At 39.4% G+C, this 142767-nt stretch overlaps 3 protein-coding genes across 4 annotated transcripts; 1 reads left to right on the forward strand and 2 right to left on the reverse strand.

The window, feature by feature from the left end:
- The first annotated feature begins 17593 nt into the window (after nt 1–17593).
- Nucleotides 17594–86721, forward strand: LOC148045417 (uncharacterized). Its single transcript, XM_087715987.1, has 9 exons — nt 17594–17739; nt 27014–27062; nt 68423–68521; nt 75281–75472; nt 77430–77531; nt 78529–78641; nt 81446–81526; nt 86010–86132; nt 86614–86721. The coding sequence occupies exons 1-9, from the start codon at nt 17737–17739 to the stop codon at nt 86719–86721; spliced, it is 870 nt and encodes a 289-aa protein (XP_087572113.1). The 5' UTR covers nt 17594–17736.
- On the reverse strand, nt 25795–44050 carry ANXA1 (annexin A1). Its single transcript, XM_087715986.1, has 13 exons — nt 43996–44050; nt 39201–39280; nt 37181–37274; nt 35829–35923; nt 34450–34563; nt 32373–32463; nt 31766–31845; nt 31610–31666; nt 29981–30074; nt 28719–28814; nt 27714–27772; nt 26790–26912; nt 25795–26099 (listed from the first exon to the last, which is right to left on the reverse strand). The coding sequence occupies exons 2-13, from the start codon at nt 39264–39266 to the stop codon at nt 26043–26045; spliced, it is 1026 nt and encodes a 341-aa protein (XP_087572112.1). The 5' UTR covers nt 39267–39280; nt 43996–44050; the 3' UTR covers nt 25795–26042.
- An 11420-nt stretch (nt 86722–98141) lies between the features above and the next one.
- On the reverse strand, nt 98142–110415 carry LOC106551360 (cytochrome P450 1A1). Of its 2 annotated transcripts, none has more exons than XM_014069460.2 (7): nt 110289–110415; nt 107695–108523; nt 106345–106468; nt 102433–102522; nt 101952–102072; nt 101029–101115; nt 98142–99274 (listed from the first exon to the last, which is right to left on the reverse strand). In XM_014069460.2, the coding sequence occupies exons 2-7, from the start codon at nt 108508–108510 to the stop codon at nt 98992–98994; spliced, it is 1521 nt and encodes a 506-aa protein (XP_013924935.2). In that variant the 5' UTR covers nt 108511–108523; nt 110289–110415; the 3' UTR covers nt 98142–98991. The 2 variants fall into 2 exon arrangements, with proteins under 2 accessions (XP_013924935.2, XP_013924936.2); XM_014069461.2 differs by lacking the exon at nt 110289–110415 and adding an exon at nt 109744–110073.
- Nucleotides 110416–142767: the final 32352 nt, after the last annotated feature.

Consider the following 142767-nt stretch of genomic DNA (forward strand, 5'->3'; position numbering starts at 1 on the left):
TATTTGATTTTTTTCTATCTGTTCTACGAAAACAAAATAGTGCTGTAACAGGTGTTAGTCTGGTATCTGGTTTATTTCAATTATAAGTATAAGAATAATCTTTATTGTCATTGTACTTAAATACAACGAAATTGGTTTTAACCTCACTAGTGCAAAATTATAACAGAAACGAAAAAAGAAAGAAAAAGAAAAAAAAAACTAGCATGTGCATGGAGTGATTGTGGTTGTATTTAAAAGTCTTACAGCCCAAGGATAGAAACCATCTTTAAACCTGTTTGTTCGGCTGGCTATACTTTGATGCCTTCTGCCTGATGGTAGAAGTGCAAAGAGACTGACCAGTGTCTCTGAATCATCTCTGAGTATCTTCCTTACTCTGCTAAAGCAGCGAGATCTGGCGATGTCATCCAGTGGTGTCAGAGGGCAACCAATGGTTTCTTGTGCCAAATTGATCACTCTCTGTAGTGCCTTCCTGTCCGCAGCTGTTAAACCAGCATACCATACTGTAATACAATATGTGAGGACACTTTCTATGGTGGACCGATAGAAAGAGGTCATCAGCCATTGTTCCACCTGATTTTTTCACAGGACTCTAAGGAAATGAAGTCTCTGTTGGGCCTTTCCAATCACCAGAGACGTGTTGTTTTTCCAGGTGAGATCTTGATTAATAAGCACTCCCAAGAATTTAAAAGAGGAAACCCTCTCCACACAGCCTCCCTCGATATACAGTGAGGCAGGTTCCTCTCTGTACTTCCGGAAATCTAGCACCATCTCCTTTGTCTTACTAGTATTTAGAGGTAAGTTGTTTCTTGAGCACCATGCGGATACCTTCTGGATTTCTTCCCTGTATGCTGATTTGTCCCCTCCAGTTATGAGACCCAGCACTGTTGTGTCATCTGCAAACTTTATTATGATGTTGGATGGATCAGAGGATATGCAGTCATATGTATACAGTGAGTACAGGTATGGACTGAGCACACAGCCCTAAGGGGAGCCTGTGCTGAGCTTCAGCGTGGAAGATGTATAGGACCTAACCCTTACTTTTCAGTGAGAATTCCTGGTAATATGGTGTTAAAGGCCAGCTATAGTCTATAAAAAGCATTCTGGCATAATTCCCAGGTGGCTCAGTGCAATATGTAGAGCAGTGGTGATGGCGTCTCCTGTCGACCTGTTGGTTCTATAAGCAAATTGGTGTTGATCAAAATTTCGTGGAAGACAGGACCTGAGGTGTTGTAGGACTAGTCTCTCAAAGCACTTCATCACTATAGATGTCAGTGAAATGGGTCTATAGTCATTCAAGCTTTTTATGGCTGCTTTCTTCAGAACTGGGATAATTGTGGCTGCTTTCAAGCATGATGGGACTCTAGCCTGTTGCAGGGAGAGGTTAAAAATCCTTGTCAGGACCCCTGTTAATTGGTCAGCACAGGTTTTTACCACTTTCCCCAACACCCCGTCTGGACCTGCAGCTTTGTTGGGATTTACAACCTTCAGCTCAGCTCTCACTTGATGTCCATCCAGGGTGAGTGGCTGGAGGTCAGAGGGCATTTGGGCTAGAGCCACAGAGACTGATCTTTTGACCTCAAAGCGGGTGAAGAAGCTATTTAGCTCCTCTACTAGCAGGACATTAGCATTGGCTATTTTTTCATATTGCCCTTATAGTTGGTTAGGTGTTGTAGCCCCTGCCACACCTGTCTTGAGTTATTATCTCTTGAAATGGTCACAGAGAAGATGCTTGCTCGGCCTGATTTCTTTGGGGAATACAATCAGTTAAACATTATGCTGTATACCACAAAACTTATGATTAATTACCCAAGAGAGTAGAGCTCAGAGAAGAACAAGTTTAGGACTAGGAAATCATTGCTTGGAATCCCTAGAATTTCCAGGGATGAAATGGCAAATAAAACATGGTCCTGTTAAAGTGGAAAACAAGAGCAAAATGAAGAGTTGCCAAATAGACAGCACTTGCTAATTCCTCTCTGGACAAGGAAAGGACTTGAGATTGCCCAGAAGTGTTCCGGTGGTTGTTCCTCACAAACAGACCACAAGATAATGGTCTGTAGAGCATTTAAAGCTATGGTTGATAAGAGAATAGCCATCTTGCTGAAACCACAGTTGGCACTTTCAAAAAGGACTGGTTTCACTGGGTTTTCTAATCCCTTTTGGATATTGCTTGTTAACTTTTTTTTCAGCTCTAAAGAACTTTGGATTGACAAGTTTTACATTACTGAATGACTTTCCTTCAATCCATAGCAAAAGATGTTTTAAATAGAAGCTTAAGAACTTTAAGAAAAACTGTTTTGGAATAGCAGTAGCAGTAGACTTAGCAGTAGACTTATATACCGCTTCATAGGCCTTTCAGGCCTCTCTAAGCGGTTTACAGAGAGTCAGCATATTGCCCCCAACAATCTGGGTCCTCATTTTACCCACCTCGGAAGGATGGAAGGCTGAGTCAACCCTGAGCCGGTGAGATTTGAACCGCTGACCTGCTGATCTAGCAGTAGCCTGCAGTGCTGCATTTAACCACTGCGCCACCTTGGCTCCTGAATAAATAACAAATGGGTGGTTAGAACTTTGATTTTGGAGCTAAGGGTCTAAATGCATTTAAAATAAGATTTAGGAATTAATTATAAAGAATCCTTCCCATAGACAAAATGCTTTTGTTTGAATTTTCTTTAAAATGTAATAATGAGACTTTGAAGATTGGATACTAGAGGGAACCAGAAGCAACTAAAGATTACATTAAATGGAACAATATTTAAATTTGACTTACACATGCAGACTGGAACAAATATTTTAACACTGGACATACTGAACAATATTTTTGAAAAATAGACCCAGAAGAATGTCTGCCTCTATAGATGCACTGTATTAAAAATATTCTGGAAGAAGAACAAGTTTTACTAGAAAAGATTCAGACTGATGTGAAAGTGGGTTAAAAATGAGAGGGTAGAAAAATGATATGGCACACAAAATGAAACTGGCTGAAGTCTTAATAATGAAAGGGATATACACAAATAAACCAAGAGAGTGACCTCCTATATTAGATTTATGAAAGAGTCTTATTAAATCTTTGAAGAATTTTGTGAGAAGAGACAAAGAAATGAAATGAAATCAAGTTCTAGGACATTATTTGAATGGACAAAAAATCAAGATTGTTAGACATAAAAGAATATAAAATTGGTTTATTTGATCAAGGTTAAAATACATATGTGATTATCTTGGTAATCCTTAGTGGATTTTTGCTGATCAGAATGAATGATGAGACTTTAAAGATTTGTTTATAGTTAAGAATTTGGATAGAAGAGATCATGTGTTGAATTTTAACAGAAGGCGATCAGATATTAAAATTGTTTATACTTATTGTGATGAAAGGGGGTGTCATTTCTTTATATATTTCTTTTTTTCTTTACTACATTCTTATTTTTTCTTCTGTATTTTTATTTCTATATTTTGTGCACTTTGTACTTTTTCTTTTTATCCTTTAATTGTTTACATTTGCATTGGTTATTATCTTTTTAATTGTAATTTTTAACAAACTATAAAAAAGAGTGAAATCACTGCTTGAAGAAGAAACAAGGTTGGTAGCTGAAAAAAGAAGGAGGGAAATCATGTCATAAAATCATGCTAAGTCTTACATAGGCAAAAGATTCCAACATCTGAGGTTACTTTGGAAAAAGTCTGTGAAAAACACAAAGCAACCAAAAGAGCTGAAGGACAGAAATATATTACATGGCATATATTCTTCATTGGAAAGAGTTATGGTGGAGTTCAGACAAATGATGGCTGAAAGAAATGCAAAAATATCTTGCAAGATTATTCTTTTATAAATGCTTATCTTAATAAACCTTTTAACTATTGCATTTTTCAGAGTATAAGATGCACCGGAGTATAAGATGCACCAACATTTTGAAGAGGCAAATTAAAAAAAAAGTTTTTGCACTCTGAACACCTCCTCAAAATGGCCCATTTTTCGCAAAAATGGGCCCGTTTTTTGTCCCAAAAAGGGGCATTCGTAGCCTTTAGGAGGCTTATAGAGTGCTCCTGGGGCTGGGGGAGGCATAAATGAACAAAAAACGGCCTGTTGTTCACTCATTTTTTCCTTCTCCAGCCCACAGGAGCACTCTGGAAGCCTCCTAAAGGCTAAGCATGCCCATTTTTGCAAAGGGGGGGATTTTGGGAGACCAAAAATGCTGTATTCAGTGTATAAGACGCACCCAGATTTTCAGCCTCTTTTTTGAGGGAAAAAGGTGCATCTTCTACTACAAAAAATAATGTAAGTTCAACTAGGAAGGCTTCTCAAGTAATAATGCCCCTTCCATGCAACTGCAATAAAGGTCGCAGTTTCAAGACCATAGGAATAGAATTCTATTTAATTCAGGATGTCCAAACTTGGCAACTTTAAGACTTGCAATATCAGGTTTCCAATGTTTCCAGGTCATATGTCCGATTGTGTGGGGAATGCTGGGAAAACTCACTGCTGAGAGAAAACAAGTTCCTACTCCTGTTGGAAAATATATTTTGGTGGCAGTGTTTGAACACCATATAACTGAGGTAGCATTTCCTGTGGAGTATTTATTACAAATGGTGACTGGGAATTTGTATTTCCGCATCTCAGAATTTCAAAACTAGGTAACCTATTCAGCAAACCAGTTTATTATATCATACAGAACACAATATAGCACAATAACCAGCATGGTTCTGCTTCATAATAGACTCTAGTTTTAAAATGGGTAGGCAGCATTCTTCCAACAGTAGCATTATCATCAGGAATACCAACAAGAGAGTTGGAAGTGGGATCATCTTTTTGCTTAGATTTGCACAAAAGCCATTTTTTAATGTAATGTTTATGCAAGTTATAGAGATCGCTCTCTAAATATCTGTGTGTGTGTGTGTACACTGACACAAAGAGAGAGATTAATACATCTTTCTTTTTATGTTAATAAAAACACGATTCCTTAAACATGCACTAAAAACAAGTTTCCAATTTCTCTAGCATTTTCATCCTCAGTGAAAAGAGAATTCTGATTCCACTCCCTTCTCCGGGTGATGCCTTTGAGTTCCTTTTGAAAGCATTTTGAACTTCTTTATTGTTGTGAGATGACAGTAGCTACAATCCTTGTTGGCTTTCTCTGTTTCGCATCTCTCCCTCATTCGGGGCCTGCCCGTGGCTCCTGATCTGAAAAGCCCAATGGGAAGTGTTTTGCCATGATGGCTTCCTTTGGGATTTCACTGAAGCCTGTGAAGGAATGAAGGCTGCAGTCATGTGTACAATCAAAGGCAGAATGATGCTCCTACATATCCTTTAGCTGTCTTTAGAACTGCTGCATGCACAAGAAACTCACACTGGGACTTTCTCCGAGACTCTGTGTGCATGTTTGTGGATGTGTAGGTGTTTGGCAGGGAGGGGAATGAAACACAGTACTTTTTCAGGATCAGAATCGATAATATTCTTGATTGGAGCAAATAATCTTGATTGGAGCAAATAATCAGGGATTACATTGGCCAGCAGTTTAGAAGTCAGGATCTGTAAATTAGAGTTGTGCAAAACATTTGAATTTAAAACCGCTCAAACTCAACATGCATACTCCTAAACCTTCTTGAAGCTTTCTACTATCTGAATTAGCCTGGTTTTGTATATGAAATGTTTCTGCGTTTGTTGAAACAACTCTTTTTGAATTTGAACTGTTTTGCTTAGTGATAACACATCCTCTTTCATACGGGGGAACTGAGATGACAAGTCTTGTTCACAGTTCCATCATTAAGCCCGAAGCAGGATGCAAGTCCAGTTTGATTTGATGTACATTATATTGTCATATCAATCAATCCTGGTTGAGTCTACTTTAGTAGGGGCATTTCTACCACTAAGATCATTCTGAAATGGATCAAATTCTATGCCACTCATTGTTTGCTTCTAGACACTTTCCTAACATGCAGCTGTTCCATTCACAAAGCTCTTTATCACCGTCTGATAAAATTGTAAGACTTGTTTCTCCAAAGGTAGCAAAAGAATTTGCTTGCATTTTGCCTAGGTTCTCAAATGTAAGTAGATAGTAGGCAAAAGGTGCATGAGAATCTATCACAGGGAAGAGATGGTCATGAATTTTAAAAAGCATTGACAGCCTGAAGGTGAAACTATCATGTTTGCAACAACAACCAATAAGTTTTCTTAATTCATGAAAAGGCTTGTTAAGAAGTCACAACTGGTCTACTTTTAAAATCATGACAACACTTAAGGGCTTGTTGAAAAAAAGAGTGAAGAAAACTCCCTTAAATGTAGACTCTAGATCTGAAAATATTGCCCCAGGTAATCCTATAATTATATTATCCAACTATTCTGAGAGTATTATAAACAATTCTTGCCTAATTGTACCATATTGATTTTGGAGGAGGTTGCAAAATTATTGTGCTATCTGCAGAAAGAAAGAATGTGAATTCAGTATCATTAAATATCAGAAATTATTATATTAATATAATATCTAACTGATGTGTCTGATCTTGAAAGGCTAATAGGTCAGATCTGGGTGTTACTTCAATGGGAAGTCCTAGCAACTGTAAACTAATTTAAAAAGATAAAAGAAGAAGAAGAAATGGCAAAAATGACATTTATTTTGTTTCCAAGGAAAACACACATGAATCAAGGTCAATTTAGGAAAATCTATCTTTTAAAAACCATATATAAAGGACAGGGAAAGGGGTAATGGGACCAATGCATTAGCTTTGTCCTTTCTGACATGTCCTCATTGACCTCCACATAGAGAGGATGCTGTGTCTCTTGGGAGCCTTCTCTGTCTGTGAATATTTTCTGTGGAAAGTAACACATGTAAGTAAGGTTATTGTTGTAACCACAGGTCATAATATACAGCTATCTTTGTGTTTGAGCAATTTTGAAACTTAGTGGATTTCCTTTTTTAATTAAAGATCTAATTTTAAATTAAAATTCAGCGTGGAAATTACTAAATGCTGAAGGCGCATGGAACGCTGTTCCCTTCCCACCAAGGTGGTCCCTATTTTTCTACTTGCATTTTTACATGCTTTCTAACTGCTAGGTTGGCAGAAGCTGGGATAAGTAATGGGAGCTCACTCCATATACACAGCTAGGATTCAAACCACCAAACTGCTAACCTTTCTGATCGCCAAGCTCAGTGTCTTAGTCACTGAGCCACCGAGTCCCTTCATAATGCATGTTTGTGTGTGTGTGTGTGTGTGTGTGTGTGTGTTTAGTGTCACAACCCCTGGTATGCCCAAATATGGGAGGAGGCATACTAATTCCTTTCTCTGTCTATCAGCTCATCACAAGAGACCAACCAGACAGAAAGCTAATATTTTTACTGTTGCCTTTGTTACATTTGTGTTTTATTTGTCCTTTATTTATCAGCACAAATACAACACATGTCCATCGTACTATTTCGTTTCAGGATATACAATGTTATTTGAGTACAGAAAAGGAGTAAGAAATATAAATTAGGTAAATTTAAAGGCATTAAGAGAAGAAACTAGAGCAAATGAGTTTAAACCAACAGCCTTCATTATACTACAGTGTTCCATACCTTTTCTTGCTTCTAACATTTCTATTCACTACTTTTGCTCTTAACTTCTTTTCCATAGAGAACCTGGTCAAAGCTATCATTCTTGTTCTTTCCCTTCTCTTTTATGCCATTTGTGCTTTCTTTGTAATTTTGTTTGGCAAATTCGTATTTTTTTCTCCTGATGTCAGTCTCCCCAAACCAAGAAATATACAGTTCCTTCTTCCTAAAACCAAGAAATATACACTTTCCTTGGTTGTTCCTCACCTATAAAGAGTAATTGTGCCAAAGCAGCTGCTTGCATCATTAACAATATACCCTGAGAACTTGTAGGGATGAGCTGTTTTGACTCTGTTCCTCCCAACTAAACTATCTAAACTTCTCTATCTCTTGGTCTTCTGAGATGCAGCCCCTCCTTCTGGAAATCCAGACTACGTTCCACCACATTATGTAACCAAACTTCTTCTACCTAGTACTGGTTTCACTTGTGCATTCAGGTATATTCATTCAGCATCCATTTCTTAATACGATTTATTCCTGTGTTAGGTACACTCTTCTCCTGGTTCCCACTGCATTCTACTTACTTTGGATGTTCCTGATATTCTATTGCTTCCTTATAAAAAAATGAACATGAATTACACACGTCTCCAACAAGCCTTCATTATCCTGCTGTCCTTTGGGAACATTGAAACCAACCAAGTACCAAGCATGGCTGGCATGAAAAAAATCTGGACGTTACAAACTTAACAATTTGGCAGAGGACCAGGTTTGTAAAGGCTGTTTTAAGCAAAATGAACATACATATACTATTTAAAAAGTTATTAAATGAACAGTTTTCAGTCATGAATATGATGGGAAGATCTCAGATATCTTTGTGGTCAACCAATCCTCCACTGAAGTAATTCCCATAACTTTCTTCCAAGTGCTGATTTGACATTTCCTATTAATACAAGAAGTATAACTTAATCAAAGCAGAAGAACAGAATCCTGCTGGAGAACAACTTTTAGACTACTGTATAAAAGGTTGGAGGGTTGTAGCGCTCAAAAATTCTTTTCAGTGTTTCCTTTGGCTTGTCCTTTAGATCTGCAGCTAATGGCTTCCAGGCTGGCGGGGGGGGGGGGATGGATTTGGGAGAGGGAGGTAATTTTTACAAAAAGTATTCAATACAGAAGCAAGATGTAGAAAGCTTTCGAGAAGTTTCCATCTTAGTAGTAACTTCTTTTTTCCAGAATGAGCTGCTTACTTTTCATTCATTTGTAAAATATATTTGCTGTTCTGCAGTTTTACCTCCAGAGTTTTAATGTATTACTACGAGCCTTGAAAGTTAAATGTCTTTTTCTATTAATCTACACACACACACGCACACACACATACACACACCAAATAAATATGGACATTGGTTTAATTTGAACTGTTCGTTCTTTGAGGTGGGTTTACCTGAAGAATTGTAATAAAAATCTTATTTTCATTTCTGTTCTGAGAAAACTCAAAGAACAGAAAGTTAATAAGAGCAGGTGAACTCACCTTATCGTTGTGCTCTCTTCCAAACAAAATGTTTATCTAGAGCAGTATTTCTCAGCCTTAGCAACTTTAAGATGGGTGGACTTCAACTCCCAGAATTCTCCCAGCCATGGAGTTGAAGTCCATCCAACTTAAAGTTGCTGAAGTTGGGAAACACTGTCCTAAAGTAACCAGGGAGTACCTAACTGCAAGATAGCTTAATTACAATTGGCCATTGCTAACTAGAAGGATATCTCTAGCCCTAAATACATTTGTCTTACTTGTTGCTGAAAAGCACAGATTTGAATATCTGTCCCAAATTCACTAAAAAGCAAAAATAAACCAGAAGGAAAGAATGCCTTTGTTCTCTAAGCCCTTTTACCAAAAGCTGAGGAACACAATCTTGTCTCAAGGATCTTCCTAATGCTAGTTATTCTTCCTCTTTCTCACCAGTAATTTTGCCAAAATATTGGGATGGGGGCCTCTGTTATGATGCCTATTTGAAGAGGCTACGTTTAATTCATAGTTAAATAGCAATACTTTTTTAAAACCAGGAGAAATCTCTTTGTCCAAATTCGCTCATGCTTTTTCTCAGATGCTATAAACTCATCCAGAGTCCTTTTTCAGACCGATGGGGATTTTCTTCCCCCTTCATTTTAGCTGCACCAACCAGAAGATGAGCAGTAAAATCTCAAGACCCCCAATTGTTCCATATTCTTCAGTCCATAACCGTATCAAGAAAAGCAGAGAAATAACTTTAAAATTAAAATAGAAGGGCTGGAATTTTAAATACCAGTATTTTTTGGAATATAAGACGCACCTTTTTCCCACCAAAAAGAGGGTGAAAATCTGGGTGTGCCTTATACACTGAATAGAGCATTTTTGGCCTCCCAAAACCCCGCCCCCTTCACAAAAATGGATGTGCAGAGGGTTTGGGAGGCCTGCAAAGTGCTCCTGGGGGCTGGGGAGGCAAAAACTAGTGGAAAACAGGCCATTTTCGCCCCCCCACAGCCCCCAGAAGCACTCTACAAGCCTCCTAAAGGCTATGCATGCCCTCTTTTTTTGGTGAAAAATGGGCCGTTTTTTGCTCGTTCCCCCCCCCCCCCCGCTCAGCCTCCAGGAGCACTTTGTAGGCCTCTCAAACTCTGCATGCCCCATTTTTCCAGAGGGTTTGGGAAATCTGCAGAATGCAAAACCTTTTTTTAAAATTTGCCTCTTCAAAATCTTGGTGCGTCGTATACTCCGGTGTGTCTTACAATCCCCCCCCCAAAAAAACCCGGTATTTCCTGCAGGAGGGGGGGGGAAATCTAGGAAACTATTATAGCAAAGATCAGGAGGTGGGTTGGGGAGAGGATTAAATCCTTGAAATCAGAATGCAGATGCCGCTCTAAAAATAAAGGTCGCATTTTGTATCCATTCCTCTTGTGTATTTTCCTGATTTGTCACCAACTACTCATCAAATTCCTAATCCAGACAGATTACCCTTGGATGCTATTCTTAGAGCTCCATCTAGTATTGTAGCAATTGCTGTTGATCGGATTACCACTAGATGCTCGCCATGCAAAATGCATTGATGCTGCAATAGAAACCTGCATTTCTGAAACCGTCCTGTTGTTACAGTAGCAGTTTGATAGCTGAAACCTATAACCTAATTTATTTTCAAACACCCCGGTACTGGGGCTGGTTATTAATTCATGAAAGCTCCTCTTATCTATTCAGACTTGGCACTTTAGTCTTCAGCACAGGGGAGCCAGTACAAGAATTTTCAGTAGTTTATTTTGGAGGCAGCTAATATACTAAGTTTATGTGTCTTACACAAGCTACATTAGACCCTTCGCACGGGAGCTTTTCAGGAGTAAGTAAATACGATCAGGTTTCCAAATGAGTTTGCTCAAAAATCTGGAGCGCCATCTAGTGATACTATGTCACAGTACAATTTCTTCTTTAAATTCGCGTATTCTTCATACAGGTACGAGCAAGAACTGATCTTTTTTAGGTGGTTAGTTAATGGCCATAAAGTTATTGGGGAGGGGGGGCAGCCAGGAGGAAGGTAGTGGAAGGCTATTTATATGTTAATGGTGAGAAATCTAAAGTCACTAGGAATTGAACTGAATTTGTAAGAGGCTTGTCTTAATTTTAAGTTATGCTTTTGTTGAAAAGAAAAAAAACCTTATTAAAAGAAAACCCTGGAGAATATAGAACTTTAATAACTTTAAATAAAAAAGAAAAATTAAACAAAATACAAAAAAATTCTCATAAAAAATAGCTTATGGCCTAAGTCAGGTTCTTCAAATTCTGCAGTATGTAAAAGTACACACCACACCCATCGTTTTCATCCTTTGGTTTCAGAATTTGACTGAAAATGACTTGGACAAATCCCTCCAGCTTTTTTGGCAAGGTTTTTCAGAAGTAATTTGCCATTGCTTCTTTCCTAGGGCTGAGAGAAAGTGACTGGCCCAAGGTCATCCAGTTTGCTTTGTGCCTAAGACGAGACTAGAACTCATGGTCTCCCAGTTTCTAGCCTGAAGCCTACACCACCACACCAATTAGGCTCTAATATAAATGTATAAGACCTCCCATTTCACCGCAACTCAGGGCAGTAGGCAGATTAAAAACAAAGGATGACATATTACATCGATTTTAAACAATTCCATAGCAGAGGAAGAGACATACCACAAATATATTAAACATAATAATAGTCCAAATAGCTAATATGGAATACAGCAAAAGAGGCAAATCTTCAGACCTCTTTAAAAAGATTATAAGACTGGAGGTGTAAGACTTCCAGGAGGGTGGTAGTCCTAGGTACCATCAGATAGCATTGTGTTAGAGATGTGAATAAAATCATGGGTCTTTCAGAATTTTCATAAACAATGAAGGGAAGATGGAACAGCAGTTGGCCAATGCTTAAGCCATAAAGGGAATTGTAGATAATGCACCTTAAATTGCGCCCGGGAGGTCACCAGTATAGCTTGCATAGCAGAATTGTTATACAAATGTACCAAGACATTCATTGTGGATCAGCTGTAGTTTCCAAGTGGTCTTTAGTAGTAGCCCCGGATGCAGCACATTGAAAAAGCCATGAGTGACTATGACAAGAGACACTTGGTCCAAGAGGTATACGATTGGTTCAATATTCCTTACTGGGAGTATTGCATGAAGTTCTGCACACCCCAGTTTAAAAAAACACTGATCAACTGGACCAAGTCCAGGAACTGCTACTAAGATGATGAAAGGACTGGGAATTAAGTTTTACAAGGAAAAGTTAAAAATTCTAGACGTGTTATCTTGCAGAAGAGAAAGTTGAAAGGAGATACGGAAGCTGACTTCAAATATCAGAATGATTGTAACATTTTGACTTATTTTCACTTGCTCCAGATAGCCAAAGTAGAACTAATGGGATGAAACGTCAAGAATGTAAATAGAATTTAGACATTAGGAAGACCTTCCTTACAATATTAGCCTTCAATCAATGGAATGAGTTTCTACAGAGGATGTTTTTTGCTTCATTGGAAATTTTCAAACAGATGCTGGATAGTCTATTAAGAATGATATAATGAATCTTACAGTACGCAGTAGATTGGACTTGATAATCTCTTAGGTTCTTCCAACTTTATGATTCTATGACTCTTTGCACAATGGCAGCTAATCTTTTCCGGGTTCCGGCGCTCCGGCGCTCCAGCGTGCACATGGACTCCAATTTCGGCACTCGGTGCTGAAAAAGTTAACCATCACTGATCTAAGCTATCTACCTCCCAACTGTTGCTCCAACCTAACCATTGTTCAACAGCATATTCCTCAGGATGCTTATACTTACCACACCGGGAAACTACAGGGTATCTCTGGCTATTGTTGGCTTTGCAATTTAACTCACCACCTTTGCAAGGAGAAGGACAATATTCCTCATTCAAAGTTTATTGGGATTCTGGAATGAGGAAAAGGTTTAATTTCTTTTTTTCTCCATTGCAGTTGCTGTTTGTAATAAAAGTGTACAGTGTAAATTAATACTATGAAAGTCTTATTGTGTATAAGTCTTTAAGGAGAAAAAAGCCTGATATTTTTTTTATGGCTGCAAACCACTAGGTGGCAATGAAACCAAGAAAATTGGGGGGGAAAGCTAAAGACATTCCTACATCTAAAGATTATTTTCCTCAAGCAACAGATTTCTAGAAAACTCATAATAGTGTTTCTCAACCTTAGGAACTTTAAAATGTCTGGATTTCAACTACTTGAATTCTGGCAGATAAAGTCCTGATACCTTAAAATTGCCCAAAACTTTAACTAGCAGGGGTGATACTGAAATATAATTTTATTTTATTTATCTTATATATTACATTGTTGTATTTTATTCCAAGTTCAATTTCATTTAAATTGTATTTTATTCCAATCTCATTTTAAATTGTTTTTATCGGATTTTAGTAATAATTTGTGTTTGGAACTCTGGACTTTGATATGGACTTTGGGCTAATCAATAAATTTAACTCTGGCCCAGAATGGAGAATTACCTTAAAGAATAGTCATTTGGGATGAGTGGCATGAGTATTAGTTAAAAACTCCTTCAGTGAAGAAAATGGGATTGCAATAGTTAAGTATGGTGCATATTGTTTTACTTTATCCAATAAAACCACCTAATACTAACAGCATTTTAAAAAGAATGAAATAAGATTGATTACTTCACTATAACATGCATAAGGTCCTTTAAAGCACATTCGTAAGGATATGTGCACAGCACACAGATACCAGTGGTGGGTTCCGTATGCCATTGCAACCGGTACAGTGCAACAGGGCCCAGTGTCCACCACATGAACGTGCACAGCACGTGTGCACATGCAAAGCGCACACATTGGGGTGGATTTCAACCGGTATGGAGCGGTACAGCCTTACCGGATGATGAAATTTAGTGTGCTTTCCCGTACCCATTGGTCAGGAGGCCCTGTACCGGAACTCCCTCCCCTCATTCGCTCTTTCACTCACCCCACCCATCCGCACCATGCTGCCGAAAAGTTCTCAGAAGAAGAACCAGAAGAAGAAAGAACTGGCGTGGGAGAGAAGATGTTGGGGAAGAGGGAAGAGGCAGAGGGGCTGCTGGAAGAGTGTGTACGTGTGCACAGGCTGTGAGTTTTAAAAACATCTGAATGAATCCAGGAAGAGGCAGAGGGGCTGGAAGATACTGGAGGAGCACACTCTTCCAGCCCCTCTGCCTCTTCCTGTATTCACTCAGATGTTTTTAAAAGAGTGAAAGAGTGTGTGCGTGTGCACAGGCTGAGGGTTTTAAAAATGTCTGAGTGAATCCTGGAAGAGGGAAGAGGCAGAGGGGCTGGAAGTGTGCGTGCTGTGCACAGGCTGTAAGTTTTAAAAACATCTGAGTGAATACAGGAAGAGGGAAGAGGCAGAGGGGCTGGAAATGTATGCATGTGCACAGGCTGTGGGTTTTAAAAACATCTTGTGTGTGCACAAGCTGTGAGTTTTAAAAATATCTGAGTGAATCCAGGAAGGGGGAAGAGGCAGAGGGGCTGGAAGTGTGTGTGTAAGGTGGTCAGTAATGTTGAAGACAAGCGAGGACAGCCATATTTCCTCTGCAAGTAGCTGTTTTATTGTTTTGTGTACTTTTTTATTCTTATTTAAGTAATAAGTGCACAAAATAATAAATTTCCTTTTTTATATCTTTTTTTGTAGGTCATTCTTTGGGGCAAAAAATTCAGTGACATTGACTTGGCCACTCCCAACCAGTCACATGACTGCCAAGCTACTCCTCAAAATAGCCCATGCCTACAGAACAGGTTCTAAAAAAATTTGAAGCCCACCATGGCACACATACATACTTACTGCCTGTGATGCTCCGCGACGCCTCCATGACGGTCCAGCTACTCAGTAGAGCATCTCGCAGGTGCTGTATGCTCCGTGCACGGAAACCCGAACAGTTCAAATACTGGTAAGGAGCATGGACAGGCGGGTGAGCCCTCCGGAGCACCGTACTGGAACAGTACCCGGTGTTCCCGGCATGCATCGATATGCCCGTACAAAGGCATGCCAGTAGTAACCCACCACTGACACATACACACAAACCTGATTAAAGATTTGATAGCTGGCTTATTTAACATAAAATATGAAGCGGTTGAAAGCGATTTTTCAGAGAGAGCCCAAGAGAAATCAGTTCTTGAATCTCAGCTTCAGTTACTTTCTTAAAGGAAGAACTAAGATTCTTAGTTTGGAAAAGAGCTATTTTGCAAAATATTTTTCTTTGATCCATTTCCTCAGGGAAATGAAGTTGTTCAGAACTCAGCCAAACAAGATCCTGTTTGCAAAAGGAGCAAATCCCAGGGGAGATGAGCTCCAACCCAGCTGGACTTCCAGAAGGTCCTTACAACTAGATGTGCTTTCAAGCTTGGGGATCCCATTGAAGTGGGAAGTCCGCTAAACACTTGCATTGTGTGAAAATATAGCTTCCTCTTCCTCCTCCTCCTCCTCTTCCTCCTCCTCCTCCTCCTCCTCCTCTTCTTCTTCTTCTTCTTCTTGTTTTAATTAGTTTTAAGGGTAGAATGTTGTGATTGTTAGTTGTGGTTTAACTGTGTACTGCAGAGTCGCATGCAGAGGAAATGGACAGCAAAAATCAATCAATCAATCTGCATTCCATTTATTTGTGGCACATTCAGTTGCAGTGATGTATCCATACTTGCTCAGTCCTCCATTAAAGTCAGGGGAAAGAGAGAGACAGGATTACATTTTTCATTGACCAATCAGCTATTAGCTAGGTTACCTTTGGAAAAGGAGCAAACCTGAGGTAAAACTGGCCCCGATTCAGCTGACCTTCCAGAAGCCCCTCAAAACTAGAATGTGCCATCAAGCTTCAGGATCCCATGGAAGTGTGGCGCCCATTAAATTTATTTATGTAATATTCTGCTTTATTATTATTTTTAATAAACACCACAACAACCCTGTGAGGTGAATTGGGCTGATAAGATAATGACTGGCCCAAGGTTATCCAGCCAGGTTTCATACCTAAAGCGGGACTAGAACTCACAGTCTTCCAGTTTCTAATCTGGCGCCCTAGCCAGAAATAGTTCCACTTCCTTTGATAAGAGGGATGACTCAATAAGGGTTGTTGTAGAATGTTGAAAGTGTAGATAAGTGTTTCTCAAATTTGGCAACTTTAAGAAGTGTGGACTTCAATTCCCAGATTTCTGGCTGAGTAATTCTGGGAGTTGAAGTCCACAAGTTTGAAAAACATTGCTGTAGATGGGAATGTACTATTACAAGCTGCCAGTGGATGGGAGGAGTGGGGTGCCCTGAATGCTGTCCTCTGTTAAAAACAAAACAAAGTTCATACATATTACATTTATATGCTCCCAGCAACTATTTTCTTTTGTGGTGGTCAAAGTTTCCATATACAATGTTTATATTTAGCTAAATGGAACTGAATTGTTTTGCATTGGTAGTGTTGGTAATATTGGACAATCAGACAGAATTAATTTTCAACATGCCTGCCAATTCTGAGCCCCAAAGGTGGGGTTTATTTTTCAAACTTGTAAATTTAAGTGTGGAATTCGCATGTGATTTATTTTAATGACACAATATGGAAACGTCTGGCTTCTACATTGCCCTTGACCATTCCCACTATAAGGTTAGGTTAACACATTACCCTAATCCAAACTGTTTTGTTTAGTTTTGGTTGACAACGTTGTATGAATCTAGCTATTGGATTTCTTATCACCTAACAGTTTCCTCACCTTTTTTCTATGAGGAAAAAAAGTTCGGGTAGATATGTATGCATGCAAACATGTTTTTCCCAACTTTGTTAAGAGGATTTTGCAAAGTGTTGAAGAATTGCTTTAATTCAACAGAGCTATTTCTATCAAATTGCCCTTTGCAGCAGATTCACCAAATGAAGCCAAAATTACTTGAAGAAAATCACATTAGATGGCTGTGAAGTATTTTCAATATTGCACATATCTGATGATTTTTCAGCTGCTTCCGTAGTTGCTGCAGACAACATACATGGCTCACCTTAACTTCCATATATAGTAAATATAGAGCCATAAGAGGGTCAGGAACCTTGGACTGCTACTCATGAATAACCATTTCGATAACCTCTCTAGACATTGGAACATTTTCAGGAGGCAAAGCTAATGCTGCTTTGGGCTTTGTTCATGTTTGCCTCTCTCATTCTAATGGAATGTGCTATGATGATCCTAACACTCCAATTTGAATTTCAACTCAGTGCTCAACGGTCAGAATGTGGATTCAACAAAGGGCAGCCAATCTTGTTCCTTTGATCAAACCCTTCTTTTAAATTCTACGTGACAAGGGCAGCTTAAAATCTCCTGATTATCAGGAAACGGATGCCAGGCTAAACACAAAAATGTATTTAAAAAAAAAAAGCAAAAGAGGAGACTGCAAGATTATGAAAGCCACTTGTATTACCCTATGGCACTGCATCTGACTATGCCTGCTTGTTCCTGCTGAGTTTGCTGAATTAACCAAAAATATTGCTAACAAGCCACACAGCTTTAACACAATGGAATGATGCTTGGAAATATATTGTGCCTTGCCTTCTCTGGCACACTATCACAGCCAATGGTGTGCAGGGTTTGCCCATCACATAAACCAACAGGCACCCAATAAAACCCATTGATCAGAAGCAACAAAGTTACACTACTTCACAAGTGCACTTTGGTGGTCATTTTTCAGCATAAATGCCAAGCCTGCCCTCACAAAATGGTAAGAGCAAAACTGCAAGCTTATTTTTTATCAATTGTTTTGGATAAATTCTGTTGACACTGGAGCATGGCAGTTTCTGAATTTTCAGTACAATTTCTTTGTAGTTTGCTGGGCAATTTGGAAGCTGTGATGCTTTCTTTGCTTTGTTCCTGCTACCTTTATCTTCAAAGAGGAGCAGAGAGGATTTGTTTAAAAAAAAAAGTAAAGTGAAAACTTTGAAGTCTTCAGCTTGAATTTTGCTGGGTTAAATGCCTCTAAAGATCTCCTATCCCTACTATTTTCATGTCCCCCTTCCCACACCCCCAATATAACCTATTCATAATTGTACCTCCAATTAATTTATTTTTGTATATGTATCTGTATATGCGCATGTCCGTATATTTTGTAAGCTGCCCAGAGTGGCTTTTGGTGAGATGGACAACAAATAAATAAATAAATATGTTTTACATTTACATTACATTTTTCAGGGTAAACAATGTTCTGCTTAGTGCATAAAAAAAGGTGGAAAGTCAATAACCCAAAGAAATGAAGCGGCTAAGGATACATAAGTAAAACTAATTTCCATCAACCCCATTCAATTTACCTCTGCATCCCTTTTGACTACTGCAAACTTCCTTGCTTCCAACACATCCATTTAACACTTCATAAGCTGCCTTCTACTTTTGGAACTTCTCCAAGTTTTCCTCCTGAAGTTATTTGACTTTCACGCTTGCTTCTTTTGCTTCTTTCCTTTTCTTTTTCTCCCACTTTAACCCAGGATGCAGCCTTCTCATTAACTCGGCCCTCAAAAAAAAAAAGTCTCTCATTTCCAGCACCCACCTATCCTTCGCTAATTCTATTTCTTTCTTCTTTCAACTTAAATCAGTCATGCTTGTTATTGATTCATCCTTTACTATGCATGAATAAATCACATATTCAAAACAAACACAACCTTTTCTAAGCAAATATTCAATTGCTCATTTTCTCAAACAGCCCAATTATTTGGTTTGGTTTGGTTTGGTTTTATTGGTCTTATATGCCGCCCTTCTCCCAAAGGACTCAGGGTAGCATACAACATAAAAACACATATGGCAAAGGTTAAAAAAGATTAAGTAGGAAATCCAATATCTTTCAATTGACAATTTACATCAAATTTAGGATTAAATTAAAAATTGACAATTTAAAATTCAATAATTTATTTTATTATTTATTTATGTATTTATGTAATTATTTGATAATCTCTTGCCTTGATCAAGTTAATCATTCAAAGGACTTAAAAAAATTATTTTCCCTGGATAGCATTCATTCAGAATTGTACATTTTTTTTCCTGTCGTGGATTTGCAGATGAGGCATGGTGAACTAAACACATCTCCCAAGAAATGAAAAGAGAGCCGAGGTGGTGCAGTAGTTAGGGTGCAGTACTGCAGGCCACTTCAGCTGACTGTTATCTGCACTTCAGCGGTTCTAATCTCACCGGCTCAAGGTTGACTCAGCCTTCCATCCTTCCGAGATGGGTGAAATGAGGACCCAGATTGTGGGGGCGATATGCTGACTCTGTAAACCGCTTAGAGAGGGCTGAAAGCCCTATGAAGCGGTATATAAGTCTAACTGCTATTGCTATTGCTATTGCTAAAATTATGATAGAAGTAAAGACCAATAAACCAATGAGTAGATTGGTTCTCTGAAACTTCTCTGGAGTTTACATCTGCAGTATTACTGTACATCTGTAGAATAACAGTTTCCTGCAGGTCTGAGAGGAAGGAATCAACTATCTGGCTCACAACCACAGTGAAGCTTTTTAAATGAATTTGCTAACCTCACTTTCTAATCACTTTTGGAAATTGCTTGTTTAACTATACTAAGGCTATTAGAGATCTTCAGAGAACAAAAAGTTTGAAAAGCTACCTGGCAATTATACCTTCTTTCCTGAACAAAAGAAAAATCAACCACAAGTTCAAGAACTTAAGGAATTCAGACTAACTAGTGGTTAAGATAAAAGGTTAAGGTTCCCCTTGCACATATATGCTAGTGTTTCCTGACTCTAGGGGGTGATGTTCATCTCCATTTAAAAGCTGAAGAGCCAGGGCTGTCCGAAGACATCTCCGTGGTCATGTGCCCAGCATGACTGAACACTGAAGGCTCATAGAATGCAATTACCTTCCCACCAAAGGTAATTCCTATTTTTTCTACTTGCATTTTTACATGCTTTCAAACTGCTAGGTAGGCAGAAGCTGGGACAAGTAACAGGAGCTCACTCAGTTACATGGCACTAGGGATTCAAACTGCTGAACTGCCGACCTTTCTGATCAACAAGTTCAGCATCTGAGCCACCATGGTTAAGGTACCAGGCCAAAAATTGGACGACTAAGAGTTCTAGTCTCACATTGGGCAGAAAACTAAATGGGTGACTTGGGCCAATTACTGTCTCTAGCCCTAAGGTAGGGAAAATGGCATACAATTTCCAAAAAACTTTGGCAAGAAAACTGCAGAGACTTGTGTGGGCAGTCTCCAGGAGTCAACACTGACTCAAGGTCACACATACACACACAATAATTATAATATAACAACCAGTTGTATCTTATATGACCACTAACACATGCCAATGTCATTAATTTGTGTTGAAACAGAAGTCTGAGGCTTACATATCATAGTTTTCCTAAAAGTCAAATAACGAAATGTGATTAACATTTGAACCAGTTACTACCACATTCTCCTAATTTCCTATCCAAAATTCTGAAAACCAAAGCTGATAAATGTCATACATAATAGTTTCCGGATGTGAAGTCCCTATATTGTAGCAATAGGAATAGCAATAGCAGTTAGACTTATATACCGCTTCATAGGGCTTTCAGCCCTCTCTAAGCGGTTTACAGAGTCAGCATATTGCCCCCACGGTCTGGGTCCTCATTTCACCCACCTCGGAAGGATGGAAGGCTGAGTCAACCTTGAGCCGGTGGGATTTGAACCGCCGAACTGCAGCTAGCAGTCAGCTGAAGTGGCTGCAATACTGCACTCTACCCACTGCGCCACCTCGGCTCTTGCCAATTGTAAGAAATTGTCATCTGAGACATTTATATTTATAGTAGATTATTCATACATTTTATAAATCATAAGAAGCATCTATTGTACTTCATTGCCATCAATTTTACAATAGCAAGAAAGTTTATATTCCCCTTCCTGAATAAACAAAGGACAACTTGACAAGTAATGTTAATAAATCAAAATTCTTTTGGTTCTTTGTTCATGGGCAAGCATAGGCATGAAACAAAAATAAATGTTTTGAGTTTGCTCACTGGAGAATAAATAACTTTAAATTAGGTGTGTGCTGAGAAAAAGGAAGAGACATTCCAGACAGGCAAATACCAATGAACTAGAATTTGGGGCTACTTGCTAGAAGTGACCTTTTCTGAACCCCAAAGTCTTGAAATAAGGCTGCATGCATGTTGCAATCAAGGTCGTAAGAAAGCATGAGGAATATTTCATTAGAAATTGAATTTAGCTTTTTGATAATTATTTTTTCTTAAAGCAGATTTGTAGGCTATGTGGCCAGGGCTAGCTAGCAGAGGCATTTACTGCCATTTATCCGGTTTTTGCAATCCTAGTTGTGCTCAATAGCAACTTTACTACCACACTATTAGTTAACCATAGTTTTATATGGGTAGTTAGTTAACCAAACTAACATAGATTTTTTTTCTAACTGAGGTCTCCCTCCAATGAAAAGGAAAGAATGCTGCTCTTAAGGTTTAATATATTTAGCTTCAGAGGGCATGCTGTAATTAATTCAGGAATGCCATAATTTAGAACTGTTACCATGACCCAAGAGCTTAAAAATAAAAAGGAAGTTTAAAAAAAGGAAGTAAAAGGGAGAAAAATTACTTTGGGGGCTCTGGGAGCAGCTTTTATGGATGGTATAATTGTTTCATTTTAGTCACAAAAGGGGGGGCTCCACTACGAGCCACACAGGCCTTTCCTCCAGGCTTTGATAAAAGAGGACTGTCCACCTCAGTGACGTGCGGTGAGGTTTATGGCTGGTGAGGCACTGACACAGGGGTTTCAAATTTTTTTAGACTTGTGGACTTCAACTCCCAGAATTCCACAGCCAGGCACACTCAGTTCCGATTTAAAGTGACAGCATTTGTTTTTATCCTTTGCAAAAAAGTTTCCTTCATTCTTTTTTTCTCCCTCCCCCTCCTTACTGCCTCTCTCCCTCCCTCCCCCCTCTCTCAAACAGACACACGCACACAGAGGATCCCTTTCTCACTCATTCACTCTCAAACAAACACAAACACAGAAGTTGGATTGGATATATTTTCCAATGGCTTGAAAGCAGTTCCTCTGCCATACCCTCCCCCATTCCCCTGCTGCCTTCCAATCCGAGCCTTTGGTTGCAGGTGGAGCCATATTGCCTTTTCAAACTTGTAATCAGTGAAGCTGGGCTTATATACTTTTATCCAGCTGTGTGGTGTGTGTGGTGTGTGTGTGTGTGTGTTTGAAAAGGCAACGTGGCTCTGCATGCAATCAAACTTTTTGAATTCCTCCCCCCTCCCCACACACGGACCTTTTCCAACTGTTTCAGAGAGGATTTCAACTCTGCTCTTGCCTGCCATCATGAAAAGAAAAAAAAATGTAAAAGGAAAAAGGCAAGAGCTCTGAGGTCAGACTGAGCTAGCTGCTCCCAGAGCCTCTAAAATGCCTCTAAAAACGTCCTCTACAGGCGAGAGAACCACGTGCCTCATCTACATAAGGAATTTTTTGGCTTTTAACCCTTGCTTAGCTCTGCTCGAGTGATCATAAAGTCAGACTAAATTAGGCACCTCGTTCTTCTGCCGCCCCCTGTAGAGGGCACTTTTTTAGAGGCTTTTTTACATAGGCACTAAGCAGAGTCATCCACTGTGACTCTGGCAGCAACTACCTCAGCCTTTTTCCTTTTACATTTTTTTTTCTTTTCATGATGATAGTGGTGAGGCTCTGCCTCCCCTGCTTCCCCTGACTGCACATCCCTGGTCCACCTACATACATCCATAACTACATAAACTGTACATGTATACATTCTTCCTTTCAGTCATGTACAATTCTCTCTGGAGAAATCACTGCAGTTTTCTTGGCAAGGTTTTTCAGAGTGGTTGACCATTACCTTCTTCCTAGGGCTGAGAGAACATAACTGGCCCAAGCTAGTTTCGTGCCCAAAGGGACATGAAAACTCACAGTCTCCCAGTTTCTAGCCTGATGACCTTAACCACTATAGCAAATTGGCTTTTCTATTTATTTATTCATTCCGAAGGAAGGAAGGAAGGAAGGAAGGAAGGAAGGAAGGAAGGAAGGAAGGAAGGAAGGAAGGAAGGAAGGAAGGAAGGAAGGAAGGAATTGTGCATCACAAAAAAGTGACTCTGGGCAGTGTGCATAATTTTTTTAAAGTCCAGATGCATAAAAAAATATTACATACAATTAAATTAAAATGGTAAAAAGCAAAATGGCAAAAAAACACGGAGGAGAGTACATTCCAAAGAATTATTATATAACCACTTAGTAGGCTCTACTGTGTCATGGGATTCCCAACCATGTTTTGAGGCCTTTCCAGAAAGCTAACGGGGTTGGTGTCAGCCTTATTTTGGCAGGAAAGATGTTCCACTGGGTGGGAACCATGTCAAAAAAGGTTGCCCCTCCTAGGTCCTAGTTGACAAGTTATCCTGGCTGGCAGGACTTGCAACATACCTCTGCAGCCAGAGCTTGCGGGATACCGTAAATAGATATAAGTAGGGAGAGGCAGTCCCACAAATAACCTTCTCTCCTGCCATCTGGGGTTTTGAAAATTGGGATTACACTGCATTCGATTACATAAATACATGCAATTGGATGGACAGCATTTATTCCAGGTTCTTTAATCTTTGTTAATCCAAAGTAAAACATTGATAAATCCACTAGATTTGGGAAGCCAATAAATTTAAATAAAAATTAAACAATAAAGCTTTAATTTCAGCCCAGAATATTTCAGAGGAAGAAACTAGGTGTGATGCTGAGACAGCAAGGTAAACTATAGTAAACTATAACCTTAGTTTCATGTGTGAATTGTCATTGTGGTTTGTAAACCGTAGTTTACAGCTTAATGCAATGTGTGATCCCAACCATTCTAATGTATTCAACCAGACATAGCTAAAAGAACACATCATGCTTAAGCATGATGTGTGAACCAGGCTGTAGTTCAACCCTCTTGTTCCAATTCTATTTTGTAGCTAGTGATTAGTATTCCTAATTTACATCAGTGTTTTAATATGGAGACAAGGTAGGAAACAAGGCATGAGAAAAAAGTTACAAGTCTTAACAGCAGCACAACAGCCCAGTGTATTGGCAAGACCATCCAAATCAGGGCTGTCAAACTCATGGTCCATGGGCCACATGCATCACGTGTTGGCCATGCCCACGCCCAGTTTAGCAAAGGGAGGGGAAGTTCCAATATGTCATGTGACAATGCGCGTTTAATACCCGTGCCATAAATGTTTACTTACCCACAATACTAAGAACACATCTCATTATTTAGCAAAAGCTGGATGAAGTGTGGTTCTTCATTCCTGGTCTCATGAAACTTCAAGTGACTTAATCTTTTACGTTATTTTTCAATGTATACCCTGATTTTCCACCCAAGTGAGTTGGGTTGGGCAGGGTGGAACTGTTTGGGAATTTGATACTTGGTAGATCATTCCCATCCTTTTTTTATAAGAAAGCTCTTTAATCAGTGAAACAGGTTGATCAATCCATTAACCAGTGGAACAGCTTGCCTCCAGAAGTTGTGAATGCCCCAACACTGGAAGTCTTTAAGAAGATGCTGAATGGTCATTTGTCTGAAACGGTATAGGGTTTCCTGCCTAGGCAGGGGGTTGGACTAGAAGACCTCCAAGGTCCCTTCCAACTCTGCTATTGTATTGTACTGTATTTAGGAGGCCCAACTGATCTCCTTTTTTATTCCTTGTTCAAGAAAGTATAGAAATTTATTTTATGTCTTGGATCCCAGATCCACAATCATGTAACTTTTAAATGATCTTTTTACAGAAGAGAGAGGTACCCCAATTTCTACTGCAGCAATGGATTTCTTGTTACCATATCAAAAAGCCAGTGATCCCCTTCTCAATGAATCCTACTTCTGGAAATGCTCCTTTGCATTGTGAAATTTCTAAAAAAAATATCTGTCTTTGATGAGCAGACACCCTAAACATTAGTTGGTTTGCCCAAAATCCTAAACCCTAAAATTTTATCTGGGATAAAAATTAATGCAATGTACCACTTCACTTGAAAGATGTAAGAATTATTCTAAACATCGTTTCATAATTACAGACCATAGTGTTCAAGAGAGACTTACACTTGTACAATGCCTATAATTGTACCAAATCAGGTGGCCTCTGCTTCTAGATTTTATCTGAGCCAATTACTAATTTAAGCAAACCTAACATGTTTCTTCTTTGCCCAAAGTTATCTGTAAATATTAGAGGTTTCTTAAGCATAGTCTACAAGAGTTTTGTTTATGGCCAGAAATACATTCATTGCAATTGAATGAAAAAGGAAATATTGGCTTTACTTGTTCTACAATAAGAGATGTCATGCAATACAGCAGAGGGTCTAGAGAAAGGGTGGTGTCTTTGGTGAAAGAGTTTAAATATAAATTGGATGATAATCTGTCAAGAATATTGTAATAGTAGATTCCTGCAATGGGCAAAGAAATCTAGATGATCTTTAAGATCCGGTCCAAACCTTGGATACTGACAAGTAGGTGCTCAAGTAGGTAACCACTAATATTTTTAAATATGTGTCTTGACTATACTGGAAACCATCAGGGCCTCTTTAAGGGTCAGTCATCCCATTTCCAGCATGCCTCTAGTACTCTTCCCTAGAACTTTTGAAAGGTTATATTGTAGGGCAACCAGAATGCATGTCTAAGGGTGTGGCCACTGGTAAGGCTCATTGTGCTTAGACTGTTGTCACTCTACTGAACTTCTTCCTGGAATTAATATTTGAAGGATTTGCAACTTTCTTTCTTAAAGGCATTGAATCAACATCGACAGGAGAAAATAAATCATCACACTGGATAACAGATTTTATTTTATTTGGAATGTTAACTAGGCCTGTGAAGACCAACACCCTGTTCTATATATCTTAATCTTGCAAACACAAACACAATGGTTCTTTCTGTGCTCTTGGCTTTGGATATTTGTATAAAAAAAGGCTTTCTTCTTATTCTTCTTAAGAAAGCGTGGTTCAAAGATTCCTTTAGTTAAGGAAGATCGTATCCTCAACTTTTCTCAAGGAAGTAACTGGAATGTATAAGATGCAAAACTTAGTCACTGCCACACAAAGCCACCAAAACCTTTTCGTAATCGCCCTTTGTTTCATCCTGCATGTGGGGAAAAATGAAAAGAATTCATATCCAACAAAGCCAGAGTAGTGCAAGCATGTCCCTCCTGTTCATCTCACCCCTACTTATATTCTAAAGCTAAGTTCATGCTCGATACATGATCCTGTCTCCACTTGTTTGGCTGCAACCACACAAAATAAAAACTCAGTATTTTATGTGTGCTGAAGAATTACATTAAAAACTGGGTGAACAGTTTTAATAAGAATAATAAAAAAAATCTTAATTATAAGATAAAGAACCGTGGTGATGCAGTAATTATAATGCAGTATTGCATGTTACTTCTGTTGACTATCGGCTGCCTGCAATTTGGTAGTTCAAATCCCACCAGGCTTAACTCAGCCTTCCATCCTTTCAAGGTTGGTAAAATGAGGACCCAGATTGTTGGGGGCAATAAGCTGACTCTGTAAACTGCTTAGAGAGATCTGGAAACCACTGTGAAGTGGTATATAAGTCTACATGCTATTGCTATAATAGCCTCAATTATATTACTGTTACCCCCACCCAAATACAGTCATAATATGTTTAATTCTGTCAATGGAAATAAAAATCCTGGACTCTTAAGTCCCATTGCAAACCACATAGCTACTTAGTTCTGGTTCTAATTCCTTAATCACAAAGTCTAATTCCTTAAACCCATGTTAGCCGCAAATAAAAGCAGAAATAACCTACCAAAATTGCCTGGCAGAGAGACACCCCATATTTTGCCTTGTAAAAACCTTTGATTTCATTCATATCAATTTCAGCCCGTGACACCATAATTCTGTTCAGAGTTTTAGTACGGGTTCCGGAACCCTGTGGGAGAAAAAAAAGAATAGAAATAAATTATTTTCATAATTCTTGAGCTTAAGAATTGGTTTATGAGATAATTTAAACTCTCTTTGCCTTTATGATAGGTCTCCAGACTTTCACGTGACAACTCAGAAGACGACAAAAGAGCCATTTGTAAGTCAGAAAACACCAAGGATACCGCATCAAAGAGCTACCTCAGAGAACAAAAATCCTTTGCATATTCATTCAGAAATAGACATCATAATCTTTCTGTCTGCACCCATATGAATGAAACTCAAGCCACGCCTGTCTGTACTAGAAATCTGAGTTCACACTCCACTGTTTACGCCACCTGAGTTTCTGTTAGAGGGGAATCTGTCTCCATAGAGTCAGAGAGTCCTTTTCTGATTTCAGAAAGGCCTCTACTATTGTAAGCAACATAATGAACCACTCCCAGATACTGTTTGCCAGAGGCAGATTATGAGATCTTGCATATTCCCACCAGCAAATATTTGTGTGCAATTTCAAAGGTGCTTTTTCAAAAGGCCACTGCACTTTTGTTTTTTTCCCTTGAAGATATTTTGCTTCTCATCCAGGAAGCTTCTTCGGTTCTGACTGACTGGTGGGTGGGAAGGGAAGGATTTATGTTCCTTGAAACCATTATTTCTAACTTGTGCCCAAAATTGTCTGCCTTAACTGGAAATGTAGTACGAATGGATTATTCTCTTTTTCAAGAGAAAGGATCAGAAGATTGAAAATGTAATGTTTGTGTTGGCATACTCCTTTAAAACAAAGCCCCTTTCCTGGTGGTAACATTTCTTTTACCTTCATTGCTAGATACAGCTTCTCAGCAAAGAAAGCCGGTTTGCTTACAGCACTTTTCACTGGAAATGAGAAAGAACCAAGATTATTTATGACCATAAATTAACAAAAGCAAGGTGCAAAGAAAGAAACACAATGTATTTTTCCAAAGAGTGTGATCTTATGAATAACTGCACATTACGGTTATATATAGCTAACAAAAGAATTGTGGCAGAACTGGGCAGAGAAGCAGGAAAGAAGAAACCTTTTTATGACTTTAAGAAAATAACTTTGAACTGATTAGTAAAGTTTTATCCAAAAAGTTAAAACACAGCTGGCAAAGAAAAGATAAACAGATACATGCTCCTCTGTTTTGTTGATAAAACGGAATATTTATTTATTTACACTTATTTATTTATTTATTATTTATTCTTTTTTTTAAAAAAAACACCCATCAGATATTTTTATTGCCTTCTTAGATTTACCAGTTTTCTTCTGGAAGTGATTGTATAATAATAAGATAAGACTCTTTATGCCCTTTCATACTTTTGCATGCACCAAAACTCACTTACAGAATGACAAAAATTTAACAAAACATAATACAAAATACTTGGTTGTTATTAACGTCACTGATTGACAGTGCAGGGCAAGATGTAAGGCTGCTATGCCCTCCCCAGCTTCAAGGGCAAGCCTTATTAGGTTACTAAGAGGCAAATTAATTTGTTTCTATTTTTATAGCTGTTCCTCTCAAACAAGTAAGACTGGGTTGGGGGGAAACCAGCAAAAACACACATACAAAAATGCAAAATAAATACACAGTCAGCAGCTGCTATCAAAGCAATAATAACTGGCAATAAAACCATAGAATGGCCCAAGTGACACGCTGACCCTCCATCCCCAAGAACACAACAAGAGCATTCATAAGTCAAAAGGGCCAATCTGATCTCTGGGAGAATAACATTCCAGAAGGCATAATCTTGAGACCAAATTTAGGAAGGAACACCTTTCGTACAGAAGAGGTTTACATACCAAGTGCCGTCAAGCAATTCTCAATGTCTCCTTTCAGCTCAAGGTCCAGAACTTTCTCCATGTCATGTTTGCTGTAGTTCCGGTATCTCTGAAAAACTGAAACCAAAGAGGACAATTTGAAACAGATTGTTTCCCTAACAAGTACACAGGATTGGATTATGCTGCACGTATTTAATACTTTCCCCATCTATCAAATCAAGATTATAATCTGCTATCCACTTTTAGAAAGGACAGAGACCACATGTGTTCTGGCCTAGGATTCCCCAGCAGCATGAAGCCAAGTCCTCATCCTGATAAATCCCTTTTATTTAATTTACAGTGAATTCCTCTCCAGCAAAGTCCCGGCCCACAGTTTTTCAAGATAATTCACAATTACCGATCTTTATCAGGCTTGGAGAGTGGTCAGGCCAATATCTTTCAGATGCCGCAATACTTGGCAAGAATGCAGGAATGAACTAATTGTCTCCTGCAAAGTCCCTTCTCCTTTCGCTCCCCTTTTATTCCCTATGGGAGGAGCCATTCACCGTCTACCTGTGGCCTTACTTCCAAGTCGACCCTTGTTCCTTTGCTGTTCCCTTCATCTGGCAACTCTGCGCATGCGCACATTGGGAACAGGCTCCAGCTGTTCGTCTGCCTCACTGATGTCTGACTCCGAAGGCAGCTGATAAGTGTCAGATGGCCCTGGCCCCATCTCTGCCTCTGAAGCAGAGCAATCATCAGAGCCTTCCCCAGACTCCAGGACTGGCTCATGTTCCTCCCCAACCTCCTCACTGTCCAAATCTGCTGCCAGTTCTGCTGGCCACTGGCAGGCCACAACAACATGCAAGGCTTCTGGAAGCTATACAGACTCCTGGAATCCCAAATTATGTAAGTTTGACTTAAATAAGAAGGGCCGTGCACTCCATTTCTGGATTTAAATACAGGTGGTCCTCAACTTACAACCACTATTGAACCCAAAATTTCAATTGCTAAGCTAGACAGTTGCTAAGTGAGTTGGTGCTTTTTTAAGTGACTCACTCCAGTTTTTAAGTTAGTAACACGGTTGTTAATGCATTTGGCTTCCCCATTGACTTCGTTTGTCAGGAGGTTGCAAAAGGTGATCACATGGACACTGCAATTATAAGAAATATGTGCCAGTTGTCAAGCATCTGAACTTTGATCACATGATCATGGGATGCTGCAATGGTCCTTTGTGTGGAAAATGGTCATGTCACATTTTTCAGTGCTTTTGTAACTTATGCCGTTTCTTGCTTTCTGCTTACCCCTTCGAAGGTGTTGGTTACTTCTGGTAGTGAGAATCTCAATGAAAACGTTAACATCCGTTCCTTTTTTTCTCTCTCCAGCCTCGTATAATTTCTATTACAATGAAAGAAACCATTTCAAGAGAGAGATTCCAAAACATTAGAGATATAATAATCAGATTCAAGCAAAAGACTTCGTAACAGCATTCTTTTCAGAAGGTGTCAACTGGACCTCCAACTGTGAATGAAAGGCTTGAGAACCAAGCCATTGACTGGGGTTATAAGCACAGCAAAATCCGAACTCCAAAATTTTCAGCCCCATATCTCACACTCTTCACCACTACTTTAGCTCTCATATGGGGGTGACTCTGAAAACTCAGTGATGTATGTTAAGTCTACTCCAAAGAAAAATCTTTCTGGTTTCAGGTACAACAGCTATCATTTTGCCAGTATGAAAAAGAAGAGTTTCCTTTGATCAGCTGGTGGCTGATGGCAGTTAATGTGTACCTCCCAAAATGTACCTCCCAAAAATTCAGTAGTTATTGATACTAATTTAATGTCCTGATTATCACTCCAGGGGTGGGTTCCAGCAGTCACTACTGCCAATTCGCTCATGGGTGCGCTGTGCGCATATGCGCAGTGCAATAAAAATTGCTCTGCGGATGCGCAGAAGCAAAAAACAAGATGGTGGCCCCTATGGCACCACTCGGAGAATCGGTTCAGGGGCTATCAGGCCTGGGTCACTGCCGGTTCAAGGCCGCCAAACCACTACTGTTTTGGCCGAACTGGTAGGAACCCACCACTGGTTCGCTTCCTGAGGATTTTCCGCAACTAATGGACACATGAGGAAGTTAATCACATTCAGGGATTAGATTCAGCTCCTCATTTACGAACCCCAGCAAGGCACAGCTGGATAGCAACTAATGTTATAGGATTAAGTCCTACCTTCTGACATTTTGATGTGCATTATTCCCTATTTCTTTTGTCTACATAGGCATGTGTTTCCTGCAGGATCTATCACTTCCTCTCTTGGCATGCAATTCTAATACACTTCTTTAATAGATGAGTTTGTATGAGCCATCCAAGAAACATAAGATTGTTCCTAGAAAGGATCAGCCACTGACTAACTGAGAAAAGCAAAGGCAGGAAGTAAAACCCGCAACAAAGATTCATTACAGGAAGCCCATAGGTGCCACGTCCTTTTGCTCATGCCTTTTGGTGGCTGTAAAATTTAAAGTGAGTCTTATATCCAATACTTCTTCTGGGAAATGTCTGTGGACATTCTCAATCATACAGGCCATGGTTGTCCTAAAAATGCTTTTTCCAAAAGGCAACTGGACTTTCTTGGGTTTTTTTTCTTTGAAAACATTTCACTTCTCATCCAAGAAGCTTATTCAGTTCTGTAATAAAGAAGCTTCTTGGATGAAAAGCAAAATGTTTTCAAAAGGAAATAATAGAGGGAGTCCAGTTGTCTTTTGGAAAAAGCACCTTTAGGACATTCTGCCGGGAAATGCAGCACCAAGTCCCATATCCTTTCTTCCCTGGGAAGATGGGAGGAGTGCTTGGAATGGATTCACTTGCCTGAAGGGAGTCTCGTTTTTGACAGGCAAGGCAAAACAGACATCAAAGGTAGCAATAAGTATTCCTTACCCTTGCATCATTGTCTACCAACTCTTCATTCACATGTGGATTTTCATTCCGGTCACCCTGAAACAAATCAGTCTCACTTAATTCAATATTGCATACCAGAATCACAGATCATTATTGAACCAATATGACTTCTGAACATTATGGAGTAATACAAACCTTTGCTAAGGCAACCAAAGCCTTCTGAAAATCTCCAGAAGTATCTGAGACAATGTCTTTGGCGAGATCTCTCTTAAAAGCTGCAGAAGAGAAAACATATTGAGAAAAGAGCTTCAAATGCAAGCATTAGCCATAAATTATTTTCTTCCTTACATAAGGCTTCTACATTTTTACTCAATTCCTTTTGTAATCTCCTCGGGCTTGCATTTTTAAATCATTGCTTAGATTTCACAAGGCAAGATGTAAATGATACCTTGAAAGCTTTCCATGAGAAATTCCAATTTTATCTTCATTGGAAAACTTGCAGGTTATCATAAATATGCCAAGTTATTTTCAGATGTTCAAAAACAGAATACGACTTTACAGATGTTCTATTCTTTCTTGTACATTAGTTTGACATTAGTTTTTATCTTCAATTGGTAAAAATCTTCTAGAATTTAGGGTTCTAAAAATCCTTACAGCTGGGTTTTTTTGTTCAGGTGTGCCATAAACCAGATATATAACTTCAACTGTATCAACAAATGACTACCAAAATGCTTTACATTGTTGGCTGAAGAGGCATTAACAAAATAGATCTAAGGTGTTGTTTTTTTAAGGAGTAATTTACCTTGTTGATATTGTCTGCCGACGTCTCTAATTTCTTTATTATTCCTTGTTGTCAGAATCTCAATTAAGATATCTTCATCTGTTCCAAGCCCCTGTTTGGCAATAAATCAATATACATAAGCAAAGTTTTTTTTTTTTAATAAAAGAACTTATTCCATCAAGTGCAATGTTCAGGCAGATGCAAGAAACCTTTGGCTATAAAATGTTACTGAGCTACAATTCCAGCTTTTATGCCCTTGCTGGAAATATTAGTTCACCTATAGCTACCTGGATGACAGGAGACAATAATGGAATCTTGAACTACGAAGATTAACATGGGGCTGGCTTACATTTTATATTGGCATGTACTTATTACCATCCATTTAGACTACTGCAATGTGCTCTACATGGAACTGCCTTTAAAGACCACTTGCAGGGGCTCAGCGGTTGGTGATAGGTTCCTCTTACACTTTTCTGGAGGTTTAAGGTTTATTGTATTTATATGCCACCCTATTCCCAGAGGGACTCAGGGCAGCTAACAAACCCAAGGGGGGAGGGGAGGGGGGAGCCTGCATAGGGTCTCTATTAGTTTCTGAGTGCAATTTTAAGTGCAGTTTTAATCCATAAAGCCTATTCTGGCTTGACTCCTCACTTGCAGGACTGTATTTCTCCACTGAAGTTGTGTCAAATGATCCAATGATGTTTGGGGAAGCAGCAGGTTTTTTGTTTTTTTTCAGGAGGTCAGAGATCTAAAGTCTGGAAGTGCATTTTTCCTCATTCCTCTGGAATGGCAGCTCAATTGACTCTGACATTATCTAATTTCCAGAGAAATTGAAGATGGAACTTTCCCAGAAAGCACTAGAAGTGTGACATTACTTGACTTCTGTCAATGGTTTCTTTTAGGTATTTTGATACCTTACTATGTATTAGTTTTTATTTTTGTTGTAAACCACAGATAATTTAGATTGCCGCATGGTATAAATCTGACACATAAATGTTAAACTGTTTTGAAGGCACTATGAAAAAGACTCTAAAGCTTATCTCCTTTTTTGACTGTCATCATTTGTCAAAACTACCCCATCGTTTCAAAGGAAGAATAATTCTCTATTGCTCTCCAATGCAGGTAACTCTTAATTTCTTCTAACTGTGAAACTGACTTGTCTGATAAATTGCCTTGTAATTTCTAAGAAGTTTTTTCGTCTAATATGCCAGGATCACATTAATTATACTGAAATATTTTGAGAGAAAAAGAAAGGAAAAGAGAAACAAAGAACAGAATGAATTGGATGGTTCAACATGTTTTGAAGGTGGTTTGTTTGGGAACGACAAAGAAGAAATTTGTTGAAATGGACTGATTCCACACACCAGAAAACAATTACATTAATTGCCCTTATTCTAGATTATTTCTGTCCTTGATCACTTCACTATGGACTTTGAGAATTTTTAACACCTACCACTTAATAGAACTTGGAGAACCAAGTGGGAATTCAGCCCAAAACAGTTTGCATTGTACTGAACCATGTGATTACCCTCCCTCCACCTATATTGGCTATATATTTACAGTGCAATTTTCATGGAACTCCTTCAGCTTCTTCATTGAGCACATGACAACTTCCAGCAAACATACCATTCATTCCAATGTCTCTGTAAGCCAAGAGTGTCCAATCTTGATAATTTTAAGAATTGTGGACTTCAACTGCTGAAATTTCCCAGCCGTTGGCTGGAGAATTCCAGGAGCAAGTCCACAACTCTTAAAGTTGCCAAGGTTGGACACCCCTGCTTTAACTGAGAAGGTTTCTCTCTCACTAGCAATAGCAATAGCAGTTCAACTTATATACCGCTTCATAGGGCTTTCAGCCCTCTCTAAGCGGTTTACAGAGTCAGCATATTGCCCCCACAGTCCGGGTCCTCATTTTACCCACCTCGGAAGGATGGAAGACTGAGTCAACCCTGAGCCGGTGAGATTTGAACCACCGAACTGCAGCTAACAGTCAGCTAAAGTGGCCTGCAGTACTGCACTCTAACCACTGCGCCATCTCGGCACTCATATCTCTTTAGTATAATGTCCACCCAAACTTTGAAAGACAAGCATACAGTACCTTCATAGAGTATCTAAGCTCGTCAGCATCAAATTGGGCAGGAGTTTTCAGCATAGCCACAACAACATCTTCTAGATCGCTTTTGAGAGCTTTTTTCAAAGCGTCTTCCAGAGACTATGAGAAAAAAACAAATGTTTAACAACTCTTTATAGAACTTATTCATATGATAAAACAGTATTTTCCAAACACACAAGAAAATGTTCAATACCAAACCATGTATAAGAACTTCATTCTTCCTGCCTCAAGGAAAAAGCAGTTGGTTTACATTTTTTTAATATGTATATACTCCCTTGTCTTTTGTACTCTGGACATGAGATAATCTCCTAAATAAAGCTCTTGCACTTACAAAACAAACAGTTCCAGTAGATTTGTTTAAGTCCTTGTTAATTTATCCTTGTAAAGTGGCTTTTCTTTGCTCATTCTGTTCACACCCATTCACAGGTAGGGCTTACCTGCCTGTAACTGAATGATACAGGTTCTATTTTTTTAAAAAAATAGGAGACAAAACCCCTATTTTCAAGAAGAGACTGGACAGACATTCATTTGAAATGGTATAGCACGTTTTGTTGTTGGGTGCCAAAAATGCAAGCACACACACACATGGATGCACGTGCCGGCATCCATAATGCAAGGGGCACCCCCACGTGCGCATGCACACAAAAAAAAATCCTACGCTCACCCGCCATATGTGTTGTCTTCAAGCTGGGCTTGGTATTTTCTCTCGGGGGGGGGGGGGGCAGGAAAGGCTGTTTTTGCCCTCCCCAGGCTCCAGGAAAGTCTCTGGAGCCTGGGGAGGGTGAAAACGGCCTCCCCCAGCCCTCCGGAAAGCCAAAAATCAACTGGCCGGCATGCGCATTCATGTTGGAGCTGACAACTCGCGTGTCGGCAGATATAGCTCCACATACCACCTGTGGCATGCGTGCCGTAGGTTTGCCATCATGGATATAGCATGTCCGGCTTGAGGAGAATGCTGGACTAGAAGATTTCCAAAATCCTTTCCTCTCTATTATTCTATTTTCTACCATGAAGCTCCTCAAACCTGAATCAGAACCATGAAGGTCAACTGGAAGCTATACCTCTCCTCCCACCAATATTAAAAAGCTAGTGTGCTTTATGTAGCCTGTTTTTAGAAGTCAACCATCAACATGGTAATGAATTTAATATTTTATTTATTCATCTCAGCCGTTCTTTCTCAAACTTGGCAATTTTAAGACGGGTGGACTTCAACTCCTAGAATTCCCCAGCCAGCATACTTCTGAATTCTGGGAGTTGAATTCCACACCTCTTAAAATTGCCAAGTTTGAGAAATACTGATTTAATCATACATAATATGCTAAAAGTGAAAAGTATCTATGCAAGGTATGTACTAAGGAAGTTACCTTGCCATGTGCCTGTTGATAAGCCCCTTTGATCTGCTGTCGTTGGCTATTGGTTCTTTTGGTCAAAATATTGATGATGCCATCTTCATCAACTCCTAAATCATGAATGAGGGGAAAAAATCATTAACACAAAGATAATCAATTCAATCCACACTACAACCAATGCATCAAAAGGTAACACTGTTGCTCAACCGAGTTATCAACAAGGTTGTTTTCATCAACATATTTGTTGATTGGCTGAAAATCTTTTTTTTTAAAAAAATTCCTTCCAGCAGTACATTGGAAAGAGAAATATGTCACGGGATATTGGATTCTGTCCAGCTGAAGAACAACTTTCTAAAACTAGAATGGAACTAGATTTTGGTATGAGGTGAAGAAGCCTCCAAAAATAAGTTTAGGTTTATCATGGGCCAGGTTTTACCAGAGGCTCCGAAGGAAAAAGTCCCACCAATTCATATTCTTGAGACTATCACAGATGCTTCCATTCCAAACCATCCTCTCTCTTCCTTGCTGGTCATATGGCTAAGAGTATTTTTAAGAGGTTGGAAAGAATTCCAGAAGTCACATTCTGCCTGCTTTTCCTAACATTTTAAGAGGAAATGCTTCAGTGGTGGGACTCAAAACATTTTAATACCAATTCTGTTTACATGGCTTGGTGGGTGTAGCAGGAGAAGGATACTGTAAAATCTCCATTCCCTCCTCACTCCAGGGGAAGGTTACTGCAAAATCCCCATTCCCTCCCTATCAGCTGGGACTTGAGAGGCAGAGAATAGATGGGGGTGGGGCCAGTCAGAGGTGGTATTTACCAGTTTTCCAAACTACTCAAAATTTCCGCTACCGGTTCTCCAGAACTGGTCAGAACCTATGGAATACCACCTTGCTAACTGCTCTCCTATGCCTCTATTCTCTCTAAATGCTTAAAACTACTCTTGCCTGTCTTCATCTCATCATCATTTAGGTCACAGGTGTCCAACCTTGGCCATTTTAAGACTTGTGAATTTCAACTTCCAGAATTCTCCAGTCAACCCTGATTTCTTGTAAGGCGTTGCAAAATATGGCCTCTTGCTGAATGGGATGGCTCACGTGACAACTCAAGGAAAAAGGAAACAGAAATTGTCAAGAAAAAAAATGACAACATAATTTGAACCTATCCTGCTGCAATTTTGACTTTGCTGAAACTGTCTCAATCTACCGTTCCACAAGATGCTTAGGAAAAAGCACACAAAAATGTAGGTGCATTTTTGGGTGGACCTTTCTTTTAAAAATGGGCTAAATTGGCATTACCACTGGAGAAATAAGAATCTGAGCAAAAATCAGCATTTACATTCACAGATTTTATCCTTCCTTCCTACCTTTAGCAGTTATGGCTTTGTTTAGGGCAGCCGCATCAGCTGAAGGATCAAAACTGGGATAAGCATGGACTGCTGAGCCAGTTTTAGAAGTTTTCTGTTAAGAATAAATTGAAAAATTGAAACATTCAAAAAAATCTTTCCTTGCCCAAATCTTCAAGGTACATTCAAAAATAATTATTAGATGAAAACTAAAGAATAACCTGGATGATGCAATGATGGAAACCCATTTTCACCATTTGTAAAGGAATATGCTAAGAGGCATTCATTATAATAAATAATTATAAAGCAATGATATGTTACTATTATAGCTGACTCATATGAAGAGCAGCATGATTGGCACTGGTCCCTGCTTCTGTATGAGCTTACAAATTCTATGAATGCAAAATCTTCCCTTTTTTAATATTTGTGTTTTTAGCAAGGCCCAGTAGTATAGTTATTCCATAGTATCAGTATTTATTTCAGGCTGTTCTTAAATATGAATAATCAGAAACTATATGCAGATAGTCTTTGACTTACAACCATTTAGTGACCGTTCAAAGTTACAACGGCACTGAAAAAAGTGACTTATGACCATTTTTCACACGTACGACCGTTGTTGCATGCATCCCCATAATCATATGATCAAAATTTGGATGCTTGGCAAAGAGCCATGCCGTGGTGATAATGCAGTATTGCAGGTTAACTCTGCCGCCTGCCAGTAGTTCAATCCTGACTGGCTCAAGGTTGACTCAGCTTTCCATCCTTCGGAGGTGGGCAAAATAAGGACTTAGATTGTTGGGGGCAATACGCTGATTCTGTAAACCACTTAGAAAGAGCTGTAAAGCACTGTGAAGCGGTATATAAGTCTAAGTGCTATTGCTGTTGACAATTGGCATGTATTTATCATGGTTGGAGTGTCTCGGGGTCATATGATCACCTTTTGTGACTTTCTGACAAGCAAAATCAATAGGAAAGCCGAATTCACTTAACAATCGTGACACTAATTTAACCACGGCTGTGATTCATTTAGGAATTATGGCAAGAAAGATTATAAAATGAGACAAAACTCACTTGACAACTGTCTTGCATAGCAATGGAAACTCTGGGCTCAATTGTGACCATAAGTTGAGAACTACTTGTAGAAGTTTTTATTTTAGGAAGTCAGCTAAACACTGCCTCAGTATTTTGAAACTCTTTTCTTGATCTCAGAAAGGAAAAGATCACTCCCGAATCTCTTTGGCTGGCTCATGTTTGCCTCACCATTGCTAAAAACCAGTAGAGTTCATTGCCTACTATTCTGAAGTGAAAAGCATATCAGACCTGTAAGGCAAGTCCTAAAAATAAGGTTAACACTATTTAAAAAGAACATAACCACCTATTCAAATACCAATGGGGAGCAAATAAGACAGTCTACCTTTCCCAGGTGTGTGCCACAAGCTTGTTGCTCCATTTACCAGCTCAAAAAATATGAACTGCATTTATTTACAAATGTTATGCTAATTTCAAATTTAAATTAATGTGTGCTAAATTTAAATGCATGCGTAAAAGGATTGGACAAAGGCTGCCCATACCAGAACTTATAAGTAAAGTATCAGTTGTAGAATAGGAGGAAAAAAACATCTATCATTTATGTGGGGAATTGAACACATTGATTATTCAAAGAAGGAGCAAAAGAAACTGCTGGAAAGAAAAAGGAAGAGCTATGGGCTGCTGGTCTGAGCTCCAAGCTTGGCAATTTGGTTGCAAATGTTTCATCATCATTCGAGGAGACATTGTCAGTGCACTATGAATTGTGCTTGTCTGACGATGCACACTGACGATGTCTTCTCAAATGGTGATGAAACATTTGTAACCAAATTGCCAAGCTTGGAGCTCAGACCAACAGCCCAACCCGAGCTACTTATATTCAAATACATTTCAGAAAGAACTATTTCTGGTTGATACTCTTCCCTATAGCATCTTATGATAGCTCCCATTCATTTAACTATACTTCCAACATTCCTTTGTAAAGTCAAATTGATTCGTTGTTAGAGAAACTTACAACATATTGTGGCTCCTCATCCTCCATAAACCTTGCTTGCTTCAAGAATTCAGATACAAAGGCCATCTTGATTCAACTTTCTGCAAAGGGAACAGATGGAACAGAATGAAGTGACAAACTGTCCCCCCCCCCTTTTTTTTTTTCTTTTGCTTTTTCATTCAGTAGGGAAAAGGCCTTTTACCTGTTTTAGACATTCTAATAATTAGAAAAGTTGAAGAGGATTCCTTGCCCCCTTTCCAAAAGAGAAACCCAAATTCCAGAGGGCACCAGGTTGGGAAATAGCATCATTTACTGATTTACTCTGCCCTGTTACTGGAATTAGAGAGGAATGATCAGTGGTTAAAAAAAACCCACTAAGTGAACTGAGGCTACGACTTGTACTAGATCTTAAGATCTTCTTGGTTTCAGCCATGAATAATTTTATTAAAGTATTATTAAGAACATACCATTTCATATTTTTTTCAGAACAAAATGTTTTGTATTAGCTAATTCTAATTCGAATTAGTTAAAGATTGTATGATAAAATGGGCTCAAAATATTGAAGAACCAATAATGTTGGATACATGGGAAAGAATCTGGGTAAGAAATGTGAAATTTATACAAGCTCAAAATCTGAGAGAAAATTTTTACAAGATGTTCTATAGATGGCATTTAGATCCTAAAAAGTTGGCTTCTATGTATCCGAATGTACAGCTTAAATGTTGGAGGTGTGGTTCTCTCGATGCTACATATTATCATATATGGTGGACCTGCCAAAAGGTTAAGGCATTTTGGATAAAAATATGGTGGGTCATGCAAAATATTTTTAAAAGAAGGATAAAGTTTATTCCTCAGTTATTTTTACTAGGTATATATAAGGGACTTTACAGTGGTAGAGACTAATTTGATTCTGCACCTAATAACTGCAGCAAGACTGTTGGTGGCGCAATACTGGAAGAAGGAAGACTTGCCTACAATCCAAGAATGGACATTGAAAGTCACAAACTTAGCCGAGATGGCTAAAATATCAGCATATCTTAAAGATCATTCAAATGAGAGATATAAACGAGACTGGAAAAAATGGATTGACTATATACAAAATAAATACGGGAGCAAGAAATTCCAGTTAGCCTATGCTTAAGATCAGAAATGATTTAAACTGTTAAAAGTTAGTTCAGTAAGAAGAAGCTAAGGTCAATGTAGAATGTCATTAATTTCTTTATTTCTTTTTTCTCAATAGATTTTAGACTGGGTTAGTTAAAAATCCATACCGTGTACGGGTTCTGGGAAGTCGGGGGGGAAAGGAGTAGGGGGGTTGGGGTTGGAGGGAGGGAGGGGCACACACAAAAAATGTACTTCAATGTCTTAATGATTGACAAATGATGAAATATTTGTGGTTTTTTTTAAAGAAATAAAATAAATATTTGGAAAATAAAAAAAATGTTTTGCATTAGCAAATTTTTTGCTGTTGTTTATAAATTCCCCCAACACTTGACCTATCTAGGGCAACAATCAATGCCTCTTTTTGGAAGTGCAGAATTGTGCTGCATTTTTGAAGGCATTTTGCCATCTATTTACAAGACTTAAATGTCCACCTATCTCAAACAGTGACTCTAGGTAGCTCACAACATAAACCATAATTAAAAACAGACCCTTCCCCCAGGCACTAGACCAAACATCATCACAGGTCAAACCCCAATCCTACCCAGATGCTTGGGAAAAGAGACAGGTCTCCAGAAGGCTAAAAAAGGTTGGCGACCTCTGATTTCTGGTGGGAGGCTATTCCAAAGACCTGGAGTGACGACCAAGAAGGTATGCCTCAAAGATTCCATCAAGGCGACCTTAAGGGAGGAGATCTGGAATTCACCCACCCTATCTGAATGGCAGATACCATCTGGGAGAGGCAGTCCTGCAAGTAATCTAGGCCTGTGCCATATAGGACTTTAAAAGTAATAACTGGGAACTTAAATATCCCCTAGAAAGCAACTGGAAGCCAGTATAGCTCATGCAATAGTGGTATGACTTGGATGATCCCCAAATTGTATCTCTGGACTAGTTGCAAATTTCTGATGTCTTCCAGGGCAGCCTGATTAGAGTGCATTGCGGTAATCTGAAGAAGATGGTAATTAAGACAGAAGCGACTATGAGAAGTCCCTCAGTTCAGGAATGGGCATAATTGGTGCAGAAGACAGATTTGAGCCAATGCCTCTCTAGCATTAATAATGCTACTTATTTTGGGTAATGAAATATCACAATCAAGCTCAGACAATACATTCATTCATTCTCTGGCCATGGCTCCCACCTCTTCTTCCAGCAGGAGTTGTGAGTCCAAGAGGAGTCTCAAATTGTTCCCCAGATCTGTACAAGGGGGTGTTACCATATCCAGAATCAGAAATGTCAATCACCTGATTCCAGGGGCCAAAAACCAAAATCAGTGCACCTTGCCAGCATTCCAACCAGCTTCAGGGCTTTACAGCTCCAAGCTCTAAACTATCACCTGAATAAAATCACTTGCTGGTCATGGTGTAGACACACATAATTGGTTAACATCAACATAGTGATGATACCAAACCTCATGCCAGTGGATTACCTCTCCCAGCAACTCCAAATGGAAGTTAAGTAGGAGGGGAGAGAGAGCCTTGAGCACACCAAATGGCTGGACCTCTCCTCCCCACACTAGCACTGACAGGTACTAGCCACAGAAAAAGGAAATGAATCAGTACAAAAATGTGCCTGGCCTCCAGTCTCTGGAGCAGGTCCAGCAAAATACCAGTGCAACTAATCCCTGCAACTCAACTTCACAAAGAGAGCTTGCATGTGGCTATGTCCAGGGCCACTCCCCTAAAGGCTACTAGAGATTCAAGAATAAGAGCAGCTAGGCCAGCAGCCCCGCCCCAGAATCACAGCTAGTGTCACTCTTGAAACCTATGAGAGTATGTTTCTGGGGAAGAAGACCTACATCTACGACCAACCTGATTTTGATAATGCAGGCCAGATCAGTTCTCTCATCCATAATCATCTGAGATAAGCTTTATTGCAGGCCGGCCTGGCATTAAGCAAAGGCAGCTGGAGTGCAGGGCCTCCAAAGCTGTGAAGACTAGATTTCAATGCTGAGCACAGCGATCTGGAAAGCAAGTGTTAGCTGCCCGGTTGATCTTCCCTGAGAATGGCCTGCCCGCTGCATTCCATATCTCCTTATCCAGTTACTATCTCACTGTCAATCCCTGCCCACAGCCTTCCTACTGCCTCTCTATTTCTGAAACAATCTCAACTGGTAGAATTCCCAGATCTTTTCCTGCACACAGCCAAAAGTCCAAGGTGAATGTGATCCTAAGCCTGCCCTAGGATCCCAACTGTTGGGGAGTTCATTCCGGTCCTAATTCCAGAAGGAAAATAATGGAGACTTCCCAGTATAGCCGCAGCTGATCCATATAGTTCGTCAGGTGACCACCACATGATTTAGTTTCATTCCCGCTGATGCTATGAATGTATGTATGTATTATAACTACACACACTGTAAGATCCAGCCAACTTGTACATTTCTTGGTCTGCTTTCTGGACCACTATAAACCTTTGATACTAGCTATAGAAACACTTTTAGAATTACAGTTTAATTGCATGATTGCATAAAATAGGAGGCTCAATCTTAACCTGACTAAAATGAACATAATTCAACAAACTTAAAAGTATTTAAGAAAATATTTCTAAGATTTCTACCTATTTACTCAGAATTTACCCCTCCAGGCCTTCCACAAAGCCCTTAAAACCTGGCTGTTCCGACAGGCCTGGGACTAATGAGCTTTTGTCCCCCCTCGAATGGTATGGTTGTTGTGTGCTTTTAAATTGTGTATTGTTCTGTTCGTCTTTTTTATTCCTTATTTGTACCCCCCCCCCTTGACTTGAGTTGTGAGCCGTCCTGAGTCCCCTTCAGGGAAAAGGGCGGCATAGAAATATAATAAATTCAATTCAAGTACTGAATTCCATCTCATTAATAAGTGCATTTCAGATGCAGCTGGGTATACAAGTCCATTCCAAATGAAGGGACATTATATTTTCCCTGTCATTACTCAGGACACATTAATTCTCAGGTCACTCTTCTTTGATGGCCAGAGGTAGCAGAAACTGGAAAAACCTGTCTCCCCCACCCTCTACGCCCCCCCACAAATTCCTGAAAAAACTCTTAACAAGGAAGAAAAAGCAGTATCTACTTCTGAATATACTTGTGAAAAATAAAAAGACTCTGAATAACATTCTACAGTTCTTACATTCCTATATTAAAAATAATTACCAACAAAAACTTAATAAAATGTAGTTGCCTTTCTGAAAAAAAAAGTCATATTTTATTTTTGGTGCAAAGGAATAAACATTTAACAATTGAGAAACGGTTAAGCAAGCTTTCCTTAACCACAGCATGTATGTTTTTTTAAAAAAAGAAAACTTTCCACATAGGGCACTGGGCGCATTTTTTCTGTCTTAACTCATACTTTGGCAGATAAAAATAACTCTGCTTTCCATGGTAACGGAAAAGAACAGGAAGAGGGAAAAAATGCACAGTTATTTAGAATTAAGCTACCGACTGTTACAAACAATTATAACTCCATGCAGTTTATGCAGTTTTAAATGCCTTCTACTCCCTTACTGGAAAATACAGACAAGAGAAACAGATATAAACTTACATGAATAGTCTTATAGTTCTACATTGACTTAGAAATAAATTCAAGTAGGTTATACTCTAGAGTAAATAAGAAGCTACATAAATAAGAAGCTACATACTTCTAAAACTATCAGCAAAGGACAAATATCAAAAGAGTCATACCTTTTCCTTTTCCAAAACTCAAAAACAATATTTTCCAAGCTGAGAAATGAGTCTGTGGAAAACTTTTAAGTTGTGGTTCCTACTTTTATAGACCCATCAGGAAGCCACACCTAACAACCAGTGCTTACTACTAAGAGCCCCGTGATTGGTTGCTTGGAAGGCTAAATACAGGACTTAGTCAAAAGACAAGCCTTTCAAACAAACTATTATCCACTCGCTTAAAGAAACTGAGTTCTGAGCTAATGCAGAAACTGCTGAAGGTCGGGGAATAAATGTTGTGTAATGTTCTTGGGGATGCCTTGAAGGCAATGGCATTTAACTGTCGAAATGCCTTGATAAGTTATTGCAATATACTGCATGATTTATAGTTCAACATATAGACAAATGCTTGCATAAGCTTATTGTAAGGTAGGCTAATCTGTTACAACTGATATTCAGGATGATTTCAGGATGATCTCCCAGGCTTTTCGCTACATAATATAAAGTTTCCCTTTTTTATATATTTAACAGATATATACAAATTGCAGTTGATTCAGTGTAGAATTTATATTTTGATTCTCCAAGGAAGCTTTGGCTATTTAGATCATACCAAGAGTATGTATCAGCATCATTTCTATAAGCAGTCCTTGAATTTACCACCAAATTTGGGACCAGAACTTCTGTTGATAAACAACACTTATGTTAAGTGAGTTTTCTCTGATTTTATGATCTTTTTGCCATGATTGCAGAGTAAATCACACAGGCATTATCCGAATCTGGCTTCCTCCACTGATTTTGTTTGTTAGAAGCCAGCTGGGCTAGGTCACAAATGGAGATTGCAAGATTTCAGGGTGCTGCAACTGTCATAAATACGCAATGGTTGCCAAGTGCCGGAATTTTGATCATGTGACTGTGGGGATGCTCCAATGGTTGCATGAGGACACATAATGAAAAAAGTGTTAATTTTCCTTTTTTTTAAATCCGTGATAACTTTGAACAGTTGCTAAATGAATGGTTGTAAGTCGATGACCACATGTATTGAAAAGGTTGGTTTTATTATATTAACACTGGGAAACTCTGAGGCTACAGCATAGGTATACAAATGCTGCAAGTTTTGTCTAGATCAGCTTTAATCAGGATATCCATCAATTACATAGGATTTCAATATCCACAATTCCCATGTGGCATAATCTTTAACCTGAAAAATATGAGGTTGATGGCTAATACATCTGAGATGTAACAAGTTGGGGATGTTTATCCAAGAGGTGGGTTGCTACCAGATTGGCCCAGATCGACCAAACCGGTAGTAGCAGTGGCAGGAAGCTCCACCCACCCGCCCAGATACTTCTTTGCATGCGCAGAAGCTTCACGCGTGAGCGCAAGTATGCACGGGAACACGCCCGAACCAGTAGTAACAAAATTGGCAACCCACCACTGTCACACACCCATATCACCAAGACATCTTGGTATCTCACAAACTATTCAAGTATAGAACTCAACCCACTTTTCTTTTACCACTTTTTAGAAGCAAGATGGGATTTGTTGTTTTGTTTTTGTTTTCTGTAAAATATGAAGTTAAAAATGCTTGAGCTACAAAACTGTAAAATGGAGAATGGTTGCTTACGGGCTCCTAGATTAGTGAAATCTTACCCTATCCAATATAAGTGGAATAGAAAAAACAAATCTATAGCTAAAGCTAATAACAATTGTCTAGGGCAAATCCCCTTAGCCAACTTGCCACTGCCAACTTGCTATGGGACAACCAGCCATGGCCAATTTGCCATGAGACAAGTTACTCTAATGCCTAAGAAATGGTGGAATAAAATTATTAAATGAAGGAGGGACAAAATAAAATGTGAATGACAAAAATTAAAACATTTTTAAAATTTATTTTAAATAATTAAATTGAATTGTTGAATTTGCTGTTACGATTCCTTCATCATTATAGGAAATATGGAGCACTGTAAGATTTTTTTCATGGATAGGTAAAGAAAAGGCACCCAATTAGCTATGTTCTTGTCTGTCTGTATGTCTGTATGTCTGTCTCTCTCTCTCTCTCTCTCTCTCTCTCTCTCTCTCTCTCTCTCTCTCTCTCTCTCTCTTCCCTCCTTCCCTCGCTCCCCCCCTCTCTCTGTCAAATGGGCAACTATCACTTGTCAAAAGGACAAATATTATCTGTCAAAAGGCAGTATGTAAACACATAAGCTCGGGGAGATAATATGAGTTCATCCCCACACCATCATTTCCAAACTTCATCTTTCACCCCAGAGAATTTCTAAAGCAGCAGGATCTAGAACAAGAAAGTATCAGATCTTGGATGAAAAAAAGCAGCCAAGGAAGAAAAAAGATCAATGCAACCTCAGAAGCTTCTCCTTTCTAATTCTAATTTTCTGGAAACAGAGCTAAGGTGGGTGTATAGCTTTAAGGAAGACATGACTGCTTCACCCTAGGCCTCTTCAAGTGGTGTGACTCATGTGATTATAACAGTGCAATCTCTGTTAGAAAATCAGCAGGCTTTGGACTGCAAGACCTCCGTCTTGTTCCTCTTCTTATGTTCCCAACAACCTACCCTAACTCTTCCGCGTGAGCAAATCAGAATGTTTAAAGGATGAAGAATAAAGGATGTTTAATGAAAATGCACAATTGTAGTGCAAAATTATGGCTGAGCAAACCCTTCTCAATTTGTCACTAGTTTTTATTGTGCAAGAAGCTGAAGCTACACTTATATTATTGTTGAATTAATGTATAGTAAAATGTTTCAAAATTGGTTTTGTTGGTTGCAACAGAGGTTAAATCCTTTTCCATCACCATGATTCTCTTCCAAGTTATTTGCTGGATGAGACACAGTTGGACTGATGCACATTTTCCAAGTATGAGCAGGAACTGAGACAGCAGCAAAGATTAAAAGCAATCTCTTTTCTTCTCACTTGAGTTGTCATTCGTATCTCCTCCCCTTTAGCCAACTTTTTCTAAGGATGTGGTTAATGCTAAGTAAACTCTAATGAAAGAAAAATAAAAGGCCAGATTCAATCTACACAATGCTAGTGGACATGATTAATTTATAGCACAGTCCTAGAAGTATCAAAACATGCAAAGCTTGAAGTTGTGTGTAGAATTGCGGGTGTGTAAAAGGTTTTCCCAAACTCCTATCTAAGTTACCTGTAGACCTATTTAAGTTGAATAGATGCATCTTGGGTGCTGAATCATTATGTTTGTTAAGAATCTAACAAACAAAGCTTAAAGCCTCCTGAATCTGAAAGAACAAAAAAAAAACCATTCTAGAAAAAGATACTTGCAGGAATCAAGCTCATCTATTCTATCTATCTTTTATTAATACCTAAATATACTCTAGAGCAGGGATGGGGAACAATAGCCCTTTTATGGCCTCTGGACTTCAACTCCCAGAATTCCTGAGCCAGCATGGGAATTCTGGGAGTTGAAGTCCACAAATCATAAAGGGGGACATAGTCTACCGTACAGGAACCTCTCCACTGTGTTGTCATTCTTTTAATTAGCTTCATTTAATTCTTCTAATTAGCTCAAAATATAAGCGACTGATTTACCAGTTACCGACAAACTGAGTAAGCTTGGTCTTTGGTTTTTATATAAGGTGCAAAGTACCTACACTCCTTTTAGTAATTTTAGCTCTTTCTATTCAATCTCTTTCCCAGGGGTGGCTTCTGCCCGGCTTTACTGCTGGTTCGCTCACGTGCATGCGCAGTTCAATTAAAATTGTTCTGCGCATGCACAGAACTAAAAAAAAAAGATGGTGGCAACAGCAACGAGGGGACTGGTTTAGGGGCATGGCAAGCCTGGGTCGCTGGCGGTTCCAGCAACCCAGGCTGCCATACCACTACCAGTTTGGCTACACCGGTAGGAACCACCACTGCTCTTTCCCTCTGACACTAACAATCCTGATATGTCCGATTATTAGGCTGTGGAAGTTTCTTTTCAACTACAAGGAAATGAATGAATTTCCAGTTACTTCCTGGAGCCCTAAATCTGATGAAGAAGCCTGGGCAAGGCTGCCTTCTTCATTCAGCTCCCTAAATGAATCATTAGGTCTTAGATAGTCCTCCCTACCCAGCTCTCTAAGGAGACAAGAAACAAATTGGATCCCACTGAAGAAAAGACAGGCTGCCTTTAAGCCTTGCTTCAAGGAGGAGCGGTTTCTGTGACTCAGAGGCACTCCTAGCCTCTGTCTCACAAATACCAGCACTCCCTTTCTCAGCTCTTGCCTTTTGTGAAATTCCTCTGCTGGGCTGACATTTAACAAATGCATTTGGTGTGGCTTGCAGGGGCAAAGAACATTAGGAAATTGCAAAAGGAAATGTTAGTCTGGTTTTCCCTCCATGCTTTGAGTATGTTGCACTTCGATTCAACTCTGCTATAGAAATGGCTAGTATATACTGCTGTGTGAAAATAAAATGTTGAGGTTGTAATGTTATCTGCTAATGTGCTAAAAAAAGTTGAAAGTCGGTCCTTTTTGTCTCCCGCCCTCTTTATTCCATATTTTTTCTTTTCAAGTTTTTTATTACTTTTTTTTTAAAAAAATGTATTTTATATGCTGATAAACTAATAAAAATGTATTTAAAAGCCTCAACTCAGTGGGGCCACAGACTAGGGTCTCTTATCCCATCCAATCATGTCTAAGTTTTAGACTTTACCAATGCATTGGGAGGATCACTTGGTTTATTGTGTGACTGTGTAAGAATTTATACAGGTGTTCCCCAATGTTGTCTTCTGGGTAACTTACATTTTAACTCTATAGTGCAGGGGTATCAAACTGGTGGCCCCTGGGCCAGACGCAAAACCCGCAGGCCACGCCCACCCCAGCTCTGTGAATGGGAAAAATGTCATGAAATGTCATGTGATGGCAACGTGACATGGCGAGTTTGACACCTATGCTGTAGTACATGACTCTCCAATTTAAAAAAAAACGCTACTAGGAAAGGCAGATTGGATGTATCAATTGCCCAGTTATCCATTTGTAGTCCTGCTGTGTAAAGCAAAAATTTGCAGCATTAGTATTTTGTAGAAAGGAATAAGGAAAGCACTCAGGAAAATCAGTCCTTGGAATATAATATAGCAATGAAAACTTAATGCTGTTGCTTATGCTCCCCCCATTTTTTTAAATGTGGCAATATATTGCTTATGGTAGCCTACTATTTCCAATTTATAGGACAGTAAATTCTCAATGCATCCATAAATGGGCCAGTTGCTGAGTATCCAAAAGACGGTCACATGATCGCGGGGATGGAGAATCATCAGAACTTCAAATCAGGTTGTAAGTAGTTTTTCCAGGATGTGTTATGACTTCAAATGATCTCTAAGTGACTGGTTGTAAATTGAGAACAACCTGTACATATGTATAAAGCTTCATTCCTTCAAGTTTTACCATTTTCAGTTCAATCTTTACAAATTTCTTTTTAAAAGATTTATTCTACTGTAGACATTCTTGTTTCCAAAAACCATTGTTTTAAAAGAAGTATCTTCAGGCTGCAAATAAACCCTTTAAAGTAATCGCACGATTGCTGGCCAGATAAGAAACCCAATTCCCCATAAGAACCGTGGCTTTGTTTCCTACGGAAACAAAATCCTATTCTTTTTCAGGTCTCTTGAATTTTTAAACATGCTCTGTGTCAAATTCTCCCCCATGATGTCCTTTCCTTTTTTTCTGTTTCTAACCTGAATGGACCCATTATTCCCAACTTGCAGTTCATTCACCATGGCAGAAGGTAAATTTGCTCTAGCTGTTTTCATTGTTGCAGTATCTTAAGGAAACAATTTGCTCAACAGAGATATTATCTTAGTATATTGGGAGTGGCAAGGTTGATATGTGTGTGTAATCTTTGTTTAATTCCAGCTGGTAGTTTGTAAAAACTGGGTGTCCCCGCTGCCTGAAATAGCATAAGAATAACAGGTCTTCTCATAGCTTGAGATTATAATAGGAATCTATCTGGCTAGCTCCTCTGTTTCCCATTATATCTGCCCCACCAATTTGATCTGGCAGGGCGATCACACACCAGGTTCCTTTGATTAAACAATGCCATCTGTCAGGATCTTGCAAGCAAGCCTCCTCTATTGTTAAGATCCACTTGGCTCCCACCTTACTGGTGTCTCGGAGGCCTTGAAGAGCTGGATGTTCACTCTGATCTTCAATTTGGATGTTTTCCAAACTTATGGGATCACACGGGTGTGTTTCTTGATGTTGTCAGGTTTTTGTCTTCTTTTGTTTCTGTGTTGATAAGGATGTTACCCATTGAGTCAGGTCCGATTCTTGCAGATTGTAATGGCCAGGTCTCTCTACATCTTCTGATCTTACACTACTTTCTCGGAGTTGTTTTCTGTGTTAACTGATATTAAACTGAGTTGAGTCTCTGTGTTACTGTTCTATCACCCCCACTCCCTGTGCTTTTACTTTGTGAGCCACCATGAGTCAGTGGGAGTCCAGCTGTGTAGAAATTTAATAAATAATTTTGAGTGAATAAATTCCTGATTTTCATTAAGAATGTACAGCCTGGGCCTCTGATTTGTATATATTTCAAATGGGAGTTAATTCATGAGTAGGTCATTCCTGACCATGTTCTCAGCCACACAAATATGTGAAACAAGAAAAACCAGTAGTTTTGAAACAAATACTTAAACTCCCCTTTATTAAACTGAAACTCCTGCATACTTAAAACAGTAAAAATATTTAAAGTGGTATTAGGGTTCTTTAAACTACACCTAGGATTCAATATAGAAAAGGGAGGAATTAGATGCTAATTTCAAGGAGACTAATTCAGGACCCAAACCTTATTGTCCTACATATGAAATAGTTTTAAAAGATATTTCTAAAGATCAGGGTTTGCAGTGAAATGCAATATGCTTCCCCCACCGATGTTGCAATCCATTCCTCAGTTTGCTGTGGCAGTCAAAACCAGCAATTGCATTAAAACACAACCTTGGCGTTGATGAAATATTATTAAGGGACATTGTGTTTTGCTTGTTTGGCAAGAAAATGAGCAAAATTTGCTTGTTGTTTCTGACAAATGTAGCAAGTTCTTCTACTTTAAAGTGAGGAAATATATTTTAATGAAATTTTTACTTGGTATCAACTGATTTTGAAAACACATCACAGACTGTTTCTTAAAATAACTAGGAATTATTATTTTTACCTAGTTAGCATCAGGCACTTAACACGAAAATTATCCATAATATTTACCATTCAAAATGAACAACGAAGGTTAAATTAGTGTGAAGAGAACTGAAATATCAGTGGTAATTTTGATATTAAAAACTCTAATGGATTCTCTTCCTCATGGGCTATTTTAGCTTTACTATCATAGATAGTAGCAGTTCAAAGTCATTTATGCTCTGATTGAAATTGGGAAATATGTCTGCAATTGCCTCTTACAAATACATTGAGACATTCTGTCGGCTTACAGATGCTAAATAAGGGGAAGTAAGAGGAAAGGAGTAGTGGACTCTGTAGTAATAAGACATAAAAGTGGGAAGCTTGGTAATAATGACTTTCAGTTCACAGTTTATAATGTCAACAACTCTTTTACCCTCTATGCAACTGAGTCCACATAGCATTTGTAAAGCTAAAGCCTTGGAACAGATCAGTTGCTTATACATTCTTCTTTGATCTTTTTTTCTTCTAAACCTGAATCCTAAAATCAACCTGTGAGGGCATGAAGAAAAACAGAACCTTTGTAAAAGAGAATAAGGATTAGGAAACCTAGCCTTGAACAACTGCATTTTTGCAATCTAATGGAATGGAAATAGTGCTTCCACCCAGCACTTAATATCGTGCTGCATTATTAAGCAATTCCAGTTGTTGATGTTTCTCAAATGTTCATTCCAGCGTGGATCAGCAAAACTCCATCACATTATTAATTTCTATTTTCTCTCTTGTAACAACTATTTGTGTAATTACTCAGAATTACGATATACTTTCGAAGATTCTTGAGAGTCCTTTGGGTGGCAAGGAGATCAGCTCAGTCAATCCTAAAGGAAAGAACAGATCCTGAAGCTGAAACTCAAATACTTTAGTCAGTTTAGCAATAGCACTTAGCAATAGCCCTTAGTCTTACTGTATATACTGCTTCATAGTGCTTTTACAGCCCTCTCCAGTGGCAGATTAAAGCTCACTGATGCCCTAAGCACTGTCAAACCTTGTTGCCTCTCCTTTGTACATACTGTACAAATCTTCATTGGGTTTTTTTTTATTTCTCAACTTTGTGGTGCCCCCTTTGGGCCTGGTGCCCTAAGCATGTGCTTAGTCTGCCTAATGGTTAATACACCATTGGCCCTCTCTAAGCAGTTTACATAATCAGCATATTGCCCCCAACAGTTTGGGTCCTCATTTTACCCACCTCAGAAGGATGGAAGGATGAGTCAATCTTGAGCCTGGTGAATTTTGAACTGCAATTTAGATTGAAGGCAAAAGGAAAAGGGAGTGGCAGAGGATGAGATAGTTAGATAGTGTCATAGACATAATAAACATGAATTTGAACAAACTCCAGAAGACAGTGGAGGACAGGAGGGCCTGGCATGCTGTTGCCCACATAGTCGCAAAAAGTCGAACAACAAAGCAACTGAACAGCAACAACAATAGAATTATGGTATAACAATTCATATAGTTGCATTTCAGTTAACCATAATGTGTAACAGTTCTTGATTATATAAATCAGATTTGCAAGAAACTCAAATCCATCAGTTTTGCTCTATAGTACCAGAAAGAGACCGATTCCACATGAAGACATTTAATTAAAATTTCAAAGGAGTTCAGATGCTACAAAAGCAACACCTGAGCCAAACTGCAAGGCCATTGTGTCGAAATAATCCAATGCTAGAATAAATTTATCAAAGGTTACACCTGAATGATATGTAAATAATATACCATCGACATCATTCCTGAAGCAAATGTTATCATCGCTCTTACACATTTCAAGTCAGGGCGTGCTTACGTGAGTGGCATTCACAGTATAAGGGAGATATCTTTTAATGCAAGGTTTGAGATGTGTATTTCTAGGGGGGAAATTAATCATAATTCTGCTTGAAAGCTACATTTGTGATCTGGATGAGTAAATTAATATATCATATCAATGCATCTATTATCACATTGAACCTTATTAAATAATGCTCAATGAGCAGAAATAATCATTAATCTGCATTTTATTGCAAGAGGGAAAAATTCCTTGATTTGTGGTATACAATTCAAATAGCAGCTGCAACTCTGTTTAAATTCATGAAGAAGGTGTTTGTATTCATTTGAATGTGTCTCCACAAGCACTAAATATGCTAACAATTAAAATAAGTCCAAATAGCAATCATTTTAGTCCTATAATTATGCTAAACTATTATTTTATATCATTTTTTTCACAATAGCCAGGTTCACATATCACAATCACAAACCATCGTGGCTTTTACATATTATATTAAGTGGAACCAAATACTTTACAGCTAACAGAAATGTTGAAATCCATGTTTAAACTTTATTCTATACTTACTTATCAGATGTATGCACTGTGATTCTTGTGCAACTTAATTCAGCTGTGTTTAGAGATCAGGCCGAAAAAAATCTTAACCTCAGATAAACAAACTGGCCAATGGCAGCTTCAGCTGATGTTTTTTCATGAAGAGGCAGAGTTTTACTATCACTATAATGCTTTAAGAGATCATCCATGTAAACTATCTTGAGTTATTCAGATCAAATGAAAATTACCTTTAAATACAACTTCTTTTTTGTTATTCTAGAGTTTATTTAGTCGAACAGAAGTAAGTCGAATAGAAGTTGAAAAAGATAGTCCATGTCAGCGGCTTCACATGTATCCAAATCACATTTATATTACTATAGAATCATTTTGTCATATATGAATAGTTTTATAGGTAAAAGATGAAAACTTAGTAAGAGACTGTCAGTTATGCACATTAATAATTAACACACAAAAAGAAGAAAGTGGAAAATAGAGAATATTTTGCCAAGGAATTACTTTATTAATACACTGCTTATTTAAGTGAACATCTATATCTACTTATCTGAAAGTAAGACATTGAATATTTTCATGTATTTGTTTCTTTATTTTGCTTTCCCTGTGATGTTCTAGTTGGCCTACAATATTGACAGCCCTGCTAAATAAACTGGTAATCCTAGATATATTGCAGAATTCCATGAATTTTGATCAACTTGTGTATCAATTGTCTATCAACTCATTCTTCTTGCTTCTCATTACAATACAAGCCTTTGACCAGCATCATCAATAATTCCCACTGCAAATATACAAATGGCATGAAAGATACTGAGGATTTTTAGAAGCATTGAGAGGATTGGTCTCTATTAGACCTCAAAAAAAATTCCATTTTCCCGTTTCCTCTTGCAAGATACTGGACTAGACTGAAGTCTTGCTTTATCCCAACTTCTGTTTTCATAGAGTCAGCCAAATGCTAATGAAATGGGTGCAGCTGGTTATCATTATGTTTCCTCAAAGCACCAGAAATACTTAAATTAAATATGTTGCTCCTGCTATTGAAGTAATGGCAAGATCAGGGCATCCATTATTCCTGAAAAATAGTTTCCTCACTTGTATTAATGATGGGTTTTGGACCTCAGGTGTGTCATGCGTTTTTTAGTTCTAGAAGTGGTATTGTGCTGTGAATGGAGCACCACAATAGGGAACTAATGGAGGGGAACAGTTTCATTTGGGTCCTCGTTAATGAATATTGCAAAATAATGTAATGTATTGGGTCAAATTGGCTAACTTATTATTTATGTTAATGTTTCTCAACCTTGGCAACTTTAATGGCTGAGGAATTCTGGGAGTTGAAGTCCATAAAGTTACCAAGGTAGAGAAACATTGATTTTGATTATTAGCTATTAATAGCTATATATTAACTGAAATGAGCTATTTTACAAGCTTGGTTTTGACATTCATTTGCTAGCATTCTGTTGGGTGATACTAATGATGGCTATTTTATCACGGTGATAGCATATTCCAGATCTCTCTTTTTCAGCAGGAATTTTACAATGCTCATTCTGCTTTCCTAAATATTGGAGTAACAATTTCCACATGGCGTCTCTTTTGCACATGTTCCATTTCACCCATTTCTGAATTAATCTGCTAATCCCATTTCTTCTTATCTTGGAGTAAGATACTGAGTGAAAGCCAGTTTAGTTTAGTGAATAACGGGGACCCAAATGAAACTGTTCCCCTCCATTAGTTCCCTATTGTGGTGCTCCACTTGGCTAATAACTGGGAGACCTTGAGTTCTACTCCCACTTCAGGCTCCGAGCCCGCAGGATGATCTTGGGCCAGACCCTCTCTCTCAGCCCTAGAAAGGAGGCAATGGAAAACCATTCTGAAATCCTGCCAAATAGCCTGTAAGAATTTGTCCAGACAGGGATCAAAAACTGACTCAAAGGAACAAAAAGGGGGGACACTGAATATTAACATTTATTTGTTTCACCCCTTCTTTGCTGTTGTGTTAGGCCAAAGTGTACATCCACCCATACTGGTGCATAAACATTAGAATACTTGATGGTATTTCATTGTCTCTTCTTGTGCTGGAGCAGATCAGCATAGACTGTTGGCTTTGTGATAGCCAAAACCTGGCTGAATGTTTTCTTACAAGAGACGTTTAGCAATTCACGTGTTAGGGGAGATTTCATAGGCTTGGTAGTATGAATTTGGCCGGTGAAGGATTTTACCATCACAGCTTATTGAAGAAATACTTCCTATGGACAAATGGCTCATGTCCCTTTCCATAAGCTTTGGGAGTTATCCATGTTCGATACCCATCTATCTTCTTGCAATTCAGATATTGCTTGATCTTCAATCACTGAACAAGTTAAATCTATACTCAACAGAGGGTTTTTTTTAAAAAAAATAAAAATAAACCATACATGAGAAGAAGCTGAAATAAAATGGTATGAGCTATATAACAGAGCCGAGGTGGCGCAGTGGTTAAAGTGCAGTACTGCAGGCCACTTCAGCTGACTGCTAACTGCAGTTCGGCGGTTCAAATCTCACCAGCTCAAGGTTGACTCAGCCTTCCATCCTTCCGAAGTGGGTAAAATGAGAACCCAGACTGTGGGGGCGATATGCTGACTCTGTAAACCGCTTAGAGAGGGCTGAAAGCCCTATGAAGCGGTATATAAGTCTAACTGCTATTGCTATTGCTACTATAGAACTATTATTTAGAGGTCAAAAGGGTATATTAAAATTGTACACAAAAACACAGGTCCTTGTCATCAAATAGGATGGTTCTCTTAGAGCCATGATGGGGAACATATGGCAGGCATGCCAGAAGTGGCATGCAGAGCCCTCTTTGTGGGCATGTGTACCATTGCTAGCAGCTCTCCTGGTTCCAGTGTGCACATGCATGCCAACAAGCTGGTCTATGTGCACGCTGGAGCACCGGAAACCCAAAGGCCAGATGGCCAGTCCGCATGTGTGTACCGGCTACCTGGTCTTCGGGTTTTCGGCGCTCCATCACATGCTAGCAGCAGGTGGCCAACACGCATGCACACACAGACACCAGCTGACTGGCATGCACGCACCTGCCAGAAACCAGAAGACCAGGTGGCCGGTCCATGCATGCACACTGGCCACCTGGTCTTTGGGTTTGCAAAACTCCGGCATGAGTGCGTGCACACCTGTGTTCTGGTTTAGGCACTCAGCACCGAAAACGTTCGCCATCACTGTCTTAAGAGTATCTTTAATGACATTTCTTTAGAGAACAACTTATTTATGATAGGGATAGATAATTACCAGATATATAATAGTCAGATTTCTAAAAGTTAATAAGCATCAGGATACAGCACAGTGTAAATTCCTATTGAAATACATTGTTTGTAGGAGTAACTGCCAATTCTCTGTCCTCTGTTGTAACTTGTTTCTTTTTTTCCCCCATCAACATTTTCTCTTTCAAACAAAAGAAAATGAAACAAGCCAGTTCTTTTTTTACTCTGTACTTGATGGATTTAGTAATTATCCTTTTCTGTCCCGGAAGACACAGTCACCTTGTTCTGCTCATGAGGTTTTGACATGCATTTGGCCTTCTGCAATGCAGCAGGTAACCAGCAGAAAACAATGAAAAGTGGAAGTCCCCTGCATCACAGAAATATGAGGAGCCAATGTGCAACCCAAGGGAACATTCATTAAGTGGACACACACATCATGTGCCCATTGTGTGTGCTCACACAACCATAGCCAGGCACTTGATTTCTTGCTTGATAGCTCTTTTACGATAATTGTTTTGATATATTTCAGGATGACTGTGTGTGTGTGTGTGTGTGTGTTTGTGTAAATCTTGGTGGGGTGTGTGGGGAGTACTGGCTTTGTTGCGGTGGAGGGAGGGATGGGGGGTTAATGCTCCTCTTCAGCAGGGATGCAGGAACCTTCGCCGGGGCTTCTCATTCGCTCTGGTGCAAGAACTTGGGCGAAGCTGAGCTGCCTCCGATCCAGAGCACATATGCATCCCCACCAAAGAGGAGCGTTAACCCCCTGTCCCTCCCTCCACCGCAACAAAGCCAGCACTCCACACCCCCCCCCACCAAGATTTATAGAAAGACAGCAGCTCCGACCACGCTTTACTCGCACAAGCACGAAGCCGAAAACACCAGCCTGAAGATGGCGAGTGGGACCTCGCCGAAACATTGCCAAGACAATCTCAATCTTATGCGGGAAAAGACCCGAATACAACAAGACCTGTGTATGCGGTGTGTGTGTGTGTGTGTGTGTGTGTGTGTGTGTGTGTGTGTGTGTATATATATATATATATATATATATATATATATATATATATATATATATATATATATATATATATATATATATATATATATATATATATATATGTTATTATTTGTGCTGATAATAATACATACATACATACATACATACATACATACATACATACATATATATATATATACACATACATACATACACACACACACACACACACACACATACATACATACATACATACTGCATATATATATACTGTATATGTATATATTGGTTTTACCACAGCTTATATTTTTATTTTTATGCGCATTTCACCAGGCATTCCCCTATATAGGTAGTCCTTGTTTAGCAACTGCCATGTACAATGACAGTTCACAGTTATGATGGTAATGAGAAAGGAATGTTACAACCAATCCTCACATTTACAACTTCTGCAAAGCAAAGGAAAGCTGAAATGAACCCGATTATGATTTCCCTTAGCAATAGTTCACAATGACCAGTTTATGGTCCCAATTGTAGTCACTAAATGAGAACAACCGGCAAGGTCTGTCATGATACCAACCACCCTTTCTTCTCACTGCCATTTATTTCTAAAGATAGCTTGGACTACCAAATATGGATGAGGGGAAATTAGGACATTATCAGTATAAATGAAATTTTGTAACCAAGCTTTCTACTCCTTCTCCTCTCTATCTGTGGCCATGCAGGAAACTTCACCCCATCATCTACTTACTAAAAAAGAGGTGCAAAAAAATGGCTGGTAAGAAAGAAGTAGTATCTAAGAAACCATCTAGGTCCAATGAGATTGGCTAGCCCACTTGATCCAGCAGAGAGGGCCTACTTAGGGTCCCAACTATCAAAGAATTGTGACTGACAGGATCCAGGAGAAGATACTTTTTTGCTGTGGCCGCCCTGTTTTGTAATATTCCCCCTGACTCCTAACTTTCCAGAAGATTCTTAAAACCTGCCTCTGCTGGGAGCCAATGGGCTCTGTAATTGGGTGGCTGACTGGATAGAGAGAAGATCCTACCCATTTTATAAGCCACCCCCGTTGAGGCACTTCAACATGACTCTGGCATGGAGTCATATATATTTACCCTAGTAAGACCAAACTGGAATACAGCAACCAATTTTGGTCACCATACTACAAAAAAAGATGTTGAGACTTTGGAAAAAGTTCAGAGAAGAGCAACTAAAATGATCAAAGGTCTGGAGTCTAAAACATATGAAGAACGGCTACAGGATTTGGGTTTGGCTACTCTAAAGAAAAGAAGAATTGGGGGCAACATGATAGCAGTATTCCAGTATTTGAGGGGCTGCCACAAAGAAGAGGAGATCAAATTATTTTACAAAGCACCAGTGGGCAGGACAAGAAACAATGATTGGAAACTAATCAAAGAGAGAAGCAACTTGGAATTAAAATAGTATAGGTTATACCAGTGGTGAAATTCATTTTTTTTTACTACCAGTTCTGTGGGTGTGGCTTGGTGGGCATGGTGTGACTTGGTGGGTGTGGCTTGGTGGGCGTGGCAGGAGAAGGATCCTGCAAAATCTTCCCCACTCCAGGGAAAGGACACTGCAAAATCACATAACCCTAACCCTGCTGGATTTCACCCCTGGGTTACGCTAAATAGTATAGATCTTCTAGTCCACCAGGGGGCTGGACTAGAAGATCTCCAAGGTCCCTTCCAGCTTTATGCTCTGCTCTGTTCTGCTATGCTCTACTCTGCTATGCTGTGCTGTGCTGTGCTATGCTAGGCTATGCTAGGCTATGCTAATAGCCTAGCATAGCCTAGCATAGGGTGGGTCTATGCACAGGGTGGGTCTATGCTGTGAATATTCCAAACCCTAGGATGTGATCCGGATTCTTCTGAGTCTATCTAAGAATCTGAACTGAGGTTCCTGACTGGAGTTTTATCTCAACCTACTCTAAGTCCAGAAGCATTGTTCCTTCGACATCTATCAGATTGCATAAGTGGTTCTTTTCTGCTGAAGAAACCATTCTGAAGGCCATTCTCTATAAAATCCACCAAAAGACAGCTGAAAATATTGCAGTGCACGGGGTCTCACTATTTGTAGCATTGTTATTACAAGGTTTCCATTACCTCCACTAAGGTTGTAATTGCTGGTGCCACAATTGAATTCCTTTTTTATACCACAACAGTGGGGCCCACGGTACAAAGATGGCATAGTGAAATTTTACTTTATAGTTGTTATGGATGGACTGTGCAATCTGAACCCCACATTATATTGACTTAATTTTGAAACTGGTTCAATTCATCTCCCAGGAAACTGCATTATGAAAAACAATTCAGAAATAGAATAAATACACTGATCCCTGGTCAGGTGGTGAGGTTGTTTTCAAACTCTATTTGAAGAATATGGAATTTGGATTGGGATGAGTTGTTGTGTATCTACATCTAGTTTATGACTTGTGGCACCCCTATTCCTGCGCAAATATTCATGAAAAAATATGATAGACAAAAACAGCCTTCCTTTGAGAATTGAATAGAGCTTCTGTTCACATGTTAACAAACATTTCCTTGTTTAAAAGCACTGGATCTGCTAAATGAGACATCAGAAGAAAATATTTTTAAGAAATCACAAGGTTTATTTGGATTTTACCCTAAAATCACACTATCTACTTCTTAACTGAAGGATTCCATAATTTCTTAATCGTTTTTATCTTCAAGTCAGGAATTGGGAAGTTACTTCTGTGTGTGTATTGCTAAGAAACATCAAGACAACTGATACTTTTCATTTTTCTAGGCCTGTTTCTGAATGGACTCCAGATTGCTGAACTATTTTGTTGACTAATACCAGGATGAATGAAGAATGTTTGACTGATTGGCCTGATTGTATCTAATGTGCTGCTTTACTAATATTGTATTAGGCCAAGGGTGAAATCCAGCAGGTTCTGACAGGTTCTGGAGCAACGGTAATGGAAATTTTGAGTAGTTCGGAGAACCAGTAGTGGAAATTTTGAGTAGTTCAGAGAACCGGCAAATGCCACCTCTGGCTGGCCCCAGAGTGGGGTGGGAATGGAGGTTTTGCAGTATCCTTCCCCTGCCATGCCCACCAAGCAACTCACACCAAGCAATGCCCACAGAACTGGTAGTAAAAAAATGAATTTCACCACTGTATTATGCCTATAAAGTTGTTTTCATAAACTGTATCAGAGGGAGAGATTTCTTTGTTCTTCCTGTAATATTGCTTTAGGCCCATAGTCATTGTATTTGAATCATATTTGACTTTGAGGATATTGCTATCTTCCTTCCTGTCTGTTTGTGACTGGAAGTGACTTATCTTGATTAGCTGTGTTATCTCTGCTGAACATCCAATTATGATATGCAACACTGATCAACTGCAGTATTATAGTGAGAAACAAACTGTGAATACAGCTAATGTGCCCTCTCTGTATATCTTTCTCCTAGACATAATATGTTGGGAATAAGGAACAACAAGAATTAAGAACTTAATGCAGTGTTTCTCAACCTTGGCGCCTTTAAGTCCTGTGGACTTCAACTCCCAGAATACCCCAGCCATTTATATTTAAATGGTTGTTGTTTGCTCTCTGGATGAAAGAATGGTTGTTACTAAAAATAAGAGATTTTTGTAATTATCTCACAACACAAGATTTGAATGGCATGGATATTTTTGATACGATAAAGTTAAAATTAATAGGGATTTTAAAAATCATCTTATTATACAATACTGAGATGATGGAATAAATATGAACCCAGGTTGTGCCTGAAAAGACTTTATTATATCTTAAGCCAAGAAACATGTCATAATAGAAAACTGGTAGGCGAATAAATGGTTGACATAGCAAGAGTTATCAGAAAACTATCAAGGTTAACTTAAAATAAAATCAAAATATAGGAGGATATTGTTGTCAATGATTTTCTCATTTATGGTTATATGAAACATTTAAAATAAATAAAAAGAGTAAGAGTGTGGAGCAAAGCAAGACAGAATTTGAAATACAATTGTGTACTGATGATAACAGGTAATTGCTAAAGTGTATAAGTTTTTGTTGAAAAGCAGGTTACGGATTAAATTGGACTTAGAATTTTGGTTATAATATACAGGTGACTCAATGGGAAAATGAGTGATTAAAGATGCTGAGATTTACATTGGGGTATGATCTTAATGAGAATTTTTATAAAATGATGTATTGTTGATACTGTGGGAAGAAATATCCACCTGGTTCAGTTCCAAGCCGGGAGAAAGATATTGGAAACATGGAGGCTGATTGCGAAGATGATTTCATGATGAAGCAGAATCACATCGGTTCTGGGCAGCTGGCCACATGTAGTTGAGAGTGGGTTTTTTTGGCTGTTGTCAGACTCCCGTGCGGCCATGTAGGAGTTTTCTAGGGATCATAGGTAAAGGTAAAGGTTCCCCGTGCACATATGTGCTAATCGTTCCCGACTCTAGGGGGCAGTGCTCATCTCTGTTTCAAAGCCGAAGAGCCAGCACTGTCCAAAGACATCTCCCTGGTCATGTAGCCGGCATGACTAAATGCAAAAGGGGCATGAAACACTGTTACTTTCCCTATTTTTCTGCTTGCATTTTTACGTGCTTCCGAACTGCTAGTTTGGCACAAGCTGAGATAAGTAACAGGAGCTCACTCCGTTATGCGGCACTAGAGGTTTGAACCACTGAACTATTGACCTTTTGATTGACAAACTCAGTGTCTTAGCCACTGTGTCCCTTCACCTAGGGGTCATAGCTGGCTCTATAGACAAAATACAAATCCTAGGTATTTGTCTGAGCTAAGTTTGAAGTTTCTGAAGGTGATGCAATTCCTGTTGTGACTTAATGATTTTCATCCTGTTTTGGCTCTTGGGTGAGGGTATTTACTTATGAATAGAGCTACCTAGATACTTGGCTTCTTTCAATGAGCTCTTTATTTCTTAAGTGCTGACATCTGCTGACGGCTATTTAAAAAAGTGGGGGCTGCTTTCTGCCTCCAAGAGCATGTTTCTCCATTTCTCCCTTTAGGAAAATATAATATTTCCTAAAATATTTCATTCTTCTAGGAGGCAGCGGTGGCTTCCCTTAGTACATAACAATAAAGAAATCATTAAGAATGTCTATTGAAAATGTGAGCAACAGGATTTTAAGTTCAATATTTATTTGAAACTGGAACGTTTCCATTTAGGGCTTAAAGTTAGAAAAAAGCCATGGCAGAATATTTCAGTATATGATTACTGCAGCAATATTACTATATGCCCAGAGATGGAAAGTTTCAATACTATACACTATGGAGAAATGGTTGGTTAAACTGTCAGATTTTGCTGAAATGACTAAAGTGACTTATTTGATTAGAGAAAAGATATTATCTACATTTATTGATGGCTGGAAACTTCTTAAGGATGTTTTGTGTAAAAATGAAAAAAAAAAGGAATATTATTTATGGTTTTGATGATTAGACAGATTTGCCTAAATAAATATATTTGTACTTTAACTCTGTGAATATTGGAAATCATGTCTTTTTTTCTTCTATTTTTTTCCACTTTTTTCTTTTCTTGTATGATTGCTTTCTTTTTCTTTTTGTTCTCCTGTATTCTATATTAGACTATATTAATTGTTTAACTTCTTGTTTAAAAGTTTCAATAAAAATCATATATTATAACAAAACAAAACATTGATTGCCTTTACGTGTGCTAAGGATTTTTAACATAATTTGAATGATAATTCCAATTAGTGAAATGAGTAGTTTTTACCTCTGCTCAATATACCATACATAATTGTTAGGGTGATTTGGACAGCTAGAATAGTTTTGCAATTTATTCCCTCAACATGTGTTATTTTAATTTAATCAGCTGGAACAAAGTACAGGGCTGCTAAAGGGCCCAGAAATAACATAAGCATAATAAATTATACAGAGTAATAATGGGAGGTATTAATTGCTATGCTCTTGTTCTCTTGTTTTATCCGCTAATTATATTCATATATCATTCCTTGTATATAAATTTGACTTCAATTATTTTTGTTGTCAAAGAAGTAAGAAGGCAGTGGGCCCTAAAGGCAGATGGTGTTTCGTGTGTGCATCTTTTTTTAAATTTAAGTTTATTTTTAACAGCTAATAAAGAGTTTACAATTTTTCAAAAGGAAGAGAAAAAGGAATGTAGTGTTAAGTAACTCTATTACACAAGGTGAAAGAACCTGCTGGGTGAAGCAAGGCAAGGCCTCAGAAAAGTATGCAAAAGAATAAAAGCCAAAAACGAGCAAAATAATGGGGTAACCGCTCAGGGAGTGGTAAGAAAAAAGAGAAACTTGGGCAATATATTTATAGGATAATGTATAGAAATATAGTTAGGTCAACAGAAAAACAGACAAATGAAGTAATTCAGAAACAGAAAGAGAGGAAAGAATGACATTTTCAAAATAAATAAATAAAAGGATGAGGGTAGGGCTGAAGAATTTGTTCAGTATCTGCAGGATAAAATCACTCAGATCCGGACAGGCTTGGACTCTGACTGGGTAGATTCGGGCGAGTCGACGGGGATGAATCTTGTGGAGACCATCTGGGATGAGTTTGATCCTGTGACCCCCGAGGGTATGGACAGGATTATGGGGAGACTCAGTGCTGCCACTTGTGTGCTGGACCCGTGTCCCTCTTGATTAATCTCAGCTTCCCGGGAGGTGACTCGAGGCTGGCTCCAGGCGATTACCAACGTTTCATTGAGAGAGGGGTTCTTTCCCATCGCCTTGAAGAAGGCGGTGGTGAGGCCCCTCCTTAAGAAGCCTTCCCTGGACCCAGCTTCTTTAGCCAACTATTGTCCGGTCTCCAACCTTTGCTTTGTAGCGAAGGTTGTTGAAAATGCGGTAGCACATCAGCTTCCCCAGTCCCTGGATGAAGCTGTCTACCTGGATCCATTTCAGTCGGGTTTCAGGCCCGGATACAGCACGGAGACGGCATTGGTCGCATTGTTCGATGATCTCTGGCGGGCCCGGGATAGGGGCTGTTCCTCTTTCCTGGACCTATTAGACCTCTCAGCGGCTTTCGATACCATCAACCATGGTATCCTACTGCGATGACTCGAGGGGTTGGGAGTGGGGGGGGCACCGTTTTACAGTGGTTCTCTTCCTACCTGTCGGATCGGTTGCAGTTTGTGTTGACTGGAAGGTAGGGATCGACCCCGAGGCACGGTTCTCTCACCCCTCCTGTTCAACATATATATGAAACCACTGGGTGAGATCATCCGTGGTTTTGGGGTACGGTATCATCAATATGCTGATGATACCCAACTTTTCATCTCTACCCCAAACCACCCAAATGATGCCCTTGGTGTGATGTCCCGACGCCTGGAGGTTGTGCGGATCTGGATGGGGAGGAACAGGCTCAAGCTCAATCCCTCTAAGATTGTGTGGCTGTGGTTTCCATTATCCCAATTTGTGCATCTTGTTCCATCTTTGATGATAGGGGGAGAAATTTTAGCCCCCCTCAGAGAGGGCCCACAATCTGGGCGTCCTCCTGGATATGCGGCTTAGTTTAGAAGAACACCTGACGGCCGTGACCAGGGGGACCTTTTACCAGGTTCGCCTGGTACGTCAGTTGCGCCCCTTCCTGGATTGGGATACTGTGCACAGTCACTCATGCCCTTGTCTTTTCTCACCTGGACTACTGTAACGTTTTCTACATGGGGCTGCCCTTGAAGAGCACCCGGAGGCTTCAACTGGTCCAGAATGCAGCTGTGCGGGTTATCATGGGGACACCCAAGTACTCCCATTTTACAACCCTTTTAGGCGGCCTGCACTGGTTGCCAGTTGCCTTCCGAGTGTGATTCAAGGTACTAATTATGACATTTAAAGGGTTCCATGGCTTAGGCCCAGGATACCTGCGACACCACCTACTGCCACCAGTAGCCTCCCACCGTCCAGTGCAATCCCACAGAGTTGGCCTCCTCTGGGTGCTGTCGGCCAGACAGTGTCAGCTAGCGAGCCCCAGGGGGAAAGCCTTCTCTGTCAGAGTGCCTTCCCTCTGGAATGAGCTGCCCCTGGAGCTTTGTATAATCCCTGACCTCCGGTCTTTCCGACGCACCCTAAAAAGTTGGCTTTTCCAGCAAGCCAGCCTGGCCTAAACAAAACAAAATAAATTATTGATCATTGTTAATTTTAATTTGATTTTTTTTAAAAAAAATGTTATTGTCAATTCATATTGTGTTTGTTTGGGATATTCTATTTAATTTTTTTTAACTTTTGGGTATTAGGTGTTTCTTTTAATGTTGTATGCCGCCCTGAGTCCTTGGGAGAAGGGTGGCATATAAATCTAATAAACCAAACCAAACCAAATCAATTTTGTATAATGGAATAAGATGGAAAGAATAACATGTTATATTTATTTTATTAAATATTAGGCAAAACCTTTGCCTTTGTATGATGGAAAAAATAACAGGTTTTTTCGTGCTAAGACCTGGGGAGACCTTGGTCCAGCTAAATGCCTGCCCTTATGGGGGGATAATAATATGGAAGTTTGATTTTAGGTTATAGGAAGTCCTCTTTTACTGAACACAATTGGGACCGGCAGCCCAATCATTAAGCAAAATAGTCACTAAGTGAAATCAACAACAATATTATATTCTTACTTCAACTTCCCTATGTTTTACACACCTTCAAAGGTCATAAAGACAAGGATTACTCACAAAATTACTTTTTCATCATCATCACAGCTGTGAAAGGTCACTAAGGATCACCCACCTTAAAAATATTTGACTCACTTTATGACCATTGTAACTTATGACCATAAAGGGCAAGCTCCATTACAGTAGTAAGTTGAGAACTACCTATACTTAATGTCTCTTACTGATGATAATGGTTATATCAATTTACTAAAATGCTCCAAAAGGGGATATCTGCAGATGAGGGCAATCATTACAATCTTCCAGGTCAAGGGAAAATCTATTTTAAAATGGTCAGACTTGCCCTATCCTGCACAGAAGCATTTAGTCAACTCTAGTACAAACCCGTCCTTTCCAGCTAAATTTAATTAACCATGAGAGATTAAGGACTAAATATACTAGCAGTAACCTGGGTTCCTCCAAATTTTCAGGGCACAACAATTGAGACTGATCTGACAAAGCCAGAATGAACTATTCAGTATAGTCTTTCACTGGTATTTTAACCCTGGGTGTTGGGGAATTCTGGGAATTGAAGTCCACAGGTCTTAAAGTTGCCAAAACTGGACACCCTTGCAGTATAACCAAAGATTAATATATGAGCAGATTTGACTGTTTGTCTTGTCAACACATTTTACAAATCAGGTGCACCAGGGGTGAGTTCTGGCAGTCACTACTGCCGGTTTGCTTGTGGACACTTTGTGCATATGCGCTTGATGTGCTTGACAAGCACACATATGCAGTGCAAAAAATATTCTGCACATATGCAGAAGCAAAACACAACATGGCGGCACTTATGGCACTGCCTAGAGAACTGGTTTGGGAGCATGGCAGGCCTGGGGCGCTGCCGGTTCCAGCGACCTAGGCTGCCAAATCACTACCAGTTCAGCCAAACCAGTCTGAACCAATAGGTGCACTCAATTGATCAAACTCATACATTCTAGTTATAGCAATCTTTTTACAAACAGAGAGCCAAGTTGTTCACTGTCCTTATGGCATACACCGGGGTTCCCAACTCTCAGGCCATGGACCAGCACTGGGCCACGGCATGTGGAAGGGGCTGTTTAAACAATCAAAGCCCCATCCACGGGATTCAGGCAGTATGTGAAACCACACCTCTCCCGTCCACGGAAAAAGCTGTCTCCATGAAACCAGTCCTTGGTGCCCAAAAGGTGCGGGTCATTGGCATACACCACATCCATTTGGTGTTTTTTTTTTTCTGATTTCCCCTTCCAACAGTAAAACCAACACTGGGCAACAGAGAAATGTACTAAGTGCAATCAGATTCAAAGGTAAGGATCTCTGAGGAATGTGAAGGAGGAATATGAGGAATGTTTCTGATAACACAACATTTGCTTAAAGTCAAAGTACTGTATTGAAATTAGTACAGACTGAACAAAACATTTAGGTTAAAATTTCAGAATTTAAATTGATTGGGCTTTGCTGAACAACTTATGAATATACTGCACATGAAGTTTTTATATATCAACTAGCTGATAATCTGGCATTCCTTGGGTATTTATTTGTCCTAATTCATATATTTGTCCTCAAAAATAATCCCGGACCAAACATAATTTCTAATGTTGGATTTTACTCCTTACCAGAGGGACCCACCCTTGTAGAGTACTGTGAAGCCATTACCATCGCAACTCCACTGCAATGTACAGTAGAAGCCATTTTACAGTAGAAGCCATTTTACAGCAGTACAGTAGAAACAATTTAAGGCACAACATGCTGTATCTTAATAGAACACATACCCCAAGGTGTGGATGGATAAATAGATGATAGATGATGATGATAGTTAGATAGATAGATAGATAGATAGATAGATAGATAGATAGATAGATAGATGATAGATGGATAGATAAATAGATAGATAGATAGATAGATAGATAGATAGATAGATAGATAGATAGATAGATAGATAGATAGATAGATAGATTGATTTAACAATTGAAGTTTGCAGCATTATTTCTTAGTGGCAGATTCCGTGTAATAAAAAGAGGGTTCTTTATAAGTTTATATGATCAGATTTAAAATAATAAAGGTATCTTTGTTTTTTTGTTCCTACCTACCTAACAGATGATGAAAATATTCCTATGTCATCACATTCTTGGTTGTGGAAGAAAAAAAGGAATTCCATCTTTCCTACAGTTGAAAGCAAAAGTGAAAGCAAAACAGGTATAATTAATCCATTTTTTGTATCTCGAATAATTGTAAGAAAGTTGAGCAATATCAAGATAGCGGAATCTGATTGCCAGTTTGCCTCACAATTCTTAATGTGTCTATTTCAAAAACAAATTTTAACTCTAGGTAGAAATGTTTAGGCATAGGGTTGTGCACTTTCAAAACAATTTGGAAGAATTAATTTGGAACATGGAGGAACAGAATAATGCGTCTTTTGTTAGGTTTCTAAATGAATCTGATATAAGAAGCACTATTAATGATTTGTATTCAAGATATAGTTGTATTAATGATATGACTCATTAAAGAACTAGAAAAATGGGGTAAATCTTCATTAAGGCTGATACACTCATGCGTATAAAAAGACAGCACAGAAGAAGGCATGGAGAGCATAAAAGATGTACTTCCATTTGCGGTACAAGACTCAGAGGAAAGACAAAGGCCATGTTCATGTTCCACGGCTAATAAAGTCATGCCCTCCTTGAGCCAAATGACCAGTTTCCATGCACCAGCACTGCACAGCCTGGATGTCTCAAGTTGAATTTTCAAATCCTCCCAAATTTCCCCTGTTTCCTCCATCTCTGTCTTCTCTTCTGTTCTCCTTCTCTTCTCATTCTTCCTAGCATTCCTCTTTACCATACCAATGGTGAAATAGGAATAGATGCCGCCACAGTCAGGGTTATGGTGCAAAGCCATGGATTGATGATGCCACATAACATATTTTTCAGAGTATAAGATGCACCAAGATTTTGAAGAGGTAAATAAAAAAATAAGGTTTTGCACTCTGCAGGCCTCCCAAACCCTTTGCACGCCTCACTTTTTGTGAAACACAGGGCATGCAGAGAGTTTGAGAAGCCTGCAAAGTGTTCCTAGAAGCTGGGGGGGGCAAAAATGAGCAAAAAACTGTTTTTCGCTCATTCCCCCCCCCCAGCTCCCGGGAGCACTTGGCAGGTCTCCAAAAACCCCTGCATGTCCATTTTTGAAAAGGGGCAGGGTTTTGGGAGGCCAAAAATGCTGTATTCAGTGTATTAGACGCACCCAGATTTTCACCCCTATACTCTGAAAAATACGGTATACTTTTTAAATTATTATTATTTTAAAAGGCCCTATCCCTGTTTTGACTTCCCACCAACTTGTAGCTTCGGAAGGACAACACCTAGCATAGTTCTGCAGAACTTCTCAAGAATTTTATCTCTTTCCCAAAAGATAAAGGAGTCATTAAACACCTCTGCCAGTTATCTCAATAACATTGTTAACTGGAGGGAATTACTCTAGCTTCAAACAAACTCTGGCTATTTAGAGTTAAAAGTAACCCTCATAGCTGTTAGCGTTCCAAGAAAACCCACAACGAAATAAAAATAAAATAAAAAGGCCTGAATTTCCTCAAAGTTCCAATTTATTAGGAACTATGCTATGTTGGCACATCTGGGAAACCCAGAATCTGAAAGCTTCCAGGTTTTCTCCACCCAGTTATGAGTTCACAACCCTTGCCCACACCCCCAAGTCCATCACATGGTCCAATCCAATATTCCAAGGTAACTTGAGACAATCTTCAACCACTCCCATGCAGGTGCAGGCAAGTGTCCTTGACTTCCAGAAGAAAGAATGTTGTTCTGGCTAAATTTCCATCGTTCCAACAAAACAAAAAAAACTGCCAATTTCCCAGGCTAAAATATGTGGCAATCAGGAAGCAAAAGGAAAAATGACTTCCAAAACTGACAATAGCATTAATTGACCCATACCAGTTTTATTTTTTCAAGGATACCACAGACACCCCCAATCCTTTTCAGGGTGCAAACGTGGCTGGTGGGTAAAGAGAAAGAAGAATTTCTAAAACAGGTAGTCCTCAACCTATAACCACAATTGAGCCCAAAATTTATGTTGTTAAGTGAGACATTTGTCAAATGAGTTTTCCCTCATTTTATGACTTTTCTTGCCACGATTGTTAAGTGAATCATTGCAGTTGTTAAGTTAGCAACATGGTTGTTAAGTGAATCTGGCTTCCCCATTGACTTTGCTGGTCAGAAGGTCGCAAAAGAGAACTGCATGACCCCGGGATACTACAACTGTCCTAAATATGAACCAGTTGCCAAACATTTGAATTTTGATCACCAAAACTACGACATTATGGTCAGAATATGAAGCTACCTGATGACATTAGTATTATCATAATTCAAATTTAATTCATGATTCATAAATTGGAGGCTAGACATTCTGTGACAAATGTACTTTGTTTTCTGATTTCTGGCATACAGTCAAGCGAAGCTATAAATCTTTTAAATTCACATAGTTACAATGAAAGTTATCATGGCATTGCATATTAGGTGAATGCAAAGTTATAATGCTACTTCTGTGAGTCTAGCAGTATTAGCAGTAAATTATATGTTCTAATAGTTGACATCATGGCTGTAATTTTCCTCTTTGTCTGAGGTTTTCCCAAATGAATCTCACAAGACATGGAGAGCTTCATAAAAAAGTGAATATTGTAAGGATGTTTAACAGTTTGCCCAGAGGCATATGCATAATCTTATGAATACTCCCTCTTGGCCAAAACCCCTTCTTTAGGAATTTAGCTGAAAAACTCTGGAGCTTTGTAACTTTCCAACCAACTTTTCATTTTGTCTAGAATCAGGGAACAACAGGAAAGTATTTTCTCATCACGTTTCTTCCTTCCTGTCAGTTTATGCCTCACATTCTTGCAGCCATTTTGATGACTGGGTTCAAGATTTGTTCAGCACCAGAAGGAGGCTTTTCTCGTGTGTGCTGATAAGTGGTGGGATTCAAATAATTTACCAACCAGTTCTCTGCCCTAATGACCAGCTGGGTAGGTGGGGTTCAGTGGTCATGTGATTGTGTGGGCATGGCCAAGTCAATGTCACTCAGGTGATGGGCACTTCGCCTTAGTTGTTACAATGGTAATAAGGGTTAACTGGAGAGGCAGTTTCTGTGAGCAGGGCAATAAAGATTAGGCTAGAAACAACACCAGAATGTTTCCTTCCTGCCTTCCTTACAGGATTAGCCCTGCAAAATGGGGGGAAAAAAGATTTCTTCCAAGAACCGGTTCTCAGAACTGCTTAGAAAGTTACCAACCAGTTCTCCCGAATAGGTGCGAACTGGCTGAATCCCACCACTGGTGCTGATGTGTTACCCAGACACTGTACAAATCACGTGGAAAGGTTTAGCATACTGTATGGTCCAAGCTAATTCAAAACACACTTGCAGTGTATTTCCATATTTACACATTTCCTTGTTAATGTGTATTCTGTGAAAAATACCTCAGCATAAACTGCATTGCTCCTCTGGGTGAGCTTGAACACCTTTCAGCAAGGAGGCAAGGAGTGGTGAGCCACTGGCATTTATTCCTCAAACCATAGTTACCCTGATCCTAGATACACTATATTGCCAAAAGTATTCGTTCACCTGCCTTTACTCGCATCTGAACTTATATTGGCTCCCAACAGATGTTCAGATGCAATTCAAATTTCCTGGTTATTGCCTTTAAAGCTTTAAATACCATAGAACCGAGCTACTTGCAGGACTATCTGCTCCCCTCAACCTCTGCCTGCCCCATACATTCCCATATGGACATGCCACATGCTCCAGATATCTGCTAACTGATGTCTAATGGATGTTGTTACAAATTCTCTACCCAATGCTCATATTAATACAGAACAGATAAATGAAAACCAGTCTGACAAAATCCAGACTAACTATAATTAGCACAAAGAATAATGAAAAAAGTCATTAACTTGGAGACGTCACGTTATAACTGATATGCATCTGTAGGATAATAAAAATGAATAAAGCATGGAGTAGACTAAGGTAATATCTAGCTACATTATGGGCAGTGTCAGTGACTCAACAATGAATCCAAACAGCAAACAGTTAGTACAATTACTAACAGCAATTCAGTCGGGAAGACATAATCACAGGTTAAATACTGTAAGTTCATATGTGAGTAAAGGCAGGAGAGTGAATACTTTTGGCAATATAGTATATATCAAACCTCTCGTCTTTGTTACAATCAAGCTTAGTCTGAATAAGAGTGGACAGATATTCATTTCAGAATTAACATTTAGTTTATTTACCTACTAAAATAAACAATAAAGAGTTTTCTCATGTCCCATATGTTTACCTTGCATATATACCTAGGTGTGTATAGACAGATGAGAGTGGGGGGGGCACATGGCCTAGAGGTGGAGTTTTAGTTTCACAATCAGGAGGCTGTGAATTTGATCCTAGGTAGTGGCAGATATTTCTCTCTCTGGGCACATTGAGTAATTGTCTGCTGCAAACTCCACGTAGGCATCAGGAAGGGCAGCCAGCCAGTAAGCATTCAAGCTGTGTTCAGTCACCCCGACTCCACCCCAATGCAAGGGATTACAGGGTTGCTAAAAGAAAAAAAGTATGTGTCTGTGTGTGTGTGTGTGTGTGTGTGTGTGTGTGTGTGTACACAAACAAGCAAATGTAACAGGATATCGATATAAATATGTATGTATGTGTTTTATTTTTAAAAAGATGTTCTAAAAATTCTCTTTCTGGCTCCTTAAAAAAAGGAAAAAAACTGATAGTTTTACCCACACTGTACAATTTGCAAAATAGATCCTGTATATATTCCAAAGCCTCTTTCCCCACCTTCCTCTCACACAAATATACAATATTGTCTCCTGTGTTAGTTTCTCTGCCTACTTCCCACTTATCTGGAAAAATCTTTCACAATTGTATATATAAATGTAATGCAATATGCTATTGTTATTTCAAGCCCTCCATGCTTGAGATTTTTTAAATTACTCTTTTTTAATATAAGCATCTTTCCCAAATTATCGAATAAAGATAAGGTAGATATTATACTATAGAACATCAGTATACATTCTTCCATCTCTGTTGTAATAGAGAAGACAGAGGATGAGGTCAGCACTTCTTTACTCTCCTACCATCGGGCAGGAGATGTAGAAGCATAGCCAGCCAAATGAATAGGCTGAAAAATAGCTTTCATCCGTGGTCTGTCAGACTTCTAAATGCATCATAAAATCACAATTAGATTTAATATGATAGATTTGCAGGGCCAGTGCAACCTGCAACATGTTCACACTGGTATAACATAATGCAATGTTATATACTGTACCAGTACATATATGTATATGGGAATCAGAGGTGGTATTCAGCTGGTTCGCACCGCTTCACCTGAACCAGTGGCGGAAATTTTACCCCAGTTTGGTGAAGCCGTAGTGATGGCTGACTGGCCATGCTCCCAAACCAGCCCCCCTGTCACCAGTTGCTCACCCTGTCCACCCAGTCACTGTTCACTCACCCTGACGCATTGCATACTGGCTCTCAAAAAGCCAGCAGCTGGGCCGGTCATTGAAAAGTCCTCCGGTCAGCAAAAAAGCTGCTGCCATGTTCTTCGCACATGTGCATTCCATTGCCTTGCAAGTCCAAGCGGTGAGGTAAGCAACCAAAAAGGCAGTGGTGGGGAAGGAAGAGGGGAAACGGGGGCGGCTGGTGAAGGGAAGGCGGGGATAGATAGGGAAAAATCCTAAAAAATTTCCTACCTTTTCCTGTGGCCGTGGCTAGGTGGGAGGCCATGTGACTGATTGAGCATAGGCGTGAGTGACAATAAGTTGACCACTCCCACTCAGTCACATGTCCCCCTCACCTAGCCACGCCCACCGAACCAATAGTGAACATTTTGGGAACCCACCACTGATGGGAATGTGTGCTAGTTATTACTTATTTAGGTTTAGGGGATTTCTTTTTATATGTATTTTGTGTTTCAGGTGGGCTGCACCAAGGGAGGCTCATTCAATTTCATTGTACACATGTTGGGCATTGACAATAAAGTCTTGATTTGATTTCACTGGAATAAAATAAGGCAAAATTTGAAGTCTGTGACATTGCTAGTTTTCAACAATCATTGAAACATTATAGTTACATTAAAAATCTGATTATAATAGTTTATTGCATGTACAGATGGCATATCCTGTGAGATGTGGTGAATTACATGTTTTTTGAACCAATAGCCCCAAACTGTTTTTCCCAGAGAACAATACAAGGAGATTTGTATTAGGAGCTGCTTATGGCAAGAGTCACACTTTTTCTGGACCAGTTTTATTTACAAAAGCTTGTAAACATTTTCCATGGATACAGTTATCTATTCATCATGTAATTTGCTCCAGCCTCACCCAGCAAGGCATAATGTTACAATTAGGAGACCGAGTACATAAAATCTGGAGAAGCATGAATGTTTTGTCCTCTGCATTATAAAAGTAGTCCTCAAATTGCGATCGCAACTGGGCCCAAAATTTCTGCTGCCGAGGAAGACAGTTGTTAAGTGAATTTTGCCCTCTTTTATGATTTTTCCTGCTGCAGTTGTTAAGTGAATCACTGCAGTTGTTAAGTTAGTAACCCGGTTGTTAAGTGAATCTGGCTTCCCAGTTGACTTCGTTTGTTAGAAGGTCGCAAAAAGGGATCACATGACCCCAAGACACTGCAACAGTCATAAGTACATGCCAGTTGCTGAGCATCCGAATTTTGATCACCTGACCATGGGGATGCTGTAATGGTCGTAAGTATGAAAAATGGTCATAAGTCACTTTTTCAGTGCTGCTGTTACTTCAAATGTTGACTAAATGAATGGCCATAAGTCAAAGTAATGATTACATGTATCCAGTTTCCCTGAATACAGAATAATTTTTTTCTTAGGTATGAATTTTCCAGGTTTAACTATGTGAATAAAAGACATATTTTCTCTTCCAGGGGCCTGGATACAAACGGATTTTCCCTCAAGTTCCCAAGTATCTGAAGAGGGCTTGAGAAATAACATGGAGTCTAAATCACAGTCAAATATCATCTCATGGATCTCCTTGCCCGGAAGTGTTATTGATGTTAAAGAGGAGGTACATGCTCATCGAACAAAAAATATAGTCATGGAGGAAGAAATGGGACCGGGTAAGAAAGACCAATCCTTACACACATTACTAGGAGAACAATTTCTAGAATTATGTTTGCAGGGAATTAATAATTTTCATTCATCTGACAAGGATAACTTTGAAGAAGCCATGGATCTCTGTTCTGACCCCCCTCGTCCCACACCAACACACTCAGAGTCAAAGATAAGTTATGGCATTTAATTAACAGACAGACAGGTCCTTGGCAGCAAACCGGCACAGACAAGCTTGGGCAGCAATAAACACAGATAAGGCTTGGCAGCAATCCAGACTGCCAAGCTTCTAACAATGTTCTCCAACATTCAACTCTGTGTTGACTTCTGCAAAGAGGGGCGTGTGCACAAGTAGTCTTTTTATAGTCTGGAGAGGAGCCTAATGACCACTAGCTGAGTGCAATTAACTCCTGTAACTGCACAACTGTTCCTGACGCTTATTAGCTCTTCGATGCCATGCATCCAGGAACAATTCACTACTGGCATCTGGCTCACTCTCCCTTGTCTCCTCCCCACTGGTCCAAGGCTCAGGTGCCTCCTGGTGGCCAACCAGCCTCTCTGCGCCCTGCTCGGAGTCAGAACCCTGTCCAGGGTCCTCCACATCCTCCAGAGCCGACTCATAGGGCCCCTCGCTGTTGGAGTCTGATGGTAGCTCCAACGGCTCCTGCTGGGCCACAACAGATCTGTATCTGAATTTCAGTGCTGCTGTTCACGCAAGGCACCAATGCTGAATGTTCAAGATAAGAAATATCCATTACACTAAAAGTCTGTAGAGATTCTCCGTCATCCAGGTCATGGTTGTCCCAAAGGTGCTTTTTCACGAGGCAACTGGACTTCCTTGTTTTTTTCTTTGAAGACATTTTGTCTTCAAAGAAAAAACAAGGAAGTCCAGTTGCCACCTAAAAAAGCACCTTTGGGACAACCATTATGCTAATGAGTACATGTATATATACAAGTGGTCCTCAAATTGTGACTGAAATGGAGATGCCCATCACAGTAGTAAGTCATAAGGTTATAATTTACCAAAGGGTTTTTTTCATGTGGCAATCATTAAGTGAACTCCATGTGCATCAAAAGTGAACATGGCAGTCATTAAGCAAACCCATTGTTTGCTGTGTTTTGCCAAAAACCAGAAATAAGTACCAGTTTTCAACAAAACCATCATAAAACATAGTTATGTGTTTATGAGACACTACAAAGGGCGATATCTGTGGCTGGGTTGCTGGGCCCCCAAAATATGGACTGTGACTTCAGGGAGGGAGGTGACTGTCCAGACTTTGGATCTGGACCATAAGTCCTCTTTTTCAAGGACGTCATAACTTTGAGTGGTTGTTACCAGGAGTGGGCTGCTACGGAGCAGCTGTAGCTAACATTATGGCCAGTTTGGAGAACCTCCAAATCCCACCCCTGGCTGGCCCCACCCTGCACCCCCACCCCACTCCTCCCATTCCACCCGCCCTTCCCCAGGATCTCTACGCAGCCCATTTTGGATGCAAGGTAAGTGCAGACGCTCGGGGAGGAGGGAAAACGGGGCCTCCCAGAAGTTCTGCAAGGTCAGAAACAAGCCCGTTTCGGGCCTCCGGAGGGCCTCCAGAGCCCAGGGAAAAGTTTTCACCCTCCCAGAGGCTTGGAGAAAGCATCCAAAGCTTGGAGAAGGCTAAAACATCCCCATTGCCATGGTGCAGGAGGCTAACTAGGCCATGACCACCATAGTCACACTCACCCAGCAACTGGGCAGAAAAACCATTGCTGAAATTTTTGAAGCCCACCCCTGGTTGTTACATGACCAGTCATAAGTGAAGAACTATGCATATATGCATAGAAGGTGAGAGGCCGGGGGTAGTGGTGGTGGTGGTAAACATAGTGGAAGTGCATAAAAGGAGTAATCCGCAACAGACATGGGGAAAGACAAGGGAAGAAGTACATATAAAGCCAGCCTGGTTTTCAGCTTGGTTTGTTTTGCAGGGCAAACTTTCTCAAATGACAACAAGAGTTTTGACAACAGGAAGACCTCCTTTCCAAAGTGTCTCAATGAAAATGGAGCAAACCAAAAGGAAGCAGAAAAAGGTACTTTGCACAACATCAGCAGGGCTACCATTGTAGCCCGCCTGCCATTTCATAATATTATTCTCCCAGCAAAATTTGAATCTTTCATTCTCCACGTCTTATTTTTATAATAAATATAATTTCTCTTTTGTGGCTGCATTGCACTTACAAGCCCTGGGAAACTTGGGGAGACATCGAGAATGTGCCCAAATTGCAAGGCAACTTGGTGTCTTCCAACTTTTCCAGGAGGCTAATGAGTTGGTGGAAAAGACCACAACCGCACAAAGTACTTTGGAAAAGCATCATCTCACCCTCCTCCCTTCAGTGAGGTGAAATATGCTGCCTCAATGGCATGAAACACCTTATTGAAACCATCACATATAGGCCTGCTGCTTTGTATCACTTGAGTGCACCTTATTTTGAACTCTTTTTACTATTTTGTTAATGATAAATGTATCAGCGTCATCACCTGTTCAAATCTGAATTTTAAAAAAACAAGGCTGGGATAAGCAGATGGCAGTCCAGAGATGGCTGGACGACACTTACATGCATTCTTAGCCAGAAATAGGAGATCTTGGGAAGCTGTAGTTCAGCAACACCCATATGTGGCCTGGAATGAGATAACAAATTAGATCAACTATTTGATTATCTGGAAATTCTGAAACTTAGATGCAGAGGAATGGTTTGGAAAAGGCTGTCTTAAAGGCCCAAGTGTTTTTCTTTGGCTGTGCAATATTTTACATTTGATAACAAAATGGTGCTTCAGAATGTGTTATAGTAAAAGCCCAGCATCTGTTAATAATTTATTAAAGCAGCCATGTCTTTGTTCAGGAACTCTATTTGTGAGGAAAGTTATTCAATCTCAGCAAAAATGCAGCAGCTTTAATGAGTTGCAAACAATGTTGCATTCAGACACCAGCATTTTTCAAAGCAATGTTGCAGAATCAAATCTGTAGCATTGTACAGCCCTATTCTTTATATTTTTTTTTCTTTTTCTTGGTATTTTTATATGTTGCAGGTTATCCAAGTTCTCCTGGACGATTGTTTCCTGACGTTCAGCTGGATGGATGCGAATCCAAAGAAGAGCTGTTTTACATTCCATATAGATCAGCTAAATTATACATTACCAAGGTAAACAGTGACGAACATTTCCAACATACGTAGACTTTATGCAGTAAGGAATATGGTAGCAAGATGGAAAACAGAAAAAATGCCACCACTGTACAGCCCCTCCCAAAACATCACCAAAAGTATGGTGATAGAGAGATACGTCTCCTAAGAAAGTGTAACATTATTTGCAGAGGTGGGTTTCACATAATTTTACCACTGGTTCATCGCACACCAAAACTGTGAGCGCCTGCATGTGAACGCTTGCTTGCTTTGTGAGCACACATGCCTTCTATGCATGAGCTTTGCTTGTGCACACGGCTTGCACACATGCACGTAGCTTAGAAAACATGGCTAAATAGGATGACATAGGGCGGGTGGGCAGGTGGGCGGGCACAAGTTCGCCCAAACCGATCCAAACCAGCTTAATACCATCACTGAATATTTGTTGATAATGTTGATAATGTTGTTGATAATGAACATTAATGTATCAGTGGTTCATTTTCACATTCATTATCACTTAAATGTTACTAAACACAAACCAGTTCTTTCCTCCTTTTCCTATTATAATATTTGTCTCTTAAGAAATCATTTTTTCATGGTCATTTATTTAATGAACAATGCAGATCAAATCAGTGGTGGGTTGCCAATTTTTTTTACTACCAGTTCAGGCGTGCTCCCATGTGTGCTCCCGGGCACGCGCAATGCTTCTGTGCATGCACAGAACCATCTGGGTGGGTGGGCGGAGCCTCCTGCCACTGCCTCTACCGGTTCTCCCGATCTGGGCTGAACCGGGAGCAACCCACCTCTGGATAGAACTATGTTTACACCTGGTTCAAGAGACAAATATTTTTACTCAAGTGTTCAACAAGGTAAGATTGGAATGAGACCTTCCTTTGCAGTGCCTGATTTGAAGAGCTACTTTTCCCTTGGCTCACAGAAAGATCCCGCTGAAAGAAGGACATTAAAAACATTTCACAAATCTATATATATTCATCCAATGAACAATAGAATAACATGAATAGAAAACCCTGTGCTTTAAATGTTAGTTGTATGTCCACTGAGCCATGCGCCCTACTGTGTATGTACAATTTGTTCCTTTAAACATTTTTTATCACTTTACTTCTAAACCTGTCACAGATTTAAAAATTACAGTTGCTAAGTCAGAACAGTATTACAAATAATCCTCAACTTAGGACCATAATTGGAACTTTTGAATTTCTGTTGTTAAGAAAGGCGGTTATTAAATAAGTCATGTCTAATTTTACAACCTTTCTGCAACAATTGTTAAGTGAATCACTGCAGTAGTTAAGTGAATGACAAAGTCATCAAGCAAATCCAGTTTTCCTCACTGACTTTGCTTGTTGGAAGCTGTCTGTGAAGGTCACACGTGGTGATCACATGAACCTGGGGCGCGTTGTAAATACATGCCAGTTGCCAAGTGCCTAAATTTTGATCATGTGACCTTGGGAATCCTGCAACAGTTGTAAATGTGATTAAAACTTTTTTTTTTAGGATTTTTTAGGATTTTATTGTCATTTATAGGCCGCCCTTTTCCCTGAGGGGACTCAGGGCGGCTTACAATTCGTGGGAAGGGAGTGCAAGACAGAACATGAAATAATATGTGAATAAAAATAAAACAATAAAACACAACATTCATTCAGTATTTGGGTGGGGAGGATGAAAATCTTATCCCCAGGGCTGCCGGGATAGCCAGATCTTAAGGGCTATGCGGAAGGTCTGGACGGTGGTGAGGGTGCGAATCTCTACAGGGAGATCGTTCCAAAGGGTCGGAGCTGCTACTGAGAAGGCTCTCCTCCGCGTAGTCGCCAGTCGGCACTGACTGGCAAATGGAACTCGGAGGAGGCCCACTCTGTGCGATCTGATGGGGCGAAGGGAGGTAATCGGCAGAAGGCGGTCTCTCAAGTACTCAGATCCACTACCATGGAGGGCTTTATGGATGGTAAGTAGCACCTTGAAGCGGTTAAGCGTCACGTTTTTATAACTTTGAATGATCACTAAAAGGATGGTTGTAAGTCAAGGATTTCCTGTGTAACAGTTGTGAATTGATTGAGCCTCCTAAAATGAAATGCGGTTAAGTTGCATTTTGGTCTTGCTGTCTGCCTCTGCTAGTTCAACCATCTATGTCCGGGATGGCGCACCTATGGCATGCGTGCCACAGGTGGCACAGGGAGCCATTTGTCAGGGCAAGCATGTGCGCACTAGCCAGCTGAGTTCAGCCTTTTTAAAAGGCATTTTTTGATCTCCCCAGGCTCCAGAGGCTTTATAGCCTCTGCCCCCCCTGCCCCCCAGAGGCCCTCCGGAGGCTTCAGGAGCTTCCCTGAAGCCTCCGGAGCACAAAAAACTACCCTATGGGCAAACCGGAAGTTCAGGAAGTTCCAGTTTGCTCGTAGGGTCAGTGTAAGCCCTCCAGAGGCTTCAGGGAAGCTTCCTGAAGGTCCCTGAAGCCTCTGGAGAGCCTCTGGGGGTGGGGAAGCTTTTTTCGCCCTTCTCAGGCTCCTATAAAGCATCTGGAGCTTGAGGAGGGCAAAAAAAGCATGCAAAAAATGGGGGGAGCGCCTCTCATGCGCATTGGGGGGGTCTCTTGTTGCATTATGGGTACGGCTCACCCATGCATGACCCCTCTATGCTTCCCTCTGCCCTTATGGCACACGAGCCAAAAAAAGGTTCGCCATCCCTGATCTATGTTGTTTTTCTTATAGTACAGTACAGCCAAATGTTGACTGAATGTTGACCCATGGCACATTGTTAAGGATTTGTGTTCAATAATGACATGATTTATTTTTTCTGTTTGTATTGCTGTGCAGATTGCAAAAGACATGCACCAGATGAAAATCAGATACCTAAAAGTTATCAAAGAGCTGGAGCATTTTGGAAAAGAAAGCCAGGTGATTTTTTTTTCCTGATATGACAGAAACAATCCAAGTGCTCAATTGCTTTTCATTTCACCGTGAGAACAAACATGAGTCAACCGAACCCTTTCTACTTGAGTTGCATCCGATAAAGGATGTCAGATGGTTTGGCATGGAATATGATTTATTTTGACTGCAATTGTCTACATAGATAGGTAGGATTATAGTAAGCTTTGTGCATTTGTAAGATGGCATTGTTTACCAAATGTTATGCAGAGAAATCAGTCTCTTCCATCTCTTGTTTATCGGATATATTGGAATTCCCCAGATTTTTAACACATTTGGAAAGCACCAGATGAAAAGAGCCTACCGCAAGTTGTTGAAACTAATGAGATTCAAATGCAACAAACCTTGTTTAGGATTAGGCCACATTAAAGAAATTTTCAGGACAGAAAGTTATCCTGAAAATGTAGAGAGACTTCTCTCTTACGGTCTAATTCATTTACATCCGTATTTTTTTTCAAACTTGGCAACTTTAAGATTCTGCTTGGAAGTTGAAGTCCACACATCTTAAAATTGCAGGCTTCAGAAACCTGTGTTGTGTGTTCTGTTCTCTTGTCTTTTGCCACATTCCGAATATGATGGTGACTTCTGGAAAAAAAACTACTCCAGTTTTCATATTAGAAACGAGCTCCCTCTTGTGGTTTTGTGGGTGAAAGCATTTACAGTAAAGATCCAATTATCTGACAATAAAAAGGTATTGTCTCCTTGAACTGAGCCTGCAGTGACTTTAATCTGCAGAGACACCATGTAGTTTTCTTGTCAATACTGAGGAAATAATTTGACACTCTTTGGGATATATTTCAGCATCTTTAGAGCCTATAATCCAAATACTAAACAGATACTTGACTCTAGCAATTTTGTGGGCGTATGTGTGTGTGTGTGTGTGTGTGTGTGTGTGTGTGTGTGTGTGTGTTTGTTTGCTTGTTTGTTTGTGTGTGTGCAGTGGTGGGATGCAACTAGTTTAATAACTGGTGGGCAAGTGTGTGCTTTGCACACGTGCACAGAATTCAAAAAATGACTTTTTTAAGCTTCAAAACTTACCTTCTATGTCAGCGCCTGTGAGTAAAACAGTTGATCCGTGGCAATCCGCTGTGCCACATGAATCAGCTGAGCTAAAAAACAGGGAAATATAGGACAGGAAAGAGCGGGGGGTGGGCGGAGCCAAATGCTCACAGGAACTACTGGTTTGCCCAAACCAGTCCAAACTGGCGGAATCCCACCCCTGAGTGTATGTGTGAATATACACACATATACTGATACCTATACTTATACTTACACTTATACCTATACCTACGCATACGCATATGCATATACAGACTTTGTGTTTCTGTCAATTATGGAGTTAAAAAAATAGAACAAACATTGCAAAAAGATAGAAGGGAAAGATAGACAGAATGTTCCTTCAAATACATAGAAATATTCCCATATATTCTTCTGTGTCTAAGTTCCTAGTACAGGGATGGACGATCTTTTAAAGGACTACAGCTGCAGTCACCAATCTTGCACAGAGACAGAGACACAAACATGGATGGGTATGAATCCAAAGTTCCCTCCTGCAAAATGAACCCCCATTAATTATGTCCTCTTTTTGGAGGAGGAAAGGAAAAGCCATGGGGGACCTCAATAGTCCTTTGTTCTTCTTCCTATCAACCGCCAAAACATTCTCCCTTTTGCTGGGAAGAAAGCAGATGCAATCAGGAATCTTCCTTTCCTTCCAGTAAAATAGTTGAATATTGTATTAGTTTTGTTGTAAACTGGCTTTATTATGTGCCTTCCCTAAGGGGAAAAAAAAAACTTCCTCATCAGTCGAGGTGATGGTGGTTAATTTAGATCTCACTTGAAGGCACAAGCATGAGCAGTTTTACTGCAGGTTTATGCAGATGTCCATTACCATTTGAAGCAGGAAACTGTGATCTTCTAATTCATGTTGAATTAGGCACCCTTGTGTTTGACATAGTTGCCCTGTGGATGTGTTGTCTTAGAACATAATTATTTCACTAGCTTCGCAACCAATACATTTTTAATGCTGTTATTAAAATTGCATAATTAAAAATAACTAACTCTCCAAATGATTTAATTTTATTTGGAATGTCTGAGGTCTGTGAACTGTCTAGTCATTTCTGATGAAAATATAATTCTTTGATAAAGCGTATCAGCAGGACTTTGGAAAATTTAATACTAGAGAACTTGGTCTAATACACTGTGCATGGGGGGCGGGGGAAATCTCATAAAATTTTAAAAGTTCTATTTGTATCTGGATATTTAGGTACAACAGCAGGCTTTGTTTAACCGCAAAGCCAGACAACATTTTCCTTTCCTCTTTGTTCATGTTATTCATGTTATTTACTTCTTGCACATGAGGCATCACTGGAGGCTTTCAAAGAGAGACTGGATAGCTATTTGTCTGAAATGGTATAGGGTCCCCTGCTCAAACAGGGGGTTGGACTAGAAGACCTCCAAGGTACCTTCCAACCAGTGGTGGGTTTCAAAAAATTTTGGAACCTCTTCTGTAGGGGTGGCCTGCTTTCCGGGTCCACTGGTGGAACCTCTTCTAACCAGTTCGGTAGATTTGACGAACCGGTTCTACCGAATAGGTACAAACTGGTAGGAACCCACCTCTGCTTCCAACTCTATTCTATGTTTCCTTTTTTATGTGGTTATAATCTGGAAGGATTGTCTAACAAGAAATGTTAGCCTTGTTGTGTCCAAATATGTGTATGTTAGTCTAATTGTTGCAGCCTATTATAATTCTCTCCTTACTTCCCTGGCCTTTGATTCTTTGTTAGGAAGATGCAAATAATCAGGATTGGAAAACAATTGCCCTGCTCAGCTATGGAATAAATGAAATAAAAAAAATCCCAGTTCTCTGGATCAATTATTTCACTTGGCTGCAAAGAAAACATTTTGCTACCCAAGAAAAAGGATGAGACAACTTACTCTAGAATGTGTAATCCTGAAGAATGTTCGAGATGAGATGGTGACCCTATATTTAAAATATTTGGGACTTATAGACAGTACAGATTGTTTAACAGCACGGCGTAGACCTTAACGGCTCAAACGGAGGGGAAGTGAGAGCCTCCAGGACCCGTGGCAAATCCCAAGTAGGGTATCTATGGATGACAGGAGGTCGAAGATTCGAGGCTCTACGGAGAAATCTCTGGACCAAGGGATGCATGGAGAGATGTTCTGTGGATGAACTGCCTAGGATGGAAGACAATGTTGTCATCTGCTGACGTAATGTGTTGGGGGTGAGACCCTGATCCAGCCCTTTCTGTAAGAAGTCTAACAACTGAGGAATGGAAGCTGTTAATGGATCAATAAAGAGGCTAGAGCACCAAAGAGCAAACGCTCACCACGTGGCATCATAAAAACGGTTCGTGGAACTCCTACGCGATGCCTGGATGGTAGCGATGGCGTTGAGCGAGATGTTATCAGCTGTTAAGGCTTGCCGCTCAATCGCCATGAAGTTATTTTCAGCCACTGGGGATCGGGATGTAGGATCGACCCCTGATGAAGAGGGAAAGCATCTACCCCTTCTGCATTGGAGTCCACAAACCTCGAAAAGTACCTGGGGACCAAAAATATTCTTCAAGTATAGTAACTCAATTTTGATCAGAGTTGAGTTCTGTTTTTTCCCCCAAAAAAGAATTTTCTGATATTTTTCCATTTTCTCACAAATAATAATAATAATTCCCACAACAAAACTGTCTACAAATGCCTCTACTATTCTTTCTGCTGATTATTCTTCCTTCCTTCCAAAATGGAAAGGAATAACACAGGGGTCTCCAACCTCAGTTCACAAACCAGTATCGGTCTGCAGTCTATTGGGAACTGGGCCACGCAAGCATTGGTTGCAAGGCTCCAATTGGTTGCGCAAGATTAAATTGTGTGCACAAAATCATCTCCCTCCCCCCACTCCCACCACCCACCGCTACCAGAGTCTGAAAGTTTGGGGACTGCTGGAATAACAGCAGACAAAAAACAGTGTGGGGGGAAAAGCATTCAGACTTTCTTTGAAAGCTCCATGCATTTTAAGATAGGGTTAATTCTTCAGGGGTACTATCTCTACCAATCCAAGCATTTGTGGGCATCCAAGTAAAATATTTTGTAATTTCAAAATCTTTCCAGGTGGAAGCACCAAACACTCCAAGAGACTAGCAATCTTATGTGACTTGGGCCATTTATTGATTTATTTAAATTGTTTTCCCATTCTTGGTCCTGGGATACTTGTCAAAATCTTTTGATAATATAGGCAACTATGTAAAGGCCAAAGTTTTGAATCCCTGATTTCCTGGTGTACCCCCAATCAAGTAAACTACTATAGAAAGTCAAGTTGTTATCAAATGTATATTACAAAAAAGAAGAAGCATAATCCAGATGTTTAAATTCAGAGGATTATTTTCTCCCCCTATAGCTGTCATTAAAGATTATTTTCCTCACCATAACCTGTTGATAGGAGCAAGCTGTAATGGCAGTGAAAACCCAATACAGTGACAAAATTAAGCACCTGAGATCTTCTCTGGAAGCTTATCAAGAAATGGTAGGAAAAGAAAAGCTATGCTGGCAAGACACAAGAAAGGTAAGAAGCAAAATGCAGTCATCTTGAATGAAAGGTAGGCAACTACATACATATCACATGCATGATTTATGAATTGCTTCTTGTCTTCTTCTGCATTCTTAATGATTGGCTGTGCTATATCCCTGTACTTTTGCTCTTTATTTCTTGAAAAGTCTCCTTGTTAAGGAAATAAAATGTCTAGATTTCCACTGTATATGTTCAGGTTTGATGGGGCAGAGTAGCACACAAGAGCTGACCTCATTCCAAATCCACAGTCATAGATCCAATGCCACCATCAGTGGTCATGGTTTCCTTGATAACTGTAGGCGAGATGACTGATTCCATTTTCCTAATATACAAAATGAAGCAATAGTGAATCATCTTTCATGTTTGAAAACATGCTTCCTTCTTAGCTTTTTATTACAGCAGAAATACCATTATCGACACTCCAAGATCAACCAGCAGACCCTCATTTCCATTGTATCATTTATTACACATCCAGAGATTAGAAGAAGAAAACAGGAAGCTGAGACAAGAAAAGGAGGAGCTCATGGACCAGATCCAAATGCAAGATGTGAATGCAGACAAAGAAAAGGTAGTCCAGAATTAGGATTGTTAAACATTCTTGGAAGCAAACCAGTTTTTTTAAAAAGTAAAATTATATTTTTCTTCTTCCTTGTCTGTTTATGTAGATTATTTTAATAGGTTTCTCATTAGCATCACTTTTGTTTTCTGTGTTGTTTAATATTTATTTTTATAAATTATTTTAGGGTTTATATTGCACTTACTGCATCTAGAGGACGAGAATGCATCTGAGCAGTTAAGCTACTGCATGCATGATCTTTCTCTTCTATTATTGGTTTATGAAATAATGGAAGACAATTTTTTCTGGTTTCACTGTTATTTTTTGCAGTCTTGGCTCCTAAAAAGCATTATGCAGAAGTTACACTGTTTGTATACCCAGCATAATTTAAGTAAGTGTTTTGCCTCAAAAACCTTTTTTTCCATGTATTATAGACACTGTAGCAGTTATACTTTATGTAACATTTGTACTCTAATATTAAAGCATTTTATACCATAGTGTGTTACTCTATTAGCTTTTCAATCCTGATATTATAGAAAAATAGAGCTGAAGATTCCCACTTTGACCTTCCCAAGAATTATAATCCTACCTACCAGACTTTGGATTTTTAGCCACATAATCGAGTCCTTCCCAAGGACCAGAGTTGGGTAGATCTGGATGTTTGATGCCGTTAGATCCGTGGTGATGAACCTATGCCACCTGTGCCACAGGTGGCACACGGAGCCATTTGTTAAGGCACACAAGCCATTGCTCTGTCAGCTCAGCGCGCAAGTGCACACTGGGCAGCTGACTTCTGCTTTCTTTTGAGGCTGTTTTTTGCCCTTTTGTCCTACTAGCCCTACCAGCAAACTGGAAGTTTAGGAACGGACTTCCGGTTTGCCCATAGGGCCATTTTTCGCCCTCCGGAGCCTTCAGGAAGCTACCTTGAAGCCTCCAAAGGGCAAAAACTGGTCCTATGAGCAAACTGGAAGTGACCTACAGGGAACACAGATGTTCAGGAATAGTGACTTCCTGTTTCTCCATAGGACCAATTTTTGACTTCCGGAGCCTTCAGGAGGTTTCCCTGAAGGCTACGGTGGGCGAAAATAGGCCTACAGACAAGCTGGAAGTCACCATTCCCGAACTTCCGGGTTCCCTGTAGGTCTGTTTTTTTGCCCTTCGGAGGCTTCAGGGAAGCTCCTGAAGCCTCCAGGGGGCCAGTGGGCTGTTTTCACCCTCCCCAGGCTCCTAGAAAGCCTCTGAAGCCTGGGCACAGTGAATAAATCATGCCAAAAGCAGAGAGGTATCATCACACATAGCATTATGGATGTGGCACACCCACGTATGACCCCCTCTGCACTCCTCCCGCTTTTGGCACGGGAGCCCAAAAAGGTTAGCCATCACTGCATTAGATGTACCACCACAGGATGGAAGCTGTTCTGAGTAAAGTTGTGTTTTGTAGTTGACTGATGGTGAATGTGTCAATGCCATTGGTGTTCAAATGGTGCTCCAATTGTTTTGGGATTGCACCCAATGCACCTATGACTATTGGGATCACCTTTACTTGTTTTTGTCATTATATTTCTATTTGCAGGTCTTTGTACTTGATTATCTTCTGCATTTCTTTCTCTTCTATTCTGCTGTCTTCAGCTATTGCCACGTCTACTACATAGACTTTTTTGTCTTTTATAAGACATTATTAAGTCTGGCATGTTATGCACTAGATGCCTGTCTGTTTGAATTCAAAAGTCCCAGAGCACTTTAACTTCTTCATTTTCTATTACTTTCTCTATTTTATGGTCCCACCGTTCTTGCTTATTTGCTAATAGTATTTCCTGCAGATGTTCCAGTGCAATCTTCTTGCAGCAACTAAAAGCTGTTTCTGTGTATATATGTATTTGTGTTTTCTGTTTTTTATTTATTTTATTTATATATGTTTTGATATCTCAGCAATTATACAAATAATTCTAATCAAACCTCTGTCTTCTTTCTATAACCTATTCTTCTTAATCATCAAAACCATATGTCACAAAATCATTTTCTTTTTTACACACAAAAATCCATTGATGAATGCCAATAATGATATTTCTCTAATGAACAGTTTTTAATACATTTTCTTGTGCTGTTCAGCTATCAAGGAACTTCGTAGAAGTAGACTGGACCTTGAAAATGTGGAAAAAATGGTAAATATCCAGATAAAATTGCAATGTAATTTTAATTACATTGTGGTCAGCAAAATGCATCAATATTAGATGAATAATATAATAATAATATATAATAATAATAATAATAATATAATAATAATAATAATAATAATAATAATAATATTAGGAGCCAAGGTGGCGCAGTGGTTAAATGCAGCACTGCAGGCTACTGCTAGATCAGCAGGTCAGCGGTTCAAATCTCACCGGCTCAGGGTTGACTCAGCCTTCCATCCTTCCGAGGTGGGTAAAATGAGGACCCAGATTGTTGGGGGCAATATGCTGACTCTCTGTAAACCGCTTAGAGAGGCCTGAAAGGCCTATGAAGCGGTATATAAGTCTACTGCTATTGCTAAAAAAATATTGCACTTCAGATGAAGAATAAACAGGCATGTTAAGTTGCTTATAAGGAATGACAAAGAATAGTTCAACTGGAAGAAAAAAAGTATAATATTTTCTAGTAGTTCTTTCTACTTCAATTGAAATAGTATTAAACTTTTTGAGTTAGACTGTCTGGAACACCATTTTATTTTGGATTGTTATGAGGTTTGTTTTTAACTTTATATTTTTAAGTGATTTAATTTGTCTTTGGAAATTGGATTGAAAATTTTGTGAGATTCCTTTTCTTGCTTTGCTCGACTAATAATTTTCATGACTAAGCTGACTTAGAGTTAAGCACTAGTAATACTTTGTTGAGTGATTTATTGGTTTCAAAATCCCATCATGTCCAACAGCTGTTATTATAGCAATGAAAATACTTTTAGTAGCCAAAAATAAATGAATTAAGATGAATTGGATAAAGTTTAATTTCTTTCAGGTAACTGAAAATATAGAAGCAGAAACGAATGCAAGAGAAATTAAACCTGACACCATAACACAGAATGGACACGGTTGCTTTGTGGTAAGATTCATCTTCATCTTTCAGTAGATGCCAACATCTGGACCTTTTCCCAATCTGTAACAAATCAAGGGTGCTTTGAGCTGGCATCATATGAGATTTTGTTTCAGGAAAACATTTTAAATCCACAATTTCTGTAAAATTTTGTACTAGGTTTGTATAATTTTAGAAAAGCAACCAAATTCAAATTTAAGATAGAAAGACCTTAATTTCATGTAAGAGCACCACTAGGGCATTACTAGCTTAACTTTTAAACCTTGCTTTTTTGTAACATTTTTAATCAAATACTTTAAAGCATGCATTGTTGTTCTTTAAATAGACCTATAGGCTAACGCATTTTACATTTTGCTAATCTGGGCATAGTTGTCTTACCATTTTTGAGGCAATATATCAAAACTTCTTGGCATCACTCAGGTGGATATCGAAGACGCACAAGATGATTTACCAGAAAAGAAATTTCTGTTGGAAGTTAAAACCAATATGGAACAGATCAGATCATCCTTGCAGAAACGAGAGACAGAGCTCAAGGATCTTCTACAAACTGAACATTGGTGCAACCTTCAAATTACAGAAACAGAAATGGTACAATGAGTGGAAAAAGGACAGTATAGATGGGCATCTGTGGGGAGGCTGGTCCCAGAGGTGGAAATGACAAAACAGGCATGAAGATGTCATCATGCATTGCCTTGATTGGCATATTTTCTTCCCTTCTGAGGACGCAAGCGCTTTACTGCACCTTACATGATGATCTCAACACATCAGTGTCCTTTTTATGATGTCATAGTAATTTGCTGCGGATGCCTCCATTAGTATGTACTTCAATATAAAAGATTGAAATATACAAAAGTACCATAACAATCTGATCCTATCTGGTGAATAAAGTAGGGTTCAGTTTTGCTAGATATTTGTAATTAATTGTCACTAGCTAGACTATAACCAGGTAATCTTAGGCCCACACCCCATGTAGGCATACATGCCAGGCAGAGGTGGGTTACTATGAATTTGGCCCAGTTTGGCCAAACTGGTAGTGGAATGGCGGCCTGGGTCGCTGGAACCGGCAGCGACCCAGGCCTGCCCCCCCCCCCGAACCGGTTACCTGGTTGGTGCTGTCGGCATTGCCATCTTGTTTTTAAGTTCTATGCATGCACAGAACAATTTTAATTGAACTTGGACACAGACAGACAGACACATACATACATACATACATACATACATACATACATACATACATACATACACATACAGACAACCATGCAATATTTTGCTATTTGTTTGGAATAGATTCTTTTTAATATATATCCCTTTCTTAGCCCTGCAAAATAAAATTAGAAGTAGTAAAGGAAAAGAGATGATTGCATCAACTTCAAAGAGAAGCTCCTTCTCCAAAATCAAGCTTCCTGTGCATAGTAAAAAGAAACAAGGGAAATGGAAAAAGCATCTACAAGACTTTTTGAGGATGAGCTTACGCTATCATGATAAACACGAGGAAGAAGTGTGTGGATGGATTAACCTTTGCTGTAACTCCTGAAGGATTCATAACAATGAAAGTTAATTTTTTTGGATTCTGAATTGTGTTTTGTACCATTTTGTGATAAACATTTGGTGGCAAACATCCGATTATTTGTTTCTAAGTATATTATTTAATCATTTCTATTCTTTTATTTTTTCATGGTTGAAATCAGCTCTGGATTTCCAGCTGTGAACAAATTAACCAAGATACATGCCTCTACCTCATGAGATGGGCAGCTATATAAATTTGATTAATAAGTAAATAAATAATAAAATCTGTATTCAAGCTATCACATTAACAGTAAATTAAAAAAGAGGGCTTCTATAACAGTTGCTTGTGAAAATTCTCCAAAATACATTTTGAATTATAAAACATTTTATACTGTGTTCAAGTCTGATTTCTTGCCAGCTTCATAATTTATATGAATGTATTTATCTATTTCCTTGCTTGTTTTAAATAAAATTTATGGGCCTTCCAACTCATAGCAACTGTAGATAGCATGTAGTCAGTTGAATGATTGGCTTGCCTTGACATGAACAAATATAATAAACTTTAGAATGCCCAATGATCAATTAAATAACAAGGAAAATTAATGAATGTCCTTATTTTATTTTACATTTAATTTAACATGAATATATATATCTCTACATCAATTACTTAAAACATTCAGTCAATCAAATAATAATAACATACTTTTCACTTTACTTCACTTCAATTCACTTCATTTTTGATAATTTTGAAATTGAGCTAGCAATAGCCCATTAAATCAATAGTCAATTCTCACGCTTGGAAGCTCATAACCCACTGAAAACATCTCCTACTGAACACCCTTCATTTTTTGCCAATGTCCCTTTGCTTTCCTATTCCTTGCCTACAGTGTTCACTCTCTCTCACACACACATCAGTGGTGGGTTTCCAAAATTTTTAGAACCTCTTCTGTAGGTGTGGCCTGCTTTGTGGGAGTGGCTTGTCGGCCATGTAACCGGGTGGGAGTGGCCTTCCAGCCATGTGACTGGGTGGGAGTGGCTTGCCAGCCATGTGGCTGAGTGGGGGTGGCTTGGCAGTCATGTGTCTGGGTAGGCATAGCCAATTTGTAAAATGTGGTGAAACTCCCTTAACAACGCTCTTGCCTAGCAACCAAAATGTTGGCTCAGAAACTCTGGCATTTGAAGCACGCAAGTCTTAAAGCTGTCAAGTTACAAGACCTTTAGAAAAAAAAACCAGGGATGTTCAAACTTGACAGCACTTAAGACTTGTGGACTTCAACTCCCAGAATTCCTCCTCTCGCTCTTCATCTTGATGATGTGCGGACGGGTCGGGGGGAGGAAGCTGGAACCGGTTCTAAACAGCACTGTAGATTTGTGGAACCTCTTCTATATAAGAGGTTAGAACTGGCAGGAACCCACCCCTGATACACATACACACTTTTTAAAGTTTTGAAAAATAAGAGCATTGCTGCTTCATTTCTATGAAGCTAGTTGTTCCTTGCTACAAAGTTCCCATGGGATAAAGAGGAATGTAGGAGTGAAAGAACAAGCCGATGCCTCTGGCTTTACAATAATTATCAGAGCAATGATGGAAACATGAAAGGTTTTTGTAGTGCCAAGGAAAGCATAAGGGAAGGGGAGAGCTGAAGGCCTCCATGTGTGCAAACACATGGGAAAACAACATAAAGTCATGAGAACTACTGAGAATGGAACAAGGCCTAAAAGGAAAAGTCAGGCATGGTACATTGATCCATGAAGAACTCAACCAGTGATGCTGACCTTCTCTGCATGGATTGGAAGGGCAAGAAACATGGGGGGGAAACCCAACCAAATCTTGTGGTGGCCAAGATCTAGACTGAGCATGAGCCCAACCCTTTATCAACCACTAGAATCCAGAGTGGAATTTATGATGGTGGCTTAAGAAACAATAGCAATAGCAATAGCAGTTAGACTTATATACCGCTTCATAGGGCTTTCAGCCCTCTCTAAGCGGTTTACAGAGTCAGCATATCGCCCCCACAGTCTGGGTCCTCATTTCACCCACCTCGGAAGGATGGAAGGCTGAGTCAACCTTGAGCCGGTGAGAATAGAACCGCTGAACTGCAGATAACAGTCAGCTGAAGTGGCCTGCAGTACTGCACCCTAACCACTGCGCCACCTCGGCTCTTGTAACAGCTGGAAACAACAAGGGAGACAAGGAGCTTCAGTTACAGCGCAACTGTCCTAAAAGACACTAAAATCCCTGCAGTGTTTCAAGTCAAAAGCTACCAGTCTATGGTTAAAGTGTCTAGAAAATGCCAAACACCAACCCAAGCAGTCAACTCTGGAATATTGAAGAGTGACTAAAGTTGGCTAGAACTCAAGCTAAGGCAAAGAGGACCTTAGTTTCTCTGCACTTCTCAGCCGGGAGACAGTTAAGCCCTGGTAATTCATGTTGTTATGGATAATTCAAGGCTGCCTGTAAAAAAAAAAGAGGACTTGGGGGGGGGGGGGGGGAACAGTTGAAAATCAGTTTCTGAAAATTTGCAGGGTTTATGACACAACTATCATAAGAAGCCCATTGAATAAGATACATATTGAAAAGGAAGTTGCTGCAGATAAATCTGTAGACGCCTATAAGAATAGAATAACATGCTAAACCCATAGAAAACCCATAAGAGAAGATGCATGCTTAAATTATAAAGGGATATCATCAAATAAAGTGATGTTTTTCTACAATAGTTTTCCCTTTAGTCTTCATTTTTTGTTGGTGATCTGCACCGCTTCCCTCTGCACAACTTGGATGCTGATGGGGGCAGTGAATATTGTTTGTATCCACACATTTTATTCTTTTCTTTTGTAACTGTATTATACCAGTGCAATTTATGCATACAACGGATGGAAGTAGATATTAATAATAATTTGAGGGGTATCTGTAAAATTGTATCTGAAGGTTTTTCTTTAATGTCACTGACTTTACATGCTTCCATTGGAATTTAGTCTTCCCGTGTCTCTACAGTTCTATGTATCTGGCATAAATCTCATATATTCCCAGGAGCAATCATTATCAACCACTTTATGGTTAAATTGGTTTGACTCATTCGTCCCTTCTCCAACAACTGTCATTGGTTGTTTTTTTTATTTGATCTGAATTCAATCTGGGTTGCTAACAACCGTGAATCTTTCCTCATCTTCAAATTGGCTTTTGCTCTGGAAAATGTTTGTATGTGTACCTACTTCAGTTTGTTTGCTTTATATTTTACTTATTTCATACTGCTCAGAGCAATCTGTAAGCTGGAACAGAACTTTACTTTTATATACACAGTGCTTGATTTGGCAGCGCCGCTTCAAAATTCTAAAGGTGTATATTCAAGAAAATGACCACTCCAAAATGCAAAGCTTTGAACAAATAGTATGCTCAATGCATAAATTAAGAAAAAATACTAACCCATCTGTCTAAATATACTTAAAATTTGCATTAGGAAAATATGCCAAGAATGTATTTTCATGCAAAGCTACGATGGGAAAAAAATCTGATTTGAAAATGGCATGAGGAAAAATCAGAAACTTGAAAGCAATTCATCAATCCATGGCTATGTGGACACTTCAGCTGTGTTAGTTTGGGAATCCTTGGACCTGTGATCCCAGTTCTGCAACAGCACTGGAAACTGAGTTAATGACAGTGGTGGGTTCCGGATCCTGTTCCAACTGGTACAGTTGGAATGGACCCAGCGGCGTCCACATGGACGTGTGCAGCTTGTGCATGCGTCTTACCACTTCCACGAGCCTCCGTGATGCTCCAGCTGCTCAGCAGAGCATCGCACAGGCGCTGTACGTGCCATGCACGTGCGTATGCGCGGAAGCCTTAAAAGACAGGTTGGGCCCTTCAGAGCACTGTACCGGAATGGTATCCGGTGCTCTGGGCAGGCTCCAGTATCCCCTTACCAGTGTGTACCGCCTGCAACCCACCACTGGTTAATGAATATCCAGAGCAAAGTTCCAGCTACTTTTAAGCCATTGCAGCTTTATTTTCCCATTGGGGAGATCCTTTGTTTGTCAACTTTCCTATCAGCTCCTGAGCTTCAGATGGGGTGGTTTTTTTCAGCAAATGTTACTTTAAGCTGAAGCAAAGGGAAACCTGATAAAATGGCCAATTTCATTCCTGCTGACACTTTAAGGTAATATTTAAGTAAGGGCTTCTCAATAGCCGGATGGAACTGAGCAGGAGTGAAATTGGCAATTTGGCCAGGTTCTCCTCTGCTTCAGCATAAGACCAGCAAACTAAAGAAACATCTGGCTTTTAAGTTTACATTTTGTTTGTTCTTAAGACTTTGTAGGATTATGTCTTTTAGTGCTCATCTCCTTGACAGATCTCAGCCGCAAACGTATGACACACTGCAAGGATCCTACCAGTTTAACAACCAGTTCACTGAATGTGTGCTTCATCCATGCACACATGCTTTATGCTCACACATGTGTTTTGCTCGCACATGTGCCTGACGTGCCTGATGCATGCTGCCACATGTGCGCAAATTACAGAAAACTCACCTTCCATATTACTGCTGGCAAGGAAAACAGCTGAGGTGTGGCAACCCACTCTGCCACGCCAATCAGCTGGACTTCAGAAAAGGAAATATAGGTGAGTGTTGTGGTCCAGCAGGAGCCGTTGGATCTGCCGTTGGACTCTGATAGCGAGGATCCCTATGATTCTGCTATGGAAGATGTGGAGGACCCTGGGCAGGGTTCAGACTCAGAGCAGAGACCAGAGAGGCTGATTGGCCACCAGGAGTCACCTAAGGCATGGAGCCTCATGGAGGGAGTTTGTCCCTGACACCAGGCAACGGAGGACAGAGAAACAGAGGCAGCAGTTACGGAGACAGACTCATAAGAGATAATCAAGCCCAGGTGGTTGTGGCTTGGCCCCTCCCAAGAGAGTATATAAGAAGATACTTTGGGAGGAGTCCTTTTGCAGGACACAACAGTTCGTAGTAATCTGGAGAAATCCTTGTCTGGTCTGCCTTGTGTTTCCATGTCTGTTGGAGTCTGGGTTTCTGCCAACATCTTGCCAGTGAGTCGTGTCTGGGCTTTCAGCTAACAGGATTATAATTGCCATGAATAAAGAGTGGCAAATAGCTAATCCTGTGTCTGTGTTCATTACCGGAGGGGGGCCAGAACAGGTGAGTATAGCGCAGGAGTGGGCGGATGGGCCCACTTCAAAGTTGGAATGAACTGGTTTGCTCCCAGCTGATAGTCGGAGCTACCAGTTCACCCAAACTGGTCCAAACCAGTAGAATCCCACCCCTGACACACTGACTGGGAAATAAAGTTCATTGGATTTGACAAATTTTCAAGTCAAGGTACATAGGACTATTCTGCAGATCTGCTCCATGGAAATCCTCTTCACTTAATTGTTTTAGTGAGACGTTTTCTTAAATCTATATTATGTCATAGCATGCCTTGCCTTGCAAGAGTTACACTGGAGTTTATTTTGATTTGCAAGGGAGATAGGCCATTACAAAACATGCAAAAGGTTCACTTATTCCAGTTAGCCCACAAATTGCTTGATACAGGTAGTCCTCGACTTACAATAGTCCATTTAATGACCATGCAAAGTTACAATGGCCCTGAAAAAAGTGACTTATGAAAATTTTCCACACGACCATTGCGATATCCCTAGGACCACAGGATCACAATTCAGATGCTTGGCAACCAACTCGTATTTCTGTCATTTGCTTGCTCAGTTATCCACATATTTCATATGCTCTGTAATGAACAGAAGCCTCAGGCTCCTGGTTCCAAAACCAGGCAAGTGTTTCACGTGGCTGCAAGCAGAAACATTGCAGAAAGATTGTGCCAATATTGAAAGCATCAGATCCTGTGACAGCCTCTGACTTCAGCAATCTAACAATACACTCACACCTATGGCTCTAAAAGGGTCCAACAAACAGTACAAATAGTTGTGTGTACACAGGTAGCACAGAGCATCTTGCAGTGCTAAATGGATTGACTCAGAAGAACAGAGAAACATGTTTGAAAATATTTTATTTCAAAGTTAAGTGCATCCAATACAGAATGGACATTTTTTTAAAAAATGGGTTATGATTGTTCATCAATGGAAACAGCTTACCATGGCATGTATCTTTATTTATTTATTAAACTTTTTCAACTACCCCACTAGCTGAAGCTTTCTGGGCAATTTACAATAAACTACGCTACAATATTATTTCCATAAAAAGGCGTACAATCCAATCAAATAAAAATGCAAACTAAAAAGATAGGAAGCTGCAGGCAGTCATTTGAAAATTAAAACCATGTGAACTAAATTATAAGTAAAAACCACTTAACAAGTCTTTGTCAAGTGCTGAATGTTGCTAATGTGGGAGCGAGTCAAGCTCTCTGGGGAAGAGTTGCATTAATGGAGCAACCCTACAGAAAAACCCTCTTCCTCTTTCAAAGATCACTTCGCTTCTCTTGGGAAGGGGGTCTGGAAGACAGATTCATTAGATAAACTCAAGGTCTGGAAAGGTACTTCTTTGCAAATCTAGTCCTAAACTGTGAAGAGCTTTAAAGATCAAGGCCATAACTTTAAGATGAGTCAGAAATGGACCGGCAGTGAGTGTAGATGATAAAGAACTAGTACAGTGATGGCTAACCTTTTCTGGACCGAGTGCCCAAAGCGTGCGTGTGTGCACCCAAACCCGCAAAATGCAATGCACGGCCCCCATGTATGCCTCTCACTCCCATGCATGGGCGCTCTCCCCGCATGCACCCCAACCCTCGCATATGCACGAGTTGCCCACCAGCACACACCCCACCCCTACGCATGTGCCCCCCACATGGCCCACCCCCATACATGCACGGCAGAGACCTGATGATCAGCTGGTGGGTGCACATGTGCAGCAGAGCTGAACTGGGAAGACGGCTTGCATGCCCACAGAGAGGGCGCTGCGTGCCACCTGTTCATCATCATGGAACTAGTATAATATATTTTTATCAATCAGTCACACTGTGCAGTCCAATCACTCTATTTTGAACTATCCGAAGTTCTTAGACCATTTTCCAAGACTGATTCATTTTCAACACATCCAACACATATCCTCAGAAGTTACTGAAGAGTGTAAAGGCTATCTTTGTACATGTGAAGTCACAGTTGGTAAACCAGCCAAAGGTGATCAAGACTACCTGGACTTCTAATGAAACTGATGCATCTAGGAGCAGCCCAAAATTACGAACTTGTTCATTTCAAGCAAGTATAGACTTCTCCAGGACAAATGGGTAATCACTCAAATCCACCGCCCACAATTAATATCTTCATCTTGTCTCAGTATGCTGGTCCTCATCCAGTCCATTACTCAGCCAGAACGTAATCTGGATTTCCAGAGGGCAGAGAGGTAGTGGAGCTTGAAAAGTAGATTAAAAATCTACACCCTAACTATTTCCAGAGAAAATCCATAGTTATACTCTTGCTTTAGCCTGGCAAGATTCTGTCTATAGGTGAAGAATAAAAGAAATTACTCTTAAGTAACCCCATGTGTCATACAAATATTCTATAAAACCATAAGCCTTTTCGAAGTTGATTTCCTTCAGACATGCTGGGCACTTATTTCTATTAGAGAGATGGAAGTTGGCATCCAACATATTTGGAAAAAATAGAACTTGGAAATAGCAGCTTTGCATTACATTATTTCAGACAATTATTTGGTGATGAAAGACAGCTGCTTCTTCCCCATATTCTTCTTCAAGTCAAGCACGCTGTGACACACAAATTTTATAGGGCTTGGGTGTCATTGACAGTCCATATACTGGTGTTATATCTAGCTGACCTTCATGTAGTTTCTCCAGTCTCAGCTGCTGTAAGATAGTAGTGAGGATAACAAAGATCTCATTGCGGGCTACTTCTTCTCCCAAACATTTTCGGAGCCCCATTCCAAAGATCAGAATTTTTTCAATCAAGCTCTTGTTGAGTTCACCATTTTCATTCAAAAATCTCTGTGGTTTAAATGTGTCAGGGTCTATCCACAGATTTCTGGAAGAAATAAATAAGTGTAGAAATAAAAAGAGGAAAACTAAAATATGATAAAAATGGAAAAAGTTCATCTAGCCACCAGCATATTTCAATTCATTTCAAAAATTAAATCCACCAGCCATCTATACAACTTGACCGTTATCAGAGAAAAAGAAAAACAACACCTTCATTGCTGTCTATCAGGAGGGAAATGATAAAATGTGCAAGACTATTTCATAATCAATACTGTGATTTATGAATTTGCATTGCAGCTGCATAATTGTGGTATTTACATAACGTCATCCTGTGTATTCATCTGTAGTGAATATGAAAGGTCTTGCTTGGAGAAGAACTAAACAGCATTACTACCAAGGAAACAATATCAAAATCCATGCTTCCTAACTTAATGCCTAACATATGAAGATTGGGAGAAGGGTGGTCTAAATGATCTCTAAAAATCATCCATCACAGAACTGAATGAGAGTGGTCTAGCCACAACTTCAAGGGTCATCTAAAAGCCTTTAAACAGGGCTTTCCATTTGCAGAGTTGTCAAGAGTTTTCCTCCCTACAATTTCTTCCTCATGTAGAAAAGAGACATTGAATTCTTCAGAAAAATAAATGTTTAGAATTGCCTAAAGTAGCTTCAAAAGATGAATGTATCTGTACTCCAATGGGTTACAGAATAATCTGAGAAAATACGTTTGGTATGCTTTAAGGTCTGGGACGCAGTGGCTCAGTGGCTAAGAGGCTAAGCTTGTCGATCAGAAATGTTGGCAGTTCGGCGGTTCGAATCCCTAGTGCTGAGTAACAGAGTTTGAAACCATGTTAAACATGCAAGTAGAAAAATAGGAACCACCTTTGGTGGGAAGGTAACAGTGTTCCGTGCACCTTAGGTGTTTAGTTATGCTGGTCACATGACCACAGAGACATCTTCAGACAGCGCTGGCTCTTCAGCTTTGGAATGGAGATTAGCACTGCCCCCTAGAGTTGGGAACAACTAGCACATATGTGCAAAAGGAACCTTTACCTTTATTCTTTAAGGTGGGGTGAATTTAATTTATGTGAAGAAGCTGTGAAAAAAATATGCATTGCAATTTACTGACCAAATGGCTAGTGTCAATATCTGGAATTGAATACAAATATCTGGGGGTGCCAGATGTACTACCCTTGGGGCATCTTATAACTACTAATATCAGACTGTCCACACATGAAGCTCAGGCAGTAGCTAAAAGTGGGTCATTAAGTCCCCAGAATTGTTTAAAGTTATAGTTGTTTCCTGCAACTATAGGATCCATTCTTTTTTCCAAATCAACCAAGTGTTTTATCCCTTTGCTTGTTACAGGAATTGGGTGTCTAAGTCTAATATTGTGGGCTGAGAGTGTCTGGGCCAAAGTCACCTAGCCAGTTTTCATGACTAAAGCAAGTTTAGAACTTATAGTCTCCTGATTTCTAGTACCTTAACCACAAGACCAAACCAGCTCTCAATACATTTGTAAGCTACAATAGTAATATAAAGGGGGGAAGAAGCACAGTAAAAAGGCTAATATCATTATTGCTATTATTATTATTATATACTTTATTCATTAAACATGAAACTCAACTGAACATTCAAAAATGCATTACAAATACCAGTGACTAGTGCTAATGGTTGATAGAGTTTGCTTCCAGCTTCCTAGGTATCAACCTATTATTATTATTATTATTATTATTATTATTATTATTATTATTATTATTATCATCATCATCATCATCATCATCATCTTCTAATACTTACGCATCATGATTAACTTGATACATATTAATGAAGATGCAGGTATTTTGTGGAATAAAATACCCATTGAGAACAGTGTCTTTGGTAGTACTAGAAAATATTGAAAACAAAACAGCATTTAGTCCAACAAAGTGATCCTTGATTAGCACAATCATTTAACATTATTCCACAGTGTTTTCAAACATCTGAATAAAATAATCTTGCATAAATGTAGGAAGACATGTATTTTCCTACTGGAGGTAAGGTCCTAACCCTTTCTTGGTTTTTTTATCATCTTGCTAAGCCACCCAGTCTCTGTAACAGTGACATGGATAGCATATAAATGCAATTAATATTTCATTTTGTAAAGCATTCATTGAAATAAAAATGGTAGCATCCTTTCTCTCCTTGCCATGGTTATTGCATTCTGTAAAAATGCAATAATAGAAAATACTTTTATCCAGCATCTCTTTCCCTTTCTTTGACAATATAAAATCTCACATTATAGGGGATTTCTGTGTCAATGCCACATAGTCAGCAGAGATGGTATTCAGCCAGTTCTGACCAGTCTGGTGAACCAGTAGTGGAAATTTTGAGTAGTTCGGCAACCCGGCAAATACCACCTCTGACTGGCTCCCCCATCTATTTGCTGCCTCCCGAGTCCCAGCTGATCGCTGGGTCTTCTTCTGTTGACCTGCATAGGAGCAGGAAAGTAGGTTAGTGGGGTGGGGTGGAAATGGAAATTTTGCAGTATCCTTGCCCTGGAGTGGGGTGGAAATGGGGATTTTGCAGTATCCTTCCCCTGCCACGACCACCAACCCATGCCACGTCCACAGAACCAATAGTTAAAAAAAATTAATCCCAGCATTGGTAGACAGTCAAATTACAATACTAGCAAGAAGCTGCCTACAATATAAACAAACCCATTCCTCAATTCTCCTTCTCACCAGTGAGGTATAGTGAATGGAATAAAAGAGCTGTGCCTGAAGACTTCATTGATGAAAGCTTCTGTATAATGCAAGTTTTTTCGGTCTTCAAACTTTGGAGGCCTTAGCCCAATCTTTTCATCTTCAAAGAATATATAAAACATGACATTTAACACAAACTGTTTCATAACTGCAACCTTCAATCTTTATATTACAAGGGAACTCAGTTTGATATATCAGTTCAGCAAAGGGGGTGGCCATTATTCTCATTATGTCTGAGCATGTAATTGTAGTGATTGATACAAGTTTCATGTTGCAAATTTTGTCATTTGCAAGGTGAGGTCATTACCCAAATGGAACGATTATCTGCATCATTTTGCAAACTGAAGTTGCTCCAAAAACTTGCTCTATTAGGGTTGCAATTCATTTAGTGGAAGCTTAGTAAACTACAGTTTCACAGCATGGTATTTTCTATTTATTTTAAAGAACACAAAAGTGTTACCAATTTCTTCTTGAATTTTCATCTGAATTTCTGGGTTGTTTATCAAGTACAGAAAAATCCATTGCAAACATGATGAGAGTGTACCGAAACCTGAAAAAGAAATGAAGCAACATTAGAATTGCAGCAACATTAGAACTTTGCACCTGAAACCTGGGCACCGAAGCTTATAACTGAAATGTACATTAATTGTATTGGATATATTCACTGTCTTGAGTTGTAAAAATAATAATATGGATACAAATAGCAATAGCACTTAGACTTATATACCGCTTCATAGCGCTTTCCCAACCGTCTCTAAGTGGTTTACAGAGTCAGCATATTGCTCCCAACAATTTGGGTCCTCATTTTACCAACCTCAGAAGGATGGAAGGTGGAGCCAATTTGAGCCTGGTGAGATTCGATCTGCCAAACTGCTGGCAGCTGGTGATCAGCAGAAGTAGCCTGCAGGAGTGCACTCTAACCACTGGGTCACCGCAGCCCAAATAAATAAATAAAGTAATTAAATAAATATCTAAAAACCTGGAGGGCAGATTCCGTATGATTTTTCCAAATCAAAAATCTATTATTCACTTTTGCAATTTAGCTAACAGTCAATATTTCAAAACGGGACAGTGTAGTATGTATTAATTAAGTATGTATTAAGTATGTATTAATTAAGAGCCAAGGTGGTGCAGTGGTTAAATGCAGCACTGCAGGCTACTTCAGCTGACTGCAGTTCTTCAGTTCGGCTGTTCAAATCTCACCGGCTCAGGGTTGACTCAGCCTTCCATCCTTCCAAGATGGGTAAAATGAGGACCCGGATTGTTGTTGAGGGCAATATGCTGACTCTGTAAACCGCTTAGAGAGGGCTGAAAGTCCTATGAAGCGGTATATAAGTCTAACTGCTATTGCTGCTATTGCTATTGCTATTAATAAAAATTGCCTAGAAATCATGCAAATAAATGAATAGTATTATTCATTCATTCATTCATTCATTCTTGAATTCCCAGGTCTTGCCCCTGACCTTGGCTGGGGCTGCAAAATTTAAATAAGATTGTAGAAAACAAGCACAGAAATAAAAATATTTGTCATTCAAGCAGCGAAACCTACATTGCTCACAACTTCAAGCATCCCACCCATAACAAGGCCTGAAACAAAGGCCTTTTTTAAAAGAGCATTTAAAGATGAACAAGGTGGGAGCCATGGGATCTTTGCAGGGAAAATCGTTTCAAAGGGAAGGCCCCCCTGTCTCTCCCGAGAGACAAGGACTATCATCTGCGATCCACTAGGTTACGTGGCTTAATTGAATGGGCCTGTTTCTAGTCCATACAATTGGAATAAACATTGCAGGGAGACATTAGTGGGATCAGAGTGGTCTTCAGACACTTAGTTCATATGCTACGGCTTTACAGGTAATGATCAGCACCAGTACATAACAACTCTTGCATTCCTCTTGTAAGAATACTTACATCTACAGGTCCCTAACTAGACTCTTACAACCTCCAGAGTTGGAGAAGGCCTCGACTGCACTCCTTAATTGCCCCAGATTTGAGATATAACCAAGAGTCATTTGCAGATTAATGATTCCTGACCCCAAACTGATGGTTGATCTGTATTAGGCCTACCACACTTTAAACCTCTAAACAGAAATGATCCTTGGATCCATTTGTTGAGAAAGGTATAGTTTATTAGAGGTTAGGTATATTGCAGTATTGCAAACCAAGAACTGAGACCCGTGTACCAAAATCCCTAAATTCTACTTTTTCCTTCCCTTAACTCTCTCATTGTCCACCCCATTGTAACCAATCGGTTCAGGCAAGTTGTTTTCATAATGCTCAGTCAAAACTTGGGTTTGGTATGTGGCTCCCTCCTTCTTCTAGCTGGGTGACCTTGAGGCCACATCTTGAAGAGATGCAGCACTTACTTTCATTTTCCCCAAGACTCCCCCCACTTCATTCCCCCTCCCCATAGTTCATGGCAGTCTGTCACTGCATAGCAGCAAAGCACAAACAAGCATAAGGTGGCAGCCTACAGGGTGTCAAATTCTTAGACCCCTTGAAAACCAGGAGCCTCTGGCCTTCCTCCAACAAATGTTAATTGGAATCAACCATGGAAAATGGAGAACACCATAAAACTGTGCCCTCCATTCCCTCTCCCTGCAACCTGGCCAGAATGATACCATGGTTGATGGTTTTAAAAGCTAGTGTGACATCAAGAAGAACAAGGATGATAGCACATCAAGTGCTGTCTGTATTCTGGGTCCCAATTGAAACCTAATGGAAAAGAATCCAGATAATCAACTTCCTCCAAGAACATCTATAAACCACAATCCAATGACATTTTCAGCAACCTTCCAAAAAGGTTGTTTGTCCAGGATATTAAGGTTCATCAATGGTCTTTTGAGGAGGGAGCATATCACCATCTCTTTAAAGGCCAATGGAAAAACCACCTGAAATGCTACTGACCCAAACACATATAACTTCCCAGCAGCCTTCACAAATTGGGACCAGGTTCTTCTAAGGTGGCCAGATACACAGTACCAAGGTCATGTCTACTTTCTCAGGAATTACAGGGTCAAGTTCTTCCCAGATATCCAAGCATGGCTATGTGTCAGACACCTTGACTGGACCAACCCAGTATGAGTTTAAGTTTAGGCAAATTTGAATCAGATGCTTAGAATATTCTTCACAGTGGCTCAAAAGATGGTCCACAGAGTCATCACTGCCCAACAAGGAGCAAGTCACTCTGGTCAGCTGTCAACAAATGCAATAGAAGGGCAGAAATAACATGTTTCACCATCCTCAAGCTCTTATCACCATGCTGTAACATACATGCTAAATGATGAAGTAAGTTAGGCTATGTTCAGTTGCAATCACAGAACAAGTAATCCTTGACATATAATAATTGAGCCCAAAATTTATCTTGTTAAGTGAGACATTTTAAGACCTTTCTGGCCACAATTGTTAAGTGACTTACTTCAGTTGTTAAGTTAGTAACATGGCTGTTAAGTGAATCTGGATTGCCCATTGACTTTGCTTGTCAGAAAGTCACAAAAGCTATTCACCACGACCATCATAAATATGAACAAGTTGTCAAATTTTGATCATATGGCCACGGGGATCCTACAAGGGTCGTAGTTGTGAAAAATGGTCATAAGACACTTTTTTAGTGCTGTTGTAACTTTGAACGTTCACTAAATGAACTGTTGTGTCAGCTTCTGCCTTGCTGTTGCTTCAGCTGCCATGAAACGGGAAGGGGGGGGCTGGTATTTGGGAGGGGTTAATTGATGTGCTGGAGGAATGTTCTAGGATGTACCAGACGTTGGGATTGCGCATGCGTGTGTGTTTCCCGCCTGCATCAACGGCCTAGACATTCCATCTTCGGCCTGTCTTTTTGAAGTTATCTCACACCTGACACTTGAAGGACTTATGATTGGACTGGAGCTATGATCCTAAGGGGGGGGGGAATGGGCTATTCTATATATCAATTGCTTTCGCGCCTAATTAAGCAGACTTTGCTTTGCTACTGCTCGCTTACCATTTATAATTAGTAAAAGTACTTTTGATTTCCAATCCATGGAGTCTCTTAGTCTTCTTTCCTAATTATGTAATGGAGCGGTGCTGACATGTTGTAAGTTGAGGACTATCTGTATTACATCCATTTATTATAACTTCATATAAGGTTTAGACATACAAATCAGACTAAAGGTTTTTACAGAGACAGACTGGTGTCAGTCATGCTTCGTTTGAATTTCATCACTCTGAAATTGTTGCTCTGTTGCTTGCTAAAACCAGGACCCAGAATTGGGTGTGGGGTGAGTGGGTATTTGTGTGTGTGTCCTTATAATTCTTTCACATCTTATCTGTCGAAAATATGATCACACTAAGACATCTTAACTTACAGTATTGTGGGGGGTGGGGGAATAATACTTACCAGCTCCAAAGATGTCATTGACAGTAATTATTATTTTTTCATTTGATAAGGTTACAATTTTCTCATCGGCTTTTCTTTCATTGCTAACATTAATTAAGGCATCAGTGATGTCTCTGAGAACATTCTAAAGGAAGCAAACAAAATATAGGATGCTATTTTCATCTAAAGTTCTTACACTATACACTCTGTAAACTGTAATTTGTTTAATTCTACATTGAGAGAATTTACCTTATTTTTCCTTTAAGCCAAGTGTAGGCCTTTAAAATATACTAAGAGAAGTTGGGGGGGGGGCACCAATATAATAGAAAAATAAATTAATCAAGAGTCATGAAGGGTTGCCGGCTAAGCAAAAGCAAGCTAAGAATGTAGAGGTAGTCCTTGTTTACTGATAACTCATTCGGTGATCATTCTAATGGACAATAGGGACATTTATGATTGGCCCCGAGGTGTATTGCTTCCTGTTCGGCCTGGATCAGGTAAACCAGTAGTAGCAGCGGCAGGAGGCTCCGCCCACCTGCCTGGACGCTTCTGCACATGCACAAAAGCATCGCACAGGAGCACGCCCAAACCGGTAGTAAAAAAATTGACCACCCATCACTGGATTGGTCCTTATAGTTGCAGCCATCACTGTGTCCTCGTAGTCACATGATTGCTATTTGGGCATTGGACAATCAGCTGGCAATTACAATGATCAGAGCATCCTGTGATCATCTGATAATCACTTGCAACCTTCACTGATGGCTTCTGGCAAGCAAAGTCAAAAGTGAAGCCAACTGGAGATCACAAATGGCAATCAGATGACATGTTTAATGGAAGCCAGAACTGCCACAATTGCCACCATAAGTTGCTGCAGTCACATGACATTGTACTTTATGACAGCATCGCTTAGCAATACAGTTGCCAGTCCCAATTATTGTTGTTATGTGAGGACTATCTGTAGAACCTCTAAGCATAGGGTGGAAATATAAGTGTCAAGGAATCACACAGCAGGCCTCCAAATGAAGTCAGAGACACTGAAACAAACTTGTAGTTTTATATAAATAAATATATTTAACATCTATGTTCACAGCAAACAAAATAATCAGGAACATCATGAGGTAAATCATCAGGTAAATCTCAGAACAGCATACAGAGCACACAGAAGAAAAAAGGCGGGGGGAAAGGGAAACTCCCCTTCTCACCCAGCAACCAATCATAATGTAGATTGTCTCATGTAGGAGCCCGCACTCTCCAACAACTACAACTATGTCTTCTGGCCTATTATACACTTTACTGTTCAAGTTATTAAATTGAATATTTTAACAACAAGCAGTACAGAAACATTTTCAATTCCCACTGTTAAATGCTTACCTTATCATATGTGGCATAATGGTCTTCCACATGTTGTGCCACAAAGTTGTTGAACTTTCCATAAAATGCGCGGGCAACCTTCGCAGCAGGGAGTGGAAAATAACGAAGGCATGGGATGAAGTCAGCGGGATTGAAGGCACTTGAGGCTTTTATAAGATCATGATTCATTTGGATCACACTCAGAAATTCTTCATCCCTGTGGCTGTACCTCTTACCAAAACAGAGGGCACAGACCACATTAGCCACAGTGCAGGTTGTCACCGCAACGGGATCAAAGCTCCCTTTCTTGGAGAGTTCTAAAAATGTTTTCACCAGTTCGGATGCCTCAGTGCAAACATGCTCTTCTAGAAGACAAGAGCAAGTGGAGGACTTGGCTTCAGATTTGGCCAGGGACCTCAATGCCTTGGCAGCAACCTTTTTCTGAAGCTTCCAACTCTCTCCAAACTTCACCGAAAATGATAAGCTCTCGCCATTGGCAAAAAAAGAAAAAGTGTGCATATCGGGTCGGCCTGCAAAACTTTCTCCATCCCTCAGTAGGACCTGTCTGGCAGCATCCAGGCCATTAACAACCACAACAGGAACCCTTCCAAGCTGTATCTGAAACACATCTCCATATTTCTTCCTCATCTGATCAAAGAAAACGTAAGGATGATCTCCAAGCTGGAGAAGATTCCCCAAAATAGGAAGTGACCAAGGTCCTGGTGGGGATGGTTGTTTGTTCTTTGTTAACATTCGTACATAAATGAATAGTGACACCACAGTACATAAAGCAATCATGATCCTTGAAAAGGAAACTTCCTCAATTGCAAAACTCATTTTCAGAAAGGACCTGCAAAGGAAAAGGCCAGGAATTGAACAAACCATTGCTTAATTCTGCCATGTTTTGCACAAGTTATGATATTTTGATTGATGTATCATGTAGAGCCACAAGCAAGGTTGAAAACCACAGTGGATGGGTTTATAACTTGCATTAAATCTAAAATCAACAAAAGACACTTAGCCCAATGTGGCAACTCAACATTTGACATTAGAGGGCAAGCAAGGTCAACTCCTTGCAAAAGAAAATTTCAACCGGGAATGGGGCAAACAGGGTAGAAGGGCATTAACATCAAAAAGAATTAATCTAAGAAGGTGCCCGGCTAAAGCAAAAACAGAACATAAAGCAACTATTTGGAGGAAAATACCAAGTTTTTTTATTGCAACTAAAACACAACTTGCAATTGGATTTCAATTTAATCTGCATTTTTAAGGTGCCTTGAAGACTATAAAGATATACATATAAGGCATTACAAAAACTAACTGCTTGCACAAATGGCATACTTTGAGCTGATCCAAAGTTCACATTTTTACGTGTTTGTGCCTCTAAACCTAGAACTGTTTATTGGCATCATTCATTTCCTCTGATACAAAATTCTTGAAAGACATTTTTGGCTTTTTTCCTGGGAAACTGGGGGAGGATTAGGAGTGATTTTCAGACAGAAGAATTCTGAACAACATCCTGCTTGCAAAAGACTTCACAACATAAACAATCTTTTAAATTTCCATGTCATTTACAAGCAGCAGGAAATCTCCTTTCTAAAAAGAGCTGAAGGATAGAACTTCGTAGAATTTACATCCACCAAAATGTTTTCCTCTCGTGTTCATGTGAGAGAATGGAAATAAAGATGGTCATTTTCATAAACTGTTCTTGTATTAAATTTTGAAGAGGACAAAAAGTAAAACAAATACACTATTTTCAAATGACTTTGCATTAGCTTTGCACTACCCAACATTGGCAAGATTAAATTCAAAAGAGAAAAGGGTGCATTTTTAAGCATGACTCGGGCTATTGCCATTACAAATATCGCTGGTGCCAACCTAACTGACATTACACATGATAACAGGAGACGAGTTTTGCTTTCTTTTCTTTCATTGGTTTTTTTAATTATTGCAAAACCAAACTTTGGTTCTTTTATTACTATTATATACAGGCACAACATCTCTCTAAGAACTAAAGAAGCTACTTGGATAAGTTTGGTTTCAAACCCAACAGAAAAGAAATCCAGTTACCATGATTCAACTTCCAATTCTAAGTTCAATATATTTTCTAAAATACGATTTTAACATTAAACAGCGCTAGGACCTCGAATGCCTGTAGCTTGTCCTCATACAGAAGACTTTTTCCAGTTCCAGCCCTTCACAGTTCTTAGCTCGCTCTTTCTCAGGAAGTAAAAAAGAAAATTCGACCTAGTCCTTTTTCATCTTCCTGATGAAAGATGAATCAAATGAAGTCCAACTTTCTCATCTGCCAAAAACTGAACGTTTAAAGCTTGGGAGAAGGGAGACTGACGCGCCTGCCATCATCTGGGCAACCTACAAAGCTGGAGGCGTGAAAGAAATCTTCCTTTATTGTTCCAAAGGCTTTTTGATCGGATTTATCGAAAGAAATCCTTCTCCGTCCCCTTTTTTAATTGCCTTTCCTACCGACATGCGGTTCAACCCGGAGTCAAAAGCCTGTCGGGACACCGAGCAGAAGCGCCCAGCCAGGAAAACCCCACGCGGGCACCGAGGAGACCCGAGGCCGCTCTGCCCGAGGACTCCAACCCCAAACTCACGTGTCTCAAGACGCGGCGTGGTTGTGAAAACTGCCTCTCTCGAGGTTGCGCGATCGCCCCGTTTCTTTTGCGCCGGGCTAGGGCTCAGAGTCCTTGCGCAACGCTTCCCGCGGGGGACTTTGCAGGCGGCGGCGCAGCACGACCCACCGGCGTGGCTCTCAGCTCTCTGCCAAATGTCTCCTTGTCCCCTCTCCCCGTTAGTGTGATTGCTGGTTGGACCGAGCCCGACTCGGGGCAATGTCCATCCTTGTGTAACAGTCGAAGAGATGAGGCTGGGATTGGTTGCCAGGGTAGGCGATTGTATTCTTGAGCATGTGAAGAGGGATGTTTCTCTCCGTGGATGATGGTTAGGACTTCTGGTAAGCTTCACGCGGTCTGGAGGTAGGTTAGACTGGAAAGTCAAGAAACAGCCTGAAATGAGGAAAGATTTTTTTTTCCTTCTATTTTCTGTTTCATGTGAATAGATGATAAAAAAAATAATATTATGCTATCCTAGGATGTCCTTCCGCAAGAAAAAAAAATAACTGTATGATAGCCCAGTTGGTGCCCCTAAGTGAATTCCTGAATTAAGTTTAGTTTAAACTTTAAGTTTAAGTTTAAACAGAGTTTAAGTTTAAAACAAAGAAACAAAGAACAGAGTTTAAGTTTAAAACAAAGAAAGTCCAGTTGCATTTGAAGAGCACCTTTGGGACAACCATGACCTGGATAGAACAAGAAGCAATGGGTGGAAACTAATCAAGGAGAGAAGCAACTTAGAGCTGAGGAGAAAGTGCTCCTGACAGTTAGAACAATTAATCAGTGGAACAACTTGCCTCCGGAATTATGAATGCCCCAACATTGGAAGTCTTTAAGAAGATGTTGGATAGCCATCTGTCTGAAATGGTATAGGGTTTCCTGCCTAGGCAGGGGGTTGGACTAGAAGACCTCCAAGGTCCCTTCCAACTCTCCTATTGGATTGGATTGGATTGGATGATTGAGAATCTCTATAGACAGAGTTTAAAAGAGTTTTCCCTTCACTGGGCAAACGCTGTGTCTTGGAACACAGCTCCCATCCTTCCCAGCAACAAATACAGATGGGAAATACAAAACTGAGTCTTTTGCTTCCCCATGCCTTTTTTCAGGTTATTTTCAGGTAATTCCTTGCAGGTTAAAGGTTTTTCTGCTCTCCTGTAATTTCCAGATCTGTTTCAAAGGCTTCTGCTCTTCAGCCATTGAGAACCAGGATCAAAAAAACCTCAGTCTCCCTCCAACTAGCTGTAACCCTTCTGTAACAAAAAATCCCTTTTGCTCATTCCACATTAAAGGAAATTAAAATAAATTACTTGTGCTCAGACACGTTATATTCACATCTTTTACTTCACACTACATTAATTTGTCGGGCTGGCTGTAAAAGAAAAAAAAAATCCTTACGCAGAAGGAACTGAAAAAAATCATCAAAGCATCTTTCCCCTTGAAAGACTTGCTAGCCCAACTGTGAAGTGGGAAGCAGAGTAGCAAGGATTTAGTAAGAAAAATGTTAAAGGGCACTACACCTGGTCATAACTATGCTATAACTAGGAGGAAGAGGAGGAGGAGGAGGAGACGAAGAAGATGAAGGAAGAAGGAAGAAGGGAGAAGAAGAAGAGGAGGAGGAGGAGGAGGAGGAGGAGGAGGAGGAGGAGGAGGAGGAGGAGGAGGAGGAGGAAGAAGAAGAAGAAACCACCAAATCCAGAATGAACAGCTGGCTGATTGTGCAACAAACCATAATAACAATGATGATCAGACTTCATACTCATGTTTGTAAGAGCTAGCTCTGGGAGAAGGCTAATGCTGGGAAAGATGGAAGGAAAAAGATGATGACTAGCAGCAAGATGGACTGAATCACAATGGTGACGGGTGAGTGCACCATTGGAAGACCTCAGAGGCCAGACCTCATCATGGAGAAAATCTATCTCTGTGATTGCTAAGAATTGATACCAACTAAATTGCACATATCCAATGAAATGAATCAATATACAACCAAAAGTATTTTTAATGGAGTGTTGCATAACTTGTGAAGGTTTTCACAGCCAAGATAGCAATAGAAATAACACTTAGACTTACTTATATATCTTTTCATAGTGCTTTACAGCCTTTCCTAAGCAATCTGGGTCCTCACTTTACCGGCCTTGGAAGGATGTAAGGCTGAGTCAACCTCGAGCTAGTGAAAAATTGAATTCTGAGCAGTGAGCAGTGAGTTAGCCTGTAATACTGCATTCAAACCATTGCGCCACCATGGTTCTGTCAGGTTTATAAGTCCATCATGCATAATAAAACAACTCTTTATGTTTTTCGCATTTGCAGCAGTGATTAGAAATAACTTTATACATCTTAGACAGTTCCTTGATGTTATATACTAAAGGTGTATCATTTTTTAAAATAAGACATTTTCTCTAATTCCATTACTTCTATGTTTTATAGCAGTGGTTCTCAACCTTCCCAATGCCACGACCCTTTAATACAGTTCCTCATGTTGTGGTGATCCCCAACCATAAAATTGGTGTCTCGATTCCTAAGACCATCGAAAATATATGTTTTCTGATGGTCTTAGGCAACCCCTATGAAAGGGTCGTTCGATCTCCAAAGAGGTCCCGACCCACAGGTTGAGAACCACTGTTTTATAGCATACTAGCCAATAACCTGACATTGCCCAGGTATTTATTTATAGGGTGAAAATGTCCAGACCAAATGTAATTTCTAATGTTGGATTTTCCCCTTACCAGAAGGGGCCCCCTTGTGGAGTACTGTGAAGCCGTTACCATGGCAATTCCACTGTGCTGCATAGTAGAAGCCATTTTACGGCAGTACAGTAGAAGCCATTTTAAGGCACAACAGGCTGTATTTTAACAGAACACACACCGAGAAGGATTTTAGGGGTGTCTTATCCCCACAATATTTATTTCCAGAGAGTACGTTATCTGTGTACCAAGTTTGGTTGAAATTGCTCAAGGCATTCCAGAGTTATGCTGGAACGTACGCGCATGCTCGTACACACACACACACACACACAAATAAATATATATATATATATATATATATATATATATATATATATATATATATATATATATATATATATATATATATATATATATATATATATATATATACACACACATACACATACACATATATATACACATACACATACACATACACATACATATATATATACACATACACATACACATACACATACACATACACATACACATACACATACACATACACATACACATACACATACACATACACATACACATACACATACACATACACACAATATATATATATATATATATATATATATATATATATATATATATATATATATATATATATATATATATATATATATATATATATATATATAACAAACACTCTTTTTCTGCAACTAGAATATATTTTCAGTAAATGGCTGAATCTCTTGGAACAAGCAGACTGGCAAGGCAGATGGTCAATAGCAATCCTAGCCTTAACAACAGCTAGAAATCAATGGGTACATTTGATTTCCAGATTACATTTAATATTTAACAATATATTATAGACCTCTATACTATAAATAATGTATGCTTGCTATTAAACATTAAACTTCAATATCTCTGATCAATGAGCATTTTTTTAAAAAGATTAAAACTGACCTGCTGATATCCTGAAGGGTTTTTATATTATTTGCCAGACTGATTGCCCAGGGCACTTCCTGATTGGTTCAGGACGAGTCATTGTGGAACAACCAATACAGAAAGATTTTCAAGAACCAAGAAAGACAAATGGTGTTTGGATTCACAGTTTAATTTAAAAAAATATTATATAATATATAATAATGTTATCACAGAAAGCAGCTTTACTTGGAATTGCTTACATCCTGCAACGATACATTTAATCTCATCAAACATCCACATCTGCCTATCCCAGTCCTTGGAAAGACTTGAGCCATCACATCTGGTCAAGTAGGGAGGCCATGCAGTACATCCCATAGGTCCGGAGCTTTGACAGGATATAGAAGGACAGCCTCCTTAGCTGCTGCCCTCACCTTAGAGAATATCTCCCCCCGCCCTGACTTTGCCAATTAGCATGGGGGTCTAAAAGTAGGATGGAGCCCTGGGTGTGGCTGCCAGCCTAAGGATATTCCTACTGCCCTGTTAACCTCCTAGCCTTGAATTTCAACCTGATTTATTTTTACCTGTAAATTCTATCTTGTGTTTAACCTGTTTTAAGCTGTGCTTTGATTCATGCATATTATGTTGTTGTAAACTGCCCAGAATCAATTAGGTTTAGGAAATTAATAAATAAAATAGAACAAAAAATTAAAATAAAATAGTGAAGAAACAGAGCCAATGCAGCCGGATTCTACCACACTTTCAATATGATGACCTACCTCAGTCTTCCCAAACCTGGTGCCTTATCAAGGTATTGGGCCAGAGTTCTTATCTACCATGTTTCCCCGAAAATAAGACAGGGTCTTATTTTCTTTTTACCCACAAAATATGGGATGGGCCTTATTATGAGGGGAGGGTTTCTTGCAAGCGGATTCTCAAAGAGCCAGGCACAGCCTCATGGGCGAATGGCTGTGTTGCGCTTTCACAGTAGCGCAACACAACAGCCATGAAACAACCATGCTCACGAGCAGCCACCCGGCAAACCCCCTTTCCAGCTGGGCACAGCACCATTCACTGACCTAGGGGTATCGCCAAGCTGTGTGAGTGCCTGTTTGCTGCCAGCCAGCTCCCGCGGCTTGGCGCCTTCGAAATGTCAGTGAAAGGCGCTCTGCACGGCTGGAGAGGAGATTTGCACAAGCAGCTGTTCCGCTCCTGCTCGTGTGCCTCCCAGCCTCATGATGCCCTGGTCCAGCTCTCCCCACAGAGGCATAGTACTTCTGCTGCCGCCACCACATGGCTTTTACGGCGGCTTTCAAACCAAGTCTTCTGGCAGTGGCCGCTCTGGACATATGCTCTATGATTGTGGGCCAGCTGCCGGCTGAGCGTACAACCATAGAGTGTTGTTGCTGTTGTGTTGCACCCATGAGGCTGTGCCCGGCTCTTTGGGTGCCCGCTCGCAAGAGAGCAGCTGCCCGGCAACCTCCCCCCCTTCAGCTGGGCACAGCACTGCTCACCAACCTAGCTGTATCCCAAAGGCACCAAGCAACACAATCACCTTTGCCTCCCCCCGGTCCCCACGGCTTGGCACCTTCGGGATACCGCTAGGTTGGTGAGTGGTGCTCTGCCTGTCTGGAGGTGGGGGGTTGTCCAGGGGGCTTATTTGTGGGGGAGAGCTTATATTTTTGCTCACCAGAAAAATGTGGCATGGCCTTATTATTAGGACATGTCGTATTTTCAGGGAAACACAGTAAGCAATTAAGAGTTTGGGAGATTAATGATTGACACACAACGGGATGGCTTACATAGGCACAAATGGATTGCTAGATAAATCAGCAACTTTCTTTTCCAAGCAAAGTGCAAAACAAGTTCTAAGTCCAAAACAAGTAATTTATGCAAAGCTCTCTTTTCCTATGTGCCCAAATCTGGCTCAGGGTCATTATTTCCTCCTTTTCTGCCCAAACTATTACCAAATACAGAATTTTCTAGACTATGACCTAGAAAGAGCAAATCTTGATCCAAAGTAAGCGTAGGTAAGAATTGAGTGTCTGTCCGTCTGTCTGAAAAATAAAAATCAGATTTCAGAAATTCTGCACAAAACAAACACATCCTTCCCAATGAGAAAAAAAAGATTTTAAATCTAATTATTTCATTGCTTATTTTCAGTGAAATTGTGATATTTTATATTTTATAGAGGTTGCACCATTATTTTACGATTAAAAAAATGAGCATTTAATTATCAAAAGTAAACAATCTATTTCTTGTTCAATCCTAATGATACATATTTTACTAGAGAATATTTAGAATAGTAATTTTAATCAGATTTGCTCTGTTGTGTTTTATTTACTTGCTTTACTACACAAAAACTCATACCAAAATAGGGCCATTTTAATATTAGAGAATAAGGACTCATTTTAGGAAATTATGGGACCACAGAGTTTGAAGCCCCTGACAAATTTGCCTTCGGGTTTTGGAGGGCTGGACTAGTATAGTAATTTTATATTTGAAATCACTGATATGTGATTCTGGTTTGTCCATGTTCTCCTGTTGGTGAAATACAGTTCACAGCAGTCCCAGATATTGCTAGGAGCTGTAAGTGAACAACCTCTGAAAAACCCCAAGTCCCCTTGCTTACTGCCCACAAGAAATTCTCACCCTGAAGATTGTAACACTTTTTTGCCACCAGGAGGTGCAATTTACTGTAGTATATTCCTTTTTTTTTTCAGAATAGTAATTTGATCAGGTTTGCTTTGTTGCATTTTTATTGACTTTGCAGTAAAGAAAACAACTACTTGCAAAATAGTTTTCTCTATTCCATTTTGGTGTGGTGAGCAATCGTTTTTCTGCTTCTTTAGTTCATTTTTTTTCTTTTGTCTGTCCATGTGGATTTCACTTATTACACACAACACTTGTCTTAAATAAATAAATAACCACCCTGTAGGATGAAGTACAATGTATGGATAAGGTAAAGCTAAAGGTGCCCCTGCACATGCGTGCTAGTCGTTCCTGACTCTAGGGGGCGGTGCTCATCTCCATTTGTAAGTCGAAGAGCCAGAGCTGTCCGAAGACGTCGCCGTGGTCAGGTGACCAGCATGACTCAACTTCGAAGGTGCATGGAACACCGTTACCAAAGTGATTCCTATTTTCCTACTTTTTTACGGGCTTTCGAACGGCTGGGTTGGCAGAAGCTGGGACAAGTAACGGGAGTTCACCCCGTTACGCGGCACTATGAATTTGAACTGCTGAACTGCCGAACTTCTGATCGACAAGTTCAGTGTCTTAGCCATTGAGCCACCACGTCGCCTTGATGTATGGATAGTCCTCATTAAACAACCACAATTGGGACGGGCAACTAAGCTGCTAAGTCACGTGGTTGTTAAGTGAGAAATCATGTGACTGCGATGTATGATTTTAGTGCTGGCTTCTCCATAGACTGTTTGCTGGGCACCAACCATGAAACAGACAAATGACAATCATGTGACTGTGGGACAGTCATAAATACCCAGTGGCTGCAAAGGATCTGAATCTCAATCACATGAACTCCTGGAATGCTGCAATGGTCATAAGTGTGAGACTGGCCATAAAGTTACTTATTTTCAGAGCTGTGGTAACTTTGAACGGTCTCTAAATGGCAGTTGTTAATCAAGGACAACCTGTATGGCTCCTGCACAGGAGGAAATGTTTAATGTGCTCCTTGCCCTTTCTGAAAGTAGACATATCTGACCCATTTTTAGTGTTTAGCTCAGTTTCCATTCTGAATTTCTAGATCTGTTAAGAGAAACTCCTAAACCAGTTACTTATTAGCTGAATATGGATCTGTCTTTGCATCAAATAATGCTCAAATTAGCCTGCATCAAAAATGCTATAAATAGAATAAAGCATCAGTAAAGTACATATCAAAAATCATATCAATAAGTCAGATAATATATCAATAAAAATATAAACCAACCAACCAGAGGTGGGATTCAGCAAGTTCTCTCCGGTTCGGATGAACCGGTAGCAATGGCTGTGGGAGGCTCTGCCTCCCTTCCCTGATATAATGCGTAAGACTGTGCATGCACAGAAGGCCGTACGCATGCGCAGACAAGCCGTTTGAGCTCAAAGCGAGCGTGCACGCCCACTCACATTCGCGAACCGGTAGGGAAGGTAAGTGAATCCCACCTCTGCAACCAATCATGTGTTAGCAAGCTTGCCCAGTTACTATAGCCAGTGACTACCAATTACTGTACATATTGCAGCAGTTGCAAAAATAATATACTGAAACATACAAGAAGGTTGCAAATGAAGCTGATTGGTTTGTTGTATAGAACAGTGGTTCCCAAACTTGGCAACTTTAAGACTTGTGGACTTCAACTCCCAGAATTCTCCAGCCAGAGCTCTGGCTGGAGAATTCTGGGAGTTGAAGTCCACAAGTCTTAAAGTTGCCAAGTTTGGGAACCACTGGTATAGATTATGTATGCCTGGGACTCTGTTTTTTTTCTATTTTTTGTTATATTACTCAACTGCTTTGTGTCTGTTTCTTCTATTCATATTTGTTCAGAAATTTACCAGTCATATTAGTCTCTGTTAAGATTAACTCACTCACTCATGTTTGATCCTCGATATGTACTGTATATCTCCTCTGAAATGCAGTTGTTTACATGTTTTCTTTCTCCCAATTATTATATATTTTTTGCTGATGTTGATATTCGTTTGATCTATAGTTATGTCTAATTAGTTATAGCTAATAAATAAAAGAAATAGTCCATTAGTATATAGCCATGCAGCTCTAATGGTGAGCTTTTGAAAGTTTTCTTCATCTTTCTTGTGTATGCAAATTTTAAAAAAATGTGTTGCGGAAGTTAAAGCTGATACTCTGAAATTAGAGTAAACCTAGAAGTAGCTAGATAATAGAAAGAAAAAAATCATGTTGAAACTCCTACTTGTACTGGTTTTGGTATTACTATTGGTAGTAATTTATGAAAGGTTACATATTATCTCCAACTACTACAGCAATATAGTTAATGATTAAGATCCCAGGTTTGAAGCAGTGAGAGCCATACTCAAGTCTTAATCACAGGCTTCAAAAGGGCAATCATTTTCTATCAGTCCAACCTATCTCACAATGTTGTTGCAAAGACAAAATAAGTCAATCCCCATCTCTATCCTAAGTTCTCAATTGGATAAAAATATACTAAACTGATATTTTAATTGCACTGCTATGTATACATTGCCATATTCCATTGATTTCAGCTGGTGCTTTATTGTCCATTCTTCTACTGTAATTGTTCCCAATGTAGATAAAGATCACAATAAATCAAAGATTACCTTCATAATTGCATCTAGCACTAAGGTGAAAAGATGAACAGAACTGTAGCTCAAGATACAGCATAATATAATTCTTTGCTGTTCTTTTTTTATCAGAAAAAAACTGGAAGTATTTTTGACCAGTCACATATTACTTGTAAATCTTGCATTCTGTATGCTATCTCTTCAGGAAAAAGTGAATACTCTTATCTTAAAATGAAAGAACCCAGGGTCTGGGTTAATTCATCAGAACATCAGTGTCTTTCCATGAGTTGATAGAAATGAATTGCTGTAGATTCAAACTCCTGTCACATGACATATCGGGACTTCTTTCCTGTTGTCATATAGCTCCTTGTGTAGGTGTGGCGGTCACCCATGGCCCAGTGGATAACAGGGCATGCACAGTCACACTGAACCACACAGGAAAAAACAAACTCCTAAAACTCCATAACATCCTCATAGTTCATAACATAACATCCTGATAGTTCACTCTAGATGTGCCTTACCCAACGACGCCCAGGATTTGACCATATATAGACAGAACTTCCCTGAGCAGTAGATTAGCAATTGTAGGTTGTCAGGCTGTCTTAAATCACATGCTGATTGCTCCTCCTGCCTTTGTCCTATCTCAATAAAAGGGGCTTCCAGACTCCAATCTGGGTCGTCCCATCCCGAGAAAGCTCGTGTCCGTGTCTTTTCTCAACATTGGCCTCATGGGCGAACCACGGGTACTTTGCACTTTCCCATTTGCTAAACCAGATGTGGGCGTGGCCTGCACATGATGCATCCGGCTCGCGGACCAAGAGTTTGACAGCCCTGCTGTAAATGTATTGCTGAAGACCTCCCTGTATTATTGACTGGGAGGATAGTAACTTCCATGTCAACTACACTCAATCTGAAATCCTTGGGGTTATCAGACTTTGTTAGCTCCCCATGCTCACAAAAAGATTATCCAGGATGTCTTTGGGGATTTGAGGGCTTTCACCTGATTGTGTCTGAGGTTTCTCATTCCCCGTTACAAAATTCATTGGTACATCTGAGTTAAAGATTATCGAGCAAAGTGGAAAATATTCGATTTTTGATAGAGGAACAGTCATGCTTTGCCCTCTTTTTATAAGGCAGCTTTTGAAATGAGATGGATCTTGCTTAATCAATGTACCGGCATCAATGTACTATCTTACTTAATCAATATCCTGAAATACAAATAATGCCTGGGTTTGAATAACTACTGGTTAGTATCCAGTGCAGTGGTGGGTTTCAATTTTTTTAGAACCTATTCTGTGGGTGTGGCCTATTTTGTGGGCATGGCTTGGCAGTCATGTGACCAGGCAGATATGGCCAACTTGACATCACTCATGCACATTCAGTCACATGACATCCCCCCCAAGCCATGTGGCAAAAAATTTTGGGACTCCTACGAAGGGGAGGGAACACAGGGGAAAACCTCCCAAAAATAGACAACTGGAGGACTGAGGGCCGAAATTAGGGAGATCAGAGAATGCAGGACAAAGAGGAATCCAGCAGAAAGCTATCACATGCTGGGAAAGAACTTTGGGAGATCGGAGGAGGCAGGAGAGAGGGGAATCCAGTAGAAAGCTATCACATGCTGGGAAAGAACTTTGGGAGATCAGAGGAGGCAGGACAGAGAGGAATCCAGGAGAAAACTCCTGAGCTTGCCACTGCTGTCTGGTGGATTGTGCCGCTGGACCTCTCCATGCTTCTCCGTTTACCACCTCCACTCCCAGGTATGGGACTTGACACTGAATTGCATGTGTGGTGTGTGCTTGTGTCCTGCAGTCATGCATAGTGCCTCCACCCTACCCTGGGTTCCTCCTTTTGCAGTCTGTTTTTTTTTTGTGCCTTTGTGTGGAGGGAAGCGGGCCCTGCACGGCATCCTGGCTCTGCGCTCTGCTCCACCCGAAGGCACAATAATGGACCAAATTTTTTTGGCTGCTTTCAGCAGCCTCTCTCCTATAGTGTTGTCAGGTCTAGATAGTCATTTTCCTAGTTGGAAGCCAGGCTGTGCCCGCCAACTCACTGCTTTTTCTTCTCCATCCCAGAAGATGAGGAACGCAAGGGGGACCCCTCCCCCTGCGGATGGCTCTGGACCAGCAGAGCCTCGTCCTTCTTTTTAACCAGGTAGCTGTCAGAGAGAAGATGACAGCGCATGCCCTTGGGCTTGTGCAGAGCTGAATCCTCGCCTCCTGTTCTTCAGCTGCTGCACAAGCCCATGTGGCGTGCACTTCCCTCTTTTCTCTTGACAGCCGCCTGGTTAAAAATAAGGATGAGGCTCTGCTGGTCCCCAAACTTTTCAAAGATGCTGACCGTGCCGCATAAGCTCCTGCCACTGTCCCCACCCCCGCGCCCGTGCTTTCTCGTGGCCAGGCATCTTAGGCAAGTCCAGGGACTTTGCAAAGGCCTTGCGAGGTCCCTGAACTTGTGAAAGACGTCGGCCGCGCCGCATAAGCTCCCGCCGTCGTCCCCACCCCCGCGCTCATGCTTTCTGGTGGCCATGCGGCCTGCGCTATAAGTGAGCCCAGGATCCTTGCAAGGCCACAAAAGGTCACTGGACTCGCTTATAGTGCAGAGCCGCAGGAGGCTGCTCCAGATGGCCTGCCACTGCCCCCCCTGCCCAGCGCTTAGTTGCAGCTTACTTACCTCCTCGCAGTAAGCCGGCAGCAATAGAGAGCCAAGCAGGAAAAAAGGTAAGTGGGTTTAGATAGGGTTCTTAGAGATGGGCGGGGCAATTGGTGAGCCAGCCAATCAGTAGTGGTGGGCAGGGCTAGGATAGGGTGGACAGGTGGGGGAGGGAGTGATGGAGCGGCTTCTGGATGGGTGGCGGTGAACGAGCGAGCGACAGGCAGGCGTTCCGGAAGTTACTTCCAGGTCCACTGGTCGAACTTCCTCTCACTGGATCGGTAAATTTCACTAACCGGTTCTCCCAAGCTGGTGCAAACTGGTAGGAACCCACCACTGGTCCAGTGGTACTTTTAAAAATAAGTTACTTTGACCCAGCATGAATCACTACTTTAAAAAGTGTCTGTTTCAAGGACTTTGGTTTCTGTTATCTTTCACAGAAGCTGTGATGTCCCCAATTTCTTATTTATTTTGCCTTTTTCAATACTAAAGGTCCTGAGTTAATTATTTATTTATTTGCAAAATACTGAAAATTTATAATATTTAGTTTTAGTTATAGACAAGATTGTCTAAAGGCTTCTCAGGTTCATTTACAATGGTGAAATTGTAAATGAATTAATAGAAATTTCTGTAGTAATCTCCACAACATTTTGCAATATGACGCAAAAAGATTTAGTAGAACTTTTAGCAAGCCTAATAAAGGAGAATGTGTCACAAGTGAATAAATAAACTAGATCTAATGCAAATATAAACTTAGGGAAACCTGCTTAGAACAATACCTGATTGTGCCATATTAGAGATTTTGAGATGGTGTCCATAGGAGGTTGATGAGATGACTTTTAGGCTCCCACTACTTATACTCACTTTCTGTGAAGCAATATCTGAGATGCTGAATGAATAAAACACTGTTTACTGCTTAATCATTTGTTTAATTTACCAATGTTAGTTTGCTAATTTATCAATAATATGTATTCATGACCAATTCCACATAGAGAAACCACCAGTTCTTTTGCCCTGATGGAAACTGGGTGTAAAAAAAATTCTGGAAACTGGGTGTAAAAAATTCAGCCTTTAAAAAAAATAATAATCTTATTTTAAGAGAAAGCATGCCCATTCTAAAGACAGTATGTCTTTTAGAGTTTTCTGGCTGTTAGAAGAATCAGGAACTCTGCATGCAGTGGATCCAAAGTGTCCTTTGCCAAGTCAAAAAGTTCCTTGTTTCTGTTGTGGTGTGCTACCATGGACAGCATGGTGATATCTTGGTGCTTTCCATGTACAATTGGAAGCTTCCAGTAGTAGCTTCTTCATTATTTTAAATTAATTGGTTGATTACGTATAGTCAAGTCAGTGCCAACTCTTAGTGACCACCTAGATCAGGGGTGTCAAATTGGCAGCCTGTGTGCCGGGTGCATCATGCACAGGCCAACAAATTGAAAAAAATGCCACAAAATATCATGTGATAGCAATGTGACATGGCGAGTTTGACACCTGTGACCCAGATTCAAATCAAATCAAAAATCAATTGATTTTCACTTTGGGTTACTTCCTCCAAAATGAAAAAAAAAATGGAGGGAAAAACTAATGCCTGCTAGTTTTAACAGAATATGCTTGCATTGAAAGATGGCAGAACTATAAATAGTGCTTTGCAGTGTATCAATGTCATGCTTAAATCCAATTCTTAAATTTTTTAAAAATATAAAAGAAATCAGGTAAGCATTGAGTCTGCTTAGCACTGAGGAAAGTGTCTCTGCGCATACTCACCATAGCAGGCACCGTGTTTAGCGCTCAGGATTCTTCAAAAATAGATGAGAACATTCACCCAAAACGGTAGTAAAAATGCTACTGTTTCACCTGAACCGACAGTAAAAAAAAACCTGTTTTAAAAAGGTTTTTAAAAAGTTCTGACGATCAGCTGAGTGACAATCAACTGTGCCGCACGGTCGTCAGAAGTTTTTTTTTAATTAAGCTCTTTTTTTTTTTACTGCCGGTTCTCCCTATGCATTTATTTAATGCATAAATACATGAAATAATGAATTGCTTGAGACAATGAAATTACAGATATATATGCAAGGAATCAAAACCACTAGCACACAATTCACTGTAATCTTTAAGCAACTGTTTAGCAAGAAAAAATAGAATTTAAATTTAAGAGTTTTTGAGATATTCGAGGAAAAACAAAATAATAGTTGAAGTTGCTGATATGTTATAGTTCAGCAGACTTTGCCAAATAGCTAAATGAAATAGAGACAGCAATATTAACACTGATTAATACTAATGAATCATTTTGAAAAAGCTTTTTGTAGATAAGACATCAGTCTCTGTTTGCTAGGATATTTATTGAGTTTGAAAGAAATGCATGACTTAATTAATAGTTAAGCAATTCTGTGTAAATAGCACCCCTGTTTACATAGGGGAAATAGATCTTAATGCAGAATGGATCACAGACTTATGCTAAAAATCATATTTCATTGCTCTCCTCTTTAGTAAAGATATCTTATGATGACATATTGTCACCATTATTACCATGAATCAGTGTTATCTGTTCATCCAGCAAATTACATAGATTTTATAATTAGTATTTTTTAATGATAGACGATAATGACTGGAGACTTTTTGATTGACCAAAATACATCCTCTCATTTTCACCTCAAATGTGGATACATTTTCTAGTCAATTTGATTCTATGGAATCAAAACTTTGTAAATTGGATTATTATTTTTAATTTATGTGTTTTCAACACTATTTCAGTATATTCAAACTCAAGATATATAAGATCATAGTTTAGTTAATTTATAAAAATAATTCTAATAAAATAGTGTACCATCTGAATCTTGGTTACTTCCTTTCTTCTTTATCAATGTAGGCTTTATTTAAAAATAATAATTTTGAGATATCATAACATTTTAAATTATTATGGCTAGTTTCTTGAATTTTGATTGGAAAGCATCAAATTCTTACATTCATGATAATATTGCTTCTACATGCATCAAAAAAATTATGAGAATTAATTGAAAAATAAACTAAAAACCTTTTGGTTTAGAGCATGACTGGCTCCCATGAATAGTTTATACAAAGAGGTAAAATTAAATATTAGAAAATTAATTGTCATTAATATCTTTATGTCAAATATATTAGAAAAATGGAAAAGACCAGTCAAATCTTAGCAAACAACTTATAAAAGAAAAAAGGATGACAATCGTTGCAATGGTTAAAAGTGAAGAAGATAAATTATGTAATTCCTCTGAACTGGAAATTTTCAGTTTTAAAACTCTACTAATATATGTACAGCCAATCTGAAAAAGATTTTCATGAAGAGATAGAAACTATTGTTGCCAAGATATCTTTTGAAAAATGAAGATGTCTATTAAACAGAATTATTTATTTTTCAAATTGTATCTGTTTAGTGTTAAATTTTAGGTAAATCTCCTCAGTAGATATTCTTCTTCTTGTGTGTACATTACTATAGGATACTATTAGTTAGTTGGACTAGGTGTCTATTCATGGCACCTTTAGTTAGTCACTGTTGAGATCAGTCAATTTTTCAAATAGTTCTGTTAATATTACACCAACTTGAAAATTGTATTACTCTTTTTCTAGGAATTGGCATTTTGATCCTTTATCTAATGGTAAGTTGTTGGTGCTATCCAGTGAAGCAATTGTCAGAATTACTTTATGGAAAATGTGGATGGAAACCAGGATTTATACCCTGAAAAAATGGAATTGTTATTATTATTATTTGCTTTAAATTGAAAGTATTAATGGCCTAGGACAGCGATGGCGAACCTTTTTTGGCTTGCATGCCATAAGTGGGGGGAGTGCAGCAGGGTTGTGTGTGGGCATGCCGCACCCATAATGCAATGCGCACCCCCCAGTGCGCATGTGCGCACTGCAGGCGTTGCCCCCATTTTTTCCATGCTTTTTTTGCCCTCCCCAGGCTCCAGAGGCTTTATAGGAGCCTGGGGAGGGAGAAAACAGCCTCCCCCGCCCCCCAGAAGCCCTCCAGAGGCTTCAGGGACCTTCAGAAGCTTCCCTGAAGTCTCCGGAGCAGTGAAAACGACCCTCCGAGGAAAATGGAAGTCACTTCCGGTTTGCTCGGAGGGTCGTTTTGAGTGCTCCGAAGGCTTTAGGGACCTTCAGGAGGCTTCTCTGAAGCCTCCTGAGTAGTCAAAATAACCCTCCAAGCAAACCGGAAGTCCATTCCCAAACTTCCAGTTTGCCCATAGGGCCAGTTATTTGCGCTTTGGAGGCTTCAGGGAAGCTCATGAAGCCTCCGGAGGGCCCCCAGAGGGGGTAAGGGAGGCTCTTTTCGCCCTTTCCAGGCTCCTATAAAGTCTCTGGAGCCTGGGGAGGGTGAAAAATGGCTTTAAAAAAGGGTGAACTCAGCTGGCCAGCGCACGCATGTGTGCTGGCCAGTTGACAGGGCAGCGCCTCGCATGGCCTGACAAATGGCTCCACGTGCCACCTGTGGCACGCGTGCCATAGGTTTGCCATCACTGGCCTAGGAGACTAACTGGCCATATTTATCATTCTATCTATTGATTTCCCAATTTGGGACCTCAGTGTTCAACTTGAAAACATCTAATCTGCTATAAAATATTATTAAATCCTTTTTATTTATTTATTTTATTGTTACTCTAGATCAGGGGTGTCAAATTCAAGGTCCACAGGTCGGATCCATAGTGCCTCTGCCGATGAAAACAGGCCAAAAACAGACCACATGGGGGCTTTGGGAGGTCCATTTTCAGCTGGCAGAGTACTGCAAAAAGCCATGGAGAGCGAAAACAAGGCACAGGGATGCCGCATGAGGCGTGGGGGGGGGCTGCGTGTACTCCACATTTTGGCCGGTAAAGTGCTTCAGGAGGCATCCGTCCTGTCTCCCCCCCCCCCACTCCCTGCACCCCACCCGCCAGCCCATGGAGGAGAACTACAATGCTGAACCAGCCCTCAAAGAAATCCAGTTTGACACCCTTGCTCTAGGTAGTTTAAATAAAGTACAACCAGGATATACCATATCTTGGGCTCCAGGCTTGAAACAAAACCAAATTTTCAAGGCCTTATAGGTGGTCAAGAGGCACAGTACCAATCTAATTTCAAGGGGACAATGTACTAAGAGGATGAGGCCCATGGCAGAAAAGGTTCTCCTAAGTCTCACCATCAAGACTCCTTAGCTGATGATACTTGGACATGCTCCTCCTCATGATCAGGTAAGACAGGTACAAACAATTAGAAGAGGTGGCCCCATAAATAACTCGGTCCCCAGCTATGCAGGGCTTTAAAGGTGACAACCATCACCTTGAATTGTGTCTTGAAGCACAGTGGAAACCAATGAAGCTGAAACAGTGGTGCCCCATATACTGATTAACCAGTACCAGTAACTCCCCGTGCTGCAGCATTCTGCACCAGTTGAAACTTTCAAATACTTTTCAAGGGCAGACCCATTGCAATAATCCAGTCAGGAGGTAACAAAGGCATGAGTAACGATGGGCACAGCCCTACGATACTAAGAATTTTATCATTAATCTTCCTAAAAGAATGATAATGAATTAATTAATTTGAGGTGCAAGCTGTAATGATTGACTGGAATAAAAGGATTCCAATTTTGCCTAGACAATAGGAAGACGTTTTAACATTATTAAAAACTGAAATAAATATTAGATTATATTTTATTCAACAAAAAAATCAGCATTTTGTATTTGTTAGACTGCTGTGTTTTTTATAGAAAGAGCTGGATCAAAGCATGAAGATGTAATAAAAGTACAGGTTCTAGCAGAATTGTCCTATCATAGTTCCATTTAGGCAAAGAATTTGGGAAGAAGAATCTAATTCAAGTCACAACTGAATATTTTTAGATATTCATATTCATTTGAATTATATTCATAATTCATGGTGGTCAACACGGACAAAAAAAGCAGAATCTTGGGGCCTTTCTTTTTACTAAAAGGCCTACTTGTCAGCATTTTTTTTAAGTGGGTCTAATTACTCAGTGATGCCCAGATTTGCTACTAATAACCTAAATATAGCACTTATAAATGTGATGCAGAATAGTCATAAATGATTATAATAAAATATGGCTACCATTCATTTCAATGCTTATTTAGAACATTTATGTAAGTGTACTGCATGCATTTGTGAAATTATGCCTATGTTTTGGTGTGGAGTGCAAACTTCCTTCCTTCTTCCCAAATAATTTATCGAACTCTGTTGATGTTTCCTCTTTTAGATCCCATTCCTTAAGCTGCTGAATAAATGCTATCCAGTATTTAAGTAGAATATCTCCTGGCCTCAGAACCCCAGAATTTTGATTTGAACGATTTTCACCATCCCTTTCTAGTCTGTCTGTTGGGGGTGAGGTGAGCCTTAAAAAAGCAACGGCTTTACTCCATTTATCCTGATTATTTGAGATAAGGTGCTTTCTCACAGTTTAAAATTGGATGCTTTTAGCACAACCAAATTTATGGCCCTTTTTTTTTGCTTTTTATTTACTCTGATATTTGGAAATCACTTACTTGTGCCAGATTTCCCTAAATAGAATTTCAGAAAATAGGCATGTTTCTCTGCTAGAGTTTCATTTTCCGACATTTGAAAATGACTCACTAGTTCTCTTTTGTTAAAGAAAAAAAAACATTTAAAGCTTTTTCCTCTCTAATTATTACGAGCTTTAGAACTACAGATGGTTGCTTGGCAACATATTTAGTAGTTTTCTAACTAATTCTCTCCTAGAGAGCATCAGATTAATTTGTTCTTTTTTTTAAGCCAGTGATGGAGTCCCAGTCTTTATTTCATCTATTTCTCAAACCGATACCTGGCATCTTACCAAGATAGTTTTTGAGATACTTTCGGTTGCTTGTAGAGTTGAGCATTTTTTTAAAAAAAAAAATGTAACTTCCTTATCTCCTTCCTTATTTTGTTTCAATCTTCCTTTCTGTCTTTATAAATGTTGGCAAGACCTGCTCTCAACTAACTTCAATATTTTTTAAATTAAGTCTAACAAAATATTTGGGACCCAGAAGAGGATCACATCCAGGAATTGCCCCAGTTCTCCTGACTCTTAAATTCAGGATATTGTGCCTTTCTCCTACATACAGGAGAGATAAATCAGCCTCAAAGTATTCCTGGATAATACTTGTAGGATGACTTATACATCCTGCTCCAGGTTGTTTTGTTCTATGCTGATATCTTATGTTGCTAATTCCATTTCAGTTCTGCTGCTAACCTGATTAATGGACACCTGGGCATCTTCTTCAAAGAGAAGATCAAAGTTGGACTTTTTGAGGTAATTAAAAAACATCTTGTCTCTGTTCCTATCTAAGTGTCTTACTGTGGAAATATGTTGGAAAAATGGTTTTACCTTGAAATATCTAACTATGTACGTACCCATCAAACACATTGGAAGCAGGCAATACCTTAAAAAATGAACAGAATGGCTGCTAATCCTTGTTCTAAGATTCAGTCTTACCTACCTTTCTTTCTGTTTATCACAGCTTTCCCTTCCCCCGTCACATGAACCGATAAACTGGAACTCTGATCAAAGGATTTGTCTCTGGGGTTTTCTCCTACCACATTCCCAATGACAAACAAGCTCTTGATATTAATATGTTAGTAATGTTTTCTTTAGAGTCTAACTTGCCTGAAAACCCAAGAAGCCACCATAAATATAGAACTGGAAAGGCGGGTTTTATTGAAATGAATTAAGTGAACCATGATATAGAAGAGAAGGCGGAATGTCAAGGTGGCATTTTCAACATGTATTGAATCAACTCAGCAATGCTGAAATTGCTGGGCCAGCAAAAACCTGGATTATTATAAAATAAAAGCCACCTCTGAAAAAACCTTGACAAGAAAACTACAGGGACTTTGTTCAGGGGGTTTCTGAGAATTATAAAATTCTCAATACTCAGGTTGAGCCAAGCCATCCCAAAGGCAACAACTGAGGGAAGGACTAAAGATCACCAGTCTATGTCCTTCTTTAAAGGCATTCAGTCACTGGGGAGACGTGATGTATTTATAATAAAATGAAGTGTGGGGGCTGTTATGTTTTCTTATCTAGGTATATTGCAGTTAAAGTGGATTAAACACTATTTACATGTTCTAATTCTATTCAATCTACAGAAATAGATGCCTTTCTTCCTGTTATTTAAAAATTACCACATATAAAACAGCAAGGCTTAATTCTCAAAAACATTTTCCAGAATAGAAACATTCCAGTTTGGTCAAACATAATGAAATAAAGTTCCTCGATATTATCAAATGATAAATTCTACTACAAAATGATGTTTTTCTTGACAATCTGAAAATGTCTTAAATGCCTGGTGAAACTTCAATGAATGAGGAATGTGGGAAATTAAGCAAATTTTGCTAATATAGAATTCACCACTATTGTTCAAAGCTGTCCCAAAGGTGTTATTTTTTTTTCAAGAAGCAACTGGACTTTCTTTTTTTTCTTTGAAGACGTTTCACTTCTCACCCAATAAGCTTCTTCAGCTCTGACTGTGTCCAGTTGCCTCTTGACAAACCATATCTGGGACAACTGTGACCTGGATGACTGAGAATCTCCATAGACATTGTTCAAAGCTGTTTTCATAACCCATATCCAAGGTTATTGGAGGCCAGTTTGATGCAGTGCTTAAGAAGCTGGGAAACCATGAATTCTATCCTATCTTGGGCACAAAGCCAGCTGGGTGACTTTGTTGCCAGTCACATTTTCCCAACCTTAGGAAAGAGGCAATGGCAAACCACCTCTGAAAAACCTTGCCAAGAAAACTACAGGGACTTTGTTCAGGGGGTCTCTGAGAATCAGACATGATTGAACAGTTGGGAAAAAAATGTATCACGGTTATTTGCCAAACTTAGCAGGGTGTCTTTGTATCTTTAGATATTTCAGAAGCAAAATGCTTCATTAATTATGTTTTGCAATACAGAGCTGGAGTAGGTGCATTCTTTCAACAGCAAGTGCTTCCCAAGATCATGCATTTGGGAGAATTTAGCTTTCTCAGCCTTCAACTGCTAACATGTTCTTAAAACGCAAAAGAGCTTTTACAGCATTTCCCTTCTAATCAGTAATGTATCCTTTGTTAAGACTGGAAATCTGTTTTGGCTTACTTTGACTCCAAAAAAGTTCCCAAAAGAACTTTGCCCCTTTGTATTTTGGATTAACAATTCTGTGCCTATTTAAGGAAATGAAACTCTTTGTTCCCTTCATATCATGACTGAGATGCCTTCGCTGTAAATTTCTCCTATCTGGTTTTTTTCCCCTAGAACGGGATCAACTCATTTCACTTCCTAATGCTATCCAACCATTTAGTAGCAAATTAGTCACAAGCATTTGAATTATCTATTTCATTAATTTTTTCCCCTAATAAACTTAAGAGAAGCTTGGCATTGCATGAAAATCTACACAGACACATATTTATTTATGTCGAGAATGTGCAAAGCTCTATCTTTAGAGAGAAGAAAGAATTGCCAAAGAATTTCCCAAACTTTTTGTTGTCTCTCGCAGTAAACAAGGATCTAATCTGGGGGTAGTTGATAGTTTTCCAGAATTACATGTGCTTGGAATGAGCATGGTTTGTACAGAACTCTCTGTCTCTCTGCTTCTTCACCCTCCTACCCCTCTCTCTTTGCCGCGCCATGTGAACATGTTTCCAGAAATGCCCCTTATTATATTATCTATGTTATTGAAATCAGAGCAACATTTTCTTTTTTAAAATTGGACAGAGTTACAATGCTTGTAGAAGACAATGCAGGCAAACAAATGGTCAATTGAAGTATAAAGGGGCAAAATGTTTCTTACTTTACCTGCTTGGATGATGAACTGAATTTGCAGGCACGGCAATACATTGGATGACTTTTGGGCTCAACTTACTTCACTGAGTTGTAGTAGGAATAAAATTCAGATTCTCATTTAAACCACCTTAAGGTCTTGTGAGGGGGAAAGGGGGTACTAAATAAAACAAAGTGAATAAATGAAGTGAATAATTTGAAAATGTTGTCCTACATTGCATATGCAATTAAATAAAGAAGCAATGGGATTTCATCTTTCCTGTGATCTCAGGATTCTTATATTCTAAGCAAGGATAATTTAAGTCCTTAAATTTGTAAGAATAGAATCTTCAACTTAGAATAAAATTAGCCAGATCATTTTTTTGAAGGATGCCAATAGGTTCACTATTTATTTAAATGTGAATGTTATCTAATAGCAATTACCTCTGGACAATTATGATTAGTTTGGGTTATACCAATGTCTTGGGTAGTTTGTTGTTTATAAGGTAAGGAAAGGCTTACCTAATCTTGTTACATTTGGGTTTTTTTTTCAACTCCCTGTTCAATCTTTGAAAGGTGCACAAGAGCCTCTTTCTCCAGGTTGGTACCCTTCGTGAGCATTGGACTACAGTTCTCATCAACTCCCATTATGAGCTACCCCAGCTGAGAATGATGGAATACATCTGGAGATAGTTTATTATTATAGTAATAGTTTTAGTTTCCAAAAAACAATTGGAAGTAAAATATGAAATATGGGGATTTGCATATCAAAGTTGAAGGCTTACGGGGGGGACCTTTTTATAGTAATTGTGATTAGAGTCTTGTAGCAATATCTAAAGGATTTATCTGGAAATAGTGAATTTATCAGACGTGAACACCCTAATTTTACAAAAAAAGCAGCCAGTTTGGAACTGCCTGTATTCTTCGTTGTTATCTTAATAATTCTTAGCTCCTTGTTAAGGTCTTGAATTATTAAGTTTCCACCAATCTTAGACTTAGACTTACCCACACATAATAAATAATAATAATAAAAGTTACCTAATCTTGTTGCATCTGTTCCTTTCCAACCCTTTGAAGGATGTACACTACATGAGAGTCTTTCCCAAGGCTTGTGCCCTTTATTAACATTGGACTACAATTCACACCAATGCCCATCTTTAGCTACGCTGGCTGAGGATGATGGAATGTATCTCAAGAGTGTGAGGCCAGATCTGAAAGGCCCCTTTCTAATCTCATTCTTTCTTCTTCAATCTCCTTCTCCTAATATCTCAGTTCTGATCTGCTCCACCTTCTTCTTCCTTTTGCTTGGTCTTCTGACATCGTCTGAGGTGGTTAGGATACATCAGGTCACACCTCAGCCTGTCAGGACACAGTGCTTCCTTTTCTCCAGCCCATCACTTCATTTCAACTTCAAAGAGGTTGCTTTCTGGCTGGCCTTGTTAGGCATAAATAATGACAATGAACCGTGTTGCCTATTCTTCCCCTTTTAAGTTTTGGAAAGCAGTAGAAAGCATTCTCTTAAACCCAGTCAAGCCATATCCAACAAAGGCACATATATTATATGTACATAAAACAAAGTCTTTACCAAACTTGGCACTTCTGTTTTGTAATAGAATCAGCAAACACATCCTGTTCGTATCAACCTAGAATAATTCTCATGTCTTGGAGTTTCTAATATAATTCCTATATCATCTACCTCAGTTCCATTATAGTGTAATTGTGCATGTGTACGTGTGCATGTCTGTGTACCTGTGAGTAGAAAGAAAGGAGCAAAAATATTGAATTTATGAAAAACCGCATTCCTTGTATGGCTTAGTACCACTGGAACAGGGGTGGTATTCACTTACTTTCCCTACTGGTTTGCAAATGTGGGCATGTGCGGCATGCCAGCTTCGCTCACACATGCCCTGTTCACACATGTGCTTGATGTGCTTGGCCTTCCGCACATGCACTTTGATCATGCATGTGGCTTGCACGCATGCACGTGGCTTGAAAACTTGCCTAAATAGGACGGCATAGAGCCAGGGCGGGTGGGCGGGCTCACTTGAAATTTCCACTAGCAGTTTGGGTGAACCGGTCCGAACCGGCTGAATACCACCTCTGCCCTGGGCCAATAATTAGGTATGACTTCTGATACTTGGGCTTCGGCTCTGACAAGATCCCATGGCCACTAAACTTTGCAGAAAAAACCAAGGCTTTCTAGAAGATCGGGAATATCTTTACTATCAGTAAATTGGGAACAGAGAGTCAAAAGAAAAGAAGCAGAAAGATAATAAAAATTCTTGGAGGAACATATATTACTCTATTTTATAGATTCTGTTCTTTCTATATAGGATTGTCTTTTTCATGATAAAAATTTTGCATAACTGCCATAATAAACACCACCCATAGTCAAGTGTGGCAAAGTTGCCAAGGTGTATGTTTACACAAAGGAATGCCAAGGCTATCCATGCCAGCAATTTCTATTGCTGAAATAATATATCACAAAAGTGGATATACTTTAGATTGTAGAAGTAATGGTTGGATGATGCTGTACAATTTTGGCTAGGCTTCCCAAAGTAGAAGTTGCAGGCATGCAATACTACAAATCTAGAATTCAGTTGAATACACAAATTGGCTTCTCATGATCTTGCCAGGTGGAATCCACTAGATATTAAATATTGTTATGGACAGAGCAGAATTTACTGTGCTGGGAAGGCAATCTTTAGTATTCGCACCCATGAATTCAAAATTGCCGTATAAACACATTTCTGTGTTTGGGGAAAAAAATTCTCATCTGGCACATCTTGCTATTACACTCAAACCAGTTATGTTAAATCAGGCCAGCACAGCTAGTGATCCAACAAGCTGAAAATGAAGTTTCCAAAGTATATTGTGGCAATATCAGCTTTTGGTGACCTTTAGAACTAAAGTCTGAGGCAATCAGCAGAACTCAAAGATAGGCTCAGCATTACATGTGATGCTTCAAAAGTTGTGCAGACCTTCATTAAATTGACAAAAGGCTTGATTTGTTAAGAGCTCTTTCCAATCCTTCTGCAGTACCAAAACAACTATTTCCACATCCTCACCTGCCCTACATATAGTAGGTGATAGGTTTCAGCCAAAGTGTTTTAGCTTTATTCTTTCAGGAGCACGTTACCTGAATTCTCCATTCTTGGAGAACGGAGAATTTGGAAGGTGTGTCTGCAGGAGCACTCCTAGTCTGTTGCCATTTCCTAACTTTCCAGTTGTGCAGCATTTGCGCTCTTACCTGGATCCTGAGGCCCTTTGCATGGTCACACATGCCCTAGTCACCTCTTGGCTGGATTAGTGCAGCACACTCTACATGGAGCTACCCATGAAGAATATTCGGAAGATGCAACCAGTGAAGAATGCAACAGCGTGCAGAATTCTGGGAGTTCCTAGCTGATCCCAGCTGTTAAGGAATTGAAGAAGGGAACAAGGAAAAGAGCTTTTTTCGCTGTGGCCCCATTCTCCTGAAACATTCTATCACCAGAGGTGAGATCTTTTGACCTTCTGGAAGGGATTAAACCTGGCCTGGGACCTGAGAGGATCGCTCAACACTGGAGATGGCTGACTCATCTCCCGTCCCATCCATCTCTTAATTCATTTGTTTCATTGGGTTTTAGTACAGTTTTTAATAAATATTTTACTCTGCCTAGTTTTTAATATTTTTTACTTGTTTTATAACTTGTAAGCCATCCAGAATCAACTTGTAGGAGAGATGGGTGGCATAAAAATTAATTAATAAATTAATAAATAAACCAAGCAAGCAGAATCACGTTCACAATCTTACAATTGTGCGCGCACACAGCCTCTGACTGGTCTTTCTGTCATGGCCTGCTTCACCATTTGCATCAAAGAGAGAGAGAAAGAGAGAGGCTGCCGCTAAAGGAATCATTGGATCTTCTCTGCCTCCCCTTTGGAGAAACAAGAGAGCACAGAGTGCCAGATATATGTGAGCTATGAAACAAGTAGGAGGTAACTGGGAGCTAATTGTATTTGCTGTTTGGCTGTTGACTATTGAATGGCTCAGAAAAAAATAATGCTTGACTTATGGGCAACTTACCCACATTAAATTAGTGTTCCACATCCAAGCTGTGACATAATAGTTAAAGCCCATCAGGACCATTCATGGAGGGAGCTCTAAAAAAAATCAAGATGACATCCAGAACTGTGGAATTGAAGCCCCACACTAGTGCTGGGGTGTCCAACCTTGACAACTTTAGATCTTGTGGACTTCAACTCTCAGAATCCATGCTGACTGGGTGTGAAAGTCCACAAGTATCAAAGTTGTCAAGATTAGACAAAGTCATAGATCCACTGTTGCCCTAATCATAGATCCATTTTTGACTTCTTTTATCCTCTCACAGGGCCCCTGATGCTCATTCTAATTGCTTTCTATTGGCTGATCTTAGAGTACGTGGTAAGAACATCAGGATGGATGGAACCCCAGGAGAGGTGGGTTGCTGCCGGTTCAGCCTGGATCGACCAAACTGGTAGTAGCAGTGGTGGGAGGCTCCATCCATCTGCCCGGACACTTCTGGGCATGCACAGAAGCTTCTGGGCATGAGCAGAAGCAACATGCGCTCATGGGAGCACGCCAAAACCAGTAGTAAAAAAAAACTAGTGACCCACTTCTGGGTGGACACTAATTTGTCAGCTGCCTGATACTAAAAGGAGAGATTTTCTGAAAGGGATTCACAATATTCTTCCTGTCTTCCTAGCTACAGGCATTTCATAGCAGCAAAATGAACTAAACCCACAAAAAAATAACTTATTAAAGGCAGTTAAAAATTAAACAAAATCAACCCTCTCTTAGCCCACCATAAACCAAATTGGCCATAGTTTGACTAATTTCAGGAAATAATGCCAAAGTACTGGAACCGAAACTATTATTTATTATTTATTTATTACATTTATTGGCTGCCCGTGTTGCCACAGGATAATACTGGGTGAATCTGTATTATAAATAATTTAACTTCAGAGAAGCTGAGGGGCAGACTTCATTCCCGCCATTTTCCTCTACTTTCTTCACGTTGCACCCCAGGTCAATATGTACTGTCTTTATTGCCTTTCTTCACTGGCGTCAATGCCCAGCAAACAGGCGGCATATAAGGACTGTGGAAATATTTTAATAGGTGAGTGGAACGAAAAGGCTTGATCCTCTCTAAATTTTTGGGATACAGCTTCTTCCATTATAGGGCGGAAACAGTGCCCTCATTTCTCAGTCTGTAAAATACCACACCAGCTTGGGGTGACTCACAGAAAGAACAATAAGTGCATGGTCATATGAAACAAAACAAAAAACAGCATCAATAAATTGACACAATTGGTTAAAAATAAATGAGGATATAAAGTAACCTCTCAAGACCCTTAATTTTTTGTTTATAGTCTTTGTTGTTTTTGACTACAACTATGTTTTGACCTTAAATGGGTTATACCATTATATTGTCGTGTTACTAGATGGTGTATTCCTCATGGCATCTTAGATTGAAGATGTTCTGGAATATATTGAAGAGAATGTACTGGCAGCAGCATTCAATTCTAATATGAATGATCCTTGGTGTTTTCTGAGCTTGCTTGTTTTCTTGCAGATGTTTCATTACCCAAACTAGGTAAAGATTAGCACTGTTAGATGTTACCTAGTTTGGATAAGGGAAGATTTACAAGAAAACAAGCAATCTCAGAGAGATTTCTCTTTTCAACCCTGAGCTACAAATATTCTCCTTTACTGGAATTCAAACTATAGACTTTGATGAATATGTCAATGAAGAGTCTCAATCATCCGGGTAGAATCATCTGAAAATTGAGTCAGGACTTCTTACCTTGTCTGTTTCAAATGAAGAAGCTATCTGAATAAGCAACGATACCTTTCGAACCAACAAGAAAACAAGTTCCGTTGCCATAACACAACTTCCAGACACTTTGATGAATGGAAGCACGGCTTTTATTCTAGGCTACTCTTTGCCCTCATTATTTTTAGCAAAGAACACAGCTCTATAAACTTTTCTATAGCAATAATAATAATTTTTTATTACAGTCACGGACCAGGATCATTTTTCTATACCAAAAATGCATCGTACCCAATCCTTCCATGAAACAGAAGCTCAGTTGCTTGTTTAAAATCATCCCCCTCCTCCTCTCCCATTTTCCATTCCTCTCCCTCCCCGCCAACCCACCCTCATTAGTTTAACTCGAGTTAATTAAGAATAGTAACTGAACTTCAGTCTCTTATGTGTTAAAGCAGAACAATCCCAAACAGAAAGACACAGACACAGCTATGTGGTTTTATTGTCTCAAGGAGACAGAAAACCAGCAGGGCTTCCTTTATCAAGGCCACCATCTTTCCAATAGTTAATCTGATGAGTTTAAAAATGCCCTGCAAATACATCATCTAGGAAAACAATCTTTCCATGTTTCCTTTCCCACCCCCAGCTCCCCTTGCCCAGTTTCATCGCTGGTCAGAATGAGTGAATTGGGCTGACATGGAGGTGATGGAAAGAGAGAAATGGTCTGAATGTCAAAATGACAATGTATATTACATGGTTAATAGAATAAATGGTATGTGGGTATTTTCATCCCCTATGTCATAAGTAAGATTATTATTTTTTTGCCATCTAGATGTATTTTAGTTTTTTTTCCACTTAGTGCTTGCTTAAAGGATCACTTTCAAGGATCAGTCTTGATAAACAGGGCTCAAATAGAACTCTTGATAATCACTTGTGTGTCTGTAGGCGTGGGTGTGGGTGTCTATATGCCTATCTATCTATATATATGTGTGTTTGTGTCATGAATAATATTTTGTCGTGTTGACTGCAGATTCCGGGACATAGTGTGCTGGTCTGCTATTCATGAGGACGTGCATCAGATATACAAACTAACTTTGAAGTTGAAAGGTAAAATTTATTTGCCATGTTTATATGTGTGTATGTGTGCATATATATGTATATATTGTTTTGGGATATGAGAAAAATTGGCAATCATATTCTTAAATTCAATTTTTTTTAGCAATCACAGAAAAGCTCTCTATTGTCTATGGGAAAGTTTTAAGAATGTCTTTCTGCTGCAAAGAGCAATGATAAAAAGTTGCAGGGTGTCATTTTGTTTTCAAAATCCATTTAAGGTATATTGAATATGTGATTGATACTGAAAAAAGCTTGTTCGGCTTTGTCTCTATAACAGAAAGCACAGTGGGCTAGAATGCAGCAAGAGATATTGTATTTTTGACAAGGAAGAAGACAACAGTCCTTAGCTTATAAAACAGGCAGCAAATTCTGATAAAGAGTCTTTCTCTTGAAATGTAATGAAACATAGAATTTTCTGCCTTTTGCTTTTCCAAATCTGTAATGACTAAATTGGAAATAAGGGGATTTTGGGGGGGGGGGGTGCAATCCACACACATAGCAATCATTGTTACATCAGATGAAGAAATATGTTCAGATACCTTTTCTTACAAGAAATATGTTCAGATACAGTCAGAAAACTCTGATTATACTTTTTTAAAGTTATATATATTTTATATAAGAGGATACTGTAGTTAGCCTTTAAATAGTTAGTCCTCTTTGTTTCATTTTTAAGTTTCAGAGACTGTGCTTTGATTTAAGGAAATATTAGATTTAGGCATGCACCTCAATCTGAAGAATGCTAATTATTTGATAACTAAAATACAAATATATAGAATGTACCCCAGTAAACACAGCAGGATGTATTTTGAGATAGACATGCAGTAATTGTTTTACCAATAGAAATAAATAGATTGAAATAGAACAATTTTCGATATGTGAACTATTGTGCCAATATTAAAAAAATACAAGTATGATACATTTCTAACTCTATGCTACTATACTATTTAGAAATAAGTATTGATAAGTAAAACCAATAAAATAGCTCCTTTGCTAAAGTAATGGGAAGTTTATGATATTAATTCTGATTACTGAAATGCTTATCCTTAAGATTCTCCAAATTCCACAATGATCTACAAGAGCAATTGCTTCTCATTAATCAAGATATAAATATTATTCAAAAGCTGTAAAACTGGCGATTTGTTAGTGTTAGGTGAAAAATAACATTTACATGCCTGTCCTAACAGATTAATGACATCTAATTAATGAATGAATCTCACAAACATTAAGTAGATACTTTAAATATTGCAGGTACTAAAATATATAATACTTTGCCGTTTACAAAAGTACCATCCATTTTGATAGTTTTTTTATTCCATATCAAAATATTTAACAGTGTAATTCCATATGCATTTTCAGAAAGAAGTGTCACTGAATTATTCCCCAAAAAATTGGTATCCAACTGCAGCATGTATGTATGTGTTTATTGTCATTTCCCTGTGATTATTAAGTATGAATTTGGATTTTAAGTAAGGCAAACAACATTTACTTATTTTCCTGTCATAATTTCACTATTTACATTTCCATTTTGGCCAAATATAGGACAGAATACATGCTCAGATTGTTCATATACACTCATATGCAATTTCAACTAAAATAAAACATTCTACATATGCTTCTCTTCTATCCTCAGAGGGCTATAGTGCGTTATTTTACCAAAAATTAATCTTCCTGTCCACTTTCAATTAGTATGATTGCTGTCAATATTTTCTTAATGTTGGCAGTACAGAAACTCCTGGTTTTAAAACATTCACTATTTTTCACATCTCCTGCATGTAGTTCAACAACATATCCTATATTAAATTTACACAGCAACCCTCAGTATTCAAATCAAGCCTTCAGTTGAATCTTATACTGTAATGTTTCCACTTTTAAAGGTTTGCTGCCTTTTCATACTTTTTGAATAGTTTTGAATCTTAAATCAGTTTGAATTAGTTGTACATGTTAGAGGTCACAGAACTTAACAAACATTTCGACAGTTCGTTGATATTTGCTGTATATATTTGTTCAAGCGATTTGCTGTGACAGAAAAATAATTAGTAAAAAAATGTACTACTTTAACCTTTTCACCAGCAATTATCCAAGTGATTGATCTTTTTAATGGTTAAAGATAAATAGGCTCTAAGTTCTAATACAAGAATTGTGTAGGCAGATTTTGTGGATCCTCCTCTCATAGATCTATGTTTAGTATTGTTGGTACCCATTCATGGCATAAACCTAGCATTTTACTCAGAAATAAATCCCCTTAGTGAGTAGAGTTTGCATTTCCAGGTTCTGTAATTTCAGAGTTACTACCCATATGCGTCCTCATGTGTTATAGGCAGCTATAGTAGGTCTTCTAGCGTTAGTAAACATCCAAGTACCTTTTAAACCAAAATCCATTTGCCCAGAAGTGTTTGGGATGGTCTTGTTCCAAAGGTGATTACTGATCCAGGTCAGCAAGTGTCTCTGGAAATGTCATAGATTTAATCAGTTTTTTTCTAAATGCAAAGTCAATGGTCTCAAGACTGTTGGATCCAAATGTGTACATTGATATAGGATTGTTACTCACATATACAGTCTCTCTCTGTTCAAGAATCATTGTCAGCTTCTACTTCAATCCATCCAGTAAAAGATTGGCTCTTTTATCCAAATGTTCTTCATGTTAGAATATTTGTCCTAATACTCTGCTAAAGTCTTTCCTCGTTGCCAATGTCTTAACTGTCTTCTGTGTGATGTCCATTCAGGTGCTTGAAAAAATAGCATCTGTAGCATATCCCCCCCCACCCCAATCTTCTCTTTTCAAGGTCAAATATTCCCAGTTCCATCAGTTTCTCTTCAGCAATGTCTATTCCCAGATCATCCTCATTCCCTTTCTTTGAATCTGTTCCATTTGGGATCATTCTTAAACTATAATATTCTGTTGTGGACATAATATTCAAGATGAATTATGACCAATGCAGAATAAAGTATAATTATTACATATTTGATTGTATCGGCTTTACCTGGAATTAAAGAATAAAGATTCCAGCTTTAGTAGACTTGTATTATTTATGGGCCAGGGTATCTATTGCTTCCACTTTGGTATTCTAGAAAGGCTACAATTTATAAAATAAGCGTATTATAGATGATAAATTGTAGGGAAACACAAATGGCTAATTTATCACAAGTTACTACAATTTTGTCAAGGAAAATGTAAAATAAAATCAAGAGAAGAACTGGTAGCAGAGAGGTATGATTGTCAATGGTTCAACAAAGGATAATTACTAGAAATATTTTAAGTAGACAAAAGAATTTGTGGTTTTGAACATTGTATATCTGCGTTTGAAATAGAATTGTGTACAAATGATGTAATTGCTAAAATGTATACTAATTGCAATTTGAAACAAAAGAAGAACAAGTGAAAGAAAGATGATAAAGTAGTCTAAAATGTTGATTACGATAAACTGATGGAACAATGCAAAAATATGTGGCTGAAAGGATTGAAAGTTACACCATGTTACAGTCTTAAAGTTAAAATATAAAATGATGCATTGTTGGTATATCTCACCAGAGAAAATGTTTAGAATATATAAATTTATACTGGGAATGGGAGCAACAAGAAGACACATTTTTAAATCATATTTAGAGGTTGTATTAAAAAACCTAGAAAATTCTGGATTCAAATATTAATGAAAAATCCCATTGATTCAGAAGATTTTGGAGATTAATATGACAGCTGAGACCAAAGTTTTTTCTTTTAGCATTGATGGATAAATAGTTGGGAAAAAAGTTATGGAATTTTATGTTTGTACATGATAATTACAGCGAGATTATCATATGCACAAAGATGGAAAGAAGAATGGAAGAATGGTTGGTGAAAATGGTGGAACTTGGTCAGATAGCTAAATTGATTTCCTTCAACTGAAAGCTTTCTGGGATTCAGTTCTCATAGAAAAGACAATTGTCTATGTTTATTGCTGACTGGAAATCCCTTATAGACTTTTTGTAGGACACAAAAAATGGTGAACATATCCATATTTATGGTTTTGATGATTAGAGATGATAGATGGAAAGAAGAGGGTTATGTTGTAACCATAAGGTGAGTAAATTACTTATGAGTGCAGTAAAAAGATTGGAAGCTACTTCTTAGTATCTTTTTTCTTTCTTTTCTATTTTATTTTGTTCTTGCACTTTTAGCTTTAACTTTGATTTCTTTTTTGTGTTTGTTTTTCTTAGTTTATATCCGTGTGTATTAGTTTTATCTCCCTTTTAAAAAATATTTATTAAAATTTATATATAAAGAAAGATTTACAGAAT

This window comes from Thamnophis sirtalis, unplaced genomic scaffold, assembly GCF_051295495.1.
Source record: "Thamnophis sirtalis isolate CommonGarterSnake01/CBP01778 unplaced genomic scaffold, rThaSir2_p1.2 scaffold_5, whole genome shotgun sequence".
Lineage (NCBI taxonomy): Eukaryota > Metazoa > Chordata > Lepidosauria > Squamata > Natricidae > Thamnophis > Thamnophis sirtalis.

Excerpts from the sequence above, each read along its gene's own strand:
- LOC148045417 (XM_087715987.1), top strand. Across the intron at positions 68,522-75,280 it reads CAAAAGTGAAAGCAAAACAG|GGGCCTGGATACAAACGGAT; the intron begins GTATAATTAATC and ends TTTCTCTTCCAG. Across the intron at positions 77,532-78,528 it reads CCAAAAGGAAGCAGAAAAAG|GTTATCCAAGTTCTCCTGGA; the intron begins GTACTTTGCACA and ends TATATGTTGCAG.
- ANXA1 (XM_087715986.1), bottom strand. The coding sequence starts at position 39,266 with ATGGCCTTTGTATCTGAATTCTTGAAGCAAGCAAGGTTTATGGAGGAT. Across the intron at positions 37,275-39,200 it reads ATGAGGAGCCACAATATGTT|AAAACTTCTAAAACTGGCTC; the intron begins GTAAGTTTCTCT and ends TATTCTTAACAG. Across the intron at positions 26,100-26,789 it reads CTCTCTGCCAGGCAATTTTG|GATGAAACAAAGGGCGATTA; the intron begins GTAGGTTATTTC and ends CCCCACATGCAG.
- LOC106551360 (XM_014069460.2), bottom strand. The coding sequence starts at position 108,510 with ATGAGTTTTGCAATTGAGGAAGTTTCCTTTTCAAGGATCATGATTGCT. Across the intron at positions 101,116-101,951 it reads CCATTCACTATACCTCACTG|TACTACCAAAGACACTGTTC; the intron begins GTGAGAAGGAGA and ends AATATTTTCTAG. Across the intron at positions 99,275-101,028 it reads TATCAAGTTAATCATGATGC|AAATCTGTGGATAGACCCTG; the intron begins GTAAGTATTAGA and ends TATTTCTTCCAG.